Below are 119,514 nucleotides of genomic sequence, written 5' to 3' on the forward strand. Positions count from 1 at the left end.
AAAGGAAACTGGGACTCAAATCAAGGCAGTGGACCAGAAGGAAGAAAAAAATGACCAAACAGAAAACAATGAAGAAACAAGAATTCAAAAAAATGAGGAGAGGCTTAGGAACCTCCAGGACATCTTAAAACACTCCAACATCCAAATTATAGGGTTATCAGAAGAGAAAGAGGAAGAGTAACAAGTGGAAAATTTATTTGAACAAATAATAAAGGAGAACTTCCCCAATCTGGCAAAGGCAATAGACTTCCAGGAAATCAGGAAGCTAAGAGAGTCCCAAAGAAGTTGGACCCAAGAAGGAACACACCAAAGCACATCATCATTATATTAGCCAAGATTAAAATGAAGGAGACAATCCTAGAAGCAGCAAGAGATAAGGGGACAGTTGCCTACAAAGGAGTTCCCATCAGACCGTCAGCAGAGTTCTCAAAAGAGACCTTACAGGCAAGAAGGGGCTGGAAAGAAGTATTCCAACTCATGAAATCCAAAGACTTACATCCAAGATTGCTCTATCCAGCAAAGCTTTCATTTAGAATGGAAGGGCAGATAAAGTGCTTCTCAGATAAGATCAAGTTCAAGGAGTTCATCATCACCAAGCCCTTATTATATGAAATGTTAAAGGGACTTATCTAAGCAAAAGAAGATTAAAAATATGAACAGTGGAAGGAGGACAGCAAACTCACAGTTATTAACAACCACACCTAAAAAAAAAAGCAAACTAAGAGGACAGCTAGATCAGGAGCAGAACCACAGAAATGAAGATCACATGGAGGGTTAGCAACAGGACAGTAGGAGGAGGGGCGGGGGGAGAAGGTACAGAAAATAAGTAGCATAGACAGTGGGGAGAAAATAGACAGGGGAAGGGAAAGAGTAGTGTGGGAAATGTAGAAGCTAAAGAACTTATGACACATGGACATGAACTAAAGGTGGGGAATGTGGGGGGAGGGGTGTGTAGGGTGGAGGGGAATGAAGGGGGGTAAATGGGACAACTGTAATGGCATAATCAATAAAATATATTTTAAAAAAGAAACATTCATGGCCACATTATTCATAATAGCTCGAGACTGGAGGTAATGTGAATGTCAATCAACAGTAAAATGGATAAATCAACTGATTATTGTTACAAAATGGAATGCTATATAGCAGTGAAAAGAAATAAGCTATTGTACAATAGGGTTGAACCTCACAAATTATTGAATGACCGAAGTTAGATGTAAAAGTATTTACTGAATGATTCCACTGATGTAAACATAAGTAATCTATGATGTTGAAGTCCGCATAGTGGTAACTGTGAGGGGTTTTTATAGAATGGAAATAGTATGAGTGGTGGTCAAACTGTACATATTTCTAAACATATGTTATACTTTAATAAAAGTAGTTAGTTAAACAAAAACAACCAAAGGTAATAGGCCCTATTTGAGTTTTTAGAGTATTCTGAGAGGAGTTAGAATAAAGAAGATGACATGGACCACGGGGCAGAGTGTGAGAAAACCCTACAGTAATAAAAAAAGGAGACTAGGGACCCAGGAGGAAAGACAGACAATAAGAAATTGACAGTTGCTGAATTCTCTATGTGTTTTAAAGAATGCAGCATTTAATATTCATTTTATGTTGTTTTCTGTGCTGTGATTTGCTCTAAACTCTCTCTCATTAGCAACCCCTTCCAAATTATTACTCCCAAACCATTAGTAAAATTTACAACACCCTAAAATATGGTAAATCAAACTAAATAAATAGTGATGCAGTGGGTCGGAAAGGGGAATATGCTACTAGGGAATCGATATCCCAAAGGAATGCCTCTGTGAGGTATTCAAGTGAAGGTAACACTTGAATGGAGAGCAAAAAAAAAAAAAAGTAAGCAAGAAGAGTGTTCCACACGGAAGAAAGTAAATGCAAAGACTCCCAGGCAGGACATGCTGGGCACATTTAAAGACCAGCAAGGAAACCAGTGTGTGTGGAACCAAGAAAGCTGGTAGGAGATGACATCAGACAAATAGCCAGGCACCCTAGCGGGGCAGCTCAGTTGATTAGAGTGTCTTCCTGACATGCTGAGTTTGCAGGTTTGATTTCTGGACAGGGCACATGCCAGAATCAACCAATGAATGCATGCATAAGTGGAACAACAGATCTCTCTCTCTCTCTCTGACACACACACACACACACACACACACACACACACACACACACTAAAAGTTTTTTAAAAAGTAATAATCAGGAGCCAGATAATGCAGGCCATTAGGGCTAATGGGTTTTACTCTAAGTGAGATAGAATGTCATTACAGTCAGGGTTTTGAGGAGAGAAATGACACAGTTCAAGTTGTTTGAAATGTATTGTTCCAGTTGCTGTGAAAAGAATATACCGTAGAAGGGCAGAAACAGGAGGTTTTCTAACAAAAAGATGGTGCTGGCTTAGATGAGGATGCTGGTAATAGTAGGGATGGGGAAAAGAGGTTAATCGTGCATGTGTGTAGAAATTAGAGCCAGCAAGACTTGCAGGTGGACTGGATGTGGAGTGTGAGAGAAATTGAGGTATCAAAGACGCCTCAGGAAAGAACTTCCTAACCCAAGAACTGTCTTACAATTAAATAAGCATTCCCTAAAAACAGTTATTCTAGTGGAGGCAGTTATCCTTCAGAAGGGTCTTCTCTCTCTAGCTTACCCGCCAAATAAGCTCTGAAGAGCACTTCTACCCTTAAAGGCAATGGACCCAGGTGAACTCTAAGATGTCTCATGTACCAAAACAAGGCATGATTCTACACTTCATACATTTTTAGGCTAAATGGCTGCAAAGTAAATTTCTTCCACCAAAGTAACTTTTTAATGGCTAGGTAGCTTTTCCACCACACACACGCATTTTTATACTGGTCAAAATGAGTCAAAATGAACAGCACGGGCAGTTAGCTGCTTTGGGATAAGCGGTAACCACACAAAGCAACATGGGAGTGGGAAATGCTGATGTGTGCAAAGAAAGGGGGGCAGCCATTTCCCTCTAGGCCCCTTGGGAATGGTTATGAATAGAAGCTACACCAGAAGGAGATGTAATTATAAAGTAAGTGATTGAATTGTAAGCAAACACCCTAACATTTGCAAATCCTCCCAAACATTGTCTCTTTCAAAGCAATTACCTTGGGGGGAATCTACTAGTGCTCCATAAACTACACAGTTGTCAAGAGTGGTGTTGCCATTGCTCAAAGGTCACCTGGAACTCTTCTGTGGGTTTTTTTTCCTTGAAGGGAGTTAATGTAACTTACTCCAAAGCCCAGTCTCTCCAGTGGAGAGGTCCCTGGGAAGCTCAGCTGTCAAGAACCTCAGATTCTCCTGCTGGCAGGAACTGTAAAGCTTCTAGCCTATCTGGTGTATGAACTCCCACGGCATCATTAGTGACGAGCTGGCATTGAATCTTTGAGTCAAATTCTGGAGTGAAGGGAATGTAGTTAACATTTAAAGCAGCCTTTAAACATCTGCTAGACAGCTCCGATTGTCAGAAAGTTCTCATTCATTTAGAACTTTAACCCACCTCACTGTACCTTCCCTCCCCTAGACATAATGCAGTGGGGGGCAAATGTCAGGCATCTGTGTGCCACCTTCACCATTTAGCCATCTAAAAAAGTTTCACTTATTTTTTTTAGAAAGAGGGGAAGAGAGGGAGATAGAGAGGGAGAGAAATATCAATGTGAGAGAGAAACATTGATAGGTTGCTGTGTGTAGCTGTTACCGAACAACAAGAGGTCCGAGGGAGGGGCAATACAATATTTGGTCCACCTAGGGATGCCCAAAACTGCTATACAACAGGGGCCCCTCCCAAAAACAAAATACTGAAATCTACTGGGCCCTTCTGTCCGCCGCCAATTGGAAAGACATCTCTCAATGCCAGAGATTTGTGAAAAGGAAACAAAATGTTTATTTAATGCTATTCAGGCCTAATGCCACCACTAAAATATCAAAGTCCTTTAGGGTATACACCTACACCCACACAGCGCTCCCTTCTCCCACTGTCCCAACTCCGGGTACCGTAAATCACGAAAAGAGCACACGTCTGTGTTTCAGGCCGCTGGCACCGTCAGCTGTGTCACTGTGCAGGATCTCGAGTTAATCCAAAGTACTGTGGTCCCCTCTCACAGTCCACTGGCAAGAGTCCTTTGTACCCAGTTCCAGTCAAAGTCTCTCTTGCTTTCCAGGCCACACGGCCAAATGGGGCATCCCAAAGCCGCGTGGGCCTCTTCTACCAAAGCTGCAGGAGTCCGCACTCCACCAAAAGCATGTGGCTGTCTTCTTCACCTGGCCAAACAGGGGCCCTTCATTTCTTGGAGCCAGTCTTTTCCAAGCTCTCACCCAGGCGCTCTCACTCCGGAGCGCAGCCCCTAGTTACATTCTGAGTCCAAGCCCCTCTCACTCCGGAGAGCAGCTCCTAGTTTCCATCTTGAGTCCCCCAAGTTCCATCCTCAGTCCCTGCTACTCCCTTCTTCCTGGCTCCAAACTTGGCCACTGCTATTTAACATATCTATGAAACCAGTTAAAGGTTATAGATATGTTAAATAACCATTCCTCCAGAGGTTAGCTCCAAAACTGTTGCTATGCAAATTAGCTCTCAATGGCCTGGCTCCATTCATCCCTTGGGGGGGGGGCAGTGAGGACATCTTATATGTCCCTCCAATATTCCTATACACTTTGAATTCTGGACATCTTTCTAAATCTTTTTTTTGGGGGCCCCCCTGGCTGCACCCTGTATCATAGCCACCTGGATGAGCACTGAATCTGCAAACGAGGCCTGCGCCCTGACCAGGAATTGAACCAGCCACATTTCACTTGGTGGGACAAGGCCCAACCAAGCCACATGGTTCACGGCACCATTTTTATCATATCCAAATATCACTGGTGTTATTAGTTTCTAACATCATTTTTTCGAATTACCCAATTTTCATAGATAAGTAATTTTACCTTAAATGGAATCTACATCACCTTGTAAGTGGAAAGCCCGTATCATTTGGAACCTACCAGCATAAGGAATAATATCAAAAGGAAGAGAAAATGATGATATTAAATTCTACTTAGGAAGTGTTGCCTAGCAAAGGGCTGCGCCTGAGGCAGCCTCTCTTTGTTCTTTTTTAAATATATTTTATTGATTATGCAATTACAGTTGTCCCATTTTTTCTCCCCTTTACTCCACTCAGCCCTGTACCGCCTCCCATCATTATTCACCCACCTTAGTTCATTTCCATGGGTTGTACATAAAAGTGCTTTGGCTTCTACATTTCCCATACTACACTTAACCTCCCCCTGTCTATTTTGTACCTACTATTTTGCTCCTTATTCCCTGTACCTTTTCCCCCATTCTCCCCACTTCCCACCACCCTCCCCCACTGATAACCCTCCACATAATCTCTATTTCTGTGAATCTATTCCTGTTCTAGTTGTTTGCTTAGTTAGTTTTTGTTTTAGGTTCAGTTGTTGATAGTTGTGAGTTTGTTGTCATTTTACTCTTTGTATTTTTGATTATCTTCTTTTTCTTTGATAAGCCCCTTTAACATTTCATATAATAAGGGCTTGGTGAGGATGCACTTCTTGAACTTGACCTTATGTGGGAAGCACTTTATCTGCTGTCCCGTTCTAAATGATAGCTTTGCTGGAGAGAGTAATCTTAGATGTAGGTCCTTGCCTTTCATGACTTTAAATACTTCTTTCCAGCCCCTTCTTGCCTACAAGTTTTCTTGTGAGAAATCAGCTGATAGCCTTATGGGAACTCCTTTGTAGTTAATTGTCTACTTTTCTCTTGCTGCTTTTAAGATTCTCTCCTTATCTTTAATCTTGGCTAATGTAATTATGATGTGCCTTGGTGTGTGCCTCCTTGGGTCCAACTTTTTTGGGACTCTGAGCTTCCTGGACTTCCTGAAAGTCTATTTCCTTTGCCAGATTGGGGAAGTTCCCCTTCATTATGTTTTCACATAAATTTTCAATTACTTGCTCTATCTCTTCTCCTTCTGGTACCCCTATGATTCAAATATTGGAACATTTAAAGTTGTCCCAGAGGTTCCTAAACCTTTCCTCCCTTTTTAAAATTCCTATTTCTTTATTCTGTTCTGTTTGAATGTTTATTTCTTTCTTCCACTGCAAACATTTGATTTCAGTCCTGGTTTCTTTCCCTTCATTGTTGGTTCCCTATACATTTTCCTTTATTTCATTTTTTATAGCCTTTACTTTTTCTTCTATTTTACAATCATACTCAGCCACTTCTGTGATCATCCTGATTATCAGTGTTTTGAATTCTGCATCTGATAGATTGGCTATCTCTTCATCACTTAGTTGTATTTTTTCTGGAGCTTTGATCTGTTCTTTCATCTGGGCCATTTTTTGTTTATTTGTTTTTTTTGTTTTGTTTTTTGCCTTGGTGCACATGTTACTAGTAAGGGGCAGAGCCTTAGGTATTCACCAGGGCAGGGCAACCCACATCACTACAGTTGTGGTGCTGTGTGTGGGGCAGGGGTCTGAGAGGAAACGATGTGCTTGCTCAGCCCTCTGTGTACTTTCAGTCACTTCCTCCACTACCAAAAGCAAATTGGGCCCTTCTGGTGCAGATTCCCAGGTGGTTTGTGTACATTCTATGACCCTGTGTATCTCTCCGAGGAAGTCTCCTGTGAGGCTGGGAGTTTCTCCTGTCACCTCATCTTCCACAAGTATTTTTCGTCAGAGGATTTGAGGCTTTATTTCCCCACACTGGAACCCTGGGTTGCATGGTCTGTCTCACTCTTCCATTGATCCTCCTGGTTCATACGCAAATGTGAGACCTCCTGGTCCACCAGCTGCCACCTTCCTGCAAGTCCTCTCAACCCTGGCTGCCCATCTCTGCCCCTCCTATCATTAAAGAAGAATGTTTCTTATTTAACTCCTTGGTTGTCAGATGTCCATACAGTTCAATTTTCTGCCAATTCTGGTTATTTTTTGTTTTTAAATTTGTTGTTGTCCTTCTTTTGGCTGTGGGAGGGGGCAAAGTACCTCTACCTATGCCTTCATCTTGGCCAGAAGGTCAGCCTCTCTTTGTTAAAAAAGATTTAACAGATGTTGAGAAGTGTAGAGAAAAAGTCCCACAAAATGATACTTCTTCCTTGACATAATCATAGGCTCAGGAGGACTGAGCATGCCTTTTCCACCATGTGATGGTGTTTAACCTCACAGCCTGTGTGCCACTCTAAATTAAAGCATCTCCTGTTCCTCCAGCGGGCGGTGTAAACATTGAGAGCCACTAATGCAGTGGTCCAGCACCTTGCTCTGGTCAAACTGATCAGATTGAGGTCATGGTTGTTCTGTCTCCTAGCGGCCCCATCCTATACACCTTACCCACTGTCAACTTCAGTTTCTTTACCTTTAAGATGGGCGTAATATTACTCTTCAATGCCATGCTTTCTAAAAGATATTTGGATGTTATGCCCAGGTTGTAAACTGAATGTTAAAGAGTATAAATTCGGTCTAACACTCCAGTATCATTCAGCTTTGGGGATGATCTAATTCATCCTTTGGGCACTGACCACGCTGTGCTCGTAGCCACCTAAAATCTCTAACCTTTTTTACATGCACTACTACTGAACCAAGTCCCTCACTGTGAACTTGTGTTGCTGGGCATTTGGGTCTGAGGGAGGACTTGGAATGTATTCTTATTAACTAGATCTTCCCCTTCATTTTAATGTGGTGCTTGAACATTTGTTCAACTCCTTCTCCCACCCTGCATTTGAGCTGGAGGAAGTCAAATGGGCAGAGCTGGGCTATGATGAGGACGTATTTGAGACCCTATCTATAAGTCTGCATTCCTTTGAAATAAGAAAATGGAAATTTTTGCCGAGTATCCACTATGTTTCAGGGACGTTCCTTTAACATCTCACTTAATAATCCAAGAACCCCACAATATAGGTGTAATCCCAATTTTACAGAGAAGAAATCTGCATTTTTTTGTTTGAAGTTAAGTGTGGTAACCATTAATTTTTTACTTTTTTTTTGGATTAATGCTATTTTGTAAATACCTTATTCACTTTATCATATTGCTTCATATTCTCTCTTTTTTCCTTTATAAACAAATGCTCTCTCCTTAGTCTAAAAACATTCTGAGACACTCTTACCTTGATGTTTATCATTTTAATGGTGGTATAATAACCCTAAGTTACCCTACCTTAATTTATTTAACCAGTTACCTATTGTTGAGAGTTTGGCGTTGTTTGCTTTTCTTTGTTTGCTTTTTTAATTATTATTTTCTGTAATAAATGATCCTGTTAGGAACATCGGCACAAGAATTATTTGTTATGGAAATTTCCCCAAGAATGGAATTACTCCATTAAAGGGGAGAGACTTGGCTTTTTACAGAGACTAGCAGATTGTTTACCCAGAGGAGTGTGTAGTATTTGAGGGTAAAAAGAAAAATCTGGTTTCCTACAAAAGAAACTAATTTTCCACTCATTCATAAAACACTTGAGCGCCTGATAGGCGACGGGCGCCACGCCAGGCTGGGGATCGAGACGAGCAAGGAAGCCGGGTGCCCATCTTCAGGCAGAGCAAGGTGGAGTTTGGTAAAGGCGACCGCGCGCTCCAGGTGCCCGCCTCGGCCGGTGAGGACAGCGCGCCCCTCCACGCGGAAGGGAGGAAAGAGGGAGCTGTTCGCGAATACAGAGGAGGTCTCCCAGCATAGACAGCTTTCGACCTGAGTCTTGCGGAATGAGTAAGAGTCTTGGCACGGGATTTATATTTATTTTACTGTGACTCTCTGGCCTTCTATCATTTAAAAAATTTGTCCCACTCTTGGCATAGAGACCGTTGGCGGGGTCTCAAGTCCCCAACGTCGTAAGCCTCTTTCCATCTCCAAGGAGGAAGGAAGGGGTGTCTTCGACCGCCCGTGCGGGGTCCGGGGTCCGGGGTCCGGGAACTCCTGGCGCCGCGCGGCACAGGACCGGGGAGGACCCAGGTGCCAGACCCGACGCGTGGCCCTCGGGAGCGGGAAGTCGTGCTCTCGGCGCCTGGCTCCACGGGCGCCAGCTCCGCTCTAGCAGGACTGGGAAGAGGGTGAGGGAAGCGGAGCTGCCCAGGGCGCAGGGTTGGAGAGCCTCCCGCGGGTGGGCTCCGAGGGGAGCGAGGCTCAGCGGTCGCGGACCCGAGGGGGCAGGCGGGCCGGGAGCGAGACGGGGGCGGAGCTCGGAGGCCGGGGCGGCGGCCGCCGCCCGGAGGGTACGCGGGGGCTGTTTTGGCCAAACCCGAGGGCGCGGGCCTCTGCGGGACCCTGACCTTGGAGCCCCGAGGGAGGCCCGCGGGCCGTCCTGGCTCAGCTGGGAGCCCGTCCTCGTGGAGACCCGCGGCAGACCAGCCGGCGCTGCCCCGGGTGAGGGAGCCGGGGCCGGGGCTCCAGGTAGGACCGGGGGCCGCGGGGAGGGCGGCAGACGCGTCTCGTGCGGGAGGGGCAGTGTCGGGGCTGCGGGCCGCGGGCCGGAGCGGCTCGGCCTGGGAACGCGGGGCGCCGGCCACGGGGCAAGTCGCGTTGCGAGACCGGAGGCTGCTCGGGCTCAGGATCGGACGGCTCGGTTTCCCCGAGAAGCGGGCGCTCTCGTGGACGGACGCGAGTGCGCGCCGGGTCGGGCTGTGGGCAGTGTCTTGGGTCGGTGCCTCGTTTCTTCGGCCTGCAGGTAGCACGGTCACGAAGAACACCCTCTCCGCGTGTGGAAACGAGGGGACGGGCGGTTTCTGAGTGTACGCGCGGCGTCCTTGCCCAAGCCTCCAGCTTGGAGGACCTAAGGACCTTGGGGACCGCGCCTGGCGGCACCATATTCCTTGGGGATTAAAACAAAAAAAAAAGTACCAGGTTGATGGAGTATTTTATTATTTTCTACACTATTTTAAAATTATAGTTTCAATAAATAACACACGCAGCATAGTTTTAAACAGTCAAGCAATACAGAAGTTTATCTTCTAGAGTAATGCCTATACCAGCATTTGTTTATTTATACCTTCCTTGGTTTTTCACCATCTTCTGTATTCTACTCTCCTTGTTCTGTCCCCTCCTTTTAATTCTGTATCCCACCTCCCGCCCAGTGGCAGCGCCGGGAGAAAATGACGTCACCCCACTACCCAGGGCGCCCCCTCGTCTCCGTGCTCCCGGCCGGCATCACCCCTGCCGTCTTCGGAGTCTTTCACTGCGGGGGCCCTTCGGGTAGGGAGCCCACTACGGAGAGGACGTTTCATTTGTTTGCCTTCACTCTCCCGGCGACTCCAGGAAAGCGGCACTGGAGAGGAGTCCGTCCTGCCTGTGCAGTCTGTCCAGCTGTTCTTTCCCTTAAACTGGACTCCGCAAGTGCAATTTAAGTAGAGGCTGGTAGTGAGGGGAATCAATAAAGGATATTTTCCAAAATGCTCTAAATTTCCAGAAGTTAACACTTAGCTAGCTCCAATTCCTGAAAGCAGAACTCCCCCAGTTACTCCTTTCCCCCATCCTCTCCCCCTTCCCCCGGGACGAAGCAGAGTTGCATGGCTCTTTTCCTTTGTAAGGACTCAGAGGCCGGAGGCTTTATATTTGTGAGGGCGCGGGGAGGAGCTGTGGAGGAAGTAGGAGCAGGCCGAGACCCCTGAGTGGAGAAGAATCCTGGGGCGCTGGGGCCCGTCATTCAGAAACAACCTTCGAGATCAGAGACCACGTATGTGGCTTACTGCTTGCAAACAGCGCAATCAACTCTTTTCCAATGCAACACCAAAACATACTGAAAAGTAGAAAAAAAATCAGCCAATAAATCCATTTTATCTACATGGTAAAATACAAATTGTTTAGATTATTTTTACTGAATTAAAAGATTTTTAGGAGTTGTGTAGAGTGTCTAAAATAACCTAATGGTTACTCCAGTCACTACATTTTCCTTTATTTTTATATATTTTTTATTTTTTCATATTGCATAACCTTGACCTGGATCCAAAACATGTCAAGTATGCAGGTAGGCTAGAAGTTGCCACTTCTAAGAAGCCTTTGAACTGGGGGGTTAGGAGGGGAGAAGATTAGACAATAAAGACTGATCCTTGCGATAGGGTAGAGAAACAACAAAAAGGAATGGATTGAGTATCAGCTTGGGTCTGGTAAGAAATCAGGTGTAATTAGGAGAATGGGGAAATGAGTAAGAGACAAAGAGTCACTCACCATTCATTCATTCAAAATGTTCATGGAGTGTCTGGCTATGTGCCAGTTGCTGGGTGGGAAATGGTGAATGGAACCAGGCAATGTCCCTAATCTCCTGAAGCTTACAGATGTCTGGGGAGGCAACCGTTAGTAAAATAACTATTGAAAATGCATCATCCCATACATCAAACGGTTGCAGGTTTGTTCCCCAGTTGGAGAGTGAAGAGGAGGCACCAATGGATGTTTCTCTCTTTCTCTCTCCCCCTTTGTCTCTCTCTAAAATCGATAAACATATCCCCAGGTAAGGACTAAAAAGAAAATGTAATAATTACAAACTAAAATAATCTTTCTAAAGGAAAGAAATAAAATTCTTTGAGGGTGTACACAGACTACACTGCACAACCAAGGAAGGCTTTCTCAAAGAGGATTGCCTTGAGCTGCTATTCAAGGGTAGGTGGGAATGTTGAGGATGTATCTGGTTTTCAGATAGGATCAGAATGTACCACTTAGCATTTGGCTTCGTAGAGTCAAGAAGTCTGTTTTCTGCGCGGCATTTTCCATACGGCATGTGTACACTCGTAGAGTTGGCATTTCTGGAATTTGGGAAAAGGATGCTTTGTCATCACAGCACCATTTGTCCCATCTTGAGTTGGTCATGGTTTTCCATTACTGTTATTCTTGCTTTCAAATTAAATGTTTAAATTAATTTGATTCTTATCAGTTTGTTATTGTGCACAACAAAATATGTGCATTGTAGTTCAAATATGAATCATTCATATTCTCATTGCTTAGGAAGATATGTATGTAATTGCCATACCCAATTCAATTTGTGCAGTGACAGTTTATTGTTGTCACTGAGTACTTTCCCAGGTGAAACCAGGTGTGGTGGGTAGACTATGATACCTTTTCTCCACCTCTAAAGCTTTACATACCTCTTCAGAGTTTCATATACAGTCCTTATGGAAAAAAAAAACCTGATTGCATTGATGCTGTAAGTAAAAGTAACCTAAAGCTCACAATGGGGTGCTCTGGCAAGCAACATATTCTATGACTAAATAAATATTTTCATTTATTCAACACTATTTACAGTAAATCTTCTAATGCCCAGCACTGTGTTAGATGTTATGGATAAAATGGGTTAGTAAGACACAGTCCCAACATTTAAGGAATTTGTAGAAGTCTAAGAGAAGGGAGTCATACTTATCCATACAAGGTAGAAAAGTGTGGTTGCTATGATTAGGATCCAGTGATGCCCAGGTAAGGGAGTGGTCAATTCTACCAAGAAAAGGAGAAGCTGAGGAAAGTGTCCTAGAAGAGTTAACGTTTAAGTTGAATCTTGGAATGCAAGACATTCCACAAGATAGGTAAAGTGGAGAGGGCATTATAGAAGAAGGATTAGTGTGAAAAACAAAACAAAACAAACAAAAAAGCAGAGGCAGAACGTCCAGGACCTTCAAGTGGCTCAAAGAGCTCAAGTATAAGGCACAAAGAGGGACTCATTGAGAGATAAGGCTGGAATGGTGGGCAGGCCAGGTCACGGAACCTGCTTGACATCGTATAGATAGCCTGGTGGTTAAACTATGTACTCAAAGGTGTGATGGACCCAGATTTGAGTCATGGCTTGTCCATTTTCTAGCAGTGGAATCTTGGTCAAGTAATTTGGCCTCAACATGTAATGGTAATGAAGGTTGTACCTCCCTCATTGGGTTGCTGCAAGAATTGAGATAAGCCATGTACTACCTGATGCAGAATATGCACCCAGTTATTGTCGGCTATTTATTACTCATCCTAGGACAAAGGAAACCACTGGAAGGTTTTAAGTGAAGGAGTAACTTAGTGAGTGTTTTGTTTAGAGCACAGTCATTCCAGCTGCATGGGAATTCCTGGCTACAGTGGAGTAAGTTTGCAGCAGAAAAACCACTTAGAGAGAATATAACCATTCAAATGACAGTGAAGATGGTATAAATGATGGTGGCCATGATAGTGGCCATGGAGAAAAGGAGACAAATGCTCGAGATGTTTGTGAGGTAGACTCCACAGAACCCAGCTACTGATTACATGTGGGGAGTGGGATTCTGCTCTGTCATCCTTTGGTCTGTCATCCAAGTGATCTCTGGTTAAACAAAAGGAAGCTGGGCACCAAGCAGGACTAGGGATCAGGTATCTGGGAAGTGCTTGTCTCTCTCATCTCTTGGAGGCCTTTAGTTCAAGGTAAATGAACATGAAACTTCACCCATTTGCCATTGTCACAAAGCAGCACAGATAACCCTCACTCACGCCTAGGAGTTTTGGTTCAACTTTGCCATCAGTCTGATTGAAGTTTTTCTCCTTTTCTCAGGTGTCCTCTCACACACAATTCAATAAGCACTGGCTGAGGGGCCTTTATTAAAGTCAGTGATAATTAGAGAATTTAGGTGGGCCCTATTTTATAATGCAGTGTAATCTTGGTAACCACATCATCCATTCATAAAACAGAAAATAACCCACACGTGTGTGATAATGTTTGCTGAAAAGTTGCCAGTAGCTTTATGCCTATTTCCCTCGAATGTGGGTCCTGGGAAAGACTGATTGATTGTAGTACAGCTTGAACAGCTGTATTATTACTCAAAGTCACAGAAATGAAAAGACATTATAATAAGGCAGGGCCAAGAAGTGAAGTGGCAAAATGTGAAGTGAGGAAAAATAAGGTCCAGAGTTTGTATAAAAGTAGACTTTCCATGTCTGTGACCTTGGACAACATATCTAACCTCTCTGAGCCTCATTTTTTATTGGTGGATGTTCTTTTGATATCTGTAAAACCAAGGTAATATCTCCTTCAAGGGGTGGTTGTCAGGGTTAAATGAGCTGTGTATGGAAACTGGTTAATGCAATGCCTGGCATAGGGTGTGTGCTTCACTGGCCCATATCCTTTGACTCAGCTGTCTCTGAGGTCTTCCCTTATTTTGAAAAGGCAGGAAGAAGAAAGATTTCTTGGGGTGCGTAACCGGAATTAATGGGCTTTTATGTGTTTCTCATCTGTAATTGTCTTCCCCCCCGCCCTCCGTAAACCAGGACAAACACCAGTTTACCTCCACTCTCAGCGAATGCTACTCAGAGGTAATGTGATGCCTGCAGGCAGGAAGCTGATTTTAGCCATTCTTCTCTCAACAAGTCTTTCACACACACACAAGCAAAATTACTAACGAATAGAAAAATGGAGCAATTTGACGTCTTTATTCTGTGTTTTTTGTTGGTGGAGTTTCTAACAAGCATTTTTCTTGTTTATTTGTTGTGTTTCATGTAGAAAGAAAGAACCAGGCTCAAAGAGATTGTAACGGCTCCTCCAATCATTGTGAGCTGTTTGTCCTTAGGAAAAAACATGGGTTGTTTTTTTTTTCTCTTAATAGAAGTTGGTGATGGAAAGAATTATCATACCCTCCATATAGTTTTTCTAAATATTCTAAATTTGACAAAAGCCTTCCATTTAGTTCAGCAAGCATCGGTTGGACTCCAATCACATGCTGGGGGGGTGAGCTGGCACTGTGAACTCAGAGGCGCCTCTGCAGAAGAGGGTGGGTAAGAAGAGGGGCTGAGTGCCAGCTGATTTCAGAGAGCCAGTGAGAAGGGACCCATCAGGCTGAGGTTCTCTACTAGTTTCAGAACCCCAGTCCCTCAGATCGTGAACTCCTTCGGGTTGGGATCCAGGTCTCTGCATCTCTACGACTCCATCCTTGCAAATGGGAGCCGTTTTGTGCTGTTTGTCAGTTGGAATATCAGGAGGAAAAGGTAGTGAGGAGGCCAAGTGGCCTATTTCCTGCACTCTTAAAAATAAAAATATTCCAAATAAAGGTTTGCTAATTGCTAATTTGCAACTAGCCAGTTTTCGCCCATATCTTTTGAGAGGTGGTGAAGTTAAAAGTCTAGGCTCTGGAATTAGAGTGCATGGCCCTGTATCCCAGCTCTACACCTTACTAGTTGTATGGCCTTGGGCAAGTTGTTTAACCCCTCTGTGCCCCAAGTCTCCCTATCAATAAACTGAGATTACTAATATTACCTACTGCTTTGGTTGTTGACTGATTTAAATGAGCTAATACACATTGTTTAAGCTCATCAAGTCCAGATGCTGTATCTTATTGAACACTGAAACCTCTGAATCCAGCATGGTGCCTGGTACAGTGGAAAAGCCGAGTGAATGAACAAATCTCAATACGTAGACTGATGTAGCACTTGATTGACAAAGCTCTTTTTATCTTTATTTCACGTGATCCTCGAACATCTCAGGAGATAAATAGGGAGATGGGCAGGCTAGGTGCGCTCATCTCCATTTTACAAATGAGGAACTAGGGCACTGGAAGGTTGCATGACTTGATGAAGACAGCATGACAGTACAGACCTGATTCATGCTCTGAACTGCATTTGTTCCCAGCCCTGTGAGCTTCCCACTAACTGGCTGCCTCTCAATCTTATGCAGGTTTCGTGGAACTCAAAGTTTACCCACCACCAAAAATGAACACACGTGGCTTATTTAGTTTTCTAAAGAAACGAACTTACTGTAAATATACTCAGTCAAATTGTAGAGGGGAGAGGGGAGGGAATTTCAGGGGAAAAAAGGAAGGGTTTACAGGAACAAGTATAAAGGACACATGGACAAAAACTAGGTGGGGTGGGCTGGGATGGGAGTAAAAGACAGAAAACTGGACTTGAACAACAATTAAATTAAAAAATAGTAACTTCAAGTTAAAAGTTGAAGTTTGGGAAGTTTCTCTTTTGGGGGGTGGAGGGAAAAGCAGAGGGTATTTTATGGGAATGAAGAAGTTCTTTCTATGTGTGAGAGTAGCAGAGAATCATGAAGGAAAATATTAACTGACTTTGTTACATAAATATTTAAAGTATTATGTATAAAAAGCCACAACTAACTTAAAAGGAAACTAAACTTTAAAAAGTTGTAGCAAATATGCCAAAGAGTTAAAAGTTTCAATATCTAATGAGCTCATAAAATTTAATAGGGAAAATTGTAAGACCTTAGTTTCAAAAAGTGGGCAAAGGATTAACAGTTTTGAAATGAGGAAAAGCACACAGTTTGGTGCACATATAAAATATTTTAACTTTAATAAAAGAAATAAGGATTTTTAAAATGATATATCAGTTTGCTTATCAAGAACTGTAAGATTTTAAAGATAATGCTGGTGGAGTGAGATAAAATGGTTACCCCCAATAATACAAATTATCTGGAAAACAATCATCTTAAAATTGCTTATTGCCTTTTTTAATTGATTATGCCATTACATTTATTCTATTCCCCCCTCTGTTCCCCTCCACCCTGCACACCCCTCCCCCACCATTCCCTCCCTTTAGTTCATGAACACGTGTCTCAAGTTCTTTCGATTCTATATTTCCCCTACTATTCTTACCCTCCCCCCTATTTTCTATCTACTGTCTATGCTACTTATTTTCTGTACATTCTCCCCTCTTCTCCTTCTCCCATTCCCCTGTTGCTAACCCTCCATGTGATCTTCATTTCTATGGTTCACTCCTGATCTAGCTGTCCTCTTAATTTGCTTTTGATTTAGGTGTGGTTGTTGATAACTGTGAGTTTGCTGTCCTTTCACTGTTCATCTTTTTTATCTTCTTTTTCTTAGGTAAGTCCCTTTAACATTTCATATAATAAGGGCTTGGTGATGATGAACTCCTTGCATTTAGTCTTATCTGAGAAGCACTTTATCTGTCCTTCCATTCTAAATGAAAACTTTACTGGATAGAGCAATCTTGGTTGTAGGTCTTTGGTTTTCATGACTTGGAATACTTCTTTCCAGCCCCTTCTTGCCTGTAAGGTCTCTTTTGAGAAATCAGCTGACAGTCTGATGGGAACTCCTTTGTAGGTGACAGTCCTCTTATCTCTTGCTGCTTCTAGGATTCTCTCCTTCATTTTAATCTTGGCTAATATAATGATGATGTGCCTTGGTGTGTTCCTTCTTGGGTCCAACTTCTTTGGGACTCTCCAAGCTTTCTGGATTTCCTGGAAGTCTATTGCCTTTGCCAGAACGAGGAAGTTCTCTTTTATTATTTGTTCAAATAAGGTTTCCACTCGTGACTTTCCTCTTCCCCTTCTGGTACCCCTATAATTCGGATGTTGGAGCGTTTAAAGATGTCCTGGAGGTTCCTAAGCCTCTCCTCATTTTTTTGAATTCTTGTTTCTTCATTCTTTTCTGTTTGGTCCTTTTTTCCTTCCTTCTGGTTTACTCCCTTGATTTGAGTCCCAGTTTCCTTTCCATTACTATTGGTTTCCTGTACATTACCATTCATTTCAATTAGTTTAGCCTTCATATGTTCCTCTAATTTGTGACCAAAATCAACCAGTTCTGTGAGCATCCTGATCACCAGTGTTTTGAACTGTGCATCTAAAAGTTTGGCTATTTCTTCATCGCTTAGATTTATTGGCTCTGGAGCTCTGAGTTGTTCTTGAGCCACGTTTTTATCTGTTTGTGCCTGTTACATATGAGGAGCGGAGCCTCAGTTGTTTACCAGGGTGGGGCCACCCAGGTGGCTGGTTTGTGATGCTGTATGTGGGGGCAGGATCAGAGAGGGAGCAATGGTGGTCCTCTTTGCTCACCTAGTCCGTCCCACCGCTCGCCCCCACCTGTTTATCTGAGTGGAAATGTGCAAGCCCGCCACCCTGCGCCGTGTGGTCTCAGTGCTCGCCTCTTGACTGGTTTATCTGCACGCAAATGCTCAACCAACCGCAGACAGCCAGCCAGCCGCGCCTCTTCCCTGTGTCTGCCCGTAGCTATCCTGCACCTGGGATCTGCGCCTTCGACTGCTTGTGCACCACCCTGGTAGGGGATCTTTTTGGCCAACCCGCTCCACTGCTGGCTTCACCCCTCTTACTGGTTTAGCTGAGCATTTCGTTGTTTTCAGACTCTGTATTGTCAACTTTCTGTGTGGTCTGGTTGTGTTTATTGTTGTTAAAACTTTGTTGTTTTTAGATTTGGTTGTGCGAGGATGCAAGGTGTTTCCACCTACGCCTCCATCTTGGCGGAAGTCTCAAAATTACTTATTGTCTTTGACCAAAGAATTCAATTTCTGGGATGTATCCTAAAGAAATCATCAGAGAGATCCAAGATGGCAGAGGAGTAAGTGGAAGCTACACCATCCTCCTCCCAGGACCAATCTGGAATTACAACTAAATTGTAGAGAAATCATTACTAACTAAAGAAATTATTAGAAACATGGTTTAAGACTTATGCCTCCTCCCCCCAGAAGAAAGAAGTTATCTAAAAAACTATAAAGAAAAAAATGCTCAGGGCTATTACATGGCTACAATAACTAAAGTGAAGAAGTGTAACACAAGCCTAAAAAAAATAAACACTTAGGCATGAAGATGTTCTTCACAGTGTTTATTTAGGGAAGTGAAACACTAGAAACAACCCGTGTCCAATAATAAGGAAGTGCTTAAATAAATTGTGTGTGGGGAGGGGGCAGTAGCTTAGACTAGCAGCTGAAAGCACGGAATCTCACTGCCCGAGTTCGAATGTTGACTTTGCCACGTAGTAGCCCTAAAACCTTGCACACCTCTCCAAGCCTCGTTTTCTGCATTTATACAGTGGGGATGACAAGAGTACCTACGGCATAGTTTATGTGGATTAAATGAATCAATATAGGTCCATAATTCCAAACTCCTCGAAGCCCTATAAACCTAAAGATTTTTGTGATTTTGTTAGTAGCAAAACATGATTAAACTGACATAACTTTATCCCACTTTCTGTTGACTATATGCTGGGCTGTAGTCAATCTTAATCTTTTTCCATAGTAGTTTTACTTTCCCTGCAGAATCTTGAAGGATCAATCTCTTTATGAATTAATAACCCTCATGGACATGCGAAAAGATTAATTGAAGTCAGTGCTAATTGGAATCAGGTGTGTCTACTGTAAGCTAATCTCTTGTTCAAGAAATATTCCAAGTCCTTCCACCCAGAACTTTTTGAAACTTTAATGTGAGAGATATTATTAACTGTAGATTGCTGAGCTCTATCTCCAGAGATTCTCATTAAATAGGTCTTAGGCAGGGCACATGTCTTTAGTTCTCACAAATTCCCAGGTGATGCTGATCATGGACCACACATTAGGTACCCTCCTCTAACCATCCCCCCTTTAATTTTTTATCACCCCTTATATTGTACCTTTATCATGTGAACATTTTCTTTCTGAAATCTTCGGCTTGTTTTTATATTATTCTCTTATCTTCTCATATCTCTGCTTTGCTTTTATTTCTAGAAGTAGTCACCTAAAAAATTATTACTTTCTAGGCAATTATGTGCCTAGAAAGGCACATAATTGTGTTACTGCTATGTTACTGCTTTATTTATTTTTTTCATTTTTTAACAATGCTGAAAGAGCATATTGTTATCCTCATTTTAGAAGTAAGAAAACAGAGGTCCTAGGACTCCCAGTAAGTGGGAAAAAAGCCTTTCTGGCCCCCAAGTCCAAGCTCATCCCATTTGACTGCCCACCCCTTTTGCCTGGCAGTACATGTCACCACGTCTCCAGGCTACATGCTTTCTCAATCCTGCCTCAGCTGCGTGACTCCTGCCGAGTCCCCAGTCTGGAACCCCTGTGTCTACTCATCACCTATCTGGAGCCCATTTGGAACTTCTAACCAGTAGGCTCACCTAGCTACACCTGCCTACAACCCACACTTTTGGTTTTACCTGGCCATTCATCATACTGGGCACAGCACAAGTCGATTTACAGTGGCGAGTGCACTAACACAGAGTTTACTATTGTATTATTACTTATTCATTATTGTATTGTTTTTCCATACGAACAACTGTAAATTAACTTGTGCCCCACCCTGTTTGTATTTGCTTTTTCATACCAAGGGATTTGTCCTCCTAATTGGACTTGGAACTCCTTGAAGACAGGACCCACCTCTGGCATCTCTGTGTCCCCTTTGGAACTGCCGTGATGGGGGTCGATTGCCTCCCTTACCCCCCTTCCTACTTTTCTCTCTTCCTGTACTGCTATCCCCACCACTTGTCCTGCCTTATACTGGTGAAGTCGAGCCATATCAACAAGAAGGGGAAAAAAAAGAAAGCAAGCCATGTCTGACCCTTCTTCACCCTTTTCCCCACAGTGCAGCTGTGGATGCTTTGCTGGTGTTTGGTTGTTCCTCAGTATCATGAGAAGGAACTCCCCATGAGGATCTGCACTTAGCACTTGGCTGTAATTGAGGGTTTCCAGACACCCCTCTCCTCCTTACATATTTACTCAAATTCCATTTCCATCATTTTACTTCCCAGTTTCACTCTGCATCCTTGTCTCCATTCCAGTAGATGCCAAGAGTTCTCACCTGCCTGTTCCCAGCTTGCACATTTGCGGAGTCACTTCCCCTGAATAAGATCTACTGGGGCCAATATGGTGGAAACCTTTCACTTGGTCTATACACTGGCCATTTTCTCCCCTCCCCCTCCCTCCATTTCTCCCTTCCTCCTTCGTGAGGTCATTATTTCTGTTGTTGCTTGGATAGTGTTATCAACCCACTATGACAGCTTTTACACATCTCAGGGCTTGTGATCGTCCTTTTGTAATTTTCTCAAAACTTGTCATTATCACCCTGTGAGCGGTCTGCAGAGCAGCTGGGCCTCAGAGCCAAAGGGTGAGATTTCCCACAGTGCTTTCATTTCCTCCCAGTCCCGTAGTGCAGAAGTGCTGGTGGTGTTTGGGCCACAACCTCACCTAGCTGCACTGCTAAACTGACACCACCACCAGTACGTAATTCTGGATTCAATTAGTCTTCTGGTTCAGAAGGCTTTTTTCTGACCCACATTTATAAACCAGCTTTATGACAGTTCTGATGCTTTCCCTCAATGTCTCCTGTGATTAGAATTCCTTCTCTGGTGCCTCATTCCATGTGCTTTCTTGGAAACATTCACAGTGAAATTCTGAGGGGAAAAAACATTCTGAGAATACCATTTACTCTTTCTTTAGTGCTCACAAAGTATCAATCATTGTGCTCAGCATTTTAACGCTTTATTGTTTAATCCTATCAACACTTTAGGTACATCCCAGTACAATGGAGAAACTGAGCTTTAGTGAGGTTAAGTGACCTGCCTGCGGTTCCATGGTCAGTAAGTGGAACAGCCTACATTCAAACTGAGGCCACACAATTCCGAAGCTCATAGTTAGGTTTTAGTGTCTGGGAGCTTTCTTCTCTCCTCCAAACAATATAATAATTCAGTCTAAAGCTCTTTCATAGACCACTATGACAGTGCAAATGGACACACCCTTTCTGGAGGGCAGGTTGGCAATTCATATTAAAACTTTCTTATCCTTTACTGTAACAATTCCTGTGCCTGACTTTATGCTAAGGAAATATTAACATGTGCAAAGGCTTAGTAACTCTAAGGAACTGCAGGACAGCAATATTCATAATTTGAAAAATGTGTAACAGGTCAAATGCCCAACAAAAGGAAATTGGCTACAGTGTGATACAAGGAGACGATGAAATACCGAGTAGTCACAAATTCTGTGGAAAAAGAACATTCGGTGGCATAGACATGTGCTCATGATGGACTAAGTAACACTACAGAATTTCAGATTAAATCCATTTGTGTAAAAACAGATACTACAAAACTGACTCAAAGAGAAATGACATAGAGCCAGAGACATAGATATGCATATATGTAAAAACAAAAAAAAGGTGAAGAGTTATGATACTAAGATAGAATTAAAACTAATTTTTATTCTTTTAATTCTTTTACTGTGTAATAATTACTTTTTAAATTGACAGGGAGGTTATTGTAACTTTTTGTTTTGGGGTGGTTTTTTTTTTAATTGGAAAGTGTTCACATGTTGTTTGAAGATGTGGTCTTTGGAACTCCATCCTGGTCCTTCCCTCTGTTGGTGTTTTATGCTGTCAACTTTTGGGTTTGTTCTTTTTATGGAGCTGAGCTGGGGAGCTGATCATTTGTGCTGAAAATATTTGCATGAAACTGAGCTCTTCTCTGGCACTTTGTACCCTTGTGTGTTTCAGCTGGGCAGTTCCTACCTTGTTTCATCCAAATCTAAGCTAAACTAAAGGTCCTGATCTAAACTAAACACCCTCTCCACCTCCCTCTGCTCCAGCAACTCTTGTTTTTCCCTCTAGAGTAACAGCTGTCCTTCCTCACCCTCACTGACCCTGTGAAGGAAATTTCAAACATTTTTTTCAAGTTACAAGATCTTTGACCAGTGCTCCCACTTTATAATTTGTCCCACAAACAAGCATTTCTACAGACACTGAGTTCTGTGTTCTCAGTTTCTTTAATTACTTTTTTCTTAATATTTTTCTCTTTGACTCAGGGTGTTTTGCTTTCCTGACCGGGTCACCTCCCAACTGCTGCGAGTGCTGTTGAATCATATTGATTATGATTCAACTCATGACATAACCTCCCCTTATTCCGGCCTGCAGGTGCCTTTGAAATCAGCTTTCATGCTTGCTTCAGCTTGCTTTCTGCTCTGGTCCCTTTGATCATCTCTCTGGCAGCTAGCTTCCTTCATCTGCCCCTTTGGAGTCCTCATTTCTGTTTCTAGAAAGTCGAAGCATCTGTCCCTCATCTCTTTGTATTCTCCATTCAGCTGATAATCCTTAATCTAATCATTTTAGTCTTTGATTAGCCTTCCCTGAAGCTTTTTAAAATTTGATTGATTGATTAAATTATTTTTATGTTTTTTCCATTACCATATATACCCACTGTATTCTCTTGCATCTCCACCCAGGCCCTCCCCACTACAATTGCCACCACACTGTTGTCCATGTCCATGAGTGCTTATCCTTTTTTGCTCCACCCCTCCACCCTTAACTCACCCCTAGAGTTGTCGGCGTGTTATCAGTCTGTCTATATTTTACTTGTTACTTCAGTTTGTTCATTAGATTCCACATATGAGTGAAATCGCATCCTTGTCTCTCTCTGACTGGCTTATTTCACTTAGAATAATGTTCTCCAGGTCTATTCATGATGTCGCAAAGGGTAAAATTTTCTCCTTTTTAATAACTGAGTAAGTATTCCATTGTGTAAATGTCCCATAGTCGTTTTATCCACTCATCTATACTAATGGACACTTGGGCTGCTTCCAAATCTTGGCAATTGTAAATAATGCTTCAATGAACACAGGGGTGCTTGTATTCTTTCAGACTAGTGTTTTGGATTTCTTTGGATAAATTTCCAAAAGTGGAATCACCGGGTGATAAGGCAGTTACATTTTTAATTTCTTGAGAGAACTCTATACTGCTTTCCACAGTGGCGGCACCAATCTGCATTCCCACCAACAGTGCAAAAGGGATCCCTTTTCTCCACATCCTGGCCAGCACTTGTTGTTTGTTGATTTATTGATGATAGCCATTCTGACAGGTGTGAGGTGATATCTCATTATGGCTTAATTTGCATTTCTCTAATGCTTAGTGACATTGAGCATCTTTTTATATGTCTATTGGCTAGCTGTATGTCCTCTTTGGAGAAGTGTCTATTGAGGATCTTTGCCTATTTCTTAATTGGATTGTTTGATTTTGGGTTTGTTTGTTTGTTTGTTTTTGCTGTTGAGTTTTACAAGTTCTTTATAAGTTTGGAAATTAACTCCTTATCAGATGTATTGCGAATATGTTCTCCCACTCTCAGTAATTGTCTTTTTATTTTGTTTATGATTCCCTTTGTTGTGCAAAAGCTTTCTAGTTTGATATAGACCCATTTATTTATTTTATCTTTTGTTTCCTTTGCCTGAGGAGTTATATCAGAAAAACTATTGCTACAGGCAGTGTCTAAGATTTTGCTGCCTATGTTTTCTTCTAGGATTTTTATGGTTTTGGGTCTAACATTTAAATCTTTAGCCCATTTTGAATTTATTCTTGTGTGTGGTATAAGAAGTGGTCTAGTTTCATTTTCCTGCGTGTATTTGTCCAATCCAATTTTCCCAACACCACTGAATGAATAAACTGTCTTTAGTCAGTTATATGTGCTTGCTTCTTCTGTCAAATATTAATTGACTATAAAGGTGTGGGTTTATTTCTGGGTTCTCTATTCTATTCCATAAATCTATGTGTCTGGTTTTTGGTTGCTTTTTTTTTGCCAGTACCATGCTATTTTGATTACTGTGGGCTTATAGTATAATTTTATATTAGGTAATGTGATTCCTCCAATTTTGTTCTTCTTTCTCAAGATCACTGTTGCTATTTTGTGGTTGCAAATAAACTTTTGAAATATTCTAGTTCAGTAAAATACATCATTGGTATCTCAATAGGAATTGTTTTGAATCTATACATTGCTTTGAGTAGTATGGACATTTTAACGATGTTAATTCTTCCTATCCATGAACATGGTATGGACCTCCACTTATTTGTGTCTTCTACAGTTTCTTTCTTTAGTGTCCTATAATCTTCCTAGTACAGGTCTTTCACATTCTAGGTTAGGTTTATTCTTAGGTATTTTATTCTTTTTGAAGCAATTGTGAGTGGGATTTTTTAAATTTCCCTTTCTGATAGTTCATTATTTACATATAAAATGCAACTGATTTCTAGAAATCCATTTTGTATCCTGCCACATTTTGAATTCCTTTATAAGCTGTAGTGATTTCTTGGTGGAATCTTTAGGGTTCTCTATATACAGTATCATGTCAACTGCAAATAAAGACAGTTTTACTTCTTCCTTTCCAATGTGGATGGCTTTTATTTCTCCTTCATGTCTGATTGCTATGGATGGGACTCCCAAACAATGATGAATTAGAGAGGAAAAAGCAGACACCCCTGTCTTGTTCCCAAACCTAAAGGGAATGCTTGTAGGTTTTGCCTGTTGAGTATGATGCAGGCAGTAGTTTTGTCACATATGGTCTTTATTATGTATGTTCCCTCTGTTCCTACTTTGCTGAGAGATTTTATCATAAATAGGTGCTGGATTTTATCAAATGCTTTTTCTACGTCTATACATATGATCATGTGATTTTTATCCTTCATTTTTTAAATTGTGGTGAATCACATTTCTTGATTCGCATATGTTGTACTAACCTTGCAACCCTGTAATAAATCCCACTGACCATGGTGTATGATATTTCTGATGTATTTCAGTGTTTGATTTGCTAATGCTTTCTTGAGGATATTAGCATCTATGTTCATTGAGGATATTGGCCTAAATTTTCATTTTTTGTAGGGTCTTTATCTGGTTTTAGAATTAAAATAATTCTGGCCTCATAAAATAAGTTTGGGAGTCTTCTGTCCTTTGAATTTTTTGGAATGGTGTGAGAAGGAGAAGTGTTAGTTCTTCCTGGAATGTTTGGCAAAATTCATCTGTGAAGCCATCTGGCCAGGGCTTTTGTTTGTTGGAGGTTTTTTTAAATTACTGCTTCAATTTCACTAGGTGTAATCTGTCTGTTCAGATTCTCTGATTCTTCCTGATTTAGTTTTTGAAGATTGTATGTTTCTAGGAATTTATCCATTTCATCCAGGTTGTCCAATTTGTTGGCATATATTTGTTTATAATATCTTCTCATAATCCTTTGATTTCTTTGGTGTCAGTTATTACTTCTTTTTCATTTTTAATTTTATTATTCGGTCCTCTCTCTCTTTTTCTTGATGAGTCTAGTTAAAGGTTTGTCAATCTTGTTTATCTTTTCAAAGAACCAGCTCTTGGTTTCATTATCTTTTGCATCATTTTAAAAGACTGTTTTGTTTATTTCTTTCTGATCTTTATGATTTCCTTCCTTCTCACTTTGGGCTTTGTTTGTTTTTCTTTTTCTAGTTCCCTTAAGTACAAAGTTAGATTGGTTTTTTAAAAATATGTTTTATTGATTATGCTATTACAGTTGTCCCATTTCCCCCTTCATTCCCCTCCACACTACATACCCTCTCCTCCCACATTCCCCTCCTTTATTTCATGTCCATGTGACACAAGTTCTTTAGCTTCTACACTTCCCATACTAATCTTGCCCTCTCCCTGTTTATTTTCTACCTACCATCTATGCTACTTATTCTCTGTACCTTCTTCCCCCTTCTCCTCCCACTCCCTTGTTACTAACCCTCCATGTGATCTCCATTTCTGTGGCTCCACTCCTGATCTAGCTGTCTACTTAGTTTGCTTTTGTTTTAGGTGTGGCTGTTAATAACTGTGAGTTTGCTGTCCTTTCACTGTTCATATTTTTTATCTCCATTTTCTTAGATAAGGCCCTTTAACATTTCATATAATAAGGGCTTGGTGATGATGAACTCTTTGAACTTGACCTTATCTGAGAAGCACTTTATCTGCCCTTCCATCCTAAATGAAAGCTTTGCTGGATAGAGCAATCTTGGATATAGGTCCTTGCCTTTTATGACTTGGAATACTTCTTTCTAGCCCCTTCTTGCCTGTAAGGTCTCTTTTGAGAAATCAGCTGTTAGTCTTATGGGAACTCCTTTGTAGGTGACTGTCCCCTTATCTCTTGCTGCTTCTAGGATTCTCTCCTTCATTTTAATCTTGGCTAATATAATGATGATGTGCCTTGGTGTGTTCCTTCTTGGGTCCAACTTCTTTGGGACTCTCTGAGCTCCCTGGACTTCCTGGAAGTCTATTTCCTTTGCCAGACTGGGGAAGTTCTCCTTTATTATTTGTTCAAATAAATTTTCCACTTGTTATCTTCCTCTTTTCCTTCTGGTACTTCTGTAATTTAGATGTTGGAACATTTAAAGATGTCTTGAAGATTCCTAAGCCTCTCCTCATTTTTTGAATTCTTGCTTCTTCATTGTTTTCTGTTTGGTTGTTTCTTCCTTTTTTCTGGTCCACTCCCTTGATTTGAGTCCCAGTTTCCTTTTCATCACTATTGGTTCTCTGTGCATTTCCCTTCATTTCAATTGTTCCTCTAATTTGTGACTAAAATCAACCAGTTCTGTGAGCATCCTGATCACCAGTGTTTTGAACTGTGCATCTGATAGGTTGGCTATCTCTTTGTCACTTAGAAGTATTGGTTCTGGGGCTTTGAGCTGTTCTTCTGCTTGAGCCATAATGTTTTGGTCTGGTCACACCTGTTACATATGAGGGGCAGAGGCTTAGGTGGGTCTACCCAGTCGCTGTGTTGTGACTGGGGGCGGGGTCAGAGAGGGAGCAATGACATTTTTTGGTATCTCTCTGGGATTTTGGTCCCCTCTGCCACTTCCCACAAGCAAATTGGGCCCTCTGGTGCTTGTTCCCAGGTGTGTGGACTTGTGTATGTTCTAGGATTCTGTGGGTCTCTCCAGTGAACTCTTCCGTGAGGCTGGGCATCTCTCTCATCACCTCAACCCCTGAAAGGTTTTTCAATCAGTGCTGTTAGGCTTTATTTCCTGTCACTGGGGCTCTGGGTTGTGCGGTCTGTCTCACTAACCATTTTTATACCTGCCCGGTTTATCTGCATGTGAATGTGTGTCCTTGGTCAGCCAGCTGCCTTGCGTGCCTCACTGGGTTTGCTCATTTCCTCTCCCAGGTCTGCCAACCACTGCCTCTTCCTGCCAGGACCCCTCTATGCTGGCCACTGACTCCGTTCCTCTTACTGGTCTGGATGGATTGTTCGTTGTTGTTGGATTTTGTTGTTGATACAGTTCAATTTTCTGTCTGTTTTGGTCGTATTTTTGTTTCTAAATCTTTGTTGTCCTTAAATTTAGTTGTGGAGGAGGTACTGTATTTCCACCTATGCCTCCATGTTGGCCGGAAGTCCCCTAGATTGTTTATTTGAGATTTTTCTTGTTTCTTTTTTAAAAGATTCTATTTATTTATTTTTAGAGAGAAGATGGGAGGGAGAAAGAGAGGGAGAGAAATATCAATGTGTGTTTGCCTCTTGAACACCCTGAACTAGGGACCTGGCCCATAACCCAGGCATATGCCCTGACTGGGAATTGAACCAGCAAACATTTGGTTCACAGGCTGGTGCTCAATCCACTAAGCCACACCAGCCAGGGTATGGCTGGTTTCTTGAATGCTATGAATGTCCCTCTTAGGATTGCTTTCGTTGTATCCCACTGATTTGGGGTTGTTGCATTTTAATTTTCATTTGTTTTAAGGTACTTTTGCTTTCTTCCTTGATCTCATTGTTGATTCACTCATTTTTAAAAACATGTTATTTAGCTTCCATGTTTTGTGTATTTCTTCATTTTCTTCTTGTAATTGATTTCTTGTTTCATATCATTATGGTCAGTGTTATGCTTGATATGATTTCAATCTTCTTAGATTTATTGAGACTTGTTTTGTATCTCTCTAGGATAGACATGTGGTCTATCCTAGAAAATGTGCACTTGAGAAGTTTGTATAATCTGCTTGTTTGGGCAAAAGGCTCTGAAGATATCAATTAAATCCATCTGATCTAGTATGTTATTGAAAGCTGCTGTCTACTTGTTAATTTTCTGTCCAGAAGATCTACATATTGCAATCAATGGAGTGTTGAAAAGCCCCTACTATGACTATTTCTGTTGATCTCTCCCTTTATGTCCATCAAGTTTTGCTTCCAATATTTAGGTGGTCCTATGTTGGGTGCATGAATGAATATTACAGTTATATCTTCTTGTTGGATTGTTCTCTTTATTATTATGTAGTGTTCTTGTTTGTCATTCTATAGCCTTGGTTTTGAAGTCTATTTTGTCAGATATAAGTATTGCTACCCCAGCTTTTATTTTTCCATTTGTATATAATGTCTCTTTCCATCCCTTTACTATTAGTCTATGTGTAACTTTCGTTCTGAGGTTGGTCTCTCATAGACAGCATATATATGGATCTTGTTTTCTTATGCAACAGCTACCCTAGGTCTTTTGATTAGAGCATTTAAGCCATTTACATTTAAAGTGGTTATTGCTAGCTACAAATTTATTGCCAATTTTTCTTTATAACTATGTTCCCCTGTTTTATTTCACTTTCTTCTTAAAGAAGACCCTTTAACATTTCTTTTAACACTGGTTTGATGGTAATAAACTCCTTTAGCTTTTTCTTGTCTGGGAAGGTCTTTATTTCTGCTTCAATTTTAAGTAATAGCATTGGTGGTTAAAGTAGTCTTTGTTGTAGATCCCTTCTTTTCATCACTTTGAATACTTTATGCCTATCTCTTCTGGCCTGAAATGTTTCTTTGAGAAATCATGGACAGTCTTATGGGAACTTCCTTATAAGTAACTGTTTTTTTCTGGGTCCTTTTAAGATTCTCTCTTTGTCTTTAACCTATGCCATTGTAATTATGATGTATCTTGCTGTGAGATTATTGGGGTGTTTCTTGTTTGGCACTCTATACACTTTCTGGACTTGTGTGTCTTTTGCCTTCCCCAGGTTGTGGAATTTTTCAGCCAATATTTCTTCACGTAAGTTCTCAATCCCTTGCTCTTCCACTCTTTTCTTCCTGTTATTACTATAATGCAGATGTTATTACACCTTACATTGTCCTAAAAGTTCCCTAAATTACTCTCATTTTTGTAAAATTCTTTATTCTTTTTGCTGCTTTGATTTGGTATTTTTCTACCTTGTCTTCCAAATCACTGACTTGCTCCTCTATTCAATTCAACCGACTGCTTATTTCTTCTATTACATTTCAGATATTGTATTCTTCCTTTCTGACTTTTATTTTTCATAGTTTCTATGTTCTTTTTCAGGCTGTTATAGTTCTCACAAAGTTTCCTGAGCACCCAGCAATCATATAGCTGGTAAACTGCTTGTCTCCATTTCATTTACCTGCTATTCTTTCATTGATTGTCTCCCCATTTTGGCTGTCTTTCTGTATTTGTTAGGTAGATCTGCAATGACTCCCAGTCGTGGTAGGGTGGCTTTATGTAGTAGGGTCCTGTGGAACTCATTGGGCAGTCTCCTTGATCGCTTGATCTAGGTGCTCCCGCAGGATCCCTAGTGTGGGTTTATGTAGGCCCTCCCACATATGTGAGTCTTGATTGCTACTGGCCATTGGTGGGTGGTTTTGACCCTCAGGCTGGCTGATTGTGAGGTCTGAACTTAACCACAGTGTACAGGCTGCTGTGTAGGTGCTGACCATATGAAGCAGAATTTGCCTTAGCAGGGTCTAGGGCCTGCTAAGATCTCCCTTTGGATATGCCACCTGTGAAGCTAATTGGATCCTTCTCTAATGCTCTCTGCAGCTGGCCACTGGGCATGTTGGTTCTGAGGGACTCTGGAATAGATCATTCAGACAGTACCTGTGAATGGCCCTGAGAAACTTTTTTGGAGCTACAAAACAATCCACAGTTAGTGGCTGCCTGGGTATGCATGGAAAGGACCAAGGTGTGCACCAAGGCCAGCTTCCACCAGCACTGAGTTTAGTGGCAGGTCAACAAAAGGCCCAAGGCACCCCGAGATCCACCTCCATTTTCCCCTGCCTGCCTCCACCTGCTGACTGCCTGTTAGACTCAGTCACTGAAATGGCCTCTGGCAGTACTCAGCTTGCATGAGGAAGGTTCTCAGTGAGTTAGCAGGTAGGGGCTAGTGGTGTTCACCAGAATGATACAAGTTCAATCTCTGTGCTAGTGTTGAGCCTGAGGCCACTCAACAAAAGTCCCAGCATATACCAAGTCTAGATGCCACCTGCTGGGTGCCTACAGGTCTTTGTGGTGGGGCTGGTCTCAGGGTGAAGGTAGCAGAGTTTTTGAGACCCAGACAGACCAATATTTGACCATGTGAAGGGACAATGGCCCCTGTCCTAGAGGCACACAACTCAGTCTTTCCCAGAGTCTACCCAGAGCCTGAGCTTAGCAGGGCAGAGATACATGAGAGTCGAGAGGGTATGGCTAGTGGATCTCCCTTGAGGGGGAGTGCTGGTCAGGCTTGAGGGAAGAAGGGGAGATAGTCTCTGCCCCAGAGCCACACAACTCAGTTATGAAACCCCCTCAGTCTGCCTAGACTTCCACATCCCTGCCCAGGCAGCTGATTCCTCAGCAGAGTGTGGGCTCCACAGGGTGGGGTGACAGGGGGTCTAGAGGGTGGGGCTATTGCATTCCCCCAGGCTGATGCCATAATGAGGGGAGTGCTGCACCCAAGGAAGGTGGTGTAGGAGAGGGACTCACACAGGGATCCTGGTGGCTGTCCCTTCAGCTCTCTCCCTAGAGCCACAAACCCCCATCTCTCCTCACACAACTGTAGTCTGGTCCTTCCTTCCTCTGCCAGAGCCCCGGGTGAGGGGCTGAAAATGAGATTTTGCGTGTCAGCATTTTAAGGGTGTGCCTGTGATTCTAGCAGACTCTCATTTCTCCCTGATGGACAGAATCCCTGCTGATTTTTGTAGCCAGATATTATGTGGGTGACTTTTGTTGGCTCTGGTGCTCTTGTGGGGCTGACACCCCATGCTCCTCTGGTGGAACATTTGCAGCTACAATATCCCTCTGGGATCTCAGCCAGTTCCCATGGGAGTAGGACCAGCTCTTATTCTCTGCCCTTCCTATCAGTCTATCAAGACTTCTGTAAAGTTTTGGTTATAAGACTCTGGTTTAACTTGTCTTAAGTTGGTTATTCAGGTTGATTGCTGTGTATTTCAGTTGTAATTCCAGTTTAGTTCTTGCAGGGAGGTGATTGTAGCTTCTACCTACTCTGCTGCCATCTTGAATTTTTCCTCTTTGGAAAAAGCTACTTCATGCCAAGCTACTGAGCACTTCTTCCAGGAAATTATTAATATTTAGACCTTAACAGTCTGTGTGTATCAGAGATAATAAGCATACCATAAAATAGTTTATCTTGCAAAAGCAGGTGCTTTTGCAGGTAGGGAGCAGGTCTTACTCATCTTTGTAGCCCCCCTCCCATGCCAGGTAAAAAGACTTGCATAACACATGGTAGATAATAGGGCTCACACTATTTCCAAACTGTTTCTTTAATAAGATTCTGTCCCTCCACCCCCCCCACCAACCTGCTTGCATTGGAGACATCTCACAAAGTTAAACACATGGAAAACAGCGAAATCATCATAATTGCTTCTAAAATGCCTGGTTACACAAAGAGTTTTTAAAAACCTGTACAAAAGATGATTGGCATTATCTTTCAACAAAAGAGGACTAGAAATGGCAGTATTGGACCTGATGATTGCTAAGCCTCTCAGGACCTTGAGAAGGAAAGGAACAGATGTAGTCAAAGTCAGTACACATTCGCCCGTTCAACAGTGGTAACAAACCACCCTCAGAGACTGTTTGACTCCTTCTTGAGTTACCAACCCACTGGATTATCTAGTGAAAGTGATGACCCCAGTTGATTATCTAATAAAAACTGATTCTTTTAAATTTTTCCTATTGAAGAACAATAGTTGCTGTATCCTCTATCCAGGTAAGGTAAAGTACAGTTTGCTTCTATTCCTAGTTATAGAGCATTGGTTTTAATCTGAAGGTGTAGTGGATATTATTGAATGCTTTCTCTGCATCTATTGACCTTATAGTAGATTTTTTCTCTTTTATGGAGAAAAATTACATTATTCTGTAATACAACAGACTACATTTATAGACTTTGTAATGTGAGCTATCATTATATTCCTGTAAATTCACTGCAAACTCTACTCGGTCATGATGTGTTGTATATATATATATTTTAATTTATTTTTTAAAATTGATTATGCTGTTACAGTTGTTCTATTCCCCCCTTCATTCCCCTCCACCCTGCCCCCCATCCCCACCATTACCCCCCTTTAGTTTATGTCCATGTGTCCCAAGTCCTTTAGGTTCTATATTTCCCATGCTATTCTTGCCCCCCCCATCTATTTTCTATCTACTGTCTATGCTACTTATTTTCTGTACCTCCTCCCCCCATCTCCTCCTCCCACTCCCCTGTTGCTAACCCTCCTTGAGATCTTCATTTCTATGTTTCCACTCCTGATCTAGCTGTTCTTTTAGTTTGCTTTCGTTTTAGGTGTGGTTGTTAATAACTGTGAGCTTGTTGTTCTTTCACTGTTCATGTTTCTTTAACTTCTTTTTTGTAGATAAGTCCCTTTAACATTTCATATAATAAGGGCTTGGTGATGATGAACTCTCTTGAATTTGATCTTATCTGAGAAGCACCTTATCTGTCCTTCCATTCTAAATGAAAGTTTTGCTGGATAGAGCAATCTTGGTTGTAGGTCTTTAGATTTCATGACTTGGAATATTTCTTTCCAGCCCCTTCTTGCCTGGAAGGTCTCTTTTGAGAAATCTGCTGACAGTCTGATGGGGACTCCTTTGTAGGTGATTGTCCCCTTAGCTCTTGCTGCTTCTAGGATTCTCTCCTTCATTTTAATTTTGGCTAATGTAATTATGATATGCCTTGGTGTGTTTCTTCTTGAGTCCAACTTTTTGGTACTCTCTGAGCTTCTTGGATTTCTTGGAAGTCTATTTCCTTTGCCAGATTGGGGAAATTTCTTTTATTATTTGTTCAAATAATTTTTCCACTGGTGGTTGTGTCTTTCCCCTTCTGAAATCCTACAATTCGGATATTGGAGCGTTTAAAGATGTCCTGGAGGTTCCCAAGACTCTCCTCATTTCTTTGAATTCTTGCTCCTTGACTCTTTTCTGTTTGGCCATTATTTGCTTTCTTCTGGGCCACTTCATTGAATTGAGTCCCAGTTTCCTTTCATCTCTATGGGTTTTCTGTGGAATTCCATTCATTTCCCTTAGTTTAGCCTTCATATGTTTCTCTAATTTGTGGCTATAATCAACCAGATCTGTTAGGAACCTGATGACCAGTGTTTTAAACTGTGCGTCTGAGAGTTTTGCTATTTCTTCGTCGCTTAGATTTATCTCTGGGGCTCTGAGGTCTTTCTGCGACATTTTTGGTCTGTTCTGGCCCTTTAAGCGGGAGAAGCGGCGCCTTGGAGTCCCAGGTCGCTGGGTTGTGACGCTGTATGTGGGGGCGTGGTCAGAGCGGGGATATGGCGGCGCCCTCTACTGCCGCAAGCCACGGGGACCGCGGCCCGGTCCAAGCGCCCACTCCCTCGCCTGTCTGCTCGCCCACAGATAGGCAACCGCAGTCAACACGCAGCCCCTGCCTCCCCACTGTCTCCTCAGCAGTCGCTCACCCGGTGGGTTGCTAGGTCCAATCCTGGGTCCAATCCTGGGTTTGGAACCCGTGCGTCTGGATCGCGCGGTCTGGATTCCGCGCCTGGGTCCGTCCGACCGGAGTCCTGTGCAACCCCTCACAAGACGCTGGTTTTGCCCCACCGGTCGGGCTGAAGAATTTGTTGTTACCGGACTTCCAAAAAGTTCAATTTTCCGTGTTCTGGTTGTGTTTTCTGATGCTCTTATTTAGTTGTCCCTAAACTTGGTTGTGTGAGAAGGTACGGCACATCCATCTATACCTCCATCTTGGCGGAAGTCTGTATATTTTTTCACTGCTGGTCTAGGTTTGCTGATATTTTATTTAGGATTTGCACATCTGTGCTTATAAATAAAATTGGTCTATAATTGTATCTGCTTGCCCTATTCTTGTCTGATTTTGTTGTCAAAATTTTATTAGCTTCATAAAATGAGTTTAGTAGCTTTACCTTTGGCTTCTATTTAGTCTGTAGGTGGTAAAATACCTCAAAATAACAGTGGCTTAAATAACACTGAAGTCAGTTTTTCTTACATATTCATGTCAAGGGTGTGAGGGAGGTTGTCCAAATTGAAATGTCACTCCATGGTACTGGACCTAGACTCTTTCTATTTTGTTGGTCTGCCATGGTTGGTCTGGGCGTCATAGGCCTTGGCAACTTGTCCCTTTGATCATCTCCCTGTCGGCATCCTTCATCTGCCCCTTTGGAGTCCTAATTTCTGTTTTTAAAGTATCGGTCTCTCATCTCTTTATATTCCCCATTCAGCTGTAATTCTTAATCTAATCATTTTAGCCTTTGATTTGGGCCTTCACAAAAGCTTTTATTCTTTTAATTTTGAGCTACTTTTATTTTTTAAATTGTATTTTATTGAGTATAATAGTTGTCCCATTTTTTTCCCATTTGCCTCCCTTCACCCAGAAACCCCACTCCCTCATGCAATCCCCCCACCATTGTTCATGTCCATGGGTCATGTGTATAAGGTCTTTGGTTACTCCATTTCCTTTAGGGTACTTTACATTTCCAGGGCTATTTTGTAAATACCTACTTGTAATTCTGAATCACCTCACATCTTTGCCCATTCCCCCACACCACTTTTCCTTCTGGCAACTCTCAAAACCCTCTCCACATCCATGATTCTGTCTGTTTTCTTCTTGTTTGATTTGTTTGTTTTTTAGATTCAGTTGTTGATATATATGTATTTATTGCCATTTTATTGTTCTTAGTTCTTAGTTATTGTTCTTAGTTCTTAGTTTTATCGAACCTAGTCTTAGGTTCTTATATTTGTTTTTTCTTAAAGAAGTCACTTTAACATTTTTTATGATAATGGTTTGGTGATGATGAACTCCTTTAGTTTTTTCTTCTCCGGGAAGCTCTTTATCTGTCCTTTAATTCTAAATGATATCTTTGCTGGGTAAAGCAATCTTGGCTGTAGGTCCCTGCTTTTCATGACTTTAAATAATTCTTGCCAATTCATTCTCGCCTGCAAACTTTCTTTTAAGAAATTAGCTGACATCTTATATGAACTTCCCTGAAGGTAACTAACTGCTTTTCTTTTGCTGCTTTTAAGATTCTCTTTTTATCTTTGACCTTTGGCATTTTAATAATGATGTGTCTTGGAGTGGGCCTCTTTGCATCCATCTTGTTTAGGACAATCTGTGCTCCCTGGACTTGCATGTTTATTTTCTTCACCAAATTAGGGAAGTTTTCTTTTATTAGTTTTTCAAATAGGTTTCCAATTTCTCACTCTTTCTCTTCTCCTCATGGCAACCCCGTGACGTGAATGTTGGAATGCTTGAAGTTGTCTCAGAGGCTGCTTATGCTATCCTCAGTTGGGTTTTTTTTTGGGGGGGGGGCGGATTTTTTTTTTCTTCTTGTTCTGATGGTTGTTTTTTTGCTTCCTTATGTTCCAAATTATTGATTTTATTCTCAGCTTCATCCACTCTACTGTTGTTTCCTTATATATTGTTTTTAATTTCAATTAGTGAATCCTGCATGTCTAACTGGACATGTTTTATGCTGCTGAGGTCCTCACTAAGTTTCTTGAGCATCTTTATAACCAGTGGTTTGAACTCTGCATCTGATAGATCACTCATCTCCATTTTGTTTAGTTCGTATTTCTGGAGTTTTGATCTGTTCTTTCATTTGGGCCATGTTTCTTTTTCTCCTCATTTTGGAAGTCTCCCTGTGTCTCTTCCTATGTATTATGTAGAGCTGCTATGACTCCCTGTCTTGGTAGCATGGCCTAATATAATAGGTGTCCTGTAGGTTCCAGTGGCTCAGCCTCCCCTCCACCCAAGTGGGGTGGAGCAAGCTGGATACTCCAAGTGCACCCTTTGTGTGGGTTGAGTACACCATTCTCTTGTTGTTGAACCTTAGTTGCTGTGAGCAGATCAATGGGAAGGATTTTTACCCAGGCCAGTCAGCTGCAAAGATTGGCTATGACCACTGACCACCAACCTCTGACCTCCATGGGGGATCAGCTGTGCATGGGCGGGGTGCTGGCACTCCTACCTGGTCTGTAGCTGTCCACTGGGGGTTCAGGCTCTAGGGTTTCCTGGGCAGTACAGGCCAAAATCTGCCCCACCAGTGTTTTGTTTGGGGCCACCCTGCCTGGGCTACAAGGCCATGTGCAGATGGCTGCCACTTGTGCTGGGATTGGAAATTGCCAGGCAAAGCCAATCTGTGAATCTAGACTGGCTGCTGCTAGTGCTTGGCCTGGTGCCATTTAGCAAGAAGTATGGGCACTGGGGGCTCACTGACGCTGGCTGTTCCTTGTTTGAGAGGATTTAGAAAGTTGTGAAGCATGAGTCAAGATCAGCTGCTGATATGGGAAACTTTCTGTTAACACCTTGGGTGGGCCCATAATTGGAATGAGGTGGAGTCTCTTGAGACTTCCAAGGCAGGGAAAAACAGTGTTACTCAGGTTGATAGAGTCTCAGATATGGCAACCACATGTGGCCTCTGTGGCTCATTGTGGGAGGGTTCAGAAAAGGGGCAATGGCTTCTGCCCACCTTTTGTCTGGGAGAAAGCTGTCCGCCAGCTCTTGCCTTGATGCCGAACACTTCAGTTCCTTCCTTATGCCACTGGTGCCTTTCAAGCTGCACCCGGGGAGGTAGAGCCTAGCGGGAGTGGTCTGAGTAAGTCTGTGTGTGGGTTCTTTAAGAAGAACTGCTTGGGACTCCAGAAGTTTCTTCCACCAACGTAGTCCTCACTGTTTTTTGCAGCAAGAATTAATGGGGGCTTATCTTCCTGGCACTGGAACCCTGGGCTGTGGGGTTCCTGATGTGCGGTTGGTACTCTTCACTCCCAAGATATCCCTTCTGAATTTTTATCCACCACACGTGGTTGTGGGACCAATCTGTTCTGTGTCTCCACTCCTTCCACCAGTCTAAAGTAGTTTCTTTAATTCCATAGTTGTGAGACTTCCATTTAACTTGCTTTCTAGTGGTTCTGAGTAATGGTGTTTCTATAATTTAGTTGTAATTTTGGTGTGTCCCTGAATATTTTTAAATTTTAACAATACATTCCACCACTTGACCCTGGTTCGGAATGCAGAGCTTTCCGAACTCATGCCCTTCCATTAGGGCATTATCAGTTGTAGAAGGAACAGTTTATCCTCAGAAAATAAAGTAGTAAAACAAAACATGAATTAGCACTCCCTCTAATACATATGTTTTCTAAATCAAAAAAAATTTTTTAAATAACTAAAAAAGTTTGTAACATAGCATATCCACTCTGCAAATGAATCATAAGGAGATCATTGGACAGGTGTTAAAGAAGTATTTAAAAATGTACAAATGTAAATGTCATTTATAATAGTATAAGTAAATAAATAAATAAATAAGAAAGGTCTTAAATGCTCAACAGTAGATGTAAATTTTGACCCATATATACCATGAACCACTATGAAGTCATTAAACATGCTTATCATGCATTTATAAATACATATTGTTAAATGAATTGAACAGGTGGCAGGCCAGAATGTACAATATGATCCCAGTTCTGTAGAATTATATATGTATGCATATATATACTCACCAAAAGAAGGCCTCTTGGTGATGAATTTTGGGGTGATTTAAAATTTTTTGTTTCTTTTCATTTCTTCTTTATAGTTTTCTACATTGCTTGTATACTTTACAGTAAGCCAATATTGTTTTTAAATCAAATAATTCAATTTTTTTGTAAATTACACAACCAACTTTAATTTTCGATTGTTCATTTTGTATTTTCCTAACATTTTACTGCCAAACACTGCTTTTTACTAGATAATATGTCATTCATACTAGAGTTAATATGTAATGTATATGCATGGTCTGAAGAATCATCATAATATGGATAAATAATCATAATAATAATAATACATATACCCATGAACTAGCTTAGAAAAATTTAGTCTTTGGGGAGTTCTGGCCAAGATGGAGGTGTAGGCAGATACACATTGCTTCCTTGCACAACCAAAGAATGATAACAAGCAATTAAAAAAAAATCAACCCGTACTGCCAGAAAATCAAACTGCATGGAAGTCCAACAACCAAAGAGTTAAAGAAGAAACATTCATTCAGACTGGCAGGAGGGACAGACACAGGAAGCTAGGGCAGAGAGGATCCATGGCAAGGTGGCAGCTGGAGGATCAGGATATCCCACATTCAAGTTCAGGCAATCTGGGAGGAACAACTGGGGAAAGAGACAAACTGTACAACCCAGGGTTCCAGAGTGGGGGAATAAAGCCTCAAAACCTCTGACTGTAAAAACCTGTTGGACTTTGGGCAGCTGGCGAAACTCCCAGTCTCAGAAGAGAGTCCATTGGAGAGGCCCATGGGGTTCTACAACTTACACAAGCCCACCCACCCAGGAATCAACACCTGAAAGGGCACAATCCACTTGTGGGAAGTGAGGAAAGTGATGGAAAGTGGGGCGAGAGCTGAGCACTAGTAAGTAGCATTGTTCCCTCTCTGATCCCTCCCTGACAGATGGCACAGCAAAACAGCATAGTGGGTTGCCTGCCCCACCCTCACAGCAAATATCTAAGTCTCCACCCCTTACAATATAATAGGTACACGAAGACAAAGAAATATGGGCCAAATGAAGGAACAGGTCAAAACACCAGAAAAAGAAATAAGCAACAAGGAGATAGACAACCTATCAGATGCAGAGTTCAAAACACTGGTAATCAGGATGCTCACAGAAATGATTGAGTATGGTCGCAAAATAGAGGAAAAAGTGAAGGCTATGCAAAGTGAAATAAAGGAAAATGTATAGGGAACCAACAGTGAAGGGAAGGAAACTGAGACCCAAATGAACAATTTGGAACAAAAGGAAGAAATAAACACTCAACTGGAACAGAATGAAGAAACAAGAATCAAAAACTGAGGAGAGGCTTAGGAAACTGTGGGACAACTTTAAATGTTTTAACATCTGAATCATGGGAGTTCCAGAAAGAGAAGAGGAAGAGCAAGAAATTGGAAACGTATTTGAACAAATAATGAAGAAAAACTTCTCCAATCTGGTGAAGGAACTATATATGCAAGTCCAGGACACTCAGAGTGTCCCAAAGAAGTTGTATCCAAGAAGAAATACACTAATACACAGCATAATTAAGTTACCCAAGATTAAAGATAAGGAGAGAATCTTAAAAGCTATAAGAGAAAAGGAGACAGTTACCTACAAATGAGTTTCCATAAGACTGTCAGCTGATTTCTCAAAAGAAACCTTTGCAGGCAAAAAGGGGCTGAAAAGAAATATTTGAAGTCATGAAAGGGCCAAGATTACTCTATCCAGCAAAGCTATCATTTAGAATGGAAGGGCAGATAAAGTGCTTCTCAGATAAGGTTAAGTTAAAGGAGTTTATCATTACCAAGCCCTTATTATATGAAATCTAATTTCATATAATAAGAAATGGACTTATCTAAGAAAAAGAAGATCAAAACTATGAACAGTAAAATGACAACAAACTCACACTATCAGCAAATGAACCTAAAAAACAAAAAAAGCAAACAACTAGACAAGAAGAGAATCACAGAATTAGAGATCACATGGAGGGTTATTAGAGGGGAAGGAAGGGAGGAATGGGGGGAAGGGTACAGAGAATAAGCAGCATAATTGGTAGGCACAGAATAGACAGGGAGAGATTAAGAATAGTATAGAAAATGCAGAAGCCGAAGAACTTGTATGTATGACCCATGGGCATGAGCTAAGCTGGGCGTAGGGCAGGGAATGCTGGAGGGAATGGGGTGCAGGGCCAAGGGGGATAAAGAGCAGAAAAAATGTGACAACCGTAACAGCATTATCAATAAAATAAACTTAAAAATAAAAAGAAAATTAAGTCTTTGAAACACTTTCGTGCCTCTAATCAAGTCCATCCTGCTCATTCTTCAAAGAGGGAACCACTCCCAAATTTATCTTTCAACAGTTCCTTACTTTGTGGTTTTATGATGTATTTGTGTTCAGTTCATTATGCCACAATTTGGGTTACCACACTGCACATTAGTTCATGTGCAGTCAGTAAATAAGAAAGTTGTGTCAATAAACACGAAAGTCACAATATTTTTATGAGATTTATTCCTCACACATAAGTGTTCTTACCATTGAGAAGCAGCAGCTAACTGCCAAGTACACTAACACAGCTGAAGGCAATAGCTGTGAAAGTCTGTACACAAATGTCATCCATTTCAAGTTCTTTCTCTGGGCTCACTGTGGCCCATATACTGGGAAATGCTTGCTGCACAGTTCTTCCTGATCTTTGGGCATTTTGTCCCATAGCAGGTTTCCCAACCCTTCCTTAAATCCTCTCCTAAGAAGCTATCTTCCTCTTTTCTGTAAGAAGAATTCTCATATTTGCAGTAGTACATATTTCTTAAAAATGTAAAGTGCCTTGTAATTAATCCTAATGTTTTATTAGGATTTTATTGGTTTTCGTAATATCTGGTTACAAAGTTATGTAGGATTTTGGGGGGGCATTTTTTTCCATGGGAAAACAGTCTATGATCTCTGTTATTTTTAGTGCATAATTTTGCAAAATCAGAGCATTTAAAAAAATACATATACTACATTATATCGAAAACACTTGTATCCCTAAACAATGCACTTTTTAATTTGCATTGTTTTTAATATTATACAAATGGAGTCGTGTTCTTTGCATTCTTCTGCAATGTGCATTTTTTAGTAATAGTGTATTTGGGAGAGTAACCCAGGTTAATGACTACAGCTATGGTTCATTTATTTCCACTGCTGTATAGAATTTCATTGTATGAGTGTACCAAATTTATTTATTTATTCTCCTTTCAATCAGCAACTTATATTTTCAGTTTCCTACTGTTATAAAAAGTGATGTTATAAACATTTTTGTTCGTGACTTCTTGGCACATGTGCAAGAGTCCTAGGACATTCTACTGAGGGGATAAAGTGCTGGGCTTGGGGTATCCAATCTTAATGTTTACTAGACAATGCAAAATGGATTTCCAAACTGATTGTACCAGTATAATTACCCCCATTAGTATATGCGAGTTCTCATTTATCCACATCTTTGCCAGTAGCTGAGTTACTGCCAGATTGTTGTGGTTTTAATTTGACTACCAGTGTCTATTGTTTTTTCCTTGTCTATTCATATTCTTTTTCTCTATGAAATGCCTGTTGATGTCTTTTGCCCATTGTTTTTCCATTGGAAGGTTCTTATTTGTCTTTCAGTAGGAATGCCATATTTTCTGGATACTACTCCTTTTTCAGTTATGTCATTGTAAGAAATATTCAAACCTGTAGAAAATTTTTGTGAGTTTATTTGAGCCAAACTAACAACAATTGCCAGGAAGCAAAACATCAAGAAATTGAGATCGTGCTCTAGAGAATGGCAGTTTTTCACCTTATTTTACACATTACAATCAAAAGAGGAGATGTAAGTGGGTTACATGAAATCCATTGGTGACAAATTAGGGAGGAAGGAGGGAGCAAAGTTGGGAAACTTCTGAGATTGGATAAAAGTAAAATGATAGACACATCTTTTACATAAATGGGTACAGGACAGTAACAGTCAACAGCTAACATGATAACAATCACAATGAGGGGATTTGTGGTCCCCAATTAGTGCAGTGCCTGTGCCTTGAGGGGTCCAGAGAAAGGAAACTTGACATTCCAAACATGTGTTACCCTAGATGCAAAAAGACAACAGACAGGCTCATTTAAGGTAAACGATGACCTTTGTTAGGGAAGATTCCAGTCTAGGACATGACTGCCCACTATGACCTGCTTTTCGTTAGAAAGTTTTTAATTTTAGACCATCCCATGTGGTTACTTTAGGTCCCTGAGTTTGTAAGCCCACCACTGAGGGCTCCTCTGAGCTTATCAGGTTTAATATGTGGTCCCTTTCTTCCACAGTTACATTGCTGCAATTATCCCCTTCGAGTTTGCAGCTAATCTTTTTGCTTTGTAGATCTTCTCATGGACAGTAGTTCTTAAGTTTAAAGTAGTCAAATTTATCATCTTTTCTTTTATTGTTTCTGCTTTTTCCTACTTGTTTAAAAAGTCTTTCTATACTTGAGGTTGTAAAGACATTCTATATTTTCTTATAAATTTTTTAAATTTTGTCTATCACATTTAAATCTTCAAGCCATTTGCAATTAAGTACAGATCCAAATTTATTTTTTTCCTGCACAGTTATCCAGTTTTCCAAATACTTTACTGAATAGTCTATCCTTTCTCCCACCAATACACAATGCCATCTGCTAGTCCTCAGGGTTCTATGTATGCATGTGTCTGTGTTGGGCTCTGTGTTCTGTACTATTTGTCTTCTCTGCCATTATAACTGTCTCAGTGAGTCCATCATAATACTGTTTGTTTGGGCAGCTGGTAAGGTGAGCCTTCCTCTTATGGTCTTCTTCAGGAGCATTGACTGAAGAATAAATAGTTCCACTCCTTTGCTCATTCACATAAATTTTAGAATCAATTTGTCAAGTTGTGTGCATGCAAAACACACACACACCTGCACACACTCAAATGCATGCACACATTCACATTCCTGTTGAGATTTTTATTAGAATTACAATGAATGTAGAGATCAGTTTGGGAAGGACTGACATCATAACAATATTGAGTCTTCCTATTTATGAACACGGTAGAGCTTTCCATTATTTAGATTTTCTTTAATGTCTTTTGATAACATTTGAAATGTTCTCTATGACGTTCTTGCATATCTTTAGTTCATGCTATTCTTGAGAAAATAATTTTTCTATTATAAATTGTACCTATTTATAAAGTATATACTGTTATTGATGATTAATAGAAATGCAGTTGACTTTTACATACTATATGTCTGGCAAATTAGCTAAATTCTCTTATTAATTCTCATTATTTGTACAGAGAGTCTAAGATGATCCTATTGTCTGTAATTAATGATAATTTTATTTTTATAGTCCAAATCTTACACTTCTTATATTATTTTGTTATGTTACTAAACTGGATAAAACCTCTGGGAAAAATGTTAGAGAGAAATGATGATGGGGTATCCTTGTTTGGTCCTGATTTCGAAGAAAGGGCTTTTAACATTTGATCATTAAGTATAGGGTTTGGCACCCCTAGCCCCACCCACTTGCCATGTGTCCTGGAATAGACTCTTCTCATACTTGATTGGGAGATGCTCAGCTCAAGTTTAGCCTTGGAGAAAGAGGCAGGATTGTGTGTTTGAAATCTAGATTCCTTAGACTGAATATTAGAGAGAAAAGCTCCTCTGTGTGGTACACCCTCAGTCACTAGAGTTTGACATTGGGGTTTGGAGCTCAAGCCCCAGCTAGTATTCTCTGTACCTGCATTTTCCTCTGAAACCTTGAGGGCAGGATTAAATAGTTCTGAATCCCCAGCCAAAAACTACCTCCTAAGGCAGCAGGTGGGCATCAGAATCACAGGCTGGGCCCCACCCCCAGAGTTAATGATTCAGCAGGTCTGAGGTGAAGCCTGATAATTTACATTTCTAAGAAGTTACCAGATGATGCTGACGCTGTTGGTCCTAGAATTACACTGTCCTAATGCTGTCTCCTTAAAACATCCCAACAGTGGATAGTCCAGAGAGCAGGAAACAAAATTATTAAAGTGCCTGAAAAGGCGGGAGGAATATTGCAAGGAGTGACAGCAGCTGCAATGAGTACCAGCCCTGGCAGATGGCCCCTCCAAACACAGCAGAATGGAAGGTGAAGGAAACACAGGAGAAAGTGGGAGATTTGGGACAGAACAATGGAATGAACTCATGGGAAAGTCTGAAGGGAGGCCACAAATAAACAAATATATCAGGTGGGACGACCATTCAGTCTGCATCCCACAAGGAACATAGAGAGAAGGATGACAGTGAGACCCGCATAGCTTTGGGGAGGACAAGTGACAGAATAGCCATTTAAGTGACACTTCCTTGTGAAGATCTATTCCTTAAAGAGATGGGCATCTGCCAAGTAAGACGGTAGGTACTTGGCAGATAAACCAGAAACCCAAGCCCCAGGAAGTAAGAGAATTAGTGTAAGCTTCCTATTAAGAAGATAAACTGGATTTATTCTTAAAGTAGAAAGGAAAAGGGGAGGTACTACCAGCAGACAAGGCTTAAAGTTACATTCATCATGGCAGGAGTTGCAGTTTCTTCTAGAGACTCTTCGAATTGGGCTCAGGGCCAGCGAGGTGGGACAGGGAGAATCACATAAGAAAGGTGAGGTTGAGGCCATTGCCCTGCTGAATGGAGAGCAACAACAGCGGTGCCAGGAAGAGCCAAAGGCTAACTCTGCACCTAAGGCTGGATTCAGATGATGTATTTGATACTGGGTTTTTCACTCACCAACAGCGTGAAGAAGCAGTGAATAAAAAATAGGAAGGGTGTTAAGTTCTCCATTCCATTTCTATACCTTCTGCCAGCCACCTTCCTATCAAGGGCTAGCTGGCTCTCTGGGACATCACGTCTTAAAGCTGCCTCTGACTTTGATAGTTCATGTACAACATATCAGAGCTGGAAGAAATAGTAGAGAAGATGGTCACTGGTCCAGCCGGACCCATTTAGCAGGAGTGACCTGCCAGCTGTCAACTAGAGTAACTGTGTTCATTTACTTTATTTTATGCATTTGCCACTAGGAGTGCTTGATTCAATTAATTGACTTATTAAAACATATCAATCAGTATCCCCATATTTACTCTATAAAATCTGAAAAGCTTGCCTCAGATGTATATAGTATGTTACCTCTGGGTAGACTAAACCAGCTTCATCTGTATAAGTATATAAAAACCAATGAGAATTACATTCCTAGGAAGGGTTTTGATCCCAAAATAGCTACAAACAATTTTTAAGCAAGTTGCTCCATTATTCTGTGATTCACTGACTCTTGTGAAACTAGAGATAAAAAGCATTTTAAGTTTCAAAAAAAGTTGCAATATAAATTTAAGATAGTTCTTAGAATTGCAGATTCTTACAGTGAGACATATAGATCTCATGTCCACCCGCAACCAGGGCTGAATGTCCTCTCTGCATCCTTCACACCTGACCACCCAGTCTCCTTATGAACACTTTTATACCCTCACTTTGGGGGTCATGTATTTCCATGTTGCATTTCATTGAAATAGAACATTTTTCTCATGCTATGTTGGGAACCTAGGGCACTGTCCAGTTCTGATGGTTAGAAAATTTTTCCTTACATCACACCAAAATCTTTTTCCCTTTCTGCCTGTCTGCCCAGTTGTATTTTCCATAACCACCTAGAGAAATAAATTTAAGACCTCTGTCAGTATCCTGAAGACCTCAGTCATGTCCCAACTAAGAGTCCTTTTCTCCAGGCAAAGTCTCAGGGTTAGTTCCCACAATTGTTTCTTCCTCATGGCTTCATTTCTAAGCTTCCATTGTACTGTTTGCCTTCTCTGGATGTAAGCCAGCTTGTCTGGGTCCCTCAGTCTTAGGACTGAGATATACATATACTTGGACACCACCCACATATGAAGTCTAGGCCAATGGCTCTTAGCCTTCCTGGTCGTTGTTAACAACCTACTGCTTTAGTGCCTGTAGGTACTATAGACCCTTCTATCTTTTTCTCTTCTTTTTTTTTTTTGGTAGTATTTGGGTACAGTTGCTAGGTCATTGTCAAAAAACATCTATATGAATCACTGTAATCAACACTGATTTTTTTATCTGCCATTTGGACAACCATACCAAAGAGAGGTCAAAGATAATCTAGGATGACTTGCTCCAGCTGGCTTCTGACTCTTTCAGCCATGGTTTCTAAGAGGTACAAGCCCTCCACTTGAAGATATCCTCATTTCTTCCACGTGGTTATTCCTCCTGACCAGGATGTGCCTCTTGTCCTTGACCTCTGTCCATGCATTGTATGCCCACATTTACCTCCTCAACATTTGATGCTGTGTCATCCCTTGTTGAAAACTCCAAGGTGACTTTTAGAAGTTCCTGAGTTGTTGTTGTTGTTGTAAACTATTTTCTTATCCTTTTGTCCTTCTGATCTCTGTGCCAGATCTGTCCTTTGCTCTTTTAGGTTTGTTGATTCTACTTTATGACTTTTTTGGCCTACAGTATCCATTTAAAGATTCTTTAATGGAGAATATTCACTTTACTCATTAAAGTCTTTGATCTGTGCTGCCTTCTAAAAATAAATGCTTTCTTCAGAACTTGTTTAAAACTGTGCCGCAGTAGCTTTAATGGTATTTTAAAGGGGGGTGTGCACCAGCAGTTTCAGAGCTGGGAGAGACTCTAGTTCTGCAATCTCTCATTTGTATGGCTCAGATGAGAGGATAGAGGCACAACATTATTGTTTGCTCTTAGTTCAGAATGTTCATAAGCCTTGTGGGGGTAACGGGGCTGGGTGGGAGGGGGGCCAGTGGGCCACGAATATCAGTATTATCTAATGCCACTAGCTAAACACATCTGAGTGCCAACTCTAGCCCAACAGAGAAAAGTGTACTACCATTCAGGTAAACTCAGTTGTCATTCACTTTGTACTTGGACTGTTTAGGAATGTTTTAAAATCTAAATTGCAGTTTAGTCAAATATAATCTCTCTTGGCTGCTAAGGAGTACTTGGAATGAAAGTGGCCAAGAAAAAAAACGTGTTCCCTGACTGGACACGTGGCAATGGGGCAGTAAGGCTAATTCCCTGTTTGAAAGTGAGCGTAGCACAATATTTTTTTACCACCTGGACTAAGGGTCACACAAAAAGTTCATGATGAATAACTTGCTTTTCTTAAGAGTCATTTATTAACCTCAGGAGTGTGGAATGCATCACCAAAAGACTAATCTGTGCCACTGAAAGGACATAAACCAGACTTTTCTGGACCACTAAGGGGGAGGGAACAGGTTTATCTTTGCCTTTGCTACCATACCATACATGGCTGCCCTACCTCCTTGTATAACAGATGGATAAAAAAGTCTGCCTACAAGGATCTGAACACACACTTTTCCAAGGAGGACATACAGAGGAGCCAGACACATAAGAAAGGATGCTCTACATCATTAGCCATCAGAGGGATGCAAATTAAAACCACAATGAGATACCATTTAACACCAGTCAGAATGGCCATCATAAACAAATTAAACAAACAACAAGTGCTGGGGAGGATGTGGAGAAAAGGGAAACTTAGTGCACTGTTGGTGGGAATGCAGACTGTGCAGCCACTATGGAAAACAGTATGGAATTTCCTGAGCAAATGAAAAATGAAACTGCCTTTTGATCCAGTGCTTGCAATTCTGGGATTATACTCTAAGAATCCTGAAACACCAATTCAAAAGAACCTATGCACCCCAATGTTCATAGCAGTGTTATTTACAATAGCTAAGTGCTGGAAACAGCCTAAGTGCCCATCAGTAAATGAGTGGTTAAAAAAACTGGTACAGTTCCACAGTGGAATACTACACAGCAGAAAGAAAGAACTCCTACCCTTTGTGACAGCTTGGATAGAACTGGAAAATATTATGCTAAGTGACATAAGTAAGGTAGCAAGAGACAAATACCATATAATCTCACCTATGAATGGAACCTAATCAACAAAACAAGAAAGCAAAATAGAGGAGGAGGAGAAAACGGGACAACTGTAATTGAACAAATTATATATATATATTTTTTAAAGAGCCCTGACTGGTGTGGCTCAGTGTATTGAATGCCAGCCTGCAAACAAAAGGGTTGCCAATTTGATTCCCAGTCAGGGCACATGCCTGGGTTGCAGACCAGACTTTTGAGAAGCAACCACACATTGATGTTTCTCTCCCTCTCTTTCTCTCTCTGTTCCCCTCTGTCTAAAAACAAATAAATAAAATCTTAAAAAAGACAGAGTCTTTGTCTACACATATGAGACAGCTGGGCTGTGCCGTGATTATAGCCCTCTGCCTCCACGAGTGGACCAGGGGCACAACTGGAGAGCTGGCCTATGAATGAAGCATAAAATCATTTACAGATTCATTTTAAACGAACACACTGGTGTGGGCACAGCCAGATGAGTGTGGCTTCCTTTTCATTAAAGCCCCTTGAAAAGCTTTCCATTTATTCCATGAACTATCTGTTGCTCAAATGATTGTTGGGAAGTTGGGTGAAGGGAAGAAAATACACATACACACACAAATCTATATCAACAACTCAGAATTAGCTACTGTTAACATTTTGGCATATTCTTCCCAATATTTGTCTTTATTTAAGAAATCTTTTCCTATTGTTTCTCATTAAAACCAAACACAGCTTTTTATAGAGACTTAAATCCTGTAGAAAAGAACAAAAAATAAAAAGATTTTTTAAAAAACATTTAAAAGTCCATCATTATTTGGTGAACATTATTCCAGGCATTTCTCTTTACATCCTATTCTTTTGATTATCATTAGTTTTGGCAGAGTTTCCATCTTTGAGGAAGGATTTGATTTTTGGAAATAGGTCAAAGTTGCCAGGAGCCAGCTAAGTCTGGTAAGTAAGCTAATGATTAAGCTAAGTAATAAGAATTTGGCACCAAGTCAGGTGTAATTGGTTTTCTTGGACAGCTCAAAAATTGGCTCCAAGACAGGCACCCATGTCAGCAGTGTTCAGAGCACCAGCGAGAACTGCCCCCCGAGGGGCTCTCTCTGAAGGACGTGTGCATGGGGTGGGCAGAAACCTTAGGAACCATAACTCTGGAGCTGGGCCAGGGATGTGCCTCTTGAGGCCTCTGGGCCTCTGTCAAGTCCGTATCCCCAGGAGCCTCTGTTTGCTCATATTTAATGGGATGTTCATAATGTCCTCTTTTCGAGAGCTGTTACGAGAATCAAATTAGGTCACGGATGTGAAAGCTCTTTTGCAAACTGCTAAGCCCTATACAAACGTGAGACACTATTATTTATGTTTGTCAAATTAATCTTGTTTCTTGATGGGCACACCTCCTACAGACACAGCCTCTCTATAGACGGCCGCATCATCAAAACACATGTAGGTAGGACTATTTTATCCCCCACCACTCTCCCCAGGCTTCGGGTTTATCCTTTCATATCTGCCTTACCTTGTGGTCATTTTCCTTGATTTTTCCAATGGCCAAGGCTGAGCAAGGGAAATCAGACAAGGCTGGTGAGACACAGTTTGAATCCCCATTGCTGGCATTTCTAGCATTCAGCAGCTTGGGGGTGTGAGGGGGTGGTGGTGGTGGTGGTGATGAATGATTTCAGTCTTGGATGTCTATTTGGGAACTGATCAATCTACAGTTTACCTGAAAGTTATTTTGACATTCGAAACTTACCAACTCCTCTTTCACAAAACAACAGAATCTGAGATTTAGAAGGTTTCTTAAGAGTTTCCATGGTGAATACCTCATCTATAAAAATGGGGATAATAGCTGTACCATCCTAATATGTGGTTGGAAGGACTAAATTTCAGGCACTAGTACAGTCTGACACATAAAAAGTACTCAATAAATGTTAGCTATTATTTTGAAAAGAAGCAGCATCTGTTTTTGTTTGTTTGTTTTTGCTGGGAATACTTATTTATTTGGTCTATTAACACCAAAATCTGCAAAAAAACAACTTCTAAACACAGGATAAGAAAACTTGAACGTTAGTATTCTTTTTCAATTTTGTGAAGCTGTGCAGTACAGAAAATATACATACTTCAAACAGCTGCAATAAAAGTGTCTTTGGGCCCTGGCTGGTGTAGCTCAGTGGACTAAGCGCGGGCCTGTGAACCAGACAATTGCGGTTCGATTCCCAGTCAGGGCACATTCCTGGGTTGCAGGCCAGTTCTCTGCAGGACAGTTCCCAGCAGGGGACGCACTAGAGGCAACCATACATGGATGTTTCTCTCCCTCCCTTCCCTTCTCCTCTAAAGATAAATAAATAAAATCTTTTAAAAGTGTCTTAAAATCTTAGATCTTTTAAAATCTTAAAAGTGTCTTTGGGAGAAAATAGAGTTTCCATATTGATACAAGAAAAACAGGCATTTTTCTAAGCCAGTGCAGTCCTGGGCAGGTGGAGGGTGTAGAGTCACCACATGCCACCTGAAGCCAGCTCCTCCCTTTCCCCCACTACCCACATGACGCTGGGCAGCTGGGCTACCACTTAAGATAACCTTAGTCAGGGTGAAAGTGAGATGAAAATGCCTCTCAGGAAAACACTAGCTTCCCCACTCTGCCAATATAAACATTGGTGTTTACAAATTCTGTTAGACAGATGTCAGCGTATATGCCATCCGTGAGTGATTTTTGACACATGAAAAAGTGCTTCTTCAATAACAAGCTGTTACTCATACATAATTTATAGATATAATGTCATCATTTGGAATGTCTTCTTTTTATTCATATTCATTCAGCATATATTTATTGAGTACTTACTACATATAAGCCATTGTGCCATCCACTGGAGGTACAGCAGTGAATCAAACAGACGTAGCCTTCATCCCCATGGAGCTTACTGCCTAAAGCAGAAGACAATGTGGTAAACAAATTAACTATGGAAATGAATATTTGATTATAATTTGTTTTAAGTAAAACCTGGGAAAGTATAACTCTATGAAGTCATGTAACTGAGTGGACCCGCGATCTTGTATAGATGGATGGGGAGTGGGCAGGGAGGATTCTGGGAAAGTTTCCTTAAGTAAATGACATGTAAACTGAGATGCAGAGAAAGAGCAGGACTAATGTAGCAAAGAGTGAAGAGAAGCAGACTCCTGGTAGAAGGAACAACAGAAGCAAAGGCCTCAGGAACAAAGGCCTTGTTGCTACAAGACATAGTCACAGCTGGAGCAGTAAGGGGGATGGGTTGTGGAGCGGAAAATGAGGTTGGAGGCTAAAGGGCTACACCAGGCAGGGCCTTGCAGGTCATGATAAAAATTATGGCCATGACTCCCACAGCAAAGGGAAGCCACTGAAGTGATTTAAGCAAGGACATAAAATGAACAGGTTTATGATTCAAAAATCACTCTCCGTACAAGGAAAAGAATGTATTGGAGGGAAGTGAATGTAGGGAGACAATTAGGAAGCTGTCATAGCAAGTCACATGGAGGTTGATAGAAGCTTGACCTAGGGTGGTAGTGGTGGAATTGGAAACAAGTAGAAAGAATAAAGAGTTATTTAAGAGGAAAAATCTATAGGGTCTCATGATGAAAATTGGATGGAGAAGGTAGAACAGAGGAGGTATAAATGATTCATACAGTAAATATCTATTGGTCCTTAATTAAATTCTAGAGACTCTGATCAGTCCTGCAGATTCAGCTCTGAACAAGACAGACAGGTCCCTGCCTACCCATAGCAAATCTTTACCTAAATGGTCCACAGTGGGGCAGAGGGAGGATCTACAAGTGTTTAAGGGAAACTCATGAATTCATTACTCTTTCATTCAACAAATATGAAGAATGAGCCTGTTGGAATGGAAAAGGATCTATCTCTACAGGTTTTTTTAAGCTGCCTTGAGAACTGAACCCTGAACTCAATACATCTTTGATGCAGAATTTTCAGAGAAGTATTACAGCTAGGAAGATAGTAACAATATAAGAACAACAACAAAAATCTCCAGTATACAGCCTTGGCCAGTGTGGCTCAGAGGTTGGAGTACTGTCCCATAAACTGAAAAGTCAAGGGTTTGATTCCCAGTTAGGGCACCTGCTTAGGTTACGGGTTCAGGCCGAGGTTGAGGAACATATGAGGGGCAACTGATTGATGTTTCTCTTCCTCTCTTTCTTCCTCCCTTCCACTCTCTCTAAAATCAATAAGCATGTCCTCAGGTGAAAATTAAAAAAAAAAATTCCAGTACACCAGTAAAGTCCACTGGGAACAAACCAACCTAAGTTTAAATTCTTCCTCCATCATACAGTAAGTGGGACTGGGGCCAAGTTGCTTTACCTCTTTGAGTCTCATCCTGTGAGTAACGATAACATCGTGGAAATTGTTAAGAGGGTTTAAGGAAGTGCTATGGCAAACAAAATATATTTTACCTTTTACCCGCCTCTCTCTTATTTGTCCGTTTAACCCCCATCTTCTTCCACTTCCATTTACATCCATTAAGCTAGCAAATTCCCCACCCAGACATCTGAATCCACATCAATTCAAACTTCTCCTTGCTGGTTCAGGCACATTAACTGAGAGTTGTAACCGAAAGAGAGAACTGGCTGCTTTCTTCCAGGATTGAGGTGGGATTGGCCTTTTTCTGGGACAGCCTGTAAAAGACAACAGCATTATTTCCGAGTAGATTCTACAGAGTGAGATAATGGGGACAAGAAGAGGCCCTTGGGAGGATTCATTCCCAGCTGGGGAACAACTCACTTTGTCTTGACCCTTGGTTTTCTCATTTGCTAAGTAATTCCCTAGATCCCCACCAGCTCTGACAGCCTAGGTACCCAGGGTATGTGCATAAAGTGCCCTGAAGCTCGCCCACACCACTTGCCTGTGAGAGATTCAGGAAGTAAGGCGGATATCGACTGAGCACATTACTGCATCATTTCTTAAAGAAAAAACATTTTTTTCCCTAAGGGCATCTAAGTGGCTCTGTGGCCAAGTCGTATGGCTACTTCAAAGCAACATGTCCTTCCTGAAATGCATATACCTATGATGGCCACTAGTAGTCTGAGGATGGAGTGGATTGGAATGTCAATGGAAGACATTGAATCAGGAATTTGAAATCTGGTTCCAGCTGAGGCTTTTCCATCCCTGGTGTTGGGCAAGTCACTTGACCTCCTGAATCCAGATAATTTAGTTGTTGCTATTGTTTGTTTTCTTCGTCCTGGGATCAATGCTAGAAATCTCTTCCTTGTCTAGTCACTGATGTTAACGATGCTTCATCTTTCCTTTCTATGTCTCTTCATATTTTTAACACAAATTGATTTTATGGTACATGCTGTTCTACAATTTATTTTTAATTTATTTAACAGCATATCATAAGTATTGTCTCATGTCTTTAGGTAGTTTAATTACATTTTTAAGGACTGCAAAGTCTTCTGTTATAAGACTGTCCCATCTTGGCATGCTCCTTCTGACTTATTGGACATGTTGTTTCATTATTTGCTGTTAGAAATAATGTTGCCGGGTGCAGAGAAAAGAAAAACCTGAGCTCCTCAAATTGAGATCACATCCTCGTTTCTGTTTACATAGACGCCATTTGTCTCTGCCTGGAATCAAGATCCTGAAAACAGGAGGGGTCAGAGGACTGGTCACTTAGAAAAGAGGGAAGGGCTGAGTAAAACAGGGCAGGAGCTGTGTGTCTTTAGTGGGGACCCATGTGCCAGGCAGTTTTACATGAATTAGAACATCAACCCTATGAGGTAAGTGTATCCATTTGCTGAAGTGGATCCATGCTCACAGCTACCAGGTTGAGAAGGGAAACTGGCTGAGAAGGGACCAGAACCACCACTGTGCCAGCCCTCCTGCCCTTCACCTACCCACTCTCTCCACCAGGTGTCCTCCCCTCTGTCCCCCTGGCCTGTCCACACCTTCCCACCCTCAGTGCCCACTCCTGTCAAATATATCTCTCAGATACCCACGGATTTATCTTTCTGTCATTCTCAGTCACATATTTAGCATTTTATTATAAACGATCTAACTCTCAGACTCTTTAGAGTTACCACAGTTAACTTACAAAGCCTTGCCTGTGTGCAATCAAGTCCCTTACAAGCTAGAAAAACGCCTCGTTTTCCTGAAATTATTGTTAATATTTAATTATCCCACAATGCCATGAAGATACTCTATGCTAAGAGTCTATTCTGTTGTAAAGTCTTAAGTATAAAATACACATTTTTGAGTCTGCTAAACACTTTTTGCCAGCCTCTCTATTTTTCTCGTCCACCTTCATACCACCCTCAAAATCAGGACACACACTAGAAACCAAATTTCCTGCTTTCCTGGTAGAGTGAGCATATGGAGTTTATTTACACTTTTACTAAGGTGGGTTTCTGTAGTTTATTTAATAACAGCTGGGACAGTGAGGAGGGCTCCTGGAATCTATACTTTGCCAGTAAGCAGCTGGTAACCCAGACGAGGGAGTAAGTTAGACGACTTCTAATATTTTTTCCGATTTAAAGTCCTGCGTCATTTGGACATTAATATTTTCATGTTCCAGTGAATGGAACTTTTCTTTGTGGTTTACTTTCTTTTGTAAGAAGTTTGCACATTAAAAATTTAAAATAAGCTTTTTAAAAAAAATGTCTTATCTAAGTAAGCTCTATGAAGTGAGAGAATGAACGAGTATCACATCCTACTCCTAGCACTGTTCAAGTCTGGCCATAGGGCTTCGGCAAGCCTTTCCCCGCCTAGAGCCTCAGTTTACCCAATTATAAATGCTAGATCTCAAACTAAGTCTGAGATGCCTTCTAGCCCGGATATTGTCGGATTCTAATTATGTATTCATTCTGCTCAGAGTGTGCCTCTGGTCTTCAGTTATCAAGAACCCCTTATATGGGACAGGATCCTCCAGTCCCAGCCCAAGCCTCGCCGGGGCCGCGGTTTGGAGGAGATGCCCGCATGGAACAAGAAAAGTGCAAAGGCCGAGTCCCATCCCCTCACCAGGGCTAGAGAGGGCCTGTCCTTTAGCTCCATGCATTACAAGTCGAAACACCCTCTCTTCTCATCGGCCGTGCTGACGTCACGGATGGTCTGAGGCTGAAAATCTACCTGCGATCTTTCTGCTCCAGCGGCGGATGCAGGTGCGAGGACGCGCGGGCGGAACCGCGGAGAGCTGCGCAGGAGCCCTGGCCAGGGATGCTGACCTCCGAGAAAGGAATCTACACCCCGACGGCATCCTCTCTGCCTGTCCCCTGGCCACAGGACAGGCTTGGAGCCACAGAGGGTAGGAGATCGGAGTGAGACCCTCTCAGCTGAACAAGGCAAGGAGAAGGGACAGGGAGAGTGGCCACTTCTCAGCCCATCCTTCTGCTGACACTCCCCCTGCGTGGAAGAGACTTCGAAAGACCCATCAACCCTGTTGCCCAACTCGGCCATCTCACAGGTGAAGAAATCAAAGCGCAGGGAAGGGCTGCAGCTGGACCAGAGGGAAAGTGGCAGAGCGGAGACTGAGGCCACGGCCTCCTGCCCCTCTAGTCTTCTGTCTCACCTACCTGCTTCTGCACCCAAAGGGCTTTCTCTTGGTTGCTTCACAAAAACTGTTTCCAGATTATCTTATTGACCTATCAGATTGCTACGTAAAGGGTGGGAGATCTGCACATTTGAAACCCAAAACCCATTCTCTCTGTTGAATTGGCAGCAGACCCTCCTTGCTTGTTCTGCCTGCCATCAGACTAGCGCAGCCTTCTCAATGCCATCGCCGGCCCGCGGTCACCTGATAGTCATCAGAAAGCATGCTGATCGCGACCCCATGTAGAAGTGTGGCTTGCAGCCACTCTCATCCACCTTTTGGACAGGATGCTTACTGCATCTCGGAGGGCACCATTTCTGTAATCTAGCTGTTGGGTGGCCTGCCTGGCTTCTGCCAGAGTCCTGTCTCATCATCATACACTTGCTATTTGAAGGTAGCCATGCTGTGAGTGAGCTAACCCAGGTGCATTCTGGGACCAGAGGGAGATAGCAAGTGACTGTTCTGCTAAATTCAAGGAGAGGCAGTGGGCGTCACTACCATCATATTAAGAATTAATGTTTTCTTAGCATTTGCTATGTGCTAGATTCTATGCTAAGTTCCTACAAGTGTTATTTTAATGCAATGCTTACAGTAACCCTGCTATTGTTATTCTTGTGCTACAGATGAGGAAACAGAGGCACAAAAATTGAACAACTTGCCCCAAGTCACCCACGAGTACTTGTCAAGGCAGACATTTGAACCCCAGGTTCATCCAGAGCCTATCCCTTCAACTGTCACTCCCTGTTGCCCCTCATGATGGATAACATTTTGGTGCTAGAAAGCGGGTACTAGATGAGGAATGAGGAAACTCAGCTTTCATTTGTACTCTACCTCTCTGGGCAGATCACATAACCTCGCTTTTTCAGGTCCGTGACACAGCTGAAACAAACAGAACTATGGGATGATGTGTAGTTTTCTGGGAAGAGCAGCCATAGTTTTCATCAGTATACAGACTCTCTGGACTATCTCATCTTCACAGCCTTTTTCATGCCAAACAGTCTAGTTTACACTCTCTGCTACCATTTTAAATAATGATGCAATAGCAGCTTCAGGCTCCAGGACCCCTCCCCGGTTCGGGGTGTAAAGAGCTCCTGGCTGCGTGCTGGCCTTTCAAGCACACCCGCATGTCCAGATAGCAATCACAGGAAGGACGATGTTGGGATGGGCTCATCAAATTCATCCCCCACCTAGTTGCAACACCTCAGCATTTTTCCTTTAGGCTGTTGTATTCTTTATTTTCAATCAGACCCTACATTTATATAGACGCCCATAGTGCAGATTTCAAAACACTTTTTTTGGTGTGCTATAAAAAGAATTCTAGTGGTGGAATTCCGCTAGCCTTGCGGTAGAGCACCCATTCGTTACCGAGCATCGGCTGTGTCTGGAGCTTATAGCAGCGAGTGAGACAGACCAGATCCCTGACTGTGGGGAGACTCAGAGGGACTCTGCCGGGAAGTGCTAGGAAGATGCACAGAGCACCTGGAGAATGAGGTCTAGTGTGTCCTCGAGAGGTGGAAGGATTTGAGCCTATCCCTGAAGGATGAGTAGGAATGAGGTAAGAGGTACCAGTCAGAGGGATGGAAGAGAATTCCAAGCAGAGGAATCAGCTGTGGGAAGGGCCCAAAACACTAAAGAACCTGGCCCATTACAGCACCTGAAGGGTTGGGCAGGCTGGAGCACAGACAGAGGGACTGTGGTATATGCTGCCCCTACACCTACAGATGAGGCTGCTGAAGGAGGTAGGGCCAGTGTATGCAGGGCTCCCAGACTCAAGACACATGGGTCCCAGTGCCAGCTGTGACGTTGTCTGTACGATGTTGGCAAGGTCGCAGCTCTGATCTTGTGTGTCTTTAACTTAAACATTAGAGGTTTGAACTATGTGGTTTCTATAGTCCTTTCTGGCTCCTCTATCCTGTGACTTCAAAGAAAGAGAAATAGTGGGTGAGAAAGAGAAAATTGGCCCCTGAGATCTGGGAGCTGGGCAGCACGGTTAGCACGGCCCTGGTGTTTTCCTGTTGAACATAAGGAATTTCATAGGATATCAGCATCAAAGAAGGGCTCTTTGTGACTGCGCTGGATGAAGACAAAAATAAGACCACTCCATAATCATGTTTGAACAGACAAAAAAAAAATCCACATTGTTCAAACCACAAAAAAGAGCAAATAGCCCCCTATCTGGCCCAGATAAGTGCTGCTTCTTTACCAATTACAGCTCAGCCTCACTCTAGTCTTCCTTTCTTCTAGACAACATTTCCTAAGATTCCCAAATCATAGAACAACCCCTGCTTTTTAGACCTGCCCCAGATCACCTGCCAGAAGTCCCAAGCCTCTAAGTCCTTTCTAACACCTTCTCTGAGACAGCTCACAGGTCTGCTTCTCTGCCATGAGTAACAAACCCAGCTTGTCCAGCTACAGGATGTTCCTGGAGCTGGGCTGGATGCGGGCCCTGCAAGTGTGGGCGGGACCAGCAGTAAAGAGCAGAGCCTCACATTTGGCACGCTGGGTGCCTCTCTGTCCTCACTCTCGTTCCCAGCCTGCCCCGGTGGTCCATGGCCGGGGGGGGGGGGGGGCACTGACATCAGCCCCGTCCTCCAGTGGTGCACTCCTCTGATCTCACCAGAGACCCTGCTCTGGGCCTCAGGTGTTGGGAGTGAAGCCATGAAGTGGAGGAAGACGGGAGAATAAGGAAGGAAAGGCAAGAGGATGACTTCACAAATTTGGTCCCATCCAGTGATGAGAAAGCAGAATTAAAACTACCTCCAGAGTGAACATTTGTTCCCTCACGTAAAGTACCAAGCTTTCTCCTTTCAGGCTTTCTCCTTCACACTCAACATGCACTGCTTGGGAGGTAGTGGTGTTTCAGTTTCCCAGCCAAACCACACCAATCATATCCTCCCTTAAAGCCACCTTCACAGGAAGGTAACTGGCTCCCAGAGAACTGACTCATTTGGCAGCATCAGAGAGGCCAAAAGTTGTTGCTGCTGGTGATTCAGCTTCTCAGCTTGGACTTCCCATCCTTAGTTAAAGTTCTTTTACCGGGGGAGAGGGTATCCCCATCACACAACCCACTCGATGATGTTCATGTGAGCAAATGGTAAACAAACATGACTCCTGACGCCTCCTGAGTCAGATGGCAACCAGGGAGAAGAAGTTACCTGCTTCTCTGGCTGCAAAACAGACTCTTGGACTCATTCCTGTAATGGAGCAAGCTAATGGAGTCAGCCAGGCACATAACTATTTCCAAAACTGTCAGTGTACAGTCATAGCAAGAGCAGAGTTTTCTCTTGTGTTCAGTTTAATGCAGGGGTTAACAAGCTTTCTCTGTAAAGGGCCAAGTAGCAAATATTTTAGACTCTGTGGGCCAATCTGTTGTAAGGACTCATATCTGCCCTTGTAGACCAAAAGTAACTGTAGATAATATGCAAGTGAATAGGCATGCCAGTGTATCAATAAAGGTTTCTTTACAAAAACAGATAGGCCATAGTTTACCAACCAACCCCTGGGCTAATATAATCAATGACTGCGCACAGCTGAATAACAACAGGAATAATAACCTTTCCCATAATTTTTATACTCACTGGAGAATATATTTATTGAAGGAAGAGAGAGAAACATCAATCAGTTGCCTCCCTCTCGGCCGTGACCCGGGACCAAACCCACAACCTAAGTATGTGCCCTGACTGGAGATCAAAACCATATCTTTCTTTTTTTTTTGGGGGGGGGGGGTCATGGGACAATGCTTCAAACAACTGAGCCACCTGACCATGGCAACCTTTCCCATGACTTTTAAAAGAGCTTATTTCTCATCAGAGAGATTGGGAGAAGACTTAAAAATCAGTTTGGAAACTTGGGGAAAGTAAGAATGTGAAGGGCTCTTTGTAAAACCTCTGGTAGCCTCCGCTCTTGACCAGCTCTCCTGGAGCCACTCACAGGCTCAGGCACAGGCAGGAGGGCACTGAGAACTCACCACAGAGAGCCACAGACTGCAGAATGTTCAGGACCATTCCAGTTCCGGAAGAAGAGGGCTTTCTGAGCCCCTAGAAGGATTCCCAGAGAGAGAGCAGACAAGGCAGGGCATGCTGGACAGAGGGGTTTGTGAAGGTGATTTCTAATGGCCACATGTGAATAGGATCCTGGACCTTCCCATCTGGGGCGAATGCACTGGTTGTGAAGAATATGTATTCATTGCATTAATTTGGAAAAGGCATTTAATAGTTAAAGATTTAAGTTTAAAAATAGAACTCTCAAGATTCCGCCAAAGAATGGTAGTGGAGAATGATAACCAGATATGTAGATCCCGTCCATTTGGCTTAGAGAGAAGGTGAGAAGCGGCTGCTTTATGGTTCATGGCCATTTTCTCTAGTTCACAGATCATGTGTAGTGATTACAGATCCAGAAAGTTAACCTAGCTACAGAGCAATGATTTCTGAACTGTGTTTTCTGAAATACTGGTCTCATAAAATGTTCGCAATCACGGTGTGGAAGACTTCAGGGAAACTGAAGAACGAGTTGACACTGACAGGAAACCCTTGTGTGTCTGTTTCAGTGCATTTTTGCTTTGCTGGGTTGTGCTTGGTTTTAATAAAAAGTTACATAGTGTTAGAAGAAAATAACCATTTTGAAATTATTCTCAGGAAACAGATTTTTTAGAGCGAAGAACAGACTACCAAACTGAGCCAATGCAGACAAAAGAGTTGTTCATAGAGTCTAACAGTAGTTCTCAAAACTTGAATATACATTAGGTTAACCCACAGGATTTGTTAAAACCCAGGTTGTGGGGCCCCACCCCCAGAGTATCTAATTCAGTGGGTCAGGGTGACCCCAAGAATTTGCATTTCTAACAAGTTACCAGGAAATGCTACTGCTGCTGCTGCTGCTGCAGCTACTGCTGCTGCTGCTGCTGCTGCTGCTGCTGATAATGATCAGGGGCCTCACTTTGAGACACATTGCCCTACCCTCAGCCCAGTGCCTGACAGATAGATATGAGACTCTTTATACAGTAGTAACATTACATTTCTTCTCGAGGGTTATGACGTTATAGGAAATCTACTGAATAGGTTTCCACCATGTGTGAGGGGGTGTATTGGATAATCCAGCTTCAAAGTCAGGCTCATGGAAATAAACACAGCCTTTCGTTGGGGAAGGTTCATTTCCTTGAGACAGACGGTCTTCCTCAGAGCAGCTGCCAGTGTCATTAGCAATGGAGCACTCTCATGGGGGCGACTGCATGTAGTGTTGCAGAATTAATTTTTTTAAATGATGGTTCATGACTCTCCTGGGTGAAGCTGGCAAGGCCAGTTAATAAATCAGTAAATATTTCCTGACAGGGAGACAGTAACCAGAGCAGGAGGAGGGGGAGAAGGAAGGGGAGGGACTAGTCAAAGAACATGAATGAATGATGCACAGGCATGGACCACAGGGTGGGAATTGACTGTGGGGGATGGGCAGAGGAGGGCAAAGGGGGTAAAATTGGGACAACTGTAATAAAATAACAATAAAAAATGATTAAAAAACTGGGAACAAAATTCAAAATGAATTTAATGGGGGCCATAGTTCTTTAAAAAATTAGCTTGAACAATTGCAATGTGACATATTTGGGGATTAAAAAATACAAATACAGACTCTGAAAGGACTGCTCCAGCAAATGTATATTAGAAAAACAAGGAGAACCTAGATGACTAGAATTTGGATGTGAGTTAGCCAAATGATGGTGTTTTGGGCAAAAGGCAGCAAATACGCCCTGAGATCGTGTAAGGGCTGGGACACGATGCCTGTCAACCTCAGAGCAGTCTTAAGCATGGTACTAAATTTTGTTAGCATCTTCTTTTTTTTTCTTTTTTTTAATTTTTATTTTATTGATTATGCCATTACAGTTGTTCTATTCCCCCCTTCATTCCCCTCTACCCCGCACACCCCCTCCCACCCACATTCCCCTCCTTTAGTTTATGACCATGTGTCTCAAGTTCTTTAGATTCTATATTTCCTGTACTATTCTTGCCCTCCCCCTGTCTATTTTCTACCTACCGTCTATGCTACTTATGTTCTGTACCTTCTCCCCCCTTCTCCTCCTCCCACTCACCTGTTGCTAACCCTCCACGTGATCTTCATTTCTATGTTTCCACTCCTGATCTAGCTGTCCTTTTAGTTTGCTTTTGTTTTAGGTGTGGTTGTTAATAACTGTGAGTTTGCTGTCCTTTCACTGTTCATGTTTTTTTAACTTCTTTTTCTTAGATAAGTCCCTTTAACATTTCATATAATAAGGGCTTGGTGATGATGAACTTCTTCAACTTGACCTTATCTGAGAAGCACTTTATCTGCCCTTCCATTCTAAATGAAAGTTTTGCTGGATAGAGTAATCTTGGTTGTAGGTCTGTGGATTTCATGACTTGGAATACCTCTTTCCAGCCCCTTCTTGCCTGTAAGGTGTCTTCTGAGAAATCTGACAGTCTGATGGGAACTCCTTTGTAGGTGACTGTCCCCTTAGCTCTTGCTGCTTCTAGGATTCTCTCCTTCATTTTAATCTTGGCTAATGTAATTATGATGTGCTTTGATGTGCTTCTTCTTGGGTCAAACTTCTTTGGGACTCTCTGAGCTTCCTGGATTTCCTGGAAGTCTATTGCCTTTGCCAGATTGGGGAAATTCTCCTTTATTATTTGTTCAAATAAGTTTTCCACTGGGCGCTGTTCCTTTCCCCCTTCTGATATCCCTATAATCTGGATGTTGGAGCGTTTAAAGATGTTCTGGAGGTTCCTAAGACTCTCCTCATTTTTTGAATTCTTGTTTCTTCATATTTTCCTGTTTGGTCATTTTTTCCTTCCTTCTGGTTTACTCCCTTGATTTGAGTCTCAGTTTCCTTTTCATCACTATTGGTTTCCTGTGCAATTCCCTTCATTTCAATTAATTTAGCCTTCATATGTTCCTCTAATTTGTGACTAAAATCAACCAGTTCTGTGAACATCCTGATCACCAGTGTTTTGAACTGTGCATCTGGAAGTTTTGCTATTTCTTTGTCACTTAGAGTTATGGGCTCTGGGGCTTTGAGATTTTCCTAAACCATTTTTGGTCTGGTCCAGCCATTAAGTATGAGGAGTGGAGCCTTAGGTGTTCACCAGGGCGGGGCCACCCAGGTAGCTAGGTTGTGACACTGTATGTGGGGGTGGGGTCAGAGCGGGGAAATGGTGGCCCCCTCTCCTGCTTCCAGCTGCTGGGTGAGGAGCAGAGCCTTAGGTGTTCACCAGGGTAGGGCCGCTCAGGTGGCTTGGTTGTGGGGGTGGAGTCAGAGCGGGGAAATGGTGACCTTTTCTGCTGCCTCCCGCCACTGGGGCCTGCTCGTCCCATCTCACCACCCACTCCCTCGCTGGTCTATCTGCACAGGAATGCACAACCACAGTTGCCCATTGCAATCCCATGCCTGGGATCCATGTGCCAGAGTCCGTCTGACCGAGTTTTCCTGTGCAACCCCACTCCACCAGCTGCTGGCTTCACCCCTCTTATGGGTCAGGCTGAAGAATTCGTTGTTATCAGACTTCCGAAAAGTTCAGTTTTCTGTGTTCTGGCTGTGTTTTCTGTTGCTAATATTTTGTAGTCTCTAAATTTGGTTGTGTGAGAAAGCACGGCATCTCCACCTGTGCCTCCATCTTGGTGGAAGTCTCCAGCATCTTCTAAAAAAATTACATGAAGTTAGAAAAAATTCATGGGATATTAACATATATCTTTAGAACAATATGAAAAAACAGAAAGGTTTGAAAGAAATTTGAGTTGTTACTCCTGGAGAAAATGAAGGCAACTCTCTTCTACCTTTAAGTGAATGAGAGTGTTCTCCTCTTAAGTTGCAGTGTAAACTAAGCAGGAGGAAATATAATTTTTAAAATATATATGATGTTAATTAACTGTGAGGAAGATCTTCTCGAAAACAAGATGAGAAAATATCGGGAGTATGTCACTTTTGGCCCTGGAAATTTGCAAGAAGCTAATAACAGTTATCTATTTTAAATGCCTTGAGAACTCCATAGAGCTCGTCCATGATTCCTGCAGCCCTGGAGCAAACCCAGAGGGAAAAATTGCCATATTAGTGAAACAGCTCAAATGTCCATCAATGGGAACGTGAACAAGTTGTCATATATTCACAGTGGAATACAACAATCAGGATGATAGACTATGGTAACATGTAACAATATAGATGAATTTTATTAATATGATCTTAAGTGAAAAGAGTAAAGCTCAGAAGATTATATACAAAATGGTACTCTTTTATAAAGTTTGGAACAACTGAAAATTTTAGATATTGTTTAGGAATGCAGGTAGACTCAGTATAACCATAAAAAAGGAAAACAAGAGATGGCTGTAATGCAAACAACTGAGAGCACCGAGGGTGGGCAAGGGTATGTGGGAATTCACACATACTTCTCAGGGAGGACAAAGTGGTTACAACCATTTGAAAAATGCTTTGGCAGTATCTACTGAAGCTACACAGACACAAGCTCTATGACCCAGCAATTTCACTTCTAGGTATAAACTCAAAATATAGTCCCCAAAAGACCTATTCAAAAATGTTCACTGCAGCACTATTCATTAAAACCTCAAACTGTTCATCAACAGAGGAATGGATAGATAATGTGTGAGATGATCATATAACACACCAAACAGTGAGAAAACAAACTGAGGTTACACACTACAGTTTAGAGAATCTAGCAAATGTAATGTGAGGCAAAATAAGCCAGACACAAAAGAGTATATATTATGGAACTTAATTTACAGAAAGTTCAAAACCCTGGAGAGCTGACTTGTGATGGCAGAGGTCAGGCCACTGGCTGCCCGGGGTCGGGTGACGATGGGGGGAAGCATGAGCTGGATCTCTGGACTCTGTTCTGTTTTCTATCTGAATGCTGGTGACATGGATGTGTTTCTTTTGGGAAAGTTTACTTATGATTGCACATGTCCAATATCTTAAATTTTAATTATTAAGAGTTTATTTCAAGGAACAAAGAAAGAAGTGAGATAGAAAAGGGATGGTAAAAAATGAGAAAAATGAAAACAAAAAGAATGAAAGACATGAAGGACTTTCCACCATAATTTTCAAAATATATTTCAAAGTACTTATAGTATTACTAGGCAGTAACATTTTTTTTGCAGTGTTTTTCTTTTGCATTTAATGTTTACGTCTATTTATATAACCATCTTTTGAAATAACATTTTACAATAATATCTTTTCTGATTTAAAAAGTAATACATGTTTTTTTTAATTTAAAAAACAAAGAAAAATTCATTATTCTATCACTGAGATCTAATCACTCTTAACATTTAGGCGTGTATCCTCTTAGTCTTGATTGTGATTTTTTAAAATTTTATTTAGTTATTTTTTAGAGAGGGGGAAGGGAGGGAGAAATAGAGAGAGAAATACATCAGTGTGCAAGAGAAACATCAATCTGTTGCCTGTCTTATGCTTCCAGACCAGGGACCAAATCTGTAACCCAGGTGTGTGCCCTGACTGGGAACAGAATGAGAGACCTTTTGCTTTGTGGGACAGTGCTAAACACACTGAGCCACACCACTCAGGCAGTCTTAATTATAGTTAAAAAAAATTAAGGCAGGGGTGATGAGCTGTGAAGGGAAGCAGAGAAGTGATGAACGTGTGGTTTAGGATGATGGTTTTGGTGGGAAAGGCAGGAAAACCCGATGCAAGAAGGGGAGTATACAGGTAGGGTACTACTGATGTTCTTTGTTTTGGATGGTAGATTCTCAGGTATGCATTCATTATTAAAAATAACTCAATTTTATGCCCTGGCTGGTGTGGCTCAGTAGATTGAGAGACAGCTTGCCAACCAAAGGGTCACCCATTTGATTCCCAGTCTAGGGCATATGCCTGGGTCCAGGCCAGGTCCCCAGTGGAGAGCATGCGAGAGGCAACCTACACATTGATATTTCTGTCCCTCTCTTTCTCCCTCCCTTGCCCTCTCTAAAAATAAATAAATAAAATCTTTGAAAAATGTTTGTAAAAATATAACTCAATTTTTAAAAGAAACAACATATCTAAAATACTGGAGAATCAATGAACAGTAAAAATAACTTCAGCAACATAGAACTCAGTGGCATATCAAGGGGACCCCAAAATGGACTTTATTTATTTTTAAAAATTGTATATTTATTCTTACATGTTTAAAGTTCAGTCGCCATCAAAATACTCTCCAATACACTGATTGAGACATTTTCTCCACTGCTCAAAACAGTTTTTGAACTTGTCCATTTTGATACCTTACAGTGCTTCTGCCATTTTTTTGTTTCACCTCTTCCACATCGGCAAAACATTTTTCTTTGAGGAGTTTTTTCATCTGGAGAAACAAAAAATATATTGTGTGGGGTGAGATTGAGTGAATAGGGAAGGTGGGCACAGGGGTCACACCAGTTTTGGTCAAAATCTGCTGAACACTCAGCATGGTATGGGCGGGTGTGCTTGTAAATCACCCATCATGAAATTTTAAACACTTTAAAAGAGTCTTCAAAAAAATTCACTGAAGCTGAACACAGTATCTCACCACAACACCAGCTGGTACACTGATCCAGATGGGTTCCTAGAACACTCACTTAGCAGGGGAAACCTGTTCTACAAGGGACCCACCCTCCAAAAGATAATTCTGGTTTTGGGGCACCCCCCTTGCATAATTAACATGCAATGCAAAATCAGTATTAGCAATAAACTTAACAAAAATGTGCAAAATCTCAAAGAGGAAATACTGTTGAAAGCTACAAAATTATAATTGAACAAAAGGAAAGGCACTCTGTTTTCAGATAGGACAACTCAACATCATAAAGATGTCAATGTCACAAAATCTTAATAAAAATGTCTCTAAGCTTCTGTTTATGGAGCTAGTCAAGTTGATGCTAAAAATCATAAAGAAAAACAAACATGCAGGAATAGCCAGGAACACACTAAGAAATAAAAACTACAAATGTGACCTAGCCCTCTGGTACATCCATGCTGTAAGTCTCCATAATCAAAACAGGATGCTACTCTGCCACAAGAGTAGACATACAGACCAGTAGCATAGAATAGAAAGTTATAAGCTAGATCTAAGTAAATTTGGATATTATAAAAATGGTGTCTCAGAGGCAAAGATGTGCTTTTTAATAAATGTTGCTGGCACAACAAGACGGTCACTTGGGAAAAAGATAAAATTAGGTCCATATCTCACACCACACACAAAAGTAAATTCTGCACCCATCATGGAACTAAGTGTAAAAAAATTAGATAGAAAAAATTTAATAAATAAGCTACAAAAAGTGATGAATTCCTCTATAAATTCAGTATAGGGTAAAACTTTCTAGCACTGACTCAAATCCGAGGGCAATAAAAGAAATAACTCATTAATTTGGCCACATAATATTATTTTTAAATTGCATGGTAAAGACAGAGAACCGCCAAACTAGAAGAAAACTTTTGCAGCATATATCACAGATAAAGGGCTAATATTTATAATATATAAAGAACACTTACAATTTGAGGGGAAAAGGACCAAAACTCTGATTTTAAAAACATGGGAAAGGTACAAGAACAAGGGAAAGTAGTAAATAAAATAACAATATAGAAATCAAAGTAGACCAGGCATGGATCAATGGTAGGGCTATCACCGGCCAAGGATTGTGATTCATTCACTTTTGTGCACCTGAGGTCCAATTAGAAGTTCGAGAATTTCCAGAATAAATTTTACGCTGTAATTGAAAGTAAGCTTAGTCTTCTGGAGACCCCAAATGATGTCATTAAGTCACACTAGGGAGCACTGACAGATCAGAAGAAATAAAATGACTTCCCTTTCATTGCCAAACCTCACTCAGTTTTTTCGATGAGTTCTGAATTCCAGCACCTACACATAGTACGTTTGGCCACCAGGATACAAACAATGTCATGTCAGAAGGTTTCAGTGTGAACCAGATAAACTTTCCAGTTCCCTTCTTCCTCTAAAGTTCTGTGTTTCAGATTAATGACCTGACACCCCAAAATAGTATGCTCCCATCTACCCACTCAGCAGTTAACGAGGCAAGGGATAACTTTCCCGGTCACCTTCCTTCTGACTACACAGGAATTTTCCCCTGGGAACCCTTCTTACTGTCCTCGGTAAAACTCCAGATTTGTGTATTTGTTTGTTTTTGTATTTACACCCTGTCATTATTTGTGAAAATGGGAGATTTAATAAGGTGAGGAAATTGGGGTAAAATAAAAGTGGGAAGAAAAAGTAATACTATGAATAATATTAAAGCACAAAAATGCGCCTTTTGGTTTCTGTCTTAGCTAGAGCTGTGCCACAGATTTGGCTTGCAGTTTCCGGATAGAGCAGAGACGGAACAGGAAAGGGAAGATTCATAAAGCCTATTGAATAATTTGGGCCAGTTTTTCCAAGAAAGGCCAGTATTTGCACTTGCTTAGAGATACGTTGCTAGAGCAAGCAGGCTTCTTTCCACCCATGCGCAGGAGCCAATGGTTAAACGTCAGGGAATTTTACAAATTGGTTTTTAAACCATGGTCGTTCGAAATGTGCCACGGTAGGAGCATTCAGCAAATAGTACAAATCAAGGTGCTTTTTCCTTTGGTTTTGTTTGTTTGTTTGTTTGTTTGTGTATCACTGCATGTTCCACCAGTCCTGGGGGGGGGGGCGCTCTACAGGGCCCAAGTTGCTGCAATTAAGAGGGAGAAAGGTTGGGTGTGCAAGCTTGTTAAGAAGATAGTGGGGATATGCCTGAGACCAGAGAATGACTAGAGTATGCATCAGTGTTCACCCACCCCACCTCAGTCCTTCCTTCTTTCTAATACCACCCTTTGGAATCTCCTATCTAAGGCAGATATAGCTCCCCATTCAAAAGTACACCCAAAGAAACCGGAAGGGGCTCAGGTGAAGGATTACATGCTTTCCACTAGGCCAGCATTCCCCGAGCCTGTGTTTCACAGCATTGTAACAAGTGCCCTTTGCAGGGTGGGAGGGGAGGGGGTTCCAGTGTTCGATGCCAAAATAAATCTGGAAGTGAACAAGTTAGAGTTAAGCAGGACTTTACGCAGGACTCCTCAGAGCCTTTAGGAAGCAAATGTGCCCTTGTGGTAGGTACGAAGCATGCATCGGTTCCCAAATTTATTTTAGCCCCAGAACACTTTGTAGTGGCGCATTTTGGCACATCGGACTGAAAATACACCACCTGGGTAGTCGGAGATCCTCGGTGGTTTTGAAAGGCAACACTGGAACATTATTCCACAGAAATATTCCTTTCCTGTAGGACTTGAAGCTCTGGCATTTTTTCTTTATGACATCATGATTTGCATGTCTTTGCTTTTCATCTGAACCATTTCAATAAGCCTGTGGGTATCCACTCATCCATCAGCAGAGCGTATGTAAGGGAAATGTTTCAGGAAAACAAATTTCTTAACTCGCGGCCCGCGTCCCTAGGAGCTCGCTCAGGTCTGTCAGGTAACACAGGCCGTGGCTGTATCCAAGCTGGCATACAGCTCAGCTCACGGGATTCTGAAGTATTTCTCATCATTTTTAACCTTGAACTTTTACCCCCACCCCTCAAATCCCATTCTATTTCTTCTTTCTTTTTCTTTCTCTTTCTTCTTAAGATAGCCTCATGAACTCCTAAGATGGCTTGTCCTGTCTTCACACTCCACACTTGCACTCATTCACTTAATCATTTAGGGAGCCCCTCTGCATTCTGGGCCTCAAACAAGACAGCCCAGGCTCTGTCCTCACGGAGTTCATAGTACATCATTCATAAGTGTTTGTTTCCTCTCCTAATTATCTTCTTTATTTGCTTTGTCGTGGCTGTTTCTCCCCACTTTGCTAGGTGCCCCCCGCTGCTCTTCCCCATCCCGGCTCATCCTTTCTCCTGCCTTCCCTGACAGCTTTTTCCAAAGACTAACAGGAACCCAGCTCAGCTGGTTTTTATCACGCTCCTGTCCTTGCATTTTTCCAACTCAATTAAGCTATTACCGGGGCTAAATGAGGCATGGACTCTCCAAAAGTCACACCTGTTGTCAGGGAGATGGAGGGTACACCTGTGCAGCTGGCGGGCGGAAGGCAAGCTGGCCTGGAGGGAGGCAGTCGAGTGTGACTGCCTCCCCCCCCCCAGGGTGCTGAAAGAGAACCCTCATTTTAAACAAGTGTCCCTAATTCCTTGGCAAACGTGCACCAGGTGTGCGCAAAAACCCACAGTGTGGATGTGCCCAGCGAGAGGTTTAAAAAAAAAGTTGTGAGCAGAGCTAAGTAGCCAGGTACACAGATTTTTAGTTGAACTTTCTCAGTGTCTTCCCTACCTTCATTAAAACATACACTTTTCACCTTTCTACAACAAGCTTCACACCTTACTGTTTGTATTCTTCCTGATGAATGTGACAAGGGAAGACAAAGATACTGTGCAATCACCCGGGCACAAGTCAGTATACTCCCCTTAAGAAGGGACATAACCTCTATTGAAAGTAAATTTTGGTTTCATAATCACCTTTTTTCCAGGCAACCTGGAGTTTTTATTTCTGCTGTCTAAGAAGTGAGAACTTACAGCTTTTGAGCTCGTCATGCCTCTCATTTACTGAGTGCCTTTATGTTCTGAAGGTCTGTGCCTTGGTTTTCCTCTAATTGAAATGTGGACAAAATTATTCTGCCCTAGAATCACACAATTGCCAGAAATGTTCAAGCCCAGGGTGGCTTCCATTTTGATAGAAACTGAAATGTTGCAGTGTTGACTCTAACCTTGCCTCTCGTCCTATGTTAATTTGTCCTCAACTCTGGAACTTGGATGATACAGGTTAAACAGATATTTTCTGAGCATCCATTCCGTACCCGGTTCCTTGTTCAATGATGGAGGTGCAACTGGGATCATGATAAAGCCCCTGCGTTCAGTAACCTTCAGTCTTGTGGGGTGACCCCTTCCCTCTTTTGAGAATTGCTCAACCAGCTCCTAGTTTATTCTGATTGTGCTTCATTCATTCACCCATTCATCCAGCATCTGTTAGGTTCCGGGCACAGTGCTTGTTTTCAGGCTACAAAGATGAGGAAAGGAGGTCAGCCCTACTCTCAGGAAGGTTCCAGTCCCTATTTGAATTAATTCTCGCTCCTGGCAGCCACCAGAAAGAACATCACTCTTCTCTTGGAGCTCCCTCGACACAGTGCATGCCTCTTTTCAGCATTTGCGTCATTGTGATTATAATACATCTTTCTGTCTCCTTTCAAGTCATGAGCATCTGGAAGGTAAATGCCTTACACTCCCTGGTGTCTAGCACACAAAGAAGCTCAATAAATGTTTTTTGAATGAACAAATAATTTTATGAATTTACAAATTCACGAACCTATGGAACCATAGACCGGTCTGCCCTGACCTTTTCTCCCATGTTTCTTGGATGAGAAACTCAATGCTACATCAATCATCTGTCAATACTGAAACACTCCACGACTTCAAGGACCTTCTAAACATAAAACCACGGGCACCAGCTGGTCCACGGGTCATTTCTTCTTCTAAATGTACCTGCCACTGAGATAAAGGACAAATAAAGCTTTAGCTTGTGTTTACAATACTGTTTTTTTTGTAGGAAGGCAAATATGATTACATATGATTTAAATGAAATAAACTTCTAATAAGGAGAACAAATTAGTTTATTTGTGACTCTTGGATATATAGTTAATATAGTTTCAGTAGGAAACATATAATCACAATGGCTAAAAGATTTTCTCCTCTGTTGTGTAAACCGGGAACAGCCTGCTATGGACGTTCTGCTCCATGAAACCCTCCCCTCACGGCGGCACCATCGTGCCCTAGGATATAGCTCACAGTGCAGGATGGGCTCCAAGGTCACATTCACCTCCGTGCAGCAGACTGGAGGGAAGGGGGATGAAGGGACTACAACCAACACCAGCTCTCTCGTAAGCAAAGGTCCCTGGAAGCTGCCTACAGGGCACTTTAACTGACATCTCATTGACTAAAACTTAGTCCTATGACCACACATAATTATAAATGAAGTTGAGGAAAGTAGTCTTTTTATTTTGAACAACCACTTGTCCAACGAAAAAACTACTTTACTGTGGCGAAAAAAAGGAGTATAGTTATGAGGGATACAATTAGTATTGTATCATATAGTATCATATAGTATCACAGATACTATTACTGAAGTGTTAGTGGTTATTCAAGAATTCTTGTATTCTAACTATTGCAGGCTGAGGTGACAATGACGAACTCCAATTGTTAATCCACTGTGTTACAATCACACTTGGTACTGCTCTGGTTGTCCATATCTAGGAGATGAGGGGAGTGAAAAAACCTTTTGCAACAAGGAAGTTGGGGGGGGGGGGCAATGACAAAGGAATGGATGGGGGAAGGCAGAGTGGAAGAGATGATGGAATCAACAGGACAAAGAGATTGGATAGTGGAGGAAAGAGGGAGGAAGACTCTGGAATGATTCTCAGCTCTGAAAGCAAATGGTTACCTAGTAATTGGACTAAAAAGTGTGCATTGGAGACTACTTTAGACTGATGGAGTTAACCACTGCAAATTGACCGGAAATCTCTCCTTCATCTGTTACTTCTTGCCATGAATTTTCTCTTGAAAAGACTAATGAAGTTAATAAACTTCTCTGAGTAGTTAATCTTTCATAGGAAAAAATTAACATGTCTTTGTGATCTACCCTAGCCAGTTATAATGTTCCCTCTCCTAACTGAGTACACTGCACAGGACTCCTTAAAATGCTAAGTTCTTGAGACATTCGTAATTCAGATACCAAAACTTCTCACTTGAGTAAGCTATTTGGAGAATCTATTGCCCCAACTAGAAAGTAGAGTTGGAATTGCCATCTCGACAATTGCGGATTTTCCAATACATTGCATGTTTAAAGGACCTGACTTCATGACTGGTTCAATAAATGTTAGTGTCTGTCGCTTTCCAAAGTACTTTTTAAAAATGTACTCATACAAACATTTATTCAGCAGTTACTATTTGACATACTGTGCTAAATGCTGGGAGGAAAGTTGGATTTGGCCATTGAAAACAAAGTTGTGATGTTTTTTGCCACTCCTGCTGTTAAGGTCAATTGTGATCCTCTACACCATTGGGCCCGCCCCTGGACTGGGGATTCCTGAAGTCAGGGCACACACATGTGTTTGTTACATTGGATTCCCAGGCCTTAGCGCAGGTACTCATCAAATGTATGACTGAATAGATGACCAAGGCTCAAGGAATGAAGCCAAAATGCCTAAGAGCAGGACTGGAGTTAGAGAACTAGGCTGGTCATGGGTGTTCAGACACTACCGGAGGCAATTCCGTGAATGCTGAGTATCTGGTGGGTGCTGCTTCTGCATGGGCTCCGTGCCCTGATCTAGAGTGGCTGTTGGAGGGGCTGGGGATCTTAAGAGTCAGGGGGAAGCCTGTGACAATGATTAAGAGTGTGGGCTCTGGAATCAGACCTTTATGCGTATAATTATAGTAAGTGTAATGAATCTTTTAAGATTCATTAAAAGGCTATAACAGGTAGATCTACCTGGTCTGAGGGGTCAGGGAGGGCCTCCTTTGCTATATGTTGCTCACTGCACATCTGAGGTGTTGGCACAGGTGGGATCCAGTCTGTGTTCCTCTCCCCAGGCAGTAGGTTCACCTTGGCCCAAGACTGTGTCTGCCTCGGAGTTCTTTCTCCATTTATTCAAAGGCCCCATAATTTGCCATGCCTTCCCCACCTGCCACCCCTCAGCCATGCCTCCAAAGTTATGGGCATCTGAAAGTTGAAAGATAAGCAGGTATTTTCCAAAGTTTAGGCCAGAGGGACCAAGAGGGGGAACAGCATGTATGAGGCCTGTGGGGATTTATAAAAAGCCTGGTATATTTGAAAATCTGAAGAAAGTTCACTATGGCTGGAGTGTGGAGTTCAAAGGGAAGACTAGCAAGAGTGAGGCTGGAAAAGTACTCATGCAGCTAGCATTTTCTGTAAGTTTACTCTTTAAGCTGTGCTAATGGATCTCTGTGCATTACTTTATCGAGATCCCAGAGGTTAAGTGAGTTGCCCAGGATCATACGTTAGGAAATAGTGGAACTGTGATGCAAAGCCAGGTTTAACTCCAGAGACTGTGCTTCAAACCACTTGTTCCATGGCATCCAAAGATTTGCAATGGTGAATTGCCAAGGAAAAACTGTAGAAGGGAAGGCTAGTTAAGGAATACTTGCAGAAATCCAGGCAAGAAATGTTGGTGGACTTCAGATGGCCTTGGAAATGGGGAGGAGTGGATGGATTGCAGAGAAAGTGAGGAAGTAGAATCTACGATACTTGGTGCTTGTTTGCATACGAAGGAGAAGGATGAGAAGAGAGGAGGCGAGGATGACTTCTTATTTTGTATCTTTGTGGGTGGCACGTCATTTGCTGAGGGAGGAACTGGTGAGGGAGGCACAAGTTTGGGAGGAAGGTGAGTTTAGAGATTCCAGGTTGGAAGCACCTGTGGGACATTCAAGTGGAGATGTCTAGCTGAGGGTTGGTGGCTTGGGCTTGAAACTCAGGAGAGGCAGTTCAGTTAGCTGACATCAACGTGCAGCATGCCTCCACAGAGGGACCGCTATGGCAGGAAGAGCAGCGAGTTCCTGCTGGGACAGCCGTGCAGGAGCAGAAGGACTTTCCCTGGATCCAGCTGTTGAGCTCTGTAGAGCATAACCAGACCCTTAATTTAAACAAGTCCTTTTCAAAGACGATTCTTCAAAGGTTTGTGGAATAGGACAAAAACCTTCTTCCAAGGGTTTGTCCTATTACAAACTGTAATCAGAGATCTGTGATGAGGAGGCACAAAAAAGGTAGGGGGCTACCATAATAAGTATACAAGAATATGTGGCCTTTTCTGACATTTTTGTTCAATTTAAAGTCAGATTCAAACTTAAATATGACTCATTCTACATTTTCTATAAAAACATTGCTGAATAAAGTATAATTAATGTTATTATTCTACAAGGAATGCCAATTCTGTATATTATTTACACGGAAGAATAAATGAATTAAAATCCAGTGGCAACTTCGGGGAGGCCTTAGCTTACCAGTGGTCTCTTTAAAATGTGGCCCTTACAACTGAACAGAGTCCTTCTCCCACATGAGCAATGAAAGTTTTCTGTATCTTACATGAAGTGCTATAAAAACGAGATCCTGAGCCAAGCCTTCCCCACCTGCTACCCTTCAGCCTCTCTAAATAGAAATCTGGAGTTGCCTGTTGCAGTCATCATACCAAGATGAGACTTGGGCTTAGTTGAATTCACTTTGTCTCTCTCTTCTTTTAGAAAGCGTCACAGACAGTCTCTACATGATGTGGCATCTAAAGACTAAAGAGCCATCCACCTCACTAGTCCACAGTGAGAAGGCGAGACTCGGGATTCAAACACCACGACTCCCATTCTGCTATTAATCACTCTGTAGACATGTGCCCCCACCACAGGGAGTGAACTGCACCAAGGGGGAACGTTCTTGGGGTCCCCAAACCTCCAGCACTTCTTCCAGCACTTCTTGTCTCTCTCCCTGGAGAGAAAACAACTATGGCACTTTATAGCGGCTGTCTGATCCTCTTGGCATTTACCTGGCACACTTCTGCCTACGGGCCCGACCAGCGAGCCCAGAAGAAAGGGGACATTATCCTTGGGGGACTCTTTCCTATTCATTTTGGAGTAGCAGCCAAAGATCAAGATCTAAAGTCGCGGCCAGAGTCTGTGGAATGTATCAGGTAAGGAAAGGAGCCAAGTCAAAGAGTCTCTTCTCTGCTGGTGGATGGAATCAAGCCGTACCAAACCCAAAATGATTTCTTCAGACTTGGTTCTCTCTTTTCAAAAGTGGTGATTTGAAATCATGCTGAAATGTATTATTCCTTCATCCTCGACTTTTTTAAAGGATTTTTTTCCAAAAGTGAAATGTCAGTGATACGAAGTAGAAAAATCCATAAACTAGGCACAATTCCCTCCAACAGGATTTGCAGAGTCCAATGGACTGTATATCACCTTTCTTAATCCGGACATCAGGGCCCATTACTGCACCCCAAGTCCTGACCCATCTCCTAAGAGAGAATAACACTTTCTTTATGAGGCCTGCGACTTCCAAAGTGACCCTTCCTTGGTCTTCCTAGAAGCTGGAAAATGAAAATTAAAACTAGGATCGTTCCAACGAAACTAGATTTCTGTCTCAGTTCTCTGAGATCTCACAAACTAGATAACATTTTCACAATTTTCTTATGAATGCAGGAAAAGTAAGTGGCGAGTTTTACTGATCCTGATTATGTCCTTCACAGAACCCACATGACAAAGGCCCTGTTTGTTGTTCCCTGCTGGACAGTTGTGCACGTGTCACATAAGATTAAGAAAGAAGCTTGGCCTTAAATAATACATCTTTTTAATTATATTAAACAAAGATAACAAAATTAGCTTAGCAGTATAGATGTTTTATATAATAAAAAATTCTATATCTCTTAATAATTTTGCAGGTTTTAAACATATAATTAAGTACCAGAAACATAAAGAAAAGGACTATGAGAAAAGATCGCATTAAAAGTTAGATCAGAGCCCTTAGGCCCCTAAATGATACAGTGGGTAGAACAGATTGTGTTTCTTGCTGCCTGTCATTGAGCTCAAGTGGGACAGCCCACGATGGAGGGAGAACCTACGCAGTTGCTCTCCGCACTGATACACTGGTTCAGCACATTTATCGAGCCCTCACTCCGAGCCAAGTCCTCGGAGAGTAAAACTATGTCACAGATCCCATTTCTCTGCGTTAATTTGCTTGATTTTTACTTAAAACCATGTTCTTTAAAAAGCAGTCCATGCTCAGCTTTTAAAATAGAAAATATAAATAAGTCAAAAGCACACAATTTTAAAACTCAGATTCTACCACCGAGAAACAACCAGTTTCTGAAGTCTTCCTGTACATAACATTTGTTTGTTTGTTTGTTTACAAAGATGAGATTACTTGTTTCCCTTTCCTCTTTGACCTCCACGACTGTCATGCTCTAAATTTGTGACTTTGCAAATCGAAGGTTATTCTTGGGCTCTCACGTGTTAAAATCCTAATCTATTTTTATTTTCCCTAATCCTTCTTCTTTTTAAATATCTGTGTTTACTAAAGTACCTCACATCAGCTAATTCAAATTCTTTGCTGCATGAGGCTAATACCAGTCTTCATTCTCATTGCTCCCTAACTCTGTGAGGCACCATGCTGAGACTTTTGCATAATTACCTCCTGTTTGCAGCCACTCGATGAAGGTGTCATCCCCATTTACAGGGAGAACCTTGAGCCCCAAAGAACACACTGTCGTGAAACCAGAAATTAACAGAGCCAGGGTTCCAACCCAGCTTCACCCAGTCCTTACTTTTCTTCCACTGCTTTCTTCCAGGTATAATTTCCGGGGATTTCGCTGGTTACAAGCCATGATATTTGCCATAGAGGAAATAAACAGCAGCCCGGTCCTTCTCCCCAACATGACTCTGGGATACAGGATATTCGACACTTGCAACACCGTTTCCAAAGCCTTGGAGGCCACCCTGAGTTTTGTGGCCCAGAACAAAATTGATTCTTTGAACCTCGATGAGTTCTGCAACTGCTCACAGCACATCCCCTCCACCATTGCTGTGGTGGGGGCCACTGGCTCCGGCATCTCCACGGCAGTGGCAAACCTGCTGGGGCTCTTCTACATTCCCCAGGTACCCGGGCCTTCTGAGACGGGGCAGCGTGGGCTGGGGCCGGGAGAACCAGGCTTGGAGGACTGCCGTGCCCAGTGTCCAGTTTGCTCTTTTCCTTTAAATGAGTGGGGACACTGGATCATGACCATTTGGGATTTCTGAGACCCCCCCCATGTCAACATCAACTAGACCTTCACAGCTCTTCAAAAATTCATTTAAATATACCTTATATAAAACTTTGTGGCTACCTTTTATTTATTTATTTATTTATTTTTATTCCTTGTATAAAACTTTTTTTCCCCAACGTGTTCAGCACTTTATTTCCCACTCTGTTCCTTTAACAAATGACCTTTTTTCTGCCTTTACTAAGAGAACTGAGACCATATGGTCTCTTTCAAATATGGACCACAAATCCATTCTTTCAAACCCCAAATATGTCCCTAATCCTATTTCCTGAAACAGTGCTGCCTATCAACCATCTGGTTGAAAATTTAGCTCAGAGGGAAGCAAAGCATATTTTCTCACAAAACAGGAACTTAGTTACTATGTTGCACATTCTAGAAATAGAAAATATTCTATTTCACTCAACAACTGTTTATCGAGTGCACATGAAGAAGCAGACTGTGCCTTGCAGGAAGTCAACCTGGGTGGGGAGGCGTCTGCAGTTGCAGTGAGTTGCACATTCACTGAAGCAAGTGCTTTTATAAACATTTATTCAAAGTTGCAAATTTTTTCGCCAAAACACCCCCAGAAAACTCTAACTGTCATTTTATTACAACCTGATTTCCTCCCTTAACACTATAGAGCAAAGCTTTTTCATGTTCATATTTATAGATCTATGACCTCACTCTATAACAGCGAAAAGTTGGAAACAACCTGAATGTCCATGGGTGGGAGAATCAGCTCAATTGTGTTACATTCCTTATATCAGTTTTTAAATTAACTTATAAATCACACTTAATCAAATTTAAATTTATTTTTTTCATGTTCAGTATTTAAAATTTATGAAGTATGCTTGATAAATTCACATTTCTCTGTTGTGAGGTCTTTGTTTGGTGATGGCCGTTATCCTTTTATATACATGTGACAACTGAGAAAGTCTTGTCATCATTTCCCGAATATTTACTTCAGGGAATTAAAGGTGTTTCCCATGGGGAAGCCCTGGCTCTATAACTTTTGGGCTTAAAATGGTCTAACAAAGCCCACATCAGTGAAGGTGTTGGGCAAGATACAAATGTGCATTTTGTAGATTCGGAATATGATGCAGTATTATTTTCAATGCACAGTTATCCCACGGCTAACAGGTATAAGAGGTTATTATCATCAAGAGAGAACATGAAGGAGACGATTTTAATTTTTTGTGGTTTGAATGAAAGATAACGTTAAGCTGAATTTAAATTTTAAAAGTGCTAAGAAGACTAGAATGGTTAACAGTCACAGAGACAGTTAAAACAGAACACGATGAGAACTTAAGCGAAATTCCAACACTCATTTTATGGTTTAGTCTAGCTTTGTATTTTTTAATTACACACAAGAGAGACATTCTAATCTTTTCATTTTTATAGAACTTCTGAAGATAAAAGTCTGGTCTCACATCTTCCATAGTCATTCATGTCTTGCATATGTACCTCGATATTTCTTTTTTGTTTTGTTTTTATTTAAGTATAGTTGCTATACACTACTATATTAGTTTCAGGTATACAGTATAGTGGTTCTGCATTGATGTACCTTTCAGTGTGGTCACTGCACTAACCCTAGTAACCATCTGTCGCCTCATGGGTATCAGTGTGTTCCCAGCAATGGCTCTCTGCTCTGGCTGCGTGCTGGAATCGGTTGGAGAGTTTTAAAAATACTGATGCCTGGGTCTTATTCCCCAGAGATCCTGGTTTCGTTGATATGAGATGCAGCTTGGGCATTGGGAATTTTGAAAGCCCCCAAAGCCATTCTTTTTCTTTTTCTTTCTTTTTAATGAATGTTTTTTATTTAGTTGTCCAAGGCAATTCTAACGTGCAGCAGAGTTGGGAACTGCGGCTCTGCAGGGCGGGGTTGGTGGCATTTCCAGGCCGCTGGCGCCACCAGGTGGATGAAACAAGCAGACCAGCTAGACTCTTCTAACCATTGTAATTGTGGTTAGGACAGTTTTCTGAATCACCCATGAAACTCTCCCCTTTCACAATGAGAAAAAAATTTCTGTGTTTTTAAGGGTTTTTTAGGGGCAGGGGGTGCAAGGTGGTGTTTACCACCAAACTGGACAAATGTTATGAATGCATCCTTTAAGAGAAACAAACACACCGGGGAATATTTTGTTTTATTTTTATTCCTTTAAAACCATTTTTAGCCCACTTTTCAAATAACCAAGAAGTAAGTAATAATGGATGGATTTACAAAATGCCAAACTAGGTTTTTCATTTGTAAAACCCTGATTCAGGAGCCTATTGGTTGGGTCTACAAGTAGAGCTTTCTTAAAAAACAATAACATCTCAACAAATTATTTTTATCTAACTACCTCATTAACTCCCAGAGTAGAGCAAGAAGGGGCTTGCTCTAATCAACAAAAAAATTGTCAAGTTCATATTATAACTTCCAAACAACAACAACAAAAAAACCCCCTGCCCTTTAGCAAGGTTGGCCTGGTTCTTTCATTGATCAATGCATTTTATGTTTCTGATATAAAAACTGTTCATTAATAAGAAAGAACATATTGGGAAAATTCATTTTAAAACACTGAATATAGAAATTGTCTCAACTGGCAATAAATATTGAAAAAGGCATTCCCTCAAATATCTTTAACTTTGTATTCTTAAGAAGTTCAAAAATCTTTCTAGATAACTAGAGAACAAGTGATATTAAATACCCCTCATTACTGAGAAGAAATTTCGTGGAGTATAAAAATGCTTTGCTCTTCAGAAGAAATGGTCCAGTAACTCGGAACTTCCTAACTAGTGAGTTAAGACACGCAGCAGTGCTACAGGTGGGCCACGGCCTGCCAAGATACTGATTCCCTCAAAGTTTGGGATGGCTGGGCAGGGTTGAGGGCAGTCACAGTGTCCCCTCCCTGGGTGGGTAAGCCTCTTCCATTGACTTCAACTTCTATGTTTGCCTCAATGTGGGGGAAAAAAAGTTGAGAAGCTCTGTACTAAGAAATGATTTACGCGATATTCAGATACTTCTTCAGGCAATGAGCTTATACTGTCAAAGGTAAAGCTTTCTTCCCTTGGTGGCCCACACCCATGCTCAAATGTAGAACTGACTATGTCTAAGAAAGTGGGAAAATAGCAAGGCAGCTCCTCTGGGGTTCCTTTTCAGCCTCTCTAGGTGTTAGAGACTCACATCAAAAGCCTGTCAGTTGAACCCACTGAGAAGCCACAAGAGGAAAGGATGCTTTTCTGGCTATATTTCAGGATGTGTGCCATTGTTACTGTGCTGCAGGGGAATTGAGCCTCATAAACCTAATGGCTAATTGAGCCCGAAAGATAAACAGTTCTTAGAAATGACTGCAATGGAGGGTACTTTTATCTAAAGTACTGTGGGGAAACCAGAAGGGGGGATGGGAGAGGGAAGAGAGTGAAGAGCTGGAAACTGGGAACAGATGGGAAGCGAGAAACCAGGCAGACTAGGAAAGGGGAACCCCTTGGGGCTCCTCTGAAGAGATTTAGGTTCACAACCCAAAGGGAACCTGTACCTTCCAGAAGTGAGTCATGGACAAAGTGTTCATCACAGTAAAGGGGAAGCTGAAATGTTCAGGTTAGAACCAGGACCCAACAGTCAGAGGATGCGTACATGGGTATATTATAACCTGTGAGGCAGTACAGAGAAGGTTAGGAGAAACTAGGGAACAGGGCATATACGCTCTCCTTGAAAGAATAAATAGATCCCACTATTGTTGGATTGACTCTATGGCCAGACCCGTGTTTGAAGGTAGAATTGTGAAGACCCACCCACTGGGCATTAGAATGCTCCCTGATAGATAGACAGCTTGGATATTCACACTGGAAAGGAACAGATTCTAGCCGTCTTCACCCTTTTATCGCGTCTGCAGTGAATGACACGTTTGATAAATTGTGTTAATAAATGCTCCACAAGCCACCTCCATGCAGCCTTGAGGCTCACCCAACACCTCCCTCATTCATTCATTGTGTTCTATATTCTTTCCAGGTCAGTTATGCTTCCTCCAGCAGACTCCTCAGCAATAAAAATCAATTCAAGTCCTTTCTCCGTACCATTCCCAATGATGAGCACCAGGCCACCGCCATGGCAGACATTATCGAGTATTTCCGCTGGAACTGGGTGGGCACCATTGCTGCTGATGATGACTATGGCCGGCCAGGGATCGAGAAGTTCCGAGAAGAAGCTGAGGAGAGGGACATCTGCATTGACTTCAGCGAGCTCATCTCCCAGTACTCTGATGAGGAAGAGATACAGCACGTAGTAGAGGTAATCCAGAATTCCACAGCCAAAGTCATCGTCGTTTTCTCCAGTGGCCCAGACCTTGAACCTCTCATCAAGGAGATCGTTCGGCGCAATATCACGGGCAGGATCTGGCTGGCCAGTGAGGCCTGGGCCAGCTCTTCTTTGATCGCCATGCCGGAGTACTTCCATGTGGTTGGAGGCACCATCGGATTTGCCCTGAAGGCTGGGCAGATCCCAGGTTTCCGGGAATTCTTGCAGAAAGTCCATCCCAGGAAGTCTGTCCACAATGGTTTTGCCAAGGAGTTTTGGGAAGAAACATTTAACTGCCACCTCCAAGAAGGTGCTAAAGGACCTTTACCCATGGACACCTTTCTGAGAGGTCAAGATGGTGGCCAGATAAGCAACAGCTCTACTGCCTTCCGACCTCTCTGTACAGGGGATGAGAACATCAGCAGCGTTGAGACCCCTTACATGGATTATACACACCTACGGATATCCTACAATGTCTACTTAGCGGTCTACTCCATTGCTCACGCCCTGCAAGATATATATACCTGCTTGCCTGGGAGAGGACTCTTCGCCAACGGTTCCTGTGCTGACATCAAGAAAGCTGAGGCTTGGCAGGTATATCCTTCACTTAAATAGCAGTTCTCTGTGTAATAAAGCAGACTTTGGCTGATTCAGGTAAAGCACATTAAATGGTAACCTAAAAAAAGACAAGATCTCAATAAGATCACTAAATGTAGCTTTGTTTTCAAATCGCCCTTTCAAACATCTGAGCGACTGACTTCTGAACTACTTACTGATAGTAATTTAGCTTGATTATCCATTTAAAGCTTTAGCTCCACTATTCTTTAGCATAGTGGTTCGGAACATCACGAGAGTATGGCCCTTAAAAGATTTTTAATATCCTGTGACAGATTTAGTACTGAGTAGAGGATGTTTTTCTAACACTTTAAGGTAAAGGTACTGTTCTTTTGTGAATAACAATTATTTGTTGAGTACCTATTATGGTCCATATGCTATCAGACATAAAGCTAGTGTTAGTGTGTTTAGTCTCCACTTTTACCATTATATTACTCAAAACATAGCATGCCGGACCACCCGACCTGCCAACTAAGCTTAGGACACAAGCAAATCAAAGACACAGAAACAACTTGCCTTAAAATGATTTGATATTGGCTATTTCAAAAAGAAGCGCTAAAATAGTTACAATAGAAAATAATCAGAACTTAAATAGAATTCCAACACTCATTCTATAGTTTAGTCTAGTGTCTATATTTTCTTAGCAACACATAAGAGAGACATCCTAATCTTTTCATTTTATAGAACTGAAGATAAAAGTCTGGCCTTACATCTTACATAGCATACTTGTCTTGCATATTATCTTGTTGATTTTTATCTTTTGTTTTATTTTATTTTTATTTCAGCATTGTTGTATACAATACCATATTAGTTTCAGGCATGTGATATAGTGGTTCTATCTTACAACGTGATCACCACACTAGTAACCATCTACATTCCCTTTCACCTTTCACCCATCCCTCCGCCCCCTCAACCCTCTGTATCTCTGTGTCTGTGAGTTGATTTTTGTTTGTCTGGTTTTTTAAAAATATTCCACATATAAGTGAAACTATACTATATTTGTCTTTTTCTGACTCCATTCACTTAGCATAATATTCTCTAAGACCATCCATGTTATTGTAAATGTCAGGATTTCATTCTTTTTATTACTGAGTAATATTCCATTGTATATAATTATATACCACGTATTCTTTATTTGAAGAAAACAAAAACACCAATTCAAAAATATATACATGTACTTTTATGTTCGTTGTGGCATTATTTACAACAGCCAAGATATGGAAGCAACCTAGGTGTTTGTTGATAGATAAATGCACCCTGATATTTTAATCAAATCATGTTTTACACTCATTTTGTATTTTTCTTAGTTCCAGGCTGACCAGGGGAGAGACTGAATGATAGGAGGGGGAGGAGGGAGTCCCTGAATTTAGCTGAATGACCCAACCTCCAGCTTCAGCTCTAGCTCCTGAATTTTCTAACTGCATCTGCTTAGGCAAGCTGCTACTCTAAGACAGTTTCTTTTTCTGTAAAATGACCCTAAGTTCTAGCCAACTGTCCACTCTAGGTTCTTCTTAAGATGAAATGAGATGATATATGTGAACACAATCTGTAAATTTTTAAGCTCTAAATAAATGGAGATTATTATAGTCAGCAATACGCCTCTAATCAATTAATCAATTAGGCCAAAATAACTAAAATAACTTTGTATACAGAACCCAACCACATAGACCCTTGGGAAAAGATACCAAGAAACCAAGAGTGTACAACCGGTGTCGGTTATTTTAGAGATTCTCAGGGGATAAGGAGTGACTGTCCAGACTTGGCAGAATGAGTCAGGACCTACAAGTATTTAGTTGTTCTGGTGTGGGAAAAATCTCACTCAGGCATCATTGTTGGCTAAAGTTTCTAATCTCTATGAGGTCCTTAAAGTTTCCTTCCTTGCACTGCACTCACCCCACCCACACCCTCAACCCTGTCAAAGAAAGAAGAACTCTAATGAAGGTCAAAGACCAAAAAGACTTCAGCAGCCATGAGGTTAAGTTGTGAAGTTTTAAGAAGGAATGAAGAGACAATCTTCGAGTAAATACTATTGTCTTTTCTCTCTTTCTTTACATGTCCTCTGGAAAGAGGAACCCAGCCTTTGAAAGCCTATAGAATCAGGGTGGGGTTGAGGGAAAAGAGGCTTCCAGTGGGTAACTTGACAGTTCTGCTCTTCAGTGAATCTTCTCCCAAACAAGGAAGTAAGATCCAGATGGTCAAGATCAAAGCCTGGACATGGAGAGAAAAAAAAAAAAAAAAAAGGCGAGAATTGGGCTATCATCAAATAGGGACTTTTAGTTGCATACTATAGAAAACCCAAACCAACCTGCTTAAACAGAAGAAGGAACATTACTAGTAGCTTATAACACTGAAAATCTCAGAAGCATTCCAAGTACAATAGATGATTTCATCTCCAACTCTGTTACTTATTCCTCAGAATTAACAGTTTTCAGCCTCTGCAGAAGCTTTAGGTTCATGAACTCCTTGCTTCCCAGGATCTCCTGTAAAAATCCCACGCTTCACATCTATTGGCCAGTCCAGGGCCACATATTCACCCCTGAAACTAGGAGTGGAGTCCTCCCAAACTACCATATTATGGCAAGGCAGGGAACAGATCCCCCAAGTTAAATTCAGGATGCTATTACCAAAAGGAGGAGAAAAGAGAAGCAAAGCAGCCAAAATAAAGTGTCTGCTACACAGACACCTCAGCTGACCCTCGTACAGGCAAAGCTGGGACCTCCTGACTGACACACAGTCTGGTACAATTCATCTGGGAGAGGAAACCGGAAAACAAGGTCAGAGCTCTGAGGAAGAATAACACGCAGGCATTAGCCAAAATGTGATGAGTGCTTGCTGTAAATCTCCTTTGAGACTTCAGACTCCAGGCAGTTGGGCGGGCATTCCAGAATTAAACATCTTGGCCACGTCTCAGAAGACAAACCAGCAATTCTTACTAAGCAATTCTTATCAACACTCACTATTAAGACCTGCATGAAGACCCATCACCCCTACAATCTATACAATATAGTCCAAGAATCTCGGTCTGGAATTCCACCCTGACTTCTCTCAACTGCCTTATAAGCCAGTCTTTCTGGCATCTCCACACTAAACATTAATTTATTTTGGCATAGAATTTTTGCTAAGACACTATCCCACACCCAAAGAGCCATCAATTTTTGCCTCCCATCATTGTCCACTACAAACTTTTAACTCTTCCAAATTTCACTTTCTCCTGAAAAACGTCTTTTCAAATCATATACCCCCCACACACACTCTAAGACCATTCTTTCTTCCTCATTTTTGCCACTTATATACCCAGCTTAAGCTTACACAGCTCATCATTTGGCTAAAATAGTAAGATCAATTACAATTTTCTTTTGTTGACTTAACCCTCCTAAAATTAATCAACAAACCAATTCATACGCCTTAAAAGTAACACTAACAGGCAATTTATGAGCATAGAAGATGCGCTTTCCTCCTGACCCCCACGGCGATCCCCGAGCCCTCCTCATGCTGCTTGTCAGCTCCCTCTTCACTCTGAGTCCACCGTTGCACTACTCTAAACTTCATGAGAGCAGGAACCATGTTCGTATTGTTCAGCACTGTGTTCAGAACACCTGACACCTGAATATGTGTAGAGTAAATGAGTGGATGAGTAGCAGTCTAATTGATTTGACCTGACAACACTGCCTAGAGTTTTTTTCAGAGAATTGTTCAACCTTGAAACAAACACTGTGGCTGGATATTCTAAGCTCTGATTGGAAGATCCTGGGTCACACGCCCAACAATCAAATTGAATGGAACATCATGTAAGTCAGCATGGAACTGTCTCTTCCTTTTATCAAGATGATTGTGCACCAGACACACTTCCTACTTTCCTCTACCTTGCACAGACCATTCAATAGACAAAAACCAGGTATGCATGGTGACAGAACCATGGCAAAAATAAAAGCCAAACAAAATTGATCTTTCCAGAAATTGCTTGTAGTGTTGGGGGTTGGGAGAGGGAAGGTGAATTGAGGTGAGAACCAAAGGAGATAGAGAAGATGGAGCCAGAAAACAGGGCTGAGGTTAGAGAAGGGAATTGATCTAGGATTTTCCCTACACTTGCAGCACAGGAAGTGGGCAAGAAGCAATAGGCTCCTTATCTGTGTGAACTCTTCCTCATTATCTGTGTGAATGGAGTGTTTTGTGCATCCCACGCCACTTGCCCTCTGTGCTAAGAAGTGATGCCATGTGTAAGAGGTGGAAATTGTAGACAAGAGTGCAGTGGAGAAGGTTTGTAGTCCCTAGTCTTTGGTTTAATTCAATTGACCGATGCCAAGGGGTGATTCCCATTTATGCTTATACCGAGCAATAGTTTGACTTTAAAATCCTTTAGAAGAAATATCCTAAAAGGCCACAAGATGGAAATATTAGCACATAGAAGGTAATAAAATATGTGACCATCTAAGCATGTGCATATTATACATTTTTGTACCTCTTTTCTTATTTTTTTTAATTATTGACACATTTATGCATTCATTGGTTGATTCTCATATGTAACCTGACCAGGGATGGAACCCACAAACTTGGTGTATTGGGACAATGCCCTAAGCAACTGAGCTACCCAGCCAGGGCTATACCTCTTTTATTACATGTCTTCCTCGGTGTTTAGTGTTCTTTGTGAACCTGTCAGTCTCTTTGTGTTTGTATATTACCCTGTATGTTTAAGTTATTTTATTAGCTTTTTCTTCTCTTTTCCCCTTCATTCATTCTTTTTTCCTCGTATTCTTCCTCAAATAAAATAATTTAGAAGATACTATACTGATTTATAACCTCAGTATCATTTCTCATACTTTCTCTTTTAAGGAAGCTATTAGTTTCTTCTTTTAAAACTCTGAAAAAAGAACAATGTTCTTTCTGGGGGAAATATCTCAATTTTTTTGTAACTTGTGTTGCTTTTCTATGTGTCCGTAACTCTCAATTTAAAGATTCTTTACCATTGCTTTTAAGGGTGAAATTGTTTCCAACTCCACCTTACCTGTTATGCAAGGTTACAATGCCAGAAATTAGGTACTCAAATGCAAAACTTGCAAGTAAACATGGCAAAAGAAATATTAAAGATGTCTAATGAGGTAACTTAGACATGTGACTTAGTAAACAAATAATTGATTAATAGGTATAAGTGGACAAGGTGAAATTTTTGACTCATAAAATTCATACTCATGTGATGTTACATATGTACCTGCTGTGAAGATGAAACACTATAGTACTGTTCAGGTTAGGATTTGAAGTAGAAAGAAAATAAAAAATGTCATTCAAGATGAGCCTTGAAGGCTGGATAGGATTTGTGGAAAGGATCTGTTCCTTGGAGGAAAAAATATCCAGACTGAAAAAAAAATAAGAGTTCATGCTGTATGGTTCCATTTATGATATTCTACTTCTAATGAAAGAAGACAGATCAGTGGTGGCCTAGGCTCGCAAGTGGGGGCGGGACTGACTTGGAAGGGGGGACTCAGGGCGCCTTTTGGGATGATGGTAGTGGCAGTTACACAGACACGTACATTTGCCAAAACTCAGAACTACAATCTTAACATGTGTGTGTGTTTTATTCTATGTGAACTACACCTCAGTAAAGTTGACGTAAAATACAAAACAATGGGAAGTCCCTGGGGTGGGAAAGTACAGGCCTTTCGTGGAGATTTGGATGTCATTCGGTTTCGACCACCGTTCTGATTATGGCCTCTTGGATTGCCATGAGCTTTTTACATGTGTCTACCATTCCGCTTTTTAAACACGCCCATTTTCTCAACTTCAATTTTACACAAGTTAACCTGTTGTAACTAGAGATGCACAACTTAATAGATAGACTATCTAATTTGACTTCTATACCTGAATAGGTAATATATAGTGTAATGGTTGAGAGTCTGGACTCTAGGACCGGACTAACTGGATTTAAGTCCCATTTGCTACCTAATAACTTTATAACCTGGGGAAGTCACTAAATGTGCCTCAATTTCTTCACCTCAAAAAAATGGCAGTAATGGAACTTATAGATTTATTATGAAGATAACATTGGTTAAAATGTATACGGTGTTTAGTATACTGCCTATATATGTTAAGTGTTCAGTAAATCTTAGTCTTGAGTATTATTGTTTTGTAGGTGAGGAAAGACTCAGGCCAAAATTATTTTCCCAAAGTCATATAGCTAGCTGGTAAGAAAGGCAACAGCCCAGGTGGGCTGTTCCCTGATGAGGCCAAGGTAACAGTTAAAAGAACTGTGCCCAGTTGTCCCTCTGGGCACATGCTCTCTAGTTCCTGAGAGGTAAGCCAGATCAGCTGATGGTTTCATAGTGAAGACTAAGGTCCATAGCCTTAAGCCCTGGGCATTCCCCAGAGTAAACCAAGTGTCCTGAACTCTGGTTCACACACAAACACAAAAAGAAATACGGTCTGTGCAAGTAAGTGAGAGTGGATGTCAGAGTATTTGAACATCTACCTGCCCATCTTGAACACTACTGTATATCTTATCCCTAAAAAAAGTGCCTGCTTCACCCATATTGGTTACCCAATAAATACTTGTTGAATGAACAAATAGGTAAAGGAAGAGAATGGGACAAAGGTAAATACTGAGCGAAGACTGGGGTTAAGTGGATGACGAGGACAGTACATGGGCATGGACCGAGAAAACAGAGAAGGTAAGTGGTCTTAGAGAAGCTGGCAGTAAATTTTCACACAATAAAACTGCAATAATTTTGACTTCATAAATTTGGGCTGAATTTGGCCTCTTCATTATCAATGAGTTGAGTGACTAAGGGAAGACACCACTTTGGTAAAACTTTACAAGTATAAACAGGATTATTGAGACAAAGATCAAGAAACGACTACATTTTAAATTCTTATTTTTAAAAGTTGACACAGGCTTCCTAAGAACCTTTATCAGGACCAATGGATTAGCCTAATTCATACCAATAAGTATGCCTAAAAGAAGAAAAGAACCTTTTGTAAACCCATTTTGGCCTTTTTTATTAAGAGAAGGAGGAGGAAGAAGAGGAGAAAAGCCGGTCCTTCGTTCAGTCAGTCTGAATTAATTTATTATAGCTAATTGAATAATTCTGGGTTCTCTCTATATTAAAAGACTTCCAGTCCTTCAGTCCAGCCTTTCATTGCTCCCTTCATCTTCCGGCACACTGCTGTCATCGTTCTTATATGGGAAAGTTGTTTTTCAGACGTACCCTTCTCTTCAGGCAGCTCTCAGCTGTTACTAAAACATCATTGTGTTGTGGTGACTCCAACTTCCCTTTACCTCACCAAGGCGGTAGAAGTTTTATAATCAATTTATTCCACATTTTGAACATTGCAGGTGTGTCCAAACTTTTGGCGTCTCTGAGCAACACTGGAAGAACCGTTGTCTTGTGCCACACATTAAATACATTGCGACATGTAATCACAAAAAAAATCTCATATTTTAAGTAAATTTATGAATTTGTGTTAAGGCTGCATTCGTAGCCATTCTTACCCATATTATGGCCCACAGGCCACAGGTTGGACACCCCAGAACCAGAAATTAAATGTATGCTCTTAATCAAAACATGACATACAAAATATAATATTTAGCTGCAGCTTTCTTAAAAGATCACAAAGAAAATATTTCCCCAGAAAAATTCCTCTTTCTTTAATGAAGAGAAAGTTAACATTTTATCCAATGAAAACTATAATTCTCCTGATATGTCTACTGTACCATATGTCTTCTGATGTCTTAAGTAAAATCACTTAGTGCATTTTAAAACAAATGTTGCTAATAGTTCCCTGTCTGCCTGCTTGTTTTTCTTTTTGTTTTAATCTAGAGGCTTTATTTTTCTTTTTAAATCAGAATACAAGAACATAGATTATAATTATAGCTCAAAGGGAAAAATTGTGTTGACCCTTTAAACCCATTCTACAGTTTTCAGTAATTTGCTTTTCAACACACACACACACATATATATATATGTGTGTGTGTGTATATATATATATATATATATATATATATATATATATTTAAGTTCCAGTAGATTACATAAAAGCCTTAATTTTTATGGTCCTTAATGTAAGTTTTTCAAAAAGTGAATCCTTTGCCTTTTCACTTGATTGGAAAGTTCTTTTGTTCATTTGTTTGCTTGTTTGTTTTTGTTTGAGTGTAGAACTTAGACCCCTGTGTTTTCAGTGAGAATCAGCCTGACTCAGTCCAGCTGCTCTGGTGAGAACGCCCAATGCGGGACAGCCAGAGTGAGAACAGACATTCTTGTCTCATTCCTGATCTTAGGAGGAAAGCCATCTTTCACCATTAAGTATGATGTTGGTAATGTCGGTTTTTCATAGACGCCCTCTCTAGGGTTGAGGAATTTCCCTTTTATTCCTAGATTGCTAAGAGTTTTAAACCAGAATGGAGGCTCGATGTTTTAAACACTTTTTCCATATCCACAGAGATGAACATATGGTTTCTCTTGTATAGCATGTTAGGGTAAAAACTAACCTTGAGATCCTGCGATAGAAGTTACTTGGCCACAGTGTATTTTCCTTTTCGTAGTTAGCTAGATTTGATTTGAGGTGCAGTGGAAGTGAGTACCCCTGCACTCGCAGGCTAGCTTGTGTCTCACTCTTTCTTGGTGCCTCATTGACCCCTAGCACTGGCCAGATCCTGCATGAAAGACAAGCTGCTGAGTGCCTGCTGCCTCGTCCTGACCCATGTCAGGGGCATGCAGGCAGCAGTGCCAGGAGCCTGACGATGCTGCTGTAGAGCATGGCCAACAGAGCACAGGCTCTGCACCCCCTGCGAGCTGTGTCACCCTGGAAAAGATACTTTTGTTTTACGTGCCTCCGTTTCCCCATCAATAAAATGGGATAATAGCACTACTTGTTGTGAAGATTGGATTAGATAGTAAATGTAAAGTATTTAGCGTTGTTCCTTAAAAGGAGTAAAATGACTAGGAAGGTTTAGTAATTATTATGTTACCTTTTTTGTGTGAGGGCTTTGTGACCCACAATAGTTCATGATTGGCCATAACTGTTACAACAGGAGCCCATTCACAGCCTCATTTATTCCTTCCTCCCACTCCCCTTGCTCTGATTTTTGGTGGCAAGACACTTCTGCAGAAGCAGTGGCACGGAGAAGATGGTGCAGTTCGTAAGAGCTCTTAGCGCCTCCACCCTTTCTCCAAAGCCCATTTCAGAAAACGCTAAGAATGGGCTCTGGCCAGAATGTCACCTTGCTCTTGGGGCACCATCAGGTGACAATGTACCCACACTAGCCTTGTCTTGGTCTTTGGTGAGACATATCCCTTCTCCCTTCCTAATTTCAAATAAGTGTTTCCTACCCCAGGCACAATGTGAGTACCACGTAAAGCCCCTAGCTTACCAGGGCTGCCACTAACACATGCAAGTACCCTATTATAAATTAGAAAAAGGTGTCTCTTCCTCAAGTCATGTTCCTTCCACTTTGTTAGAAGATAGTTTACTGTCCTTGCACAGTGCAGAACCTACACAACCATATGCAGCAGCCCTGTGGCTTATACTCAGAATATTCATCTCTGTTCCTCTTTAGGTCCTGAAGCACCTACGTCATCTAAACTTTACCAACAATATGGGTGAACAGGTGACTTTTGATGAATGTGGTGACTTGATGGGGAACTATTCCATCATCAACTGGCACCTCTCCCCAGAAGATGGCTCCATTGTATTTAAGGAAGTCGGATATTACAACGTTTATGCCAAGAAAGGAGAAAGGCTCTTCATCAATGAGGAGAAAATCCTGTGGAGTGGGTTCTCCAGAGAGGTATGTGCTTGCCATCAAAACACCAGATGCCTCCACCATGGCAGGAAACTGCTGGGTTTCAGAGGGCCTTGGACTTGTTACCACAGGACTTCTAGAATAATGAGGCCACTTCCCTCAACTCACTCACTCTGCACCACCAGGGCTTCCTGTGAAATCCATGAGTGTTTAGTGTACAGAAGAGAATCCTCAGAACCTGCGCCCCATGGTTATTATGTTGAAATTACTTTATTGTTTACAAATCTGACTCCCTGGTCAGTCAGTTTCCTTGACTAATACTATCCTCAACCAGAGCAAAATATTTAAGCAAAATATTTAAGCAAACATAAACATCGCTCAAGGCAGAGCTAGTTCCTTGTGATCCAAACAGCTCAGGGCTGCTGACCTGTCAACCAAAATGACATTTTGTTTTGTTCCTTGGGAGATCTGTAACAAATAGGAAATCTGTGTGACCACGATCAGGATCACCTCCCCTGAATACCCCTGCATCTAAATGCCCGATTAATAGCCAGAAGCCCATCACCCGGTGAACATGCACTCCAGGAGGAAACATCAGCTATGCTGTAATGATGACCGTTCCATGGTGGTTGCGTCCCCAAATGTAGCAGGCTGCTGATGACCCAGGTCCTCTGCAGAAACAATGCTGGATGGGGCATTCTCTTTAACTCTCCCAAGAGGCCTGGATAAGACCTACTACGTTACTCTTCGTATTAGCCTGCCTTTCAATATCACCTTTGAGCATCTTAAATTACTTTTTATAACATGACCAAAGATTCAACTTCATCTTTTCACCAAATACTCTTTAGGTTGGTGGGTTTCTGATCAGATGCTACAATTTCATTATCTCCCAATATGTAGGATAGTTACCCATGCAAAGGTTTCCTATAGATAGTGAATCTTACCCACATTGTGTGAGCAATTGCGAGCTTCTACCTCAGAGGGTGGGCTCTCAGTCATGAATATGTTATGACCCTTTCCAGACAGAGATTTGGGTGCTCCAGAGGCTATATAGCTGTCCACTAATTATACCCTTGTCTAAGCTATCACAAGTTTCAACTGACCGGAATCAAAATACTATGATCAGCTATACTATCACTAATTTCCTGCTGTTGAGTCAACCAGCTTATCTTCTACCTCCATTAATGCACATAATTGTCTCTAACTGGTATATATCTCATCTCCCTTTCTGTATGGAAACTATTTCCTGTACAGGTTTCTATAACCCTAATGTCCTCTACCAGCCTGTGCACGCCATGGGCTTGAACACTAGTAAGTGAATCACAGGGAATCATCATGAATTTAGTCATTTACGTTTCTGGGATAGTTGACAGAGTTATAAATTAAATCTAATTTTTCTGTAGAAACATACCTCAAACCTAGCGCACATAAGCACTCAACGAATATTAGAATCTAGTCCACTCTTTTTATCCCATGTTTTTTGTACAAATGACCATAAAAATTCCATATATATTTAACTATAAATAATGTACTAATAACTTCTCTACATAGCTCACATTTGTTAATGAGATCAAAGAAGCAAAAACATACTATAAACTAATTATACTATATAAATGAAAACTGTTATTAATATTGCATTATAATATCTTAATCAATGTGCCAATTTACTTTCTCATGAAGCACTTTAGAGCTAGGGGGTCTTTAAATATCTTTGTATCCAACACCCCAATTTAAAATTAATGACACCAAGGTTCAGGGAGGCAAAGGTTCCTTGCAAGACCAGATGGTCACTGTAAGAGCTGAGACTAGGATCCAAGTGCCCTGACTCTGATCCCAGGGCTCCATCCCCTACCCCAGTGATTTTCAACCTTTTTCATCTCATGGTAGACATAAACTAATTACTAAAATTCTGTGACACACCAAAAAGTATATAATAATTTTGGGCCATCTGACAAAACAAAAATAGGTATAATTTTGATTTATTCATACCAAACAGTTTTGGTGTTGGCTGTTGTACACACACACACACACACACACACACACACACTCTCTCTCTCTCTCTCTCCCTCTCTCTCTCTAAAGGAAAAGAGATCAATGCCCCTGACTAAATAGTCAAGTATTATGTGTTTTAAAAATTCTTGTGGCACGCAAGTGTGCCCTAGCATACCAGTTGAAAATCTCTGCTCTACGCTATACTCTCCATAGTTATTTCATTTTTTTATTGCAACAAATGAGAAGGAAAAGACACATCTTCATTGGAGACTTCAAATACAGATGGGCTTCCTTGGGCAAAATTGGATAGGCATCTTTAATGAAGCTCTTAGGGAGACTTGAAGATACTTGCTGGCTATTTGCAAAATGAATCCTTCTGGTCACTGCCTCAGCCCACTCCTTTGGTGGTAAGATTTCTTTTTAGCTGAGGAATGCAGGAGGGTGCAGTAAGAGAGCTCAGATGGCGGATTTCTACTAATCACTGACTACTATAAAGCAGGATTTGATACAGTGAAAAGTGCAGACTTTGGAAAGCTAACCTGGGTGTAGAGGCCAGCTCTCCCATAAGTCACCGTATGACCATGAGCCTATTTTCTAACAATTATGAAGAACAGAAAAGTCTCTGCATGGCAGAGACTATTAGAGGACCCCAATATTTGTTCTCCCCCTTTTTCTTTAACAAAAGAAATCAATTTTGGCTGGGCACACGACCACCCAGAATAAAAATATTTCCCAGTCTCTCTTTCAGCTAAGTGTGGCCATATGACTAAATCCTTGAAATGGAATGCTTGTGGCAGGGTTATGTGCTGGAGTCTGGGAACCTTCTTTTAAGAAAGTGCTTGCAGGGATCCTTTGATCTCTTCATCATCCCTTCCTCAATCCTCCTCCCTGGAACCAGATGCTACCATTAAGAACTATGACACCAAGACCAAATACGGCATACCAGCAAGGTAGAAAGAATCTAGGTCTCCGGTACCATGGAGTGTCATCTCAATTTGGACCACCTCCCCAGACATGAATATCTGAGAAACTGATTTCAGTGTTATACAGCCACTGTTATTTTGAGGTATTTTACCACCCACAGATTAAACAGAAGACAAAGGGAAAGCTACTAAAATCATTTTATGAAGCTAAGAAAGTTTTGACAACAATATCAGACAAGGATAAGGCAAGCAAATACAATTATAGACCAATCTTATTTAAAAGCACAAATACACAAATCCTAAATAAAATATCAGCAAACCTAGACCAGCAGTGAAAAAATATATAACACACCATGACCCAGTAGAGTTTACAGGATTGCAGTGAATTTACAGGAATATGATAGCCCAACATTATGAAGTTTATAAATGTGGCCTACTGCATTAACAGAACAAAAGAGAAAAAAATCTACTGTAACACAGGTGGCAAACAAAAGGCCTGCAAGCTGAATTCTGCCCTCCACCTTGTTTTATCTGGCCCAGAACCTTGTTTCTACCTGGCAGCAGCACTGAGCTCTTTGCCCCTGATTAAGGAGTAGTTGCATTTACACAGTCCTAAAATTACATTCGAACTTTTGAAGGCAACCACGAATCTGATGTGGCCCCTAGTGAAAATAAGTTTCCCACCCCTGTACTATAAGGTCAATAGATACAGAGAAAGCATTTAATAATATCCAGCACCCCTTCAGATTAAAAACAATACTCTATATCTAGGAATAGAAGGAACCGTACTTTACCTTACCTGGATAAAGGGTAGAACAACTATCATTCTTTAATAGGAAAAATTTAGAAGTATCAATTTTCATTAGATAATCAAGCGGGTTGGTAACTCGAGAAGGAGTCAAACAAAGTCTCTGAGGGTGGCTTGTTACCACAGTTGAACGGGCGAATGTGTACTGACTTTGACTACATCTGTTCCTTTCCTTCTCAAGGTCCTGAGAGGCTTAGCAATCATCAGGTCCAATACTGCCATTTCTAGTCCTCTTTTGTTGAAAGATAATGCCAATCATCTTCTATTCCAATTTTTTAAAACTTCTCATGTAACCAGTTATTTCTTTCCTGTTAGAAGCAATTATGATGATGTCGTTGCTTTCCATGTGTTTAACTTTGTGAGATGCCTCCAATGCAAGCAGGTTGGTGGGGGGGAGGGACAGAATCTTATTAAAGAAACAGTTTGGAAATAGTATCAGCCCTATTATCTACCATGTGTTATGCAAGTCTTTTTACCTGGTGGGGGGGGGCTACAAAGATGAATAAGACCTGCTCCCTACCTGCAAAAGCACATGCTTTTGCAAGATAAACTGTATTTTATGGTATATTTATTATCTCTGATACAGATAGACTTTTAAGATCTAAATATTAATGATTTCCTGGAGGAAGTTCTCAGTAGCTTGGCATGGTGAGAGAATGAGATAGAAGCAGAGTTTCTGAAATGGTGAAGCAACGTTAAATTAGACAAAACTGGCAAAAATGACATTCTAAAAGTCCTGAAAATCAATAGCGGCATAAAATAAAAGGCAAAATGTTTTTTTAAGAAAAACCAGCCCTGGCTGGTGTAGCTCAGTGGATTGAGCTCAGGCCTGTGAACCAAAGGATCGCAGTTCGATTCCAAGTCAGGGCACATGCGTGGGTTGCAGGCCAGTTTCCAGCAGGGGACACACAAGAAGCAACCATACATTGATATTTCTCTCCCTCTCTCCTTTCCTTTCCATCTAAAGATAAATAAATAAAATCTTAAGATTAAAATATTTAATTAAAAAAAAGAAAAAGAGGAAAAATCCAAGATGGCAGCAGAGTAGGTAGAAGCTACAATCACCTCCCTGCAAGAACTAAACTGGAATTACAACTGAAATACACAACAATCAACCTGAATAACCAACTTAAGACAAGTTAAACCAGAGTCTTATAACCAAAACTTTACAGAAGCCACATCAAGACTGATAGGAAGGGCAGAGAGAGAATAAGGGCTGGTCCTACTCCCAGGGGAACTGGCTGAGATCCCAGAGGGATATTGTAGCTGCAAATGTTCCACCAGAGGAGCATGGGGTGTCAACCCCACAAGAGCACCAGAGCCAACATGAGTCACCCACATAGTATCTGGCTACAAAAATCAGCAGGGATTTTGTCCACCAGGGAGAAATGAGAGTCTGCTAGAAACACAGGCACACCCTTAAAATGCCAACACACAAAATCTCATTTTCAGCCCCTCACCCTGGGCTCTGGCAGAGGGAGGAAGGAGCAGACTACAGTTGTGTGAGGAGAGACGGGGGTTTGTGGCTCTAGGGAGAGAGCTGAAGGGACAGCCACCAGGATCCCTGTGTGAGTCCCTCTCCTACACCACCTCCAGACACCATCTTCCTTGGGTGCAGCACTCCCCTCATTATGGCATCAGCCTGGGGGAATGCAATAGCCCCACCCTCTAGACCCCCTGTCACCCCACCCTGTGGAGCCCACACTCTGCTGAGGAATCAGCTGCCTGGGCAGGGATGTGGAAGTCTAGGCAGACTGAGGGGGTTTCATGACTGAGTTGTGTGCCTCTAGGACAGGGGCCATCGTCCCCTCACATGGCAGACCAGTGCAGAGCCCTCCCTTCACATGGTCAAATATTGGTACATTTGGGTCTCAAAAACTCTGCTAGCCTCACCCTGAGGATTTCCTGTGGCTGGCCCCACCACAAAGATCTGTAGGCACCCAGCAGGTAGCATCTAGACTTGGTATATGCTGGGACTTTCGTTGAGTGGCCTCAGGCTCAACACTAGCACAGAGATTGAACTTGTATCATTCTGGTGAACACCACTAGCCCCTACCTGCTAACTCACTGAGGACCTTCCTCATGCAAGCTGAGTACTGCCAGAGGCCATTTTGGTGACTGAGTCTAACAGGCAGTCAGCAGGTGGAGGCAGGCAGGGGAAAATGGAGGTGGATCTCGGGGTGTCTTGGGCCTTTTGCTGACCTGCCCCCAGACTCAGTGCTGGTGGAAGTTGGCCTTGGTGTACAGCTTGGTCCTTTCCATGCATACCTATGCAGCCACTAACCGGATTGTTTTTTTGCTCCAAAAAGGTTGCTTAGGGCCATGCACAGGGCAATGTCTGAATTTGCCTGCACCAGAGTCTCTCCCAAGAGGTTTCAGAACCAACATACCCAGTGGCCAGCTTCAGAGAGCATTAGAGAAGGATCCAATTAGCTTCACAGGTGGCATATCCAAAGGGAGATTTCAGTAGGCCCTAGACCCTGCTGAGGCAAATTCTAATTAATGCGGTCAGCACCTACACTGTTCGAGGTCAATTCTCACAGTTAGCCAGCTTGAGGGTCAAAAACACCCATCAATGGGCCAATAACAGTCAAGACTCAAATACAACAGGGGGGCCCACATAACCCACACAAAAGACATGCTAGAGCACCCAGATCAGGTGATCAAGGAGACTGCTCCACTGAGTGACACAGGACAACTACAACAATGAGGCCAACCTACCAAGAGTGGGAGTCATAGCAGATCTATCTATGATATATAACCAAACAGAAACACAGCCAAAATGGGGAGATAAACACACATACCCCAAAGGAAATAATAAGAGAAATCTCCAGAAAAGTAGCTAAATGAAATGGAGACAAGCAATTTACTAGCTATAGAAGTTTGAAAAATGGTTATAAGGATGCTCAAGAAACTTAATGAAAAATACAACGGCATGAAAAAATATATAAACAATGATAAACAACCAGCTACAATATCTAAAATGAAGAATATACTGGAAGGTAAACAGTAGGTTGAATGAAGCAGAGGAGTGAATCAGCTCCTGTAAGGGAGCTCCCATAAGACTGTTAGCTGATTCCTCAAAAGAAACATTTCAGGCCAGAAGGGATTAGCATAAAGTATTCAAAGTGACCTACAACCAAGACTACATTACTTACCAATGCTATCATTTAAAAATTGAAGAAATAATAAAGAGCTTCCCAGACAAAAAGATAAAGGAGTTTATTTTCACCAAACCAGTATTACAAGAAATTATAAAGGGTTATTTTTAATAAGAGAGAGAAAAAAACAGTAACATAGTTATAAAAATTAAAATGGTGAAAAATTTGTACATAGCAATAACCACTTTAAATGTAAATGGCCTAAATGCTCTATCAAAAGCCCTAGAGTAACTGAATGGATGAGAAAACAAGATCCAAATATATGCTGTCTACAAGACACCCACCTCAGAATGACAGATACATGTAGATTAAAGTAAAGGGATGGAAAAAGATATTTCATGCAAATGGAAATGAAAAAAAGAAGCTAGGGGGAGCTTTTGAGAACTTGCTCCCTAGCATGTTGTCAGTTTGGCTTACCTAATCTCATAAAAATTCAAGAAAAAGCACTTCCAGCCAAGCTGGAGGCATAGGTAGATACACTGCACCTCCTTGCACAACCAAAAGAAGAACAACAAATTCAAAAACAACAAAGTATGAAAACTGACAGAAAATCGAATTGTATGGAAGTCTGACAGCCAAAAAGCTAAAGAAGAAACATTCATCCAGACTAGTAGGAGGGGCAGAGATGAGCAACCAGGTGGAGAGGATGTCCTCCTTGGAGAAGTATCTGTTCAGGTCCTTTGCTCATTTTTTAATTGAATTCTTTGTCTCCCGGAGTGCAATCATGTGAGGTCGTTATATATTTTGGAGATCAAACCTTGTCTGAGATATCACTGGCAAATTTATTTTCCCATATAATTGGTTCTCTTTTCATTTGGCTGATGTTCTCTTTAGCCATGTAGAAGCTTTTTATTTTGATGTAGTCCCATTTGTTTATTCTTTTCTTTATGTCCCTTGCTCTAAGGATATATGGTGAAAATATTGCTGCATGGGATATCTAAAATTTTCCTGCCTGTGTTCTCTTCTAGGACTTTTATGGTGCTGTGATATATTTAAGTCTTTTACCCATCAAGAGTTTATTTTTGTGTGGGGTGTAAGATGGTGCTTGAGTTTCATTTTTTTTAATGTACCTGTCCAGATATCCCACCTTTTGCTAAAGAGGCTGTTTTTAATCCATTTTATGGTCCTGCCCCCTTTGTCAAATATTAATTGACCATAGAGTCTTGGGTTTATTTCTGGACTCTCTGTCCTGTTTCATTGATCTGTGTGTCTGTTCTTATGCCAGTACCAGAGTGTTTTGATTATAGTGGCCTTGTAGTATAGTGTGATATCAGGTATTATGATCCCTCCTACTTTTTTCTTCTTTCTCAAAATATCTGAGGCCAATTGGGGTTATTAGTGGTTCCATACAAATTTTTGAAATATATGCTCTGTAAAATACATCACTGGTATGTTAATAAGCGTTGCATTTTTATTTCATTTTTTATATTATTTTTTGTTGTTGTTCCAGTGCATTTTTCTGCTTTCCCCCGCACCCCCCACCACCATTCCAGCCCTCCCCACCTCCTTCCACTATTTCTATCCCCCCTTGTTATTGCCCATGTGTCCTTTATAATTGTTCCTGTAAACCCTTCACCCTTTTCCCCCATTATTGCCCCTCTCTACCCTCTGGTCACTGTCAGCCTGTTCTCAATTTCAATGTCTTTGGTTATATTTTGCTTGTTTGTTCATTTTGTTGATTAGGTTCCAGTTAAAGATGAGATCATGTGGTATTTGTTTTTCACCACCTGGCTTATTTCAATTAGCATAATGCTCTCCAATCCTATCCATGCTGTCCCAAAAGGTAGGAGTTCCTTCTTTCTTTCTGCTGCATAGAATTCTACTGTGTAAATGTACCAAAGTTTTTTGATCCATTCATTTACTGATGGGGACTTAGGAGGCTTCCAGCCCTTGCTTATTGTAGATTGTGCTGCTATGAACATTGGGGGTGCATAGGTTCTTTTGGATTGGTGTTTCAGGGTTCTTAGGATATAATCCTAGCAGTAGAATTGCCAGGTCAAAGGGCAGTTCAATTTTTAGCTTTCTGAGGAAATTACATACTATTTTCCATAGTGGTTGCACCAGTCTGCATTCCCACCAACAGTGCACTAAGGTTCCCTTTTCTCCACAACCTCTCCAACACTTTTTTGTTGCTTTATTTGTGATGGCCATTCTCACCAATGTGAAGTGGTATCTCATTATGGTTTTAATTTTCATCTCTCTTGTGTCTAGCGATATTGAGCATCTTTTCATATGTTTCTGGGCCCTCTGTATGTTCTCCTTAGAGAAGTATCTGTTCAAGTCCTTTGCCCATTTTTTTAATTGGGCTGCTTGTCTTATTAGATTGGAGTCATGTGAGTTCTTTATATATTTTGGAGATCAAACCCTTATCTGAGGTATCATTGGCAAATATTTTTCCCATACAAGTTCTATTTTCAAATTAATGCTGTTTTCTAATAATAGGGATTGCATTGAGTCTATAAGTAGCTTTGGATAATATGGACATTTTGATGATGGCAATTCTTCCAATCCATGAACACAGTATATGCTTACATTTATTTGTGTCTTCCTTAATTTCTTTCTTCAATGTTCTGTAGTTTTCTGAGTACAGGTCTTTTACCTCCTTGGTTAGGTTTATTCCTAGGTACTTCATTTCCCTTGTTGCTATATCAAATGGGATTTTTTCCTAATTTCTGTTTCTGATATTTCATTGTTTGTGTACAAACTTGCCTTCAATTCTGAATATTGACTTTGTATCCTGCCATTTTGTCAAATTCATTTATTAGGTTGAGTAGTTTTTTTGTGTGGAGTCTAGGGTTTTCTATGTACACTATCATGTCACCAGTAAACAATGACAGAATTACTTCTTCCTTTCCAATTTGGATATCTGTTATTTCTCTTTCTTGTCTGGTTGCTATAGCTACAACTTCCAATACTATGTTGAATAGAAGTGGTGAAACTGGATACCCTTCTCTTGTTCCTGATATTAGGGAGAAAGATTTTAGTTTTTTCCTGTTGAGTATGATATTGGCTGTAGCTTTCTTGTATATGTCCTTTACTATGTTGAGGTATAATCCCTCTACTCCCACTTTGCTGAGTGTTTTTATTATTAATGGGTACTGTGGCTTGTCAAAAACCTTTTCCACATCTATTGATAGGATCATGTGAAATCGTCTTTCCTTTTTTATGTGTTGTATTATGTTTATTTATTTGTGAATATTATACTATCATTGCATCCCTGGGATGAATCCCACTTGATTATGGTTTGTGACCTTTCTAATATATTGCTGGATGTATTTTGCCAATATTTTTTTAGGGTTTCAGTGTCTATGTTCATCAGCAATATTGGCCTGTAGTTTTCTTTTCTGTTGTGTCTTTATCTGGTTTTTGGAGTAGGATCATGCTGGCCTCATAAAAAGAATTTGGGAGTCTTCTGTCTTCTTGCATTTTTTGGAATAGTTTGAGAGGGAAAGGGGTTAGCGCTTCCTTAACTGTTTTGTAAAATTCTACTGTGAAACTGTCCAGTCCAGGGCTTTTCTGTGCTGGGAGTTTTTAATTACTGCTTCAATTTCACTAGCAGTTACTTATCTGCTTAGGTTTTCTGCTTCTCCGTCATTCAGTTTTGGAAGATTATATGTTTGTGGGAATTTGTTTATTTCACCCAGGTTTTAAAATTTCTTAACATATAGTTCTTCATAGTAATTCCATACAGCCCTTTGTATTTTTCTGGTATCAGCTATAGTCTCTCTTCTTTCATTCTGATTTTGTTTATTTGGGTCCTCTCTCTCTTTTTCTTGTTAAGTCTGCTTAAAGACTTGTTGATTTTGTTTATATTTTCAAAGAACAAACTCCTAGATTTATTAATCCTTTGAATTGTTCTTGTAGTCGAGTCATTTAATTCTTCTCTGCTCTTGGTTATTTTCTTCCTTCTGCTCACTCTGGGCTTCTTTTATTGTTGTTTCTCCAGTTCTTGTAGATGTAGGGTTAGACTGTTGAATTGAAATTTTTCCACCTTTTTTAAGTCAGCCTGTATTGCTATAAACTTCCATCTCAGGACTGCTTTAATGCTGTGTCCCATAAGTGTTGGACTGTTGTGAGTTCATTTTGTTTCCAGAAACTTTTTGATTTCTTCCTTGATCTCATTCTTAATCCACTTATTATTTAATAACATTTTCTTCTGTCTCCAAGAATTTGACTGTTTTTGAATTTTTTCCTTGAGATTGGTTTCTAGTTTCAGGCCCTGGTAGTTTGAAAAAATGCTTGATATGATTTCAGTTTCCTTGTGTTGTGTCCTGTCACATGGTCTGTGTTTGAAAATGTTCCGAATGCATTTGAAAAGTGCATTTTTTTTTTTGCTTCTTTGTGTACTTTGCTTCTTTGGCTGAACTGTTCCATATATATCAATTAAGTCCATTTGATCTAGAGCATCATTCAATGCCACAATATCCTTGATGATTCTTTGGAAGATCTATCCATTGTTGACTGTGGGGTGTTAAAATCCTCTAGTATAAATATATTGCTGCCTGTATCTTTCTTGATGTCCTCCAAGATTTTTCTTATATATTTGGGTACTCCTATGTTGGGGGCATATATGTTTACAATGTTTATGTCTTCTTGATGGTTTTATTCTTTAGCTCCCTTGAGTATTATGAAGTGTCCTTCTGTGTCTGTTATTATGGCCTTTGTTTTGAAATCTATTTTGTATTGCTACCTTGGCTATTTTTTTCCTGTCTATTTGCTTGGAATTTTTTTCCAACCTTTCACTTTCAGTCTATGTAGGTCTTTTGTTCTGAGGTGGCTGTCTTGTAGGTACCATATATGCAGGTCATGTTTTCTTATCCATTCAGCTACCCTATGTCTTTTGATTGGAGCATTTAATCTATTTACATTTAAGTTTATTATTGATAGGTACTTATCCATTGCCATTTTCCACTTCATAACTTTGTTCCCCCCTCTTCTTTTTCTTTATGTTCTTAAAGCAGTGCTTTTAGCATGTCTTGCAATGTTGGTTTGGTTGAGGTGTATTCTTTAGCCTCTTTTATCTGGGAAACTCATTATATCACCTTCCATTTTAAATGAGAGCCTTGCTGGATAGATTGGTCTTGGTTGCAGGCCTTTGCTTTTCATTACTTGGAATATTTCTTGCCTATCCATTCTAGCTTGTAGTGTTTCCATTGAGAAATCAGCTGCTACCCTTATCAGAGCTCCCTTGTATGTTACTTCTTGTTTCTCCTTTGCTGCCTTTAAAATTCTCTTTTTGTCTTGGAATTTTGCCACTTTAATTATGATGTATCCTAGAGTAGGCCTCTTTGGTTTCTTCTTAACTGGGACCCTGTATGCTTTCTAGACTCGTGTGACTTCCTCTCTCGTCCAATTAAGGAAGTTTTCTGTCATTACTTTTTCAAATTTTCTACCCCTTGCTTCTCTTCTTCTCCTTCTGGTATCTCTATTATACTGATATTATTGTGTTTTATGTTTTCCTACAGCTCCCTTAACTTCTCTTCATTCTTTTTGAGTCTTTTTTCCTTTTCTTGCTCTTCCTGGGAATCTTTTCTGACCTTGTCATCCAGATCACTGATTCAAACGTCTGCTTTTTTTAGCCTGCTTTTGATTCCTTTTACTGTGTTCTTCAATTCAGAAATTGAGTTCTTTATTTCCTCTTGGCTCTTGTTGATAGTTTCTATGTCCTTTTTCATGCCAATGTAGTTCACAGTAAGTTTCTTTCAGCTTCCCTGTAGTTCTCTGTACTTCTCACTGAGCTCGTTGAACTTCCTTATAGCCAGTATCTGATAGTTTACTTGCCTTTATTTCTTTTAGCACTCTTTATGTGTATGTCTTCTTTCCTTTTGATTGAGAGTTTTTTGTCTCCCCACTTTAGAGGAGATTCTTCTTGTTTACTTCTGTATCTTAAATTGATTTGCTTTGACTCCCTATCATTGTGCTGTGAACTTCTATGTAAGGAGAACTGTAAGATTCAGTGGTGCAGTCTCCTTGATCTCTTGAACTTGATGCTCCTTGGATGCACTTTCTGTCATTTATTTTGGATGCACTTTCTGCTCTCTGGTTGTAATTGGGTTTTGACTGTTGTTTGCTTTTTCTTTGATGGGTCCTTCTCTCCAGCTGATTGACTGAGGGTCACTCCACCCACCAGGTCTTGTATGCTGCTGTGCAGGTGCTGCTAGAACAAAAACACACAGCACAAGAAACATACCCACTCCTGCAAAAATAACTCTCACCCACAATCCCACTATCAATAGTAAGTGAACCAGTATTAATAAGGGGGTAAAGAGATTAAGACTATTATAAGAATGGAGAAGTGAATATGAGATGATTAACTGAAAGAAAAATGATTTTGAGAGAGTAGAGGGAGAAGCACTAATAAGAGTAGGGAATAGTGCACTGCAAAGAGAAAGAGTAAAATTGCCATCGTAAATAAAAAAGGGAATGAAGAAGGAAGAATGGATTAGGAGAAGAGGAGCATATAGTATTAGGACTGAACAGAAATTTTAAAAAATAAACTAAGAGAGAGAAAGAAAAGGGATAAAAAAGTAAATAAATATTTTTAAAAATAGGAACCAAATTGGAAAAAAAGACCTACCACAGCACTATCAACAAAAAATGAGCTAAGATTAATATAGGTGGGATGGGAATAAGAGGGGAAAAAGAAAGAAAAACTTATGAGCTATCTAGAGGAAAGGGAAGTGATTTTGAGATAATAGAGAGAGAAGAATAAAACCAGGCTAGCACAGAGAAAAAATAAAATTTGAGATAAAAAAAAGAAGGGGTAAAATGAAGGTGGAATGGAGTAGGAGAGAGGAATGGTAAAATTTTGAGATTTGAAATACCAAAATACTGGAGATCTAGAGATAAAATGAAAAAAGCAATAACAACTACCCTATCTACAACCAACTAGCAAAGAATGATAAAGGTGAAGAGAGAACATGGATATTTTAAGAGCAGGAAAGAGAGTGTGAGAGGACCATTGACAAGAAAATTGGTTTTGAGAGGCTAGATAGGGGAGAAATAGTAAGAGTTCATAAAGGAAACAAGTTCCAGCAAGAGAGAAAGCAAAAGTTAAAATGAAAATAATAAAAGGAAAGAAGAAGGTAAAATGGGGTAAGAGAAGGGAGGAGCGAAATATGAGAATGGAAATAAACTGTAATATAAAATCTGGTTACTTAATATGCACAGACTTGAAGGAGAAGAAATGAATGTTAAAAAACTGTGCAAGAAAGAAAATATCTTAAATAATGGAGAAGACCACAGTGGATTTCATCTCAGTAGCATCTACTGATTTTTTCTTTCTGGATCTGCCTCTTGTGATGTCAGATGGTATCCCAGTCTGGCCTTAAGCAGCCTGTTCAAGACTACCAGGGATCTACTGTCTGTGGCTAACTCCTTCCATTATTAATCTAGTCAATCTGTAATCAGCAGTCAGACTTAAGCACCACAGGACGGGGCAGACTGACTCCTGGGGCCAGGGCTACTGCTTCCCCTGAGGCTGATGCCACTCAAAGGGAAGTGGTCTGACTGAGCAAGATGGCTCCTAAAGTGTTGGGGATGACTCAGCACCAGGACCCTGGAGGCTACTCTCTCAGTTCTCTACCCAAAGCCACTGTCCCCAGTCTCTAGTCTCTCCTTGACTGTCTTTAGTCCACTCCATCATCCCCCTCTTTGCCAGAGCCCAGGGTAAGTGGCTGCATATGACATCCTATGCACTGGCCCTTTAAATGGCTGAGTCACCAGCCATCCACCTCTGGCAGAGAGAAACCCTGCCACTTTTCACAGTTGGATGTTATCTGAGCACTTTTTGGACTCTGGTACTTTAGGCTGGGAAGCACAACTTAGGGTTTAGATCCAACACTTCTCAGGGGCATCACCGTGGCTGCTGAAATATTCCTCTGACACTTTAGCTGCCACCCGTGGGATCCCAGCCAGCTCTCTCACATCTCCTCTGTACTCCCTACCAGTCACATCATGCTGAAGTTACTTATTCTGTCTGTCCATAGTTATAAATCTCTCCTGCTATTGTTCAGTAGTTTATTCTAGATGATTTTGTTACAACAATTTAGTTGTAATTCCAGACTGGTCCTGGGAAGAGGTTAGTGTAACTTCCACTGGTTTCTCCACTATCTTGTATCAGGTATAACTCTTATAAATATTGATGCAGCCAACATAGGAGCACCTAAATATATGAAGCAAAACTTGATGGACATAAAAGGAGAGATCAACAGTAATACAGGCATAACAGGAAATTTTAACACCTCATTGACATAAATGGATAAATCTTCAAGACAGAAAATAAACAAGGAAATGTCATCCTTAAATGACACACCAAAGCAGATAGATTTAATGGATATCCTCAGAGCATTTCATCCCCAAACAGCAGAGTATACATTCTTTTCAAGTGCACATTTTCTGGGAGAGACCTCGTTAGGACACAAAACAAGTCTCAAATTTAAGAAGATTGAAATCATATCAAGTATCATCTCTGACCATAATGATATGAAACCAGAAATCAATCACAAGAAAAAAACTGAAAAACACATAAAGTCATGGCTGTTAAATAGAATGTTACTAAGAAATGAATGGGTTAACATTCATTTCTTACTAACAAGGAAGAAATGTTAGTAAATGAATGTTAGTAACATTTCTTTCTTAGATCAAGGAAGAAATCAAAGTATACCTTGAAACAAATGAAAATGAAAACACAGCATCCCAAAACATATGGGACACAGTCAAAGTAGTCCTAAAAGGACTACTTTGGTAAGGACTAAAAGGTAAATTCACAGCATTACAGGCCTGCCTCCAAAGAGAAAAAAAACTCAAAGAAACTAACTTCATATTTAAAGTAACTTGAAAAACAACAACAAAGCCCACAGTGAGTAGAAGAATTAATATAATAAAGATCAGAGCAGAAATAAATGCAATAGATTTTAAAAACAATACAAAAGATCTGTGAAACCAAGAGCTGGTTCTTTGAAAATATAAACAAGATTGACAACTTTTAACCAGACTCATCAAGAAAAAAAGAGAGAGGATCCGAATAATAAAATCAAAAATGAAGGAGAAGTAACAGCTGGAACCGAAGAAATCAAAGGATTATGAGAAAATGTTATGAATAACTATATGCCGACAAATTGGACAATCTAGGTAAAATGAATAAATTCCAAGAAACATACAGTCTTTCAAACCTGAATTAGGAAGAATCAGACAATCTGAATAGACCTATTACAACTAATGATATTGAAAGAGTAATTTAAAAAAAACTCCCAATAAACAAAAGTCCTGGATCAGATGGCTTCACAAGTGAGTTTTACCAAACATTTAAAGGAGAACTAACACCTACCCTTCTCAATGTATTTCAGAAAATTCAAGAGGAGGGAAGACTCATAAGCTCAATTTACAATGACAGCATTATTCTAATTCTAGAACCAGTAAAGACACTACAAAGAAAGAAAATGATAGGCCAATATCCCTGATGAACACAGATGCTAAAATCCTCAACAAAATATTAGTAAACCAGATCCAACGATGCATTTAAAATATCATACACCATGATCAAGTGGGATTTATTCTGGGGGTGCAAGGTTGGTAAAATATCTGCAAATCAATTCACCACATAAACAAAATGAAGAATATGTGATTCACCACATAAACAAAATGAAGGATAAAAACCACACGATCACATCAACAGATGCAGAAAAGGCATTTGATAAAATCCAGCACTCATTTATGATAAAAACTCTCAGCGAAGTGAAAATAGAGGAAATATGCCTAAACATAATACAGGCCATATATGACATAGCCAATATCATACTCAAAGGAACAAACTAAAAGTGTTTCCCTTAAGAACAGGAACAAGACAAGGACATCTGCTTTCACCTCTGTTATTCAACATAGTACTGGAAGGCCTAGTCACAGAAACCAGACAAGGAAAAAATAAAAGGCATACAAGTTGGAAAGGAGGAAGTAAAACTGTCTTTATTTGCAGATGATATAATACTGTATATGTGAACCCTAAAGATTCCACCAATAAACTACTAGAACTGATAAACTCAATGAAGTTGCAGAATACAAAATAAATATCTAAAACTCAGTTGCATTTTTATAAACTAATAATGAGCAATTTGAAAGGGAAACTGGGAACACATTGCCATTACAACTGCATCCAAAAAAATAAGTAGGAATAAATTTAACTGAGGATGTAAAAAAGACCCATGCTCAGAAAATTGCAAGACACTGAAAAAAATAAACTGAAGAATATAGAAATAAGTAGAATCACAAACCATGTTCATGGAAAGGAAGAATTAACATCATTAAAATATCCATACTACCCAAAGCAATCTATAGACTCAACACAATTTCTACCAAGATACCAACAGCATATTTCACCGAACTAGAGCAAATAACCCCAAAAGTTATGTGGAACCACAAAATAACCCAAATAGCAGTAGTGATCTTGAGAAAGAAGAACAAAGTTAGAGGAATCACACTACCTGATATCAATCTATATTACAAGGCTTTCACAATAATCAAGACCTAAGAACAGACATATAGACCAATTGGTCTGAACAGAACAGAGGATCCAGAAGTAAACTCATGCCTGTATGGTCAATTAATATTTGACAAAGAAGGCAAGAAGATACAATGGGGTAAGGACAGTTTGTTCAATAAACAGTGCTGGGAAAATTGCCCTGATACATACAAAAAAATGACACTACACTACCTTCTTACACCAAATACAAAAATAAACTCAAAATGAATTAAAGACTTAAATGTTAGACTCAAGACTATTAAAAAGTAGAAGAAAACATTGGCAGTAAAGTCTTGGGTATTCCTTGTAGTAATATTTTTTCAGATGCATTTCTTTGGGCAAGGGGAACAAAAGAAAAAATAAACAAATGGGACTACATCAAACTAAAAAGGTTTTGTACAGCAAAGGAAACCATCAACAAAAGGAAAAGACAACGCAATGAATGGGAGAACATATTTGCCAATGATTCATCTGAGAAGAGGTTGGTTTCCAAAATATATAAAGAACTTATACAACTCAACACCAAAAAAAAAAAAATCCAATTTAAAATATGGGCAAAGGACCTGAATAGACGCTTCTCCAAAAAGAACATGAAGATGGGCCATACACAAACAGATCGAAACATGGCTCAAGAACAACTCAGAGCCCCAGAGCCCATAAATCTAAGCGATGAAGAAATAGCCAAACTTTCAGATGCACAGTTCAAAACACTGGCCATCAGGATGCTTACAGAACTGGTTGATTTTAGTCACAAATTAGAGGAACATATGAAGGCTAAACTAATTGAAATGAATGGAAATGCACAGGAAACCAATAGTAATGGAAAGGAAACTGGGACTCAAATCAATGGAGTGGACCAGAAGAAAGCAAATAATGGCCAAACAGAAAAGAGTGAAGAAGCAAGAATTCAAAAAAATGAGGAGAGTCTTAGGATACTCCAGGACATCTTTAAACGCTCCAACATCCGAATTATAGGGGTACCAGAAGGGGAAAGGAACAGCCACCAGTGGAAAACTTATTTGAACAAATAATAAACAAGAACTTCCCCAATCTGGCAAAGGAAATAGACTTCCAGGAAATCCAGGAAGCTCAGAGAGTCCCAAAGAAGTTGGACCCAAGAAGGAACACACCAAGGCACATCCTAATTACATTAGCCAGGATTAAAATGAAGGAAAGAATCCTAGAGGCAGCAAGAGATAAGGGGACAGTCACCTACAAAGGACTTCCCATCAGACTGTCAGCAGAGTTCTCAAAACAGACCCTCCAGGCAAGAAGGGGCTGGAAAGAAGTATTCCAAGTCATGAAATCTAAAGACCTACATCCAAGATTGATCTATCCAGCAAAGCTTTCATTTAGAATGGAAGGACAGATAAAGTGCTTCTCGGATAAGATCAAATTCAAGGAGTTCCTCATCACCAAGCCCTTATTATATGAAATGTTAAAGGGACTTATCTAAGCAAAAGAAGATAAAAAAGATGAACAGTGAAAGGACAGCAAACTCACAGTTATTACAAACCACACCTAAAACAAAAGCAAACTAAGAGGACAGCTAGATCAGGAGCAGAACCATAGAAATAAAGATCACATGGTGGGTTAGCAACAGAGGAGTGGGAGAAGGAGAAGGGGGAAGAAGGTACTGAGAATAAGTAGCATAGATGGTAGGTAGAAAATAGGTAGGGGGAGGGCAAGAATAGTAGGGGAAATATAGAATCTAAAGAACTTGAGACACGTAGTCATAAACTAAAGTGGGGGAGTGGTGGGGGGAGGGGTGTGTAGGGTGGAGGGGAATGAAGGGGGGAAATAGAACAACTGTAATGGCATAATCAATAAAATATATTTAAAAAAATAAAAAATAATAAAGATGGGCCATAGACATATGGAAAGATGCTTTGCATTACTAGCCATCAGAGAAATGCAAATTAAAACCACAATGAGATATCACTTCACACCAGTCAGAATGGCTATCATCAATAAGTCAACAAACAGTAAGTGTTAGGGAGGATGTGGAAAAAAGGAACCCTCCCACACTGTTGGTGGGAATGCAGATTGGTGAGACCACTGCAGAAAACAGTATGGAGTTTCCTCAAAAAATTAAAAATGAAACTGTGTTACGACCTAGTGATGGCACTTCTGGAATGTATCGGAAGAAACCTGAAACACGAACTTGAAACAATATGTTCTCCTCTATGTCCACTGCAGTGTCATTTATATATAATTATATACAATTTTATACAATAACCAAGATTTGGAAGTAGCCCTAGTGCCCATCAGTAGATGAGTAGATTTTTAAAAGTTGTGGTACATTTACACAATGGCATTCTACTGGGCCATAAAAAAAAAAAAGAGGAAATCTTACCTTTTGTGATCAGCATTGATGGACCTGGAGACTATTATGCTAAGTGAAATAAGCCAGTCTGAGAAAGACAAATATTGTATAATTTGACTTGTATGTGGAATATAATGAACAAAATAAACAAGCAAAATAGAAACAGACTCATGGATAAAGAAAACAGACTGATAGCTGTCAGAGGGGAGGGCGGTTGGGAGGCTGGGTGAACAAGGTAAAGGAATTAAGTTAAAAAAAACCCTCATAGACACAGGCAATAATATGGTGATTACAAGAGGGAGAAGGGGATGGTGGGAGGTGGAAGGTAAAGGGGGAATAAATGAGGATGGAAGGAGACTTGACTTTGGGTAGCAAAGCATATCATTTATACATTACAATGTACAAATGATGTATTACAGAATTGTACATGTGAAACCTATATAATATTATTAGCCACTGTCACCTCAATAGATTCAATAAAAATTTTTTTAGAAACTTAGGTTTCATTTTTAAGAACAGTGACGGTCTGTGATATTTTAGCCTGGGGCAGCTCTCCAATTATTTCAAATAATTTGATTGTTGACTCTTGGATTTTCTACGTGGACAATCTCATCATCTGCAAATAATAATAGTTTTATTTAGTCCTTTCCAATATTTATGCCCTTTTTTTTTGTCTTATTCTACTTACTAGCTAATAACTCCAGTGCACCTGGCTGGTATAGCACAGTGGATTGAGCGCGGGCCTGCAAACGAAAAGATCATGGCTCCATTCCCAGTCAGGGCACATGCCTGGGTTGCAGGCCAGTTCATGAGAGGCAACCATACATTAATATTTCCCTCCCTCTCTCCTTCCCTTCACCTCTAAAGATAAATAAATTTTTTTTAATCTTTAAAAGAAAAGGAACTCCAGTGCTTAATAATGGTTTTGACAATAAGCATCCTTGTTTTAAAGGAAACACTATTAATATAGTCTCATATAGAAAGGTTATTTTTGTTACTGGTTTTTTTTCAGGTTTAAGGTATTTATTCCTGCCCCTGTTCATTAAGTTTTTATCACTAGTTTTTGTCCAATTTCATCAAATATTTTGTCTTCATCTACTGATCATCATTTTTTTTCTGTGTTAATTTATTACTGCGATGAATGACACAGATTTTCTAATATTAAATTTGTCCACATTCCTGGCATAAAACTAACATGATCAGAGTGTGTTTACTTTTTTATGTCCTTTTGAGTTTGTTTGTTCGTTGTCCTGGTATTTATTTTTATCTGTTTTCAAGAAGTAGAAAACAGTTGTGCACTTCCCAGATCCTTTCACATTCCTTATACTGTGTAGACACCTCAGGGACTTCTGTACGTTTTTGCTTCCAATAACCAGAACTTGCTGCTCTTTCTCAGAAGACTGTCTGCAGGCTAATGGAACCCACTTTGCCCACAGGCTCAGAGAGGCAGAAGAGCCTGGAATTTTCATTTCCCTTTGATGACCCTTGACAGATGAGTGGGGTGGAAGTCTGAAAGCCCTAGCTGCTTCTCCTCAGGCTACGAATGTTCTGAGGCATACCTTAGAGTCCAGAGTTCCCCTGGGAACAGGCAGAAGCTGCCTTCTGAGGGACTTTGATCACACCCTTGCTTCTCCCCCTCCCTTCTATGTTCTACTTCCTCCATTCTCTTCCTGTTTCCACGGGGGGTACTTTCTTTATAAATCACCTGGACACAAATCCCTGACTTAGGTCTACTTCAGTAAACAACTTAATAAATGATATGGGCCTGTGACTTTTTTTCTTTTTCATACTGTTCTTGTCTGGTTTAGAAATCAAGGTTATAATGAGTTGGAGGGTGTTCCCTTTTTTATATATATTTTTTCTAATCACTGGTAGTTTGTATAAGATTAGATTGATCCGTTCTTTGAAAATTTAATATTACTTGCCTGTGATGAACCTAGGATATGAATATGTGGTGGGGGCAGAGTAAGGGGCAGAGGGAATCATATGTTGGATGTAGGGTTTTTGTCTCAGTCTCAGCTTTTGTTTTGGGTAGTTATCATTAAAAATGATGAATTAAAAGTGATTTAAATATGAACAAGTAATGATGGAAAAGGTAAAGATTATGATTAATCAAATTCTGAAGTCCACTAAGGAAATAAACAAACTATAATCTTTGTTATCTGAAATCAGTGTAGCCCTGAAGCATTCTTTTGGCTAAGAATTTCCTGGTACATCTTTCCAATCCATTTACCTTCAACCCCTCTACACCTGCCCTGCCTGCCTCCGTGAGGATCTCAGAAATAGCCCTGTAAAGCCTAGAATAAAAGTGCAGGAAATGCAATTTTTAGAGTCTCATTTTCAAACAAATTTCCCCTCATTTCCACACCTCTCTCCTTGTGACTGTCCTTCTGTGCATAGGTCCATGTCCTGGTATCTTTCAGTTTGTCTCAAATTTTTTCTTCCATGGAGAGTAAACAGATGTCTCATTCTGGGACCCAGAGGGAATAGAAGGGGGGTTAGGTAAGGAAGATTTTGGTCATGGTGTAGACCCTCAACGATTAATCTTCTGAAAGTCCCACAGGTGTGTGTGCGTGTGCAGGGTGCACATTTGCATGTTCACTCGTGAATAGACATCTCTCCCCTTCATAGACACCAGGAGGTAGGGCCTCTGGACCCTTCTCTGCCTGGAATGGATCCGGGGTCTGCCTCACTGGTCCTTGCGCCCAACTGCTCCCCCTTGCATGAGTCAAAGAAGCTGTAAGACTGATTCCACAGCGGCAGCTTCTCACTTTTGTGATCTCCATCTTCCAGGTGCCCTTCTCCAATTGCAGCCGAGACTGCCTGGCAGGGACCAGGAAAGGAATCATTGAGGGGGAGCCCACCTGCTGCTTTGAGTGTGTGGAGTGTCCTGATGGGGAGTACAGTGATGAGACAGGTAAAGGAACAGCTCTTTGTGGACACCATGTGGGACTTGGTCCACTTTGGGGCCCTGGGGTCATGAAGCCCCTGGAAGGGATAGGCTGAGATGGTGCTTAGCACCCTTTCTCATTTAACCAGGTATGTCTGAGCATCAGTGCTGGGCTGAGCCCTGAGGAGAGTAGAAAAGGAATGTTGGATGTCCTATAATACCATAAGAGCTTACAAACACACTTGTTACACATCTTTCTTTTACTTTGATACTGCTTTCCAATATTGTTTTTCTTTTCTTATAGCTCAGTGGCCCTGAATAGACAAACATGTCTGTTCCAGGCTCTAGGGTTAATAGGCCATGGTAGATTGCCTGCAGGGTGCCTGGCATTGTACTTGCTGTCTTACCCATGTTTTTCCTGTGCCTCAGCTTCTCCATGTCTAAAGTGTGAATTAGATGAGTTAATATTGGTAAAGCACATGGTAAGTTCTAGATAAATGTCTGTTCAATAAAAATTTTGATTGGCATGTTGGAAGCACTCTATAAATATTAACTCTAATCGTTACTATCTCATTTCATCCTCCCCACCGTAATGGGGTTATTATGGCTTCTAGTGCATACACAAGAAAACTGAGGCTCAGACAGATGAAGGAGCTTGACAAAGGTCATACAGCCAGTAAATGGCAGGGCCAGGATTCCCATCTAGATCTCTGACTGCAAAGCCCATGTTCCTGTTACTTTCCCAAACCCCATGCTGTGAGGGACACAGCAGAGAGTTAGTCAACGTTATGGACTGAACACGTCGGTTGCCTCCCTCATTGGAAGGAAAGTCATGGATGTGGAGTGAGGGTGTGTGAGATACTCTACCTTGATCTAAGAGGAAGTCTATGCTGGCTTGTCTACAAAGCCCATCCATATATCCGAAATGAGTCAGACTGAGCTTAAATCATTCTGTAAAAAGTCGATGGACTATGTCATACCTCTGGGTAGCCACTGTCCAGCAAGATTTGTCATTCTCTGCTATAAACCATCAGCGGATAGTATTTTAAAAAATATGTACACCCCCACCATGTAAAAAGGGGGAAAATAATAAAATCATCAGATACATAAAATTAACCAAGTATGTTTATGTTTAATAAGTCAGAATTCAATATACTATTTGATCATGTAAAAAATAAATCACACTTTTTTGTCAACAAACACAATGTAACTTGACCACATCCAGTAACCTGTGTACCTTCACTACCAAATTCACATTGACAAATTTTAGTCTATGCCACTTATTCACTACTCTTCGCCGGGACATTTTACAGATGCGAGCGCCTGTGACAAGTGCCCCGATGACTTCTGGTCCAATGAGAACCACACTTCCTGTATTGCCAAGGAGATCGAGTTTCTGTCATGGACCGAGCCCTTTGGGATTGCACTCACCCTCTTCGCTGTGCTCGGCATTTTCCTGACGGCCTTTGTGCTGGGTGTCTTCATCAAGTTCCGCAACACGCCCATTGTCAAGGCCACCAACCGAGAGCTCTCCTACCTCCTGCTGTTCTCCCTGCTCTGCTGTTTCTCCAGCTCCTTATTCTTCATCGGCGAGCCCCAGGACTGGACGTGTTGCTTGCGCCAGCCAGCCTTCGGCATCAGCTTCGTGCTCTGCATCTCCTGCATCCTGGTGAAAACCAACCGCGTCCTCCTGGTGTTTGAGGCCAAGATCCCCACCAGCTTCCACCGCAAGTGGTGGGGGCTCAACCTGCAGTTCCTGCTGGTCTTCCTCTGCACCTTCATGCAGATCGTCATCTGTGTGATCTGGCTCTACACCGCGCCCCCATCGAGCTACCGCAACCATGAGCTGGAGGATGAGATCATCTTCATCACTTGCCATGAGGGCTCACTCATGGCTCTAGGATTCCTCATCGGTTACACCTGCCTGCTGGCTGCCATCTGCTTCTTCTTCGCCTTCAAGTCCCGGAAGCTGCCAGAGAACTTTAACGAAGCCAAGTTCATCACCTTCAGCATGCTCATCTTCTTCATCGTCTGGATCTCCTTCATCCCAGCTTACGCCAGCACCTACGGCAAGTTCGTCTCCGCCGTGGAGGTGATCGCCATCCTGGCAGCTAGCTTTGGCTTGCTGGCCTGCATCTTCTTCAACAAGGTCTACATCATCCTCTTCAAGCCATCCCGTAACACCATTGAGGAGGTGCGCTGCAGCACCGCTGCTCACGCTTTCAAGGTGGCAGCCCGGGCCACGCTGCGCCGCAGCAACGTCTCCCGCAAGCGCTCTGGCAGCCTAGGGGGCTCCACGGGATCCACCCCATCCTCCTCCATCAGCAGCAAGAGCAACAGTGAAGATCCCTTCCCAGAGCCCGAGAGGCAGAAGCAGCAGCCACTGGCCTTGACCCAGCAAGAGCAACCGCCTCAGCCTCAGCCCGCCTTGAGCCTGCAGCAGCAGCAGCAACAGTCACAGCAGCAGCCCAGATGCAAGCAGGTCATCTTCGGCAGTGGCACGGTCACCTTCTCGCTGAGCTTTGACGAGCCTCAGAAGAGTGCCGCGAGTGCCACGGCTCACAGGAATTCCATGCACCGGAATTCCCTGGAGGCCCACAAAAGCAACGACACCCTGACCAAACGCCAGGCATTACTCCCACTGCAGTGCGGGGAGACAGACTCAGAACTGACCTCCCAGGAGACAGGCCTGCAAGGGACTGTTAGTGGGGACCACCAGCCAGAGATAGAAGACCCTGAAGAGATGTCCCCAGCGCATGTGGTGTCCAATTCACGGAGCTTTGTCATCAGCGGTGGAGGCAGCACTGTCACAGAAAACATACTACATTCCTAAGTGGAAGAAGGCCAGTCCAGGCAGGATCCAGAGAGGTGTCCTGGGATCACATTCTCCGACAGGGACAACAGGCTGCTCCTAGCTCCTTTCCTCTGAGGAAAGAGGAATAATAGACAAGCCAAACACCTCAGACTTACTGGCACTGTTTTAAATGACAGTAAATTGACCAATGTTCCCTTTAAAATTTAAAAAAAAGATAAACAGCAGAGCCATGCGCTCTTGTGGTAGGACTTGTTAGAGTGCTAAGATCACCGGAGTCTGATTGGCTATTCCATGTCTCTTCTTCTGTTCCCATCCTCTATTCTAACCCACCCAACAGCCCAGAGATGGAACCAGCCTTTAAGCTACTCACCTACCCCCTCCTTTTTTTTTTTCATATTGAAATGACTACCCTGAACACTGCACACACCCTGGCCCAGAGACAGGGTGCAGAGTGACTGGGCATATTCATGACCGCCCCTGGAGTTAAGGGTCTGAAAGACAGAATGTCAACAGCTCTGTCCAACACCTTGACAACAAGAAGAACTTTAAATGAACTTCAAAACCATAGGTGAAAGTGTCCCCTCCTATTTATGAAAACCACAAGATATTTGGACTTCTACTTGCTGCTGCTGTCACGGAAGGTTAGGGTCCGTCTTGTACCAATACATCTGGTTTTGTCCAGAATGTGATAGTGGTGCCATGTTTAGATTCCAGGGTGATACAGAAGCACCTCAAATTGCTGGGAAGAGACTGCGCGACTTCAATGAGCTGTATCTGTAATTAATATTGCTATATGTAGCTTTCTCCTTAAGAAAATGTTTTTGTTGTAATATTCCATGGACAATATAAACCAAAAAAAGTCATAGTTTGGTTTATAAAAGGCAGTATTATTGAGCTCCATTTTTCTTTCCCACCCCACCACCCTCACCCCATGAGCTAAGCCCTATGTGAGCCCTTTCAGGCCCCAGGGGTCCAGGATCTACACACCCCATCCTTGCTCCAAAGGAAACCTTGCTTCCAGAAACCAGATTTATCCTTGTCCCTGTGCAGAATAAGCTTTCAGTCACTGGTCCCCTACCAGTTTGGGGGTAAGATAGTGTGGTTCTAAGAGAGCTCTCACAGGCTAGTACCCTGGCACTGCATCCCCCAAATGTCTACCATGTTCCTTCCAGCAGCAGAAGTCTGCCCACTGGTAGTTAAAGGGTTTGAATGGCATGCTGCTGAGAATTTAGACTCTAGAGCCAGAGAGACTTGAATGCAAGCCCTGGGTTGACCAATTATAAGCTGGACGACCATAAGCAAGGAACCCTAACCTTGCTAAGCCCCAGCTTCTTTGTCTCTAAAATGGGGACAATAATTATTCTTCTCCTTCAGAATTCTTATGTGGATTAAATGAGATAATGTATGTAAAGTACTTTAGCATGGTGCCTAGCACATAGTGAGCACACAATAAATATTAGTTAATGTTACTACTGATATTATCATCATTTTTTCATTTATTTAAAATGCAACACAAAGCTTGTTTTAATGACATGCCCACTGATCACAACAACTTTCTCCATAATAAGCCCAAGAACTCGGGGCCCAGTGTTGCTCATGCTGAAGAAGAGGTCAGTCACTCACCTAGAGGGCTCCGCACTCTGCCTCTGTGGTGTCAGCAGATCTCCAACATCAAGGGAAGGCTGTCCCAGCTGGGCAAGTTTCTCTGATCCCTCTAAATGCTGCTCTTTAGCCAAGGCCAAATATAGCAATGTTATCTGTGTGAAGCCTCAATCTTTATAATCCCTAATAACTTCTTCCTCTGACCTTTTTCTTCCAAAAGGCTACCTTTCCATGACTTTAAAGTAACCTAAATTATGATCATTGTGTTATGATCATTGTTAATTTGGATAAAAAGACAATGGAGGGCACTATGTGGGAGCAGGTCCGAGACTAAGAGAAGATTTCACACAGGAAGCCCCTGGTGAGGCATCTGCTCCCTGAGCCAGGCCAAGCCTGCTGCTCTCCCCGGGGCACACCTCTGAGCAAGCCCCAGAGCTGAGTGAAGGT

At 41.3% G+C, this 119,514-nt stretch overlaps 1 protein-coding gene across 3 annotated transcripts; it reads left to right on the top strand.

Moving 5' to 3' along the window:
- The first annotated feature begins 8,412 nt into the window (after positions 1-8,412).
- On the top strand, positions 8,413-118,906 carry CASR (calcium sensing receptor). 3 transcript variants are annotated; one of them, XM_037142253.2, is made up of 7 exons: positions 8,413-8,698; positions 74,871-75,307; positions 76,964-77,270; positions 81,405-82,283; positions 91,849-92,079; positions 114,554-114,677; positions 115,964-118,906. In XM_037142253.2, the coding sequence occupies exons 2-7, from the start codon at positions 75,123-75,125 to the stop codon at positions 117,481-117,483; spliced, it is 3,246 nt and encodes a 1,081-aa protein (XP_036998148.2). In that variant the 5' UTR covers positions 8,413-8,698; positions 74,871-75,122; the 3' UTR covers positions 117,484-118,906. The 3 variants fall into 3 exon arrangements, with proteins under 3 accessions (XP_036998148.2, XP_036998150.2, XP_036998149.2); XM_037142255.2 differs by having other exon boundaries at positions 8,413-8,588; XM_037142254.2 differs by lacking the exon at positions 8,413-8,698 and adding an exon at positions 9,160-9,379.
- The last annotated feature ends 608 nt before the right edge of the window (positions 118,907-119,514 follow it).

Source organism: Artibeus jamaicensis, unplaced genomic scaffold (genome assembly GCF_021234435.1).
Source record: "Artibeus jamaicensis isolate MK-2021 breed Jamaican fruit bat unplaced genomic scaffold, CSHL_Jam_final contig_3126, whole genome shotgun sequence".
Lineage (NCBI taxonomy): Eukaryota > Metazoa > Chordata > Mammalia > Chiroptera > Phyllostomidae > Artibeus > Artibeus jamaicensis.

What these genes read in the sequence shown, in the direction of transcription:
- CASR (XM_037142253.2), top strand. Translation starts at nt 75,123, where the DNA reads ATGGCACTTTATAGCGGCTGTCTGATCCTCTTGGCATTTACCTGGCAC. An exon ending in GAGTCTGTGGAATGTATCAG is followed by an intron (nt 75,308 to 76,963) that starts GTAAGGAAAGGA and finishes GCTTTCTTCCAG; the next exon opens with GTATAATTTCCGGGGATTTC. An exon ending in AGAAAGCTGAGGCTTGGCAG is followed by an intron (nt 82,284 to 91,848) that starts GTATATCCTTCA and finishes GTTCCTCTTTAG; the next exon opens with GTCCTGAAGCACCTACGTCA.